Raw genomic sequence first — 143,867 nt, 5'->3', positions numbered from 1 at the left:
ACAAACTAAACGGAAGCCCGTCTCGCAAAACAGCGTTGGCCGCGGTCGGAGGACGCGGGGGAGACCGTAGCTTTGATCTCCAGGGCAGGAGTCTCTGCTGTACTCTGCTCCTCTGCTCCTCTGCCTGCCTTCATTCACACAGCGCGCTTGTTACTCGCTCAGCTTGCTCCACCTCTACACGTGCGTGCGCGCACACTACACACTGCAGAAGAGTTAGTTTAGCTCTGAGACTATCTAGTGAATGTACAGTGGACGTTTGTGCCGAAATAAACGCTGCAGCTCCACAGACCAACAGAGGTTTCCCGTGTCTTGTGAAGTGACGGTGCTCCGCAATGAGTTACTTTTTCGTCTCCGACCAAAACTCCGGTGTCTCCCCTGTTCCCTCCGGCCGCGGTCGGGAGGCTGAAGCAGGAAAAGCCAACACTAGGATCAGCATTGATTCATGGAGAGACCTTCGTCTGGTCAGCTAACATTACTGCCAAGCAGGTGAAATATAGAGATATTGTAGTTTTAGCTGACGTGTTTCGTCTCACTGATTTGACGGATACTCGCTCACATTCTGGTGGCACACGGGCAAACGTGACCAACAGGATGCTGAGGTTCATTGACTTAACGGCCACAGGTGTCGCTGTTACAACCAATTTCTGATTCTTACAAACAGTCCCTTTAATTTGTTTAAAAAATAGTTGTGTAACAGACTATTTCTTGACTGGAAGCGGTTGCCAGGCAACCAGCAGAGATTCCAGGAAGTTACCGGTCCTGGCCAAAGATATAAACATAACTGCCCCTAAATGGAAGAGTGTTGTCAATCTTCTCATCTAACACTTTGAATTAAAGTGAATTAGCATATTTCCCAAATTGTCAAACTACTCCATTTTTTATTTTAAGCCACTGTTTTAGACATTAAGAGCTTTTTAGCTAGGCTAATTCAGACAGGACAGATGGCTAACATACAGTACAGCATATACAAGCGTGTGGTATACTTGCCTGATGCTCTATATTGTGTTTTATCTTTTATCTTGTCATGAAGTTATATACTACGACGGAGCATTAGGGCCACATTGAGGAAAAAAAATAAATCTGAGATTTCGAGAATAAAGTCATAATATTACGAGAAAAAAAAGTCATAATATTATGAGAATAAAGTCAGAAGTTTACGAGGAAAAAGTCGTCGTATTATGAGAATGAAGTCATAATATTATAAAGTAGTAATTTATACGTGTTATTTTAGAGGGGAAATAGAGCAGCCTGTGTGAAAATGAGGAACGTGGAGCATCTTGTTATACTTTAGTTTAGGTTTCACAAATAATGAAATACTTAATCTTTTGGCACATCAGCACCACATTATCATAAGTATCAGGACCATGAAAAGATTGTGCAAGAAACTGCGTTGATTCTGAAGAAAGAACCACACAGACCTGGGGGAAATTGCCTCTTTTGTGGAGGACTTTATTCTCGTAATATTACGACTTCATCATTTTGTGTTGTAAACAGAGAGACCGAGCTGTCCCTGCACTTGGATACGTGGGAGTAGTTGTTATTTGGTGTTCACCTTAACTAAAACCTGGACTGACAGCAGGACGATCTGTAAACAAAACAATGCAGATTTGGTGATCATATCTAACAAAGACGAACAGGTGAGTGGAATAAAAAATGTTTCTTTCTCTTGAACCTATATATTCTCTGCAAACTGCAGGCCTATACTCTTTAAAAGATTTGTAAATGCTACCAAAATACAAAACCTGCTTCCCTTCCCAAATTAATCATTTTAATATTAGGACTTTTTTGTCAGAAGATTTCCATCAGAAATAAAACAAACCTATGTTTTCAATAATGGATTAAGAAACACTTTGGTTGCTGTGATATTGTATGCAGTGGAAAGTTTGGCCTTTTAAAAAGGTGGAAGTGGAGAAAAAAAGGTTAGTGTGGCAAAGCAGGTTTTAGTCTTCCTGAAATGTACGAAACAACGAAGAGGAAGTCTATAATGACTTCTGCAAAGCTGCAGAAGTGAATACAGGATATGAACTATGTAAGAAGGGGAAATGATGCATTTAAATTTGTGATTATTGTGATAGTTCTGTTTTTTTACTCTTCTACCTGCATTATTGGTGCCTTCAAATGAAACTCTTGAGCTCATGTTTACAACATGGGAAGTCGTGTACACGATATGCTTGCCGCTGCTAAGCAACGGATTATTAACGTTACTGTCGGCGCCACAGAAGCTAACAATTTAGCAAGCTAGCAAGTAGGTAACATAATGCAGGAAATGCAAAGGCATAATGACAGAGGAAGAAGATGAGGCTGTTGAGAATATCTACATTTTCCTCAGACATATTATAAAATTACAAGAAAAAATGTATATAACTAATATTACAATATGTAAGGGATAATGTACAGCGAGCCGGTCATTGTTGTGAAAGAATCCCCGACAGGGCGATGCTGCACTGTCTGTGTCTCTCATCGCCCTGAAGGGGATTCTTTCACAACAATGACCCGCTAGCTGTACTTTATCACGCTTATTACACGTCTACTTACTGAAGAAATCAATATTTTGACACAAAAATGGTCCGTCAGAGTCCGACATCTGAACTGCGCCCATAGCAACGGTCTGTTATACATAGCAACGGTCTGTAATACAGAAATTACAGACCACAGAACGCCGTGATTGACCAATCAGAATCGAGTATTCAACACAGCCGTGTAATATATTAACTTATTATGCACCAAAAAATTTACTTCCATGGCCTCCGCCATTTCTGACAACGTCAACAAACACGTCACAACTCGTGAACTCGGAGCTTTCAGAAACTTTCCACTTACGAGGTCGTGAATACCACACGAGGGGGGCGTTCATATGGACTCTTCTCACGAACACGGTAAATACGACCCCATTTGAAGGCACCATATCACAACAGGCCAGCAGATGTTTTGACTTGTCATAGTAGGAAAATCACGGGTGTCACCAAGAACATTAACGATAGCGCCGTTCTATTCAAGTGTCCCAGTAAGTCATGACAGTGAGCCAGTGAGCCAGCATGCACAATGCCAGGATCCTGAAACTGAAGCAGCTAAATGGAATTCAGCCATCATTCATTTTAGCATTTACACCTGTGCTTTTCCTACTGTGACATGTCAGAACGGGGGCTCTTTATGTGCCTAATGTCTTTGGAAGGACAGTAAATAAAGAATGACAAATAACTGATTATAATCTTTGAAATCTAGGATTTCATCAGCTCACTTAACCAAGATTACTGGATTGGTCTGACCGATAAAGAGAGCGAAAGAAACTGGATATGGGTAGATGGAACGGCACCTACCAAAACGTAAGACATTTTCCAATTTCACCATGCTACATTCAAAATGTTTGTCAGAACAGGGAAACAAACAGTGCCTACTTAATTAATTGATCAATTTACGATAAAGCTCGTGGCTCAGTCTTAATGTGGCTCTGGAGGAAAAGTCTGCACAGACTTGAATTAAAAGTGATGAAGAGTGATTTATAGATTGACAATAAAGAACTGGTGTATATATACCGAGAAATTATGTGATATTGAGCATCCAGAATCTGAATCTCCCAAATGAAACACCTGAGCTTTCTGTGTTTGTTTATATTTAATGTTCTGTTAAAATCATAATTATGGTGGACCTCATTTTAACATGCTCCAACTGTATTCATTTCTAATATTTTAGTAATGGTTTAAATTTATGGTTGAGCAGATTTTGTTGTCTCTAGGTACTGGAGACAGGACCAGCCAGATAATTATGGAAGTCAAGGAGAAGACTGTGCTGAGATTTCACACCTTGGTGGAACAAAGACCTGGAATGATTTGTCCTGCAGTACTCCATTAAAGTTTATCTGTGAGAAAATGATATAAAATCAAATTATTACTGTACATTCTTGGACTGATTCCACATCTGTTTTGCTCTCTCACATGTAAAATATGAATAACATATTGTACATTCTGTAACAGAGTGCATCTCTGTGCTGTATTTTTTATGCATAAATAAACTTCCGAGCTCAACTTCAGTAATATGAAATTCATGAATTATTTGTTGTGTCTGTGATTTAATAGCAAAACGTTTGTCTCGGATGATTTTGTTAATTGCAACGACGTGATTTAGTACGTGGGGCATTCTATCAGAAATCAATCACTGTCTGACCTCCGCCCTTTCAGTTTGAAGCTGGAAGAACCGGATATGTCATATGAGCGAGCAGGGCGGTGTAGTCCCGTAGGTCTGATGCACATTCATTATGCCGAGGAAAACAACTCTGGGTTCACCTATTAGTTCCTTTTTACAACTTTTAGGACATAATGATTTAATTGAGGGCTATATAAGTGTTCGTACGGGGAAGTTGATTTACCTAAAATAATTAAAAAAAATCATCCTCTGATTTGCAGATGTCTCTTTGTACATCCATGGCCACAGACTCATTGGCGTTTTCAATGCAAAATGGCGACAGCGCTGTTGTCAAAAAAGCATGAGAGTGTAGTCTCTTTGCTTCTATTCTCTTTGCTGGTACTCCTGTCTGTTTCTCCAAGCTGGGGGCATGCCGACCGCCATCTACTGTAGGTAATACACTGACTATGGGTAAGTAATTCATACATCCCCACTTCAAAACACCTTTACTATCCCTTTAATAATAGTAAACTGTGCAAGTAGACATGTTCTGTCAAGATAAGGTTTTCAAACAGGAAAAAAAACTTGCAAGGAATAACATTTACTTGTATGTCTACTTGTACAACAATGTGGAAATGTGAACACCAATGGAAACATCAGGACACAATGCAGATCACAATAACACCAGTAACAGTGCAGATTAAATGATGATGGTAATTGCATTGCCCAAGTGCATGCTGGGAAGTCATCAGACAAGCCTACATGATGTTGAGGTGCTCTGGCTCAGACAGCTGAACGCTTTTTCTTTCCACCTGACCCGCCGAAAGTCCCCCGTCAGAAATGTGCACGCACACTCAATAAAATCTATTCTAAGGCAAATTATATCATATCAATTATAATCCATCAATAAATAGTTCAAATAAAAAAAGGCATTTATAAAAGTATGTCATTTAAAAATACATTAATGAATTCATAAATAAATAATGGAATTTAAAAAAATTTAAAAAGAGAAATAAATAACTGGATCACAAATTGAATTAAGAATATAGGTTTTAATCTCCCTTGTGGATTTGAGGACTCTTGTGGTCCTCCATACTCTACAACCATCTGGTGACCACCGGAAATTATTTCGCGACCCCCTTGGGGGTCCCGACCCCTAGGTTGGGAAGCACTGGTTTAATGCACAGATATTAAAGGCTCTGCACACCCACACAGGTGTTTTCACTTTGGCTGATTAGTCCTCTGGTCAGTCGGGAGGAGCTCTGCTGGGTAAACACCTGTGTGGGTGGACTATATGTGTGCAGCAGGGGCTTTAATGCTGGAGGAGTAGGCTATCTCAAAGGGAATGTACTACAATACATGCCAACACATTCACTGCATACGGTGCAAAATGTTGGTGGCATTAGACAGTAAAAAGGTGTGTGTTGCCTGACCCAACAACAATGGAAATGTATCTTTCTATAAAATAATTTCTGAACATTGTAGAGCAAAACACATCAATTCCTTTGCTCCATTTTAGTACACAAAAGATCAAAATGGCCATTCTTAAAGGGATAGTTTGGGTGTTTTGAAGTGGGGTGGTATGAGGCACGCCCTCAGTTTGGAGAAACAGTGGTTTGCCAACCGTCATCTACTGCAGGTAATACACTGACTATGGATAAGTGCCTCATACAACCCCACTTCCAAACACCCAAACTATCCCTTTAAGTTAAGCTAAATGCTTCAAAATTAACCAATAGTCACATTATCATTCCTCCGTCACCGTGAATATAACAGTGATTCAACTTATTTTTACATTTTCTGATCTAAATGCCTGGTATTGTAGGATTTTTTCTATCAGGTGCACAGGAGGTAATGTGTTATGTATTACAAGCTTTGTATCAAATTATGCATCTACCATGACTCACTGTATTATAAATGTGTTCCCTCAGGCTATGTATCCTAATTTTAGTCTAGGTGTTTTTGTGGTATTGCACAAGAAACCATGCCAACAAATTCAACGCTACATATATATATTGGAGAGAAACCTTCAAACATATTTGGAGTGGAAAAAGATAGAGGAAAATGTTTCATTTAATATAAACTGTAGACCTACATCTTATTTTAAATATATATTGAAAATGGAAAAAGTCATTATGCCTGGCCATCGTAGGGTTTTGTTCTTTGTTTCAGCCTTTCTTCAATTAGGGGCCCGCCATGGACTGTGTATGAAGATGGACGACATGAAAGCTCCCCAAAAGTGAAGCCATAACATCTGGATCGCCCCCTGGTGGCTGGCTGCAGTATAGGTCATAAAGCTCACCTCCTCCATGTTATCAGATAGGACATGGTCCAAACTAAAAAGTCAAAGTACACGTCAAATACATTTTTGGTTTGGATGGTTTCTGTCATTTTAGGTAGTTCTTATCACGCTGATGTTTATTCAAGTGTTCATTTTTCTGATAAGTTTGGTTTTAATTAGTTATTTGATGCTATAAAAAGGGGGTGAGACATTATAATTGACAGCTGTGAGTCTCTCTCGATGACAAGCTGTGGCCGTATATACAGTCTATGGGGCCCATTCATTGTCTCTGTTTTGGTTCATTTAATGTATGTTTTCTTTTCAGTTAAATCTAGGGTTGGTAATCTTAAGAAACTAGCAAGAGTACATTAGATTTATAAAATTATCCAACCGAAAAACTGAGCCCAGTGTTGCCAACTCTTTTCTAATGAAAGCAGCTAGCAGCACTCGCTCTAAAAGTCCCTCAATCTAGCGAGAAATCTGCATCACTGACAGCCCGTCTGTTCCTCCCTCCAAAGCCACTCCCACAAAATAATCATTATGAACGTGAACAACAAACTATTGTACTCACAGCAGTCAATCTAGCAGCTGGTGGAAGACTCCAGTGATGCATAATGAGTGCACGGGCAGAGTGCACGCAGGCAGGTAGACAGGCAGGTAATCTGAAACGATGGTACGGGCTTATTACTGGCCTAGAACAGCCACAAGATATCAGATTTTTTTTCCTATCTGGTTTAATGATTTCGGTCGGGATGTAATGAGAATTTCTACAAATATAACAAAAAAAAATGTTGAAGAAGATTTCCAACTCTAGCTTTAAGTGGTCACTGAAACTTGAACACGTTATGGACAACAAATCAAATGTCCAGGTGACTTTAGGAGGAACAAGCAGATGCCCAAACAGTAATAACTGATGACTTCCTGTTTTTCGGCTCTTCCCCTTTTATACGGCGTCACCACTGTGGATGTCCAGAGTCTTTCAGAAAACAGACACAGCTATTATATCAGGATTAAAACCAAACTTTGTGATACTGCGAGCAATCGTTAAGTTATAAGATGTCTGGGGACGTGAACGCTGAGCCTGGCAAGGTCAACAAGTTTTACTGTGATCAGGACGACAAGGAGAATATCGTGAACATCTACGTCAGTTCAGAAAGCCTGAGAGTGTACGAAAACCCCTGGGTGGAGGGCACGTCACCAAACACACCGGGAACTGCAGAGGCTCAGCAGCACTCAGGTACGGAAACGGGGTCAATGGGGTCGACATAGATTTTGATTTTATTTCCTTTATTTTCCTATTTTTGAATTTCAGTGTATGTTTAGTTTTCTGTGTGGTTTGGTAGTGTGGTACAACAGTGTGATTTTGGTAACTCTGAACAGGTGTTTTTAATGTCATTTCCTTGTGTTTCATGAATTGTAGCTTACATGTAGAACTACTAGATAACAATATCCTCAAAATGATGAGCCTGATGTTGATTATTTATTTGTGTCAGTCGTCCCTGGAGACTCAGGAAGGAGGAATCATATCAGACCTGATTCTGTGTTTCTGGGTGTGGTGGGTCTTCTCCTCCTAGCCGGGATCATCTTCCTCGGGGTCCAAAGTGAGTTTTTCCTAATTTTAGTAACAGGAACGGTAAAGAAATCAGCACTTCACATGTTGTTTATTATATGATGATTTCAATGATATGTGGGAATATTCAGTTGTTCTGTTTTGTTGTTCCCCTTTTCTACAATAGTGAATAAAGACAAAACCAGCTGGAAAAGAGAGGAAAACCAGTTACTGGCCGATAACACCAATCTCAGGAAAACGATTGTCCAGTTCACAGCCAATAACACTGAACTCAGCAGGGAAAGAGACGAATTGTGTAGGAAGTATTGTAGTAAGTACAAATATCACCACTTATATTTTGTCTTTTCTCATTGGTGAGGTATTTGTGTTTATTCAAATGCATCAACCTTTGTCTTCACAACAATCTATTATCATACAAGATTCTCCATGGTTCGGTCATATATATATATATATATATATATATATATTAACATTTATATAAAACAGCACATGATTTCCAATGTTGTGATATGTGGTGGCCCTAAGATGGAAAGCACAACAACATTTCAGATAACAAATAAACAAAACAGGATATACTCCTACATCTGCAGACAACACAACAGCACTTTACAAGCTATTTCTATCATTCTTAATCCTGGATGAATGGATGTATATGATGTCACTAGTCGAGGTAGAAAGTAGGAAGTAGTGGGGAAATTTTTCATATTATTATTATTATTATTATTATTATTATTATTATTATTATTATTATTATTATTCACATTATTCATAAAGCTAAATTTCTTACCCCATCTTATAAGTTGTTTTTAATTGAAGTTTCATGTAATTTTGAGTCTCTTAAATTTGTAACAAATAGGAAATCCATGTCAGTAACTAAAATGTACTCAAAATGATTCTATTATTATTATTATTATTATTATTATTATTATTATTATTATTATTATTATTACTATTACTATCATTATAATTATTGTTATTATTATTATTAGTAGTAGTATTAGTATTTCTTTATTTTATTATTATTATTTATACTACATCCTGACGATATATTTCGTCTCTCTTTATTAACTGAATTGGTATAACTGATTGTACTTTCATTACTTCTATTTCCATTGTAAATTTCAACAAATGTTCTATAAGTTGTGTTACATTTTCAGCATTCAACGCATTGTAAATGTGTGATTTAAATAAAGGTTTTAAAAGAAGTAGGCCGAGGTGGTCACACTGCTAATGTGTAGTTCCACCTGTATGTCAGGGAGAGTGGTGGAATGTAACTAAGTACATTTACTAAAGTACTGTACTTAAGTACAATTTTGAGGTACTTTACTTGAGTATTTCCATTTCATGCTGCTTTATACTTCTATTCCACTACATTTTTTAGGCAAATATTGTACTTTTTACTCCACCACATTTATTTGACAACTTAAGTTACTTTGCAGATTTATATTATTAATACACAATATAAATCCACTAATACATTATCATGTATTATTATAGGTTAGGCCAGTTGTATATAAAGTAATTAAAATAAGCTCCATCTTTACCAGCTGCAACAATAAAGTGTTGAACACATGAATGCATCAATAATTATAATCCAATAATATGATATTATTATGTAATGGGCCATTCTGTATAATGAGTACTTTTACTTTTGGTACTTTAAATGTATTTTGATGCTAATACGTTTGTAATTTTACTTAAGTAAGATTTTGAATGCAGGACTTTTACTTGTAACTGAGTATTTCTACACTGTGGTATTAGCAATACCGTATTAGTACTTTTAATTATAGGTAAAAGATCTGAGTACTTCCTCAACCAATGGTCAGGGATTTATCATAATGGACTGCACTTCCCTGGTTTTGAAATAAAGTGAAAATGAGACAATGAAGCCAGAAAAACAAGTTCACTCTGTGTTCAGATGTCTCTCTCCTAGCAGAAACAAAACTGTCCCAGCTGCTTCTGTCCAAAACAAAGTGCAGACCGCTACTGCTCCACTACTTTAACACACCTGAGATCTATAGCAGTGCTGCTCACCGAGGTGAAGCTGTTGAAATGAGAAGAAATGCATAAAAAAAATGCATGTTATTATTGATTCAGTTATTGTATGCTTAATAAGTGGAGTGTCTGTATTCTGAGCATTTGATATGCGATTTAGTGTTTTGCTTTTGTATGTAAGGACTTTTGGGTTTGAAGGTAAAAAAATTAGAAAGTCAGTTTGCCTCTTAGTTGCATTAAGAGTTTAGCGTTTATGCCATTGGAACCCTGTTGTGAAAAGTGAGCCAAAGCAATGGTAAAATACTGTACTAATTCAGAGAATGAATTGAGAAAATCCTGCCTTGTATTTGGGCTGATTCAAACATCTCTCCTTTTGAAACACAGGACTGAAGCCCAGGAAATGTAAGAACCAGGATTGGCTTGATTGTACCTGATAAAGAAAGGATCTGGGATGGGTGTCCCGCTGACCACAGACAGGTATTGAAATTGTTGTTCTTTGAGAAATATTTTTGTACTGAGTTGTATCACGTCAGAGCAGGCGTCCTGGATGAAAAGGAGTGATGCTGTACACACAAGCTCAAATGCGTCATTCTTAAGGGTCTTAAGTTGAGCTACAGGCTTCAAAAGTAACCATTAATAACATCCGTCACTGTGAATATAACAGTGATTCATCTTGTTTTTACATGTTCTTATCTAAATGCCTGGTATTGTAGGGTTTCTCTATCTGGTGTACAGGACATAATATCTTATGCATTGCAGATTTTGTATCAAATTCTGCATCTGTATGTCTCACAGTATAAATGTGTTTCCTCAGGCTATGTATCCTCATTTTAGTTATGGTGTTTTTGTGGAATTGCACAAGAAAATGACCATTTGCAAAATGAAGGAGGACTAGATTAATTGCCAGACAAATCCTTTGTAAAATATATACATTTTATTTGGATCTCAAACATGATTATAATTACTTCATATGTCGCCATTTATAAGAAATGAGATTGCATATTTTATATATAGAAAAAATATTGTATATATTGTATTTAAATAATATGTTTGTTGTAATTTTAATTGTGTAATGTGTTTTGTTTTCTGTCTCTGCAGGTATCCGCATGTCACACATCTTTTTACAGCAATGTGTTAAGACAGAAAAGCTACAGGATGAAGATGGAGATCGATATGTTCAAACATTGTGTGTCAGAAGAGTTTACTGAATCTGTTACGTTTCTAATTAATTGTGTCACATTAGTGCATTTCTCTTTGAAATAGATTTTTACATGCTATTGAATTTGTTACACTGGAGAGTTGGTTAATAACCAAACGAATGCCCCATGTTATATAAATGCAGCTGCTAAAACAAACTGTATTGTATTGTCTTTTTTCTTAAAACATCACATGATGAAACATTTATTCAAAAATGATATATACCAGTATTTCAACCGTTTCTCCTCTCAAGTACCATTGGATCAATTGTCACAACATTATCTTGATCAATAATGTTATGATGATATTCAAAGTCAAATGATTAAAAAGTACATCCCACTCAGCAACCTGACCCGGCGTCAGTGCAACAGTAACAAGTGTAAATGCAAATTTGCGAGAGTTAAACCTCACTTTAGTGTTTTCAAGAAAGAAATGGAACTATATATTATGACAATATATTCTGCAAAAAAACAAAAAGGCTAGTAAAACGGTGAGTTTGTGCTCCCAGTTTTTACTTAAGTTACTGCTATGAATTTATTTATATTAACCCTTGACATGCTTTGCGTTTTATGTTACTTTTTTAAAAATTAAATTTTATGTTGTTGGTTGTTTTTTTTAACACTTTATTTCCTTTATTTGTATTGTTTACCTATGTATCGATTTAATTGTTCTTTGTATTGTTCACAAATTTAGAACACATATGCTGAAAGGTTATTATGGAATTATTGCCCAAAGATGCAAACAAAAAATCTGCCTACTGAAGCTTTAAATATTCAAATAAATTATTTTTTTTATTTAAACATAGATAAAGGGTTTGTTACGACTTACTGAATAACACACTAGAGTGCGGAAATGAAGTAGTACTAGTAATAGTAATAGTTTTTTTAAGTTTTCTTTCTTTATTTTTCTTTTTTTTTCTTTTTTTTTCTCTTTCTTTAATTTATTTTTCTCTCAATTTTGTTTTATCCATATTTCATTTTATCTTATTTTGTTATGAGGAAAGGGAAGAAAAAAATAAATAAAAAACTCCTCAACTGGCCTTGCATGGGCCATGATGCCTCAACACCAACTGGGCTCCTCCTCCATCTCCTCTCTCCTCCCCCCAATGATTTCCTATAAATAGAAAAGGGCATAAGCCCTGAGCTATCAAACACTGTTTTGTGACAGGGAGGGGGGTTATAATTTAAGAGGAAAATTGAATTTTAAAAAGCATTGTGTTCGTACAAAAAAGAAGAGGTTGTGTATTTCAGTCTTTGGGGTGGATTTGTGGAATGGGTTGGGTGATGGGTTGAAGCAGAGCACAAATATAAATCAATTTAAAAAGCTATACAAAAAAGATATTTTTGGGAGGTATATGGTTGAGGAAGAGTTGTGATAAGGGTTGTGTTAAGGGTTGGTTTATATCTACTTTTTAACTCCGGATGGATATGTGGGTTGTAAAAAAACTTGGGATGCTGTTCATATATTTAATTTGGGATGTAAATAAATCTGGGATAGTTTATATATTATATTATCATTCTATCATTCTATGATATATGAGTTAATAGAGGAGAAGTGAGAAAGGGGTAGGGAAATATAAGTTTTACTTCTAACCTACTCCTTTTAGAACACTATTACTCTTGTTTTGTTTGTTATTATTTTGTATCTGTTTTTATTTATTTTATGTTCGAAATAAAGTCTTTCATTCAAGTCTTTCATTCATTAATTCATTCATTCTCACTGTGAAATATCATTTTCCACTTGTGCAATTTTGTTAATAGTGTGTTTATTGTCAATACTGTATATACTGCTCCTATTTTTATACTTCCTTCTATTTAAATGGTTCATATTTTGTTACACTTTGTTTAGATCTTTTTTTTACTGTCATTCATTCTTTCATTCATTCATTCATTCATTCATTCATTCATTCATTCATTCATTCATTCATTCATTCATTCAAACCAGGCTCACGAATTTACGATACGATAAAATAGTACCACGGGTGTGCCACCACTGTTTTGACGCGCATTGATACAATGTAATCCGCCCCTCCGTGTTACGTCACATCCGTCTCTCCAGACAGACTTTTTGTCTGCCGGCATTTTCTTTTTGTTTTGCCTGAGTGAGCCGCCTTTAGCTCATAGATTATTATCTTCTGTTTTGTTTGAAAGGATTTAAACGAAGTCTGCTTCTCGCTACAGTACTCTGCTACACATAATGCCTGGGTTTTCAGACAGAGATCGTGGCAGAGATAGAGGGTAAGTGTTTCTGAACGTTGACAGTTACCCGACATCAACCAGTTTAGCATAACGGTTGCTAACGTTACTGGTTGCTAACGTTACTCTCTAACCACGACGGTTGTCTTGTTTATGTCGCTATAGTTTGTTATTTAGACACACTCTCGTGTATTTAGATGTGAAAACACCGTGTTTTTAATGTGGTGAAGCGTCCCTGCTGTGGCGTATCTGTGATGTTCTTAGTATCTGTCTACTGGAGGTAAAATGGCAGCTAACGACAGCTCTGTCAGTTTGCACAGCAGCCTGGTCGTTGTCATGTGACGCAGTGGGGTCTCTTCTTGCTGGATGCACATACACAGATGAAGATTAGTGTCACACTATTTTTAACGAGTCGTTCTTTATTAGCAGTAGTGTGTCACCCTAGAATGAATCATAAACTGAGTCCCATAATGTTACACTTCTCTCATGTATAATTTAAATAAATCTCAAATCAGTAATCTGACAGTTTAATGTCATTTACTGGTGAGTTATTTATTTATTTGCACATATATAAAACTGCACAAAATCCAGTCAATGAAAAAGAAAACAAGAAATGTGTCAGGTGAGGTCAAGAAGCCACAGGCTTATACAAAGGACCTCCCCCAACCCCAGGAAAAAAAAAACAATAACAAAAAAGGCAGATCTAAACTAACATCATTTTAAAAATACAACAAAAGTTAAAAAACAACAAGAAGTACACCAAACAGTGGAAAACAATCCAATAAAAACAATGAAATACATACAAAAAAAACAGTACAGAAGAAAAGAAAATATGATATCTGTGTCAGTTTGCAGCCTGGTCGTTGTCATGTGACGCAGTGGGGTCTCTTCTTGCTGGATGCACATACAGAGATGAAGATTAGTGTCGGAGACGACAACATTATTTTTAAAAAGTCGTTCTTTATTAGCAGCAAGCAGTGTCACCTAGAATAGCTCATAAGATGAGTCCCATATATAAAAGTTGTACTACACAAAGCTACAAATTTCTCTGTAAAAGTCCGATTTTTAGATTAATCAGAAGACGCGTCTTATTTTTATACATTCCTTTAATGACAGATGTTAGGACCTGGACACTATTTTATTTTTTCTGCATTTACTGCAGTCAGAGGCATTCATTTAAATTCAGTGATGGATGAGACTTCAGCGTCTCTCTCTGTGTGTTTGAACGCTATGAAGTGTAAGTGGCAGCAAAATCATCTGATGTGTCAGGAGAGATGAGGAGTTTTGTTGTGAAACTAAATTTTGTGAACTGAGCCATGTTGCTATATAAAAATAAATGTAATTGAATAATGTTATACTTTTCTCATGTATAATTTAAGTAAATCTCAAGTCAGTAATCTGACAGTTTAATGTAATTTACTGGTGAGTGTTTATTTATTTATTTATGAGTAGGGCGATATTCATACACTTAAATTTGGTATTGTAAACAGTGTTGGGTTTGTCTAAATTATCAAAGTGTAGCAAGCTATTAAGCAACTATTGTTAGAGATAGATAGATAGATAGATAGTAACTTTATTGATCCTTAGGGAAATTCAAGTTTCCAGCATCACAGTTCCATAGTGCAAAACATGTTAGTAAAAAGGCAGTAAAAAAGTTAGTAGTGCAAAGTACAAAGTACAAAAAATATACCAGATATAAAAATACAAGGAGATGAAGAAAACTGATAAAACTGAATATAGTGCAGGGTAACAGCTGTGATACACGACTATTAAAAAAGTGAATATAGTGCAGAAGAGACTGCTAAAAATGAGTATAGTGCAGGGTAACTCCAGTAGCTTAGTCTATGCAATATTTGTAAAAACAAATAGTATTTCAGTTCCAACTTTTGCCTCTAGGGTGTAAACTATGTATCTGCTTGGAAGATTGCGTCCTCCACATTATACTGACTTTTAAAGCTGTTCACTAATGTAAAGCCCCTAAGTTACCCATTTTGTGTAATTTATGTGGAACTAGAAAACTGGGAAGAGAGGAAAACGTGTGTATAGTTTACAATACTTTCCCTCCAGTGATTTAGTATTGCATGTCCATAATAGGGGTGTAAGAAAATATCGTAAGAGATTGAAGGAATTACAAACAATAAGGCTAACTGGAATAACTAAACGTGAAGTGACGGTCAACAGAAAATATCCAAACCTATCTCACCCTCTTTGTCTGACTCTCGCGGTCCAAGTGAACAGGTAAAAATAGGTGAAACCACACCCCTGTGACAATTACCGGAAGTGATAATAACAAAAAGAAGGTGTGCAGCCTAAAAAAAAATATATAATAATAATAAACAACAGTTTAAATACACACTTTGGCTCCTACACAAAGATGTAATGAACCAACTTCTCTTCAGGTCGAAAGAACAGTGGTTTAATCATCTGCTTCTGTTCTTATTTTGAAAAATATAATGCATGGAGTCTCAGTAGGTGCGTGGAAAGATTGGTCGTGTTGCCGTTGTATTTTTATCTGGCCTTTGCATATTCTGCAAACAGCGAGTGATTTGTCGAGGACAGCTCCCTTTTTGAAAAAGCCGAAATGTTTCCACACGCTGGACCTCAAAAACTGCTTGAAAATCTCTCGCTCGTCTGGTTCTTACCCGCCATCAGCTATGCTTTTTTTTGTTATCGTCTTTCTGGATTGGCGCTGCAGGCGCATGTCGATGATGTCATACACAGGGAGAATGAACCGGAACTTCACTATTAAAAGTGCTAAAAAATACATCCATATAACGTTTGTCGTGCTTAAATACAAGGTGCAAATTCTCAGTATCGATACAATAGATTATTTACCTTGCAAATTGATTTCAGATCGATATACGTCCCCCGTGAAGGACAACTTACTGAGTTCCTATCGTTATGTGAGAAATTTGTGGAGTGCCCCTTTAATAAGCGTAATCTTTTGCCGTGCTTAATGCTGTGTGTCCCACTCTTTTACACAAGGTATGGTGGAGGTGGAGGACCCCCTCGTTTTGGTGGTGGTAGTGGTGGAGGAGGTAATAGGGGCGGACCTCCTCCAGGAAAGTTTGGCAACCCTGGTGAGAGGCTGCGAAAGAAGCACTGGAACCTCGACGAGCTTCCAAAGTTTCAAAAGAACTTCTACCAGGAACATCCAGAAGCTACGCATAGATCACCTGTAAGACCTGCTTCTAGCTGTTTCTCTTTTCTCAGTTTTAATTCATGCGAGTATATATATATCAACAGTGGACGTTTTTTTTTCCTCCTTCAATTCCAGCAAGAGGTTGAACAGTACCGAAGAAACAAAGAAGTTACAGTCAAAGGCAGAGATTGCCCCAAACCAATTATAAAATTCCATGAAGCTGCTTTTCCAAGTGAGTAGAAATGCTCCACCACACAAATGATCTTGAATAGCTCTTTACCTATTATATGTGTCATTGTCAGAAGGTTTGATGTTCAACAATTTAACTTGCATATCTTATTTCTTCAGGCTACGTCATGGAAGTCATTGCCAAACAGAACTGGACTGATCCAACTCCGATCCAGTCTCAGGGGTGGCCAGTAGCCCTGAGTGGCAAAGACATGGTTGGCATCGCTCAAACTGGGTCTGGGAAAACCCTTGCAGTAAGTGAAGTATTTTCCAATTATGATTTTTCAGACCCTTTCTACCTAGCACGAGGGATGTCACGGTGAGGACATTTTCCCACCGGTTAATAAATTTGTAACAACACCGATGTTATTGATTACACCGGACATTTTACAAGAAATCACGATGCTCGATATCTGCAGAGCGCTTACTTTGATCTTTAATGTCGGATGGCTGTGTGTCTGGCCTCTCCGGTCGAGCTTTTGCTGTGGGGCTGCAGGTTTCCACCCGGCACCGCAGAGCCCACACAGGCTGTAACCGCTCCTCATTAACGTTATGGTTCCCTTACAGTATTGGGTTTAAATCCGAAATATTGCCAAATAAGTGCTTTTGCTTTTTGCTTTGACATCAAATCCCTCTCCCTCGTCCAGTTTGTGTGAAATCTGACTCCTGCTACTCTGTGCTAAGACTCAGTACGGAGCAGACACTTCCTCTTTCGGTTTGTAGCATCCGTCGTCGTATGTATTGATAACATGCTTAGTTTTTTCCAAATTGGAGTCTTTTTATTTGATGAACGTGGGCGCTGGTACGCAAAAAATTAACTAAATGGGTTTTATTTCTATGAAAAAAAGAAAAATTATGGTGGGGGCGGTGTATGTAATCGATGTATTTTCGAACACAGTGTAACACCGGTAACACCGACTACTGCAGCAAGCTTACCCAGCACCCATATGAGATAAATTTGTTGTCTGTCATTAGACTTAACACTTTTGCCAAATGTTAAGACCCATTCGAAAGCAGGTGGACTAGGTTGCCAAGAATGATTGGCTCAAAATTGAACAGAATGATGTGAATACAGACCTTTAAACAATGTCAACACTTGTCAGCTGAGGGAAGAAATATATCCTGTTGCTATGTTGTGGATGTTAATGACTACCAGGCAGCTGGTGCTCATTGGAACACTAATACATGTGCACTATGAGTTAAAATGTATATTTAGAGCTCAGTCCTTTATTTTTCTTTCTTTAGTACCTTCTGCCTGCTATTGTGCACATCCAACATCAGCCATTCTTGGAGCATGGAGATGGACCGATTGTAAGTACACTTAAAAATATATTATTCTTTTGTGTGATCAGACCGGTTTTCTCTCTCTGCACAGGACGCTGTTGACAGTCCAATTTTTGGAGAACAGGAAATTACTTTTAAGCTTTCATAATATTATAACTGAAGGCCCATATCATCGTCATATCATATTGATCAATAAATCGCTCTGTATATCACTAAATAGACACCTTTTCTAGAAATTCAATATGGTGTGCCAAACAAATAAAAAAGATAAAAAGTAGTTGTAACAGCCCAATGCAATACACAAAATAATTATGATTTTGAAAAATTTTATCCATCTTTCTTCAGTGCTTGGTACTGGCGCCAACCCGTGAGCTGGCTCAGCAGGTGCAACAAGTGGCTGCTGAATACGGCAGAGCCTCCCGTCTCAAGAGCACCTGCATCTACGGTGGTGCACCCAAAGGACCCCAAATCAGGGACCTTGAGAGGGGTATGCTTACTTTGTTATTTTCACTATGTAAATGTTAATACAATTCATTTGACTCTTCTTTTCAATCAGGGATTTGTTTTATGATTTAAGGTTTGATTGTTTTTAAGTTTAAATATATAATATTGTGTTTTCCCTGGGTTTTTTTTTAGGTGTTGAGATTTGCATCGCTACCCCGGGTCGTCTCATTGACTTCCTGGAGTGTGGTAAGACCAATCTGAGTCGCTGCACCTATCTGGTGCTGGATGAAGCAGACCGCATGCTGGATATGGGATTTGAACCTCAGATCCGCAAGATAGTGGAACAAATTCGGGTAAGTTATGTTATTTTCTTTTACTTGGCAGACAATTGACATAAAAATAAATTGTTGCAAACATGACTACTACCCAGCTGCTTTGTTTATGCTCCAAAGAGTGGAATTAAATACATAACCAAAGAACCTGCAACCAACATTGATACTTCAGAACCCAGATTAACTGTTATACTAGAAATACTAGATATTAGACGGGTGCATCCTTCAATTTTTAAAAAGTTAAATGTGAGGGATAAATTGACTTTGAAGCTGCAAAATAGTGTTGAAGTCCTCCTTTTTGTCCTTACCAGCCAGACCGTCAGACCCTGATGTGGAGCGCCACCTGGCCTAAGGAAGTTCGCCAGCTGGCTGAGGACTTCCTAAAGGACTACGTCCAGATCAACATCGGCGCACTGCAGCTCAGTGCCAACCACAACATCCTCCAGATAGTTGATGTTTGCAATGACATGGAGAAGGAGGACAAGTGAGTAGATGTTTCATACCTCTTTATTAGCATCAGTCAGTCAACTGATGTGATGTGAGGAAAACTTTGTATCAGTCCATGACCATACGTGTTGCAGTTATCCTTTCCTCTCAAAACCTTGTTTAAATAGGCAAGTAGTTCAAGAACATTGTTTATTTAATCTTAAATCTGTGTGTGACTGTACTTGCATCAGTAGAAACACAATGTCTGTTGCAGTGACAGACTATATTTTGTCAACTAAGTTGTGTCTTAACTTCCTCTTTGTCTCTTCTCTGTCAGACTGATCCGTTTGCTGGAGGAGATAATGAGTGAAAAGGAGAACAAGACCATTATTTTTGTGGAGACCAAAAGGCGTTGTGATGAGCTCACCAGGAGGATGAGAAGAGATGGGTAAGGATCTCCTCTTCCCTCCCATCAAAAAATGTTTATTTTAATTCTATCCATCTGGAAAGTTAACATTTAGGCGATGCCAAATGATAACTTTTCTTTCTCATTGCTCTTATTTGTTGTTGCATTAGTGTTTAAAGTTCAATCTGTCTGTCACAGGTGGCCAGCAATGGGAATTCATGGAGACAAGAGCCAGCAGGAGAGGGACTGGGTCCTTAATGGTGAGATTTAATAAATCAACTTTCAAGATACGGTATAAAAATATATATACATATCTTTATGAATCTTTCTCACAGGCTGCTCTGTAATTGAAGTAAATATTTGTCCATCTCCCTTCAGAGTTCAGATATGGTAAAGCTCCAATCCTCATCGCCACAGATGTGGCCTCGCGTGGCTTGGGTCAGTATGCCATTGAGTATCACCACTTTCTTGTCAGTGTTTCACTTACTTTAAAGAAAGTGGGTTTGCTTTCTTTAACTTTTCTATGCATTTTTCTGAGTTTTTCTCACCTTAAGGTGGAGTCTTTGTGGCAGGCGCTAGGCATGACAGTCCCAGGCCTCGAGAGGGAGAAGGATGACATATTGGAAGTGCTCAACTGGCTTGCCACCCAGTGGGCCTAGAGAGGTGAAAGCACTTGTGTGCCAGAGATCTTCAAAAGGCTGTGTGGCTAAGCCTTCGTCTCTGATATGTTGTTGAAATACACACACATCTGTTCTCTGTCCATGGATTTCACCTGACAACTGCCATCCAGCTGTTTCCAACTCAAACGTTAAAAAAAAAAAAAAAAAAAAAAGATATGCTTGATGTTGTGACTTTTGCCTTGCATGCTGTTGTGTTAGAGAGCGCTGTATTGCAAGTCACTTGTTTGAGATTTGGAACAATTGTTACCTTTCGGAGCTTGTATCACACAGCATGGGTGCTTGTGAGCCTGTCTAAGCTTTCAGTTGTTTTCTTTTCCCGTCAAAGTGCTGGATTTCTTCATATGGAGAGAGCAGTTTGAAATCTTTTACTTGTCTCTGAAAATTGATGAGACCTGGCACATGTGTTTAGGGGGTAGTGGGAACCTCTAGTGAGAAGAGAAAGAGAGTGAGACAGCTCAAACCAAAGTTCCTCCCTCGCCTGCGTTTTATAGTCATGTCGAGACCTGCCAACGAGAGACATTTTCTCAAGTGAACACTGGCTTCTTGGAAGATCTTGCCTTGATGAGACTGATGAAGGGGGCGGGGGGAATTGTTCCGTGCTCGGTTAGGAGTCCCACAGGGTTCAATGCTTGGGCCTTTTTCATTTTTTTTGAAGGGGGCCCCTGTTCAAATTAGTACTTGGTCTATTTTGTCTTGGCAAGACGTGCAGTGCGGCCTTTAATATCAAGCTTCTTTTGAGAGTGTACTGGGAAAAACGGACCTGCAAAAATGTACCCCAGAATGGTCCTATATTGGCACATGAAGAGGCCCCAGTGCATATCGAGGCCCAACTGCGTAGAAGCTCCTGGATGTCACTTGACAATTTGTGGGGGATTTCGCTGCATTGGGAAAGGACTAGTGAATGCATACTCCTTTATGGTAAGACTTAAATCCATTTTTTTTTTCTCCCTTGGTTAACAAAAGGGAGAGTGAATGTCTTTTGGATCTTTTTGATTATGGTAAGCAATTGGAGTGTGCATCGTTTCTCTCTTCCCACAGTAGTATTCCCATGGAGTAGATGTATACACAATCTCATGTTGTCTTTAACACGTTTCCTCCACAGCCTAATGACCATCTTCTCCCCCCAGCCTCCACAGTTGCTAACTTGTCCCTTTGATCTGGCTGTTGTGGTGTGCAAAATCCTGTGTGGCCTCCATGTTTTGTTTTGCCACACTGCAACACTTTCACAGATGTGGAGGATGTGAAATTTGTCATCAATTATGACTACCCTAACTCCTCCGAGGATTATATCCACCGCATTGGACGCACTGCCCGAAGTCAAAAAACGGGCACTGCCTACACCTTCTTCACCCCCAACAACATGAAACAAGCCAGTGACCTGATCTCTGTGCTCCGCGAGGCCAACCAGGCCATTAACCCCAAACTGATCCAGATGGCAGAGGACAGAGGAGGTAAGATCTGATACTTGTTTACATTAATAATGCTTTTCAAGGAAGATGCAGTGTATCTTATAGTAGATATGAGAATTGATACTTGATGACTGTCTATTGATTTCAAAGATTCATATTGTACGCCTCTGTATTAGGAACTAATATCCCAGATGGTTTGGATGAAATGATATAATCTTCGGCTTGTCATTGTCTCAGAAGCCCCTTTTTAGACTTTTTACCTTGTTTCGTAAATGTTCTTAAAAGCACTTAATTATCTCTTATGCAGTAGTTGAGATTCTTCTCATGTCAGATGCTTGCAGTGGTTGGCAAAAGAGGCTTTATTTATCTTATCAGTGTCTCTTATGCCTCGATTAAGCTTTATTTATGCTTGCCGCATCCGCGAGGGTCCCATGTGTCCGCATGGCCAAAGAGACGCTACACCATCAGACACGGCCCTTCGCGGGGGTTCCGTGCAGCAGGTTTTTGCCTGTCCGTACACATCCCGAGTTTTCTAACTACGCGGATGGGCAGAAAACTTTGAGGAGCTTTGAGAATGTCTGTTTGCCGCAAGGAGAAACCTGCACGTAGTATAAAAGATCCAAACATTTCCTCTTCACGATTCCACGTCAGCTCATGTCCGTGCAGCCATCCTTATGGAAAGCATAACCAAAGTTTTACACTCCCGAACGGACATCTACACGGACAGTTGCTGACACCACAAACGCAGAGTAGTCCTGTTTATACAGTCCGCTTGGAGGACGAGCTCCACACATGCGCAGTAGATCGCTGTCTGTGCGGCCACAACAAATTGCCGATGCGCGAACATCTGCACAAAGTCTACGCGTACACCCTCTGATGATGAGATTTACATAATGCGGATACTCGCGTTTGCGGAAAGTATAATCGAGGCTTTAGTATCACTGCCATGTTGTTGTAGGTTCAGTGTATTAATAGTCTGAACCCACTCTACTCTCTCTTTTGTCCCTCTCTTGTCTTCATCTCATGCAGGTCGCGGAAGGGGGGGAAGAGGTGGCTACAAGGATGACCGTCGGGATAGGTATTCCGGGGGTGGGAGGAGCAACTTTGGCGGTAGTAGCTACAGGGACAGGGACAGCGATAGAGGGTTTGGCAATGGGCCGAAGAGTGCTTTTGGTGGCAATAAGGCCCAGAATGGTGGCAGCTATGGAGGTAACAGTGGTAACTCTAGTGGTAGCTATGGCAACAACAATTATAGCAACAGCAACGGACAGGGTAATTTTGGTGCTCCAGCAAACCAGGTGGGTGCTTTTGGTAATCAAAGCTTCCAGGGCCCCCCTCAGTTCGGGGCCATGCAGAGGGCCGCTCAGAATGGCATGAACCACCCACCATTCCCATTCAACTCTCAGCCACCACCACCACAGGCCCAACAGCCACCACCCCCACCACCAATGGTGCCCTACCCCATGCCACCACCCTTCCCTCAGTAGATATGATATCCGCACAATATATGGAACCAACATGATTTTGGTTTAGTCTTGAAATCTTACAATATGATTATGATTATTATTATTATTATTATTATTATCCTTTGTACTGTTTAACTTTGTTTTGCTTACAGCAGGGTTGGAAATATTCACTAAACCCAGAAGCATTAAATGGGAGTCATAGACACGTCTCCTATAGTGCAATTATGATTGCTGCACTTTTCCTTGGATGTTTTTTTTGTTACATTCCTCAGTAATTTATTTTTACTAGGTAATGCAGTGTTTTCAGTTTGTGGTATGTTTTAAAGAGATGTTATGAAGATCATACAAAAAGGGTGCGTGTAACCCTTTTAAATAAAAATAAGAAATTGGGACCCGTGTGTTGTGTTGACTGTGTTGACTGTGTGGGAAGGTTGGGTAGCAAGAACTATTAGAACTGGGATTGTTTTCATGTGGATCACTTTGCATTGGTATACCAATACTGAGCTGACTTGTCAGAAACAATGCTGCACAGAAATTAAAACAATGCACATATTATTGGCAGGGTTGGAAATTAACTTTTTGTCCACTTGCCACTGTGGCTGGTGGATTTCATAATTGTTTTCTTTTTTTTGGCTGTGAGTGAAACAAATCTAGCAGCCACTTGAATATTTTACCAGAATTTGGCTGGTGCTAATTTCCAACCCTGATTATTGGGCAACATGGATGTTTGCAACACCTGGATGTTCCTGCTCCACGTTTTTGGAGCCACTACCTTATTCTACACAGCTAAACTGTCTACTGCATGTTAAGATATTAAGTTTAGGGCTGCAGTTACCGTAATGACACTACCCATTTGTTGATATTTTTTACTAGTCTGGTTGCAGTATTTTTTTTATATTATCTTTAAATTACTATATCGGTCCTACTACTTTAAAGCAAACATTTTTTTTTTATTCCAGACAATGGGGACAACGCTTCTAAAAACATTGTATAAGAAAATAAAGATAAATATAGAGTGCGGTCTAGACCTGCACTATATGAGAAGTGTCTCGAGATAACTTCTGACGCCATATAAAAAGTTATTTAATTGAAACAAGACGACGGAGATATTATACGTTGTTTTGGTATATGATTTACCTCACTGGGACTATTTTTGGTGTTCCTTTAATTATCATTATTATTCAAAATTCAAAATTCAAGATTCAAAATGTTTATTGTCACGCCGGTTATACAGGTACAAACGCGTGAAATACTTTTTGCTGGGAAGCTCCATTAAAATAAGTTATAGTACATTTACATTACAATTTTATTTACATTATAATTATAAAAGGAAATACTTTGTACAAGGACATATTAAGAACATATACAGGCATATTAAGAACATACACAGTATAAGATATATTTTTTATGTGAGGTGTATGAATTAGATATTTAAAAGTCTGATGGCCTGGGGGGAAAAAATAATATATAATATTATATTTTACTATTAATATATAATTTAATATATAATATAATGTATATAATAATATAATATATATATGATAATAAAATATATATTATTAATAATTATGAAAAGCATTACTACTTGAGTAAAAAAAAAACTTTAAAAAATATAGACATTAATTTAACTAAATAAATAAAACAATAAAATAAAACTTATTTTTGTCAAAATTATACTGAATATGAAGTATGTTAAAATATATCTAAACACACTGATTATTTCAGAAAGACCCTGAATGCACCATCTGACCGAAGCATTCGTAACCCGGATGTAAAGATTTCACTTCCGGATCACATGTCACATGTAGTTCCTGTGAATTTCAAACTTTCTCCAGCGATTATGAACATTAACTGTGTGACAACTATCATTTTAACATAAATGGTGTATTTTACAGTAGTTTTTAAGGTTTATTTGGACTTTACTCATGAGGAGTCATCACTACACTAGACGACCTTTGGATGTCTCTCAAGCTTCTCATCATGTTGTCTCACTGTGTCAGAAACGTCCCATCAAGACTCCTCTGCATATTAAAAACCTCCCAGTGCAGAATAACACCTGCTCTGCAGCAACACACCAGGAGACACTGCAGTGCATCACCATCCAGTGAGGGTTTGGATGAGGTGAGGACTTTGCTGCAGCTCTGTGTGGACAGGTACTATGTTTCACCTGGTGAGACTAACACAGAGCTGTTTAGGTGTGGGATGAGCTGCAGCTATGGTCCTCTGGGCGTGGAGCTGAGGAGGAACCTGCTGGAGCAGTGGTGGCACTCTGTGACCAGCTCCACAGCTCAGGTGTTTGGGATAAACACTCTGAGCAGCAGCAGCAAGGACACAGCAACAGATGGACTGGGGATTGTTGAGTCTGAACATTTAAAACACATACTTGAGCAGCAAGATCTGAGCAAAGAGCAGCTCATCCAGAAGGTGCAGATGCTCATTCAGAGGTCTCCATCTCTGAGGACAAACTTCCTGCAAGGTAGAGTCCTGCATGACATATTGTAGGATGATTATGATGACATGAAGTTTGGTGCACTGTAAACAACACTGTTTGAATTCTGGGACCTGATCTGCACATGTGAGGCTTGTACATTGTACATGATTGGAAAATCTGTGGATTAGCACTGTTCTTCACTACATAGACAGACATTTGGGGAAAAGTGTCAACAAGTATATTTTATAGCCTTTTTCCTAACAAGTGCCTTTAATGTGACTATTCCTGTCTGTAACCTGCTAAGTCTATTCATCTACGCAAAAAATAATGTTTATTAAAATGTATGTAAAAAATAAATAGTGCATTCAAACAAATCAGTAAGATAATGTAAAATAAAGGTGAAAAACAGACATATAATATATTTTTAAACAGTAAATTCACTGTAAAATACTTTGAAATTAATAAAAAAAAACTGTATTTTTCATTAACAGTACAAAGCTGTAGATTTCAGCGACAGTATAATACTGTTAATTTTAGAGTAACATAAAGGCAACCCTGCTGCCAGTTCTTTACTGTTATTTTACCGGGAAATTCTTAACAGTATGTGTATAGCAAGGTGATTACAAGATAGACTATCTTTGGTTCAGCAAACCATCATGGAGCTCCAGTAAAATCTGACCTTGGTTGAGTCTATCCTAGTTCAACTCCACCTACCAGATATTATATTTAAGTTTAGGATCATTGTGGTTGAGGTTAGGACATTAACAGTCTGCAAAGGAGCTGGGATTTGTACCTGTCCTCATCTTTGATGATATCAGTCTATAAAGGGGATGCACTGATAATGGATCAGATATCTGTTACAATGGGGCAGATTTATTCAAGTCAATTTTATTTTTATAAACTACATACATAATATACTGTATATTTAATTCCTGCTTAAGTTTTGACCAATGAATTAAAAAGGGTTACACTTGAATTGTAATTCCTGTTAATTTTGAAGATTTTTGTTACCAAGTTACTGGTGTATGATTTATCATTTTAATAATAAAGAACAATTAAATACATTTATATATATGTATTTATTGTTCACATTTTGCTTTAAAAAGTTAGCAAAGCGTAGCCTGATGTTGCCGTACACATAAAAGAATGATCCCAGTCACTTCCACACAGTGAGGCATACAGCTTATTGATTAAACACTGGTATTGGATCGGTACTCGGTATCAGCCGATACCCAAAGCCCAGGTATCGCTATCAGTATCTGGACTGAAAAGGTTGGATCGGTGCATCCCTATTAGTTTAGTCTATAGAGGGACAAAAGGATAGTGCATCACTCTTGGGAACATAACTGGTGGTATCTATCCTCAACTTGTAACAAAACAATTGACTTATCAAACAATGTTAATCATCTTTGTTGAAGTACAAAATTAGAAAGAATTGAATACAAACACAACAGTAATTCAGTCTGGTTTTGTTCTCAGGTGCCTTGGAGCAATTTGTCCCCTCGTTGAAGCTGGTGAACAGGAAGCTGCCCTTCGGCCTGGCTGAGACTGGTCTGTGTTTCCAGCCCTTAGATGGCTCCGGTTGGTGAGGCTTCATCTACTGTCTGTCTGTCTGTCTGTCTGTCTGTCTGTCTGTCTGTCTGTATTAAAATTATTTTTGCTCCTTCATACTCAATATTGCTTGATGACTTTATGTTAGCACCACCTGTATGTTATATGAAGACAAGTATGTGGTCGTAGTAATTGAGTAATGTGTGCAAAAAAAATAACGTCTTTTATAAATTATTAAACCTTTTTCTACCCACTCTTCTGAACATGGAATGCTAGCAATATGTACAACTCACTGACTGCTAATCCTATGAAAAGGTACATCAGTATGAACATGTAATGTATTTATAAATAGATTAGACAGTCTAGCATCTTTTTGGTTATTGTGGCCATTTCCAAAAACAATGTCCTGTAAAAATGTTGTTTATCTCCTTACATTTGGTAAACAAAACCATTTCACTTTTCTGTAGATTGGTCTGCAGCACATCACCTACAGTCAGTCAAACTAGCTCTTCTGATCATATCAGTTTTCATGTCAATAATTGTTTGCATTCATGTTGTTGTACACTGTTCATTATTTAACCACTAGAGGGCAAACTGGCCCTGGTTTTCTGAGATAATAGAGCATTGCTCTATTTCTTAATAAAAAAAGTATATTTGAATACAGTTAACAGCTAAAAAGTGTGTTTAATGCTGCTGTAATTATAAAGTAATGGTTCTTTGTCTGCCAGCCCGGCTGAGGTCACCCAGACGTCTCTGGTGTGGTTCTGCTCTCCTCGTACCTCTTCCCAGTGGCTGGATCACTGGACGCGACAGAGACTGAAGTGGTGGAGGAAAGTGAGTATTGTTAAATATGAAGGAGTATTTCAGAGCAATGATTGTAAGCTGAACAGATCCTCGTCATTACTCAGATACACACACACACTTTTATATGTTGGAAACAGCACGTAGGAAACATGTATTCTTGTGTTTTGTAGATTTTGCTTGGATTACAATATATTTATAACCACCTACAAGGTAGGAAATACAGTACTACAAACACAGAAGTACAATAAGTGGAAATATCAAATATGAAGGTCTATGATGAATGTATTCATTTATAAGTACTCCAAGTTCAGTCTGAAACGGTCTAAAATATCTTATGACGTCCCATCATTGATACTCATTTTTATTACTCAAAGATAACCTCCCTGATCTTCCTGCAAGGCCCCCAAACATAAAATTTCCCTCCAGAAAGCCGCTGATGTTTTGAGCTTTAAGACTTCAAAAATCAACACTGAGATAGGAAGTTTGGGGAGAAGTCAGGGATTGTAAATATTACTAAATCTTCAGTTACATGAACTCTGGTCAACCCATGCCATGTCTTTCCAGTTTGCCCTGTCTCCATCAGACTTCAGCAGCAGTGACGTCCCAGAGGAGGAGCTCGAGGCGGCGGCGTCTCGTGGTGTGAGGATCGTTTACAGGTTCCCGTGGGGACAGGAGCCCCTGGAGACGCTGTGGAGCAGAGGAAACGCCGAGCTGCTGCACACACACAAAGGAGTCCGTTCCAAACTACAGGTCAGCCTGCATATCTGTTTTTTTAGTGTCTTCATGACAGGACACTTTGTATGTGTGCTTTCTATGTCTGCATTCAGTTTCTTACCTGTCAGGTTGCCGAAGCAATCACGCTTGACAGCATCATGGAGATATTTCCAGAAAAATCACAAAGCAGCTATTTGCTGCTATTTTGGCTTTTCTTCAAGGTAATCACACGCAGTGTTAATTGTCTTTATAAACACTATTCAGAGTCGAGATGGCCGTAAGTCAGACACTCACATCGTCTCGGTAACCGGGAACATGGACCGCGGTGTGATGGCCTTCATGTCCAACTCACTCCAGCAGCAGAAGAAAGAAGACGGCAAGCAGAAGCTGGTGCAGAGGAAGGTGATGACCCAACGCTGACCCACTTGTAAAAAAAATGATAATATGTTATTCCACCGTCTCATTCTTTTGTGATGTGATCCTCTATCACTGAGCTTGGGTTCGCTGTTGATTTCAGGTCCTGAAGTTGCATCCAGTGTTGGCTCCAGTCAAAGTGGCTTTAGACATTGGCAGGGGAGCCACTGTGGAGCTGAGGCAGGTAAGAAAAACATCTATGATCAATTGTTTTTATTTTATCTTGATTAAATCTGTGTGAATACACATCCCAACAGTGAGTCAACTGATGATAGATTCAGCACTAAAGTATTTAATTGAACTTGTTTGCTGCGTAGGCATCAGTGAATGTACATTAATGAGCATTTGATTATTTTGTAGGTTTGTGAAGGGCTGCTGCAGGAGTTTATGGAGGCTAAGATCTCTGCGTGGCCCGGGTATCTCGACACTCAGCCAACGTCAATGGAGCAGCTGAATGCAAAGTAAAGTACAATTCAGTGTTGTAATGGAAGCAAAATTGCTCATTAGCAGCAAATTAACAATGTTTGTCTTGCTTCGGACTGATGTGCGTCTCTGCTTCGATGCATTTCAGGTACGATGAGATGGGAGTGCTTTTCACCGTGGTGATCAGCGAGAACACGCTGGAGAGCGGCCTGCTTCAAGTCCGCAGCAGAGACACCACCATCAGAGAGACCAAGCACGTCTCTGAGATCAAGAACTTTCTCTCCACATACATTTCTGCTGCCGACAACATCTGAATGGACTTTTTGTTTTGGCAGCTAAATGGAAAAGGTCTGAATATTGTGCTGCTTCAGGTTTTGCATCCCTTCCAGGAACAAAATCTACGAGTTAGGGACTTCCTTGTGAGGAATATTTCAGCTGAACGGAGCATTTAATGGAAATTAATCTTTTCCTGAATGACTTTTGACTCAATGTGACCGAATTAGGACTTGTGGATATTTTATGTGTTTATGTGGCTGTGGCCATTCTGTACCTCATCTTTGAAAAAGCTTCTGTGACTGGTGACGAGGAGATGTGCACAGTGTGTCATGTTGCTCAAAGTTTATGTTGCACATACCCCAAGATTTTTATTGGGTATGACTTAAAGGTCCAGCGAATAGCATTTAGGGGGATCTATTAGCAATAATGGAATATATTATTCATAACTATGTTTTCATTAGTGTATAATCACCTGACTCTAAGAATCATTGTGTTTTCGTTACCTTAGAATGAGCTCTTCTAGCTACATAGGGAGCGGGTGCTTTTCACGGAGTCCGCCATGTTGCTCCGTCATGTTTCTACAGTAGCACAGGACTGACAAGCCAAACACTGGCTCTAGAGAGAGACTTTCACGGTTTTACATTGAGGTGGCAGCTTAAATTTGGTGTTGCGAATGCACCAGTTGAAAGACGGAGGAAGAAGAAAGAAGAGGAATAAGTTGGTGCTGGTGCTGCTGGCTAACCATTTAGTGTTGTGAGAATTTTGAGAACCCAAATTTTGACAAATGGAGAATTGTGCTTATTACTTAGCACAAGAAAAAGAAAGGGAGCATGAATCCTCGTCGTCAAAGAAGCAGAAACATGAAGCTAAACGAAATCGTGACAGGCAACGGCAGAAAAGGAGGATAAATATTGGCGTGGCCTTCATGTTTTCAGAGTGACACCAGAGTTTCCTGTTTTCTGCTGAACCTGAAGGCCACCGTAGGTTCTTTACACACTTGGAAACGGAGGGGTGCAACCTCACCGCTAGATGCCACTAAATCCTACACACTGCTCCTTTAAGGACTTACAGCCTCCTATCAGTGCTTCTGAGACAAAGAGGTGGATAACTACTGCATGTGATAAAGTCACTGTGTGAATTCACCAGGGTGGTATTTACATGACCGAAGGAGGATTGGGATAAATCTTTTGTGTGTTTATTTCTGTCTCACTTTCTATTAAAATATACAGAATGTCTCTTTTAATATTTAAATTTGTGTTGTTGTGATGGTCCTTGTTCTCCCTGTTAGTTGTTGTAGATTAGTTGATTACTAATGTGAGGTTCAAAGATCATTCTTGACCCTGGAAAAACACTTGAGTCTTACCTCAAGGATCATTTTATAACTGTTCATAAGCTTCCAATCATATTACACAATCTTCATCATATTTTACATCTCTAAATTAGGGCTGTGTATTGGTGAGAATCTGCATGCCTCAATTAAAAAATGATGTATTTCTTCTGTATCTTCCTGTCAAAGCATCCTGCCAGAAGTATCCTGCCACACAAGTGACACAAACGGCACAGATACAATACAGTATGACAAACACATGAGAAAATGGCTAAAAACAGCATAGGTAAATTAATAAACACTATGTACAAAAAAAGGCGGATTACTGGATGTTCTTTGTAAAAATGGAAGAGAGAGAGAGAAGTGAGGGCTGGTCAGCAAGTACAGCAGTCAACTATGACTTGTTGCAGCTTTTCTCTCAACATGTTCAAACAAAAGCTGCAACAAGTCATAGTTGACTGCTGTACTTGCTGACCAGCCCTCACTTCTCTCTCTCTCTCATCCATTTTTACAAAGAACATCCAGTAATCTGCCTTTTTTTGTACATAGTGTTTATTAATTTACCTATGCTGTTTTTAGCCATTTTCTCATGTGTTTGTCATAATGTATTGTATCTGTGCTTGTATTGTGTCACTTGTGTGGACTGTGCTACTGCCTCTTGGCCAGGTCATCATTGTAAATGAGAATTGGTTCTCAATTGATTTTACCTGGTTAAATAAAGGTCAAATAAAAATAAAAAGTATCAATCGCTTATCAACTCAAATCTCGCGAGAGTTGGATGTAGCTCCGCCCCTCCCTGTGTCGTCATCGGTCGCTGGTTGTACTCTGAGCATGTGTGTGTAGCTGGTAGCGCTCAGCCGTTAGCATCTAGAGATCCAGAGACATTTAGAGATGGCCGCAGACAAACTGAACGACGCTAAACTCTCCTCCACGGGAGCAAATAAAGAAAACGGAGGACTCGGACTGGAAAGTATCCTTCAACAGCAGCAGACGCGTAGCGGCCGGTTCGTCCTTTGGTCCAACGGTTCTGTGTCAGAAGCTAACGGCTAGCTGAGCTAACTGTTAGCTTCTGAGCTAGCTCTCTGTAGAGGATAACGTCGGTTAGCCTCAGCTCTATTTAGGCTACGTGTCACACTGAAGCAGGCTGTCAGTCAGTGGCAGGCTCGAAAAGCAGATTTATGTGGCTTGTCACACACTTTTTGTTCAAGAATAAGGATGTTAAAACAACAGTTAGTATGTGCTGCTATAGATATATATGTGTAACTGTGGTAACCTCTCAGTTTCAGTAGCAGCTGTGTTCAATATCACATTCAGACTGTTCTGGGTCTGTACGTCCAGTGCTGACATGGCTGTCATATTCATGCTTCAATATGAATTCCCCTGGAAGAAAAAGCAGATTTATGTGGCTTGTCACAAACTTTTTGTTCAAGAATAAGGATGTTAAAACAACTGAGAATGTCAGATAGTATGTGCTGCTATAGATATATATGTTTAACTGGTAACCTCTCAGTTTCAGTAGCAGCTGTGTTGTTTCTGCAAAATATCACAGCACAGACTCAAGATTCAAGATGTTTATTGTTATACAGGTACAAACGTGTGAAATACTTTTTGCTGGGAAGCTCCATTAAAATAATAAGTTATATTACATTTACATTACAATTATAAAAGGAAATACTTTTTAAAGGGCATATTAAGAACATATACAGTATAAGATATATTTTTGTGTGAGAAGGTGTATGAATTATCTATTTTCTAGGTCTGTACGTCCAGTGCTAACATGTCTGTCATATTCATACTTCAATATTAAGAACATACGTTTCCCTGGAAGAAAAAGCAGATTTATTTGGCTTGTCACAAACTTATTGTTCAAGATAAGGACGTTAAATCAACTAAGAATGTCATTTAGTATGTGCTGCTTTAGATATATATGTTTAACTGTTGTAACCTCTCAGTTTCAGTAGCAGCTGTGTTGCTGTTTCTGCAAAATAGTACAAAATACTTCTCTAGGTCTGTACGTCTAGTGCTAACATGGTTATAACATCCATACTTCAATATGAATGACATAAGTTCCCCTAGAAGTACCATGTGTGTGATGATATAGATATATGTTTAACTGTTGTAGCCTCTCAGTTTCAGTAGCAGCTGTGTTACTGCAAAATATCACAGCACAGACTTTTCTGGGTCTGTACGTCCACTGCTAACATGGCTGTCATATTCATACTTCAATATGCATGACTCAAATGTTCCCCTTGGAAGTACCGTGTGTGTGTGTGTGTGTGATGATATAGATGAGGTTGTCCCTTAACACCAATTTCCCAGTTTTACAAATAATCAAGGAGTCCCAGCAGCAGCATGGCCTCAGACACGGAGACTACCAGAGATACAGGTGAGCTGTGCAGGTCATACATGACCTATAACACCTGCACTACCTGGACCATAGCTGCAGAGATTTGTGTTTGGTAAACTGTTGTATGGCTGTTCACATAGAGGTGCACAGTTTTGACGTGATCACAAGCCATTCATAGGGCATATCTGTGAACTTTATGTGTACTTAAATTTTACATTTCACATTATTTTTTATCCAGATTACTGTGATATAACACAGTATTTATTACCAAATTAGTTTTCTACATTGAGAAGAAGCTGTTTGCATGAAAACCTCTCCTGCCATATGGCCCACATGCGACTGTGCTGGTGTACAAATGTATCTTAATACTTTATTAACCACACTTGTGCAATATAATGCAATCAAATACAACAGCAAAGTGGCCACGCATTGTATTTTACACACATCATTGTCACTACTTTTAACTCTAAGTGGCTAAAATAATAAATCTTCCTTTAGTCAATTTAGAATAATAGTTTTTCAAAGAAAACCCTGGAATTGTATTGGTGAAAATTTACTGTGTGGTTGTCATGTATATTGTGAGAAACCAGGGTTTGAAATGTACATGTAAACGTTATGAATTTACTGTAATGTAACCATCTTTGTGTAACTGTGTGCAGGGGTTACTGCTCCCGCAGACTACGACGCCTGCGCAAGACTCTTGGCTTCAGGATGGGCAACCGACACAAGTTCATTGGGAAGAAAATAACGGTCGAAATGCTCTCTGACAGCAGGTGAGGAATGGAAAGTCTGAGTCGGACATTCATGTGCAGTTAACCGGCTGATGTTACGGAGAGCCTCATATACAGTAAATAACGGTTTGATACACAAACCCTGTGTTTGAAGCAGGATAATAAACGCACATTACTGAGGAGTTTGGACCGTTCGTACATAAATGTTGTGCCGTGTTGTTATCTACAAAAGACATAAAGGTCTGCAACTGGTTTGGTACACCTCGCTGCTAAACTACAGAATTTAAACCAGCCCTTGTAATGAATATATCTGCAGAAGATAAATTGGTGATTGTCGACCTTGGATTGGAATTCAGTTACTGAATGTCAACTATAAATGGTGAAAATATGCTACCAAGCAACTGATGCAATGACCTTCCCCTCTTCAGGTATCTGTTACTGGTTTTGATGGAGGCAGAGCGCGCATGGAGTTACGCCATGCAGCTGAAGCAGGAGGCCAACACAGAACCACGTAAGCGCTTCCACCTGCTGGCACGACTACGTAAGGCTGCCAAGCACAGCGAGAAGCTGGAGAAGCTCTGTGAGAGCCCCCGCGTCGACGCCAAGACCAAACTTGAGGCGCAGGTACACAATACCTTCAACCTGCTTTTACAGACGTGTATAGAATAAGAGGTATACATGTGCAATGAGATTGTAGCCTCAAAGGTCCAAAAGTGTTCTCAACCTTTGTCACATCACTCTTTGACTTTATACCATTTTTTAATGGTCGCTTGTTACTATGTATGAAACAAAATTAATAACATTGTTGACGTATCCATCCATCCATTATCTTCCGCTTATCTGGGGCCGGGTTGCAGGGGCAGCAGGCTTAGCTGGGTATTCCAGATGTCCCTCTCCCCAGCAATGTTTTCCAGCTCTTCCTGGGGGACCCCGAGGTGTTCTCAGCCCAGAAGAGATATCAAATGTGCAGGGTCTACCCCGGGTTCTCTTACCAGTTGGCCGTTTCTAGAAAACCTCCAAAGGGAGGCGTCCAGGAGGCATCTTGATCAGATGCTCGAACCAACTCAGCTGGCATCTTTCGACGCAAAGGAGCAGCGACTCTATTCCGAGCTCCCTCCGGATGTCTGAGCTCCTCACCCTATCTCTAAGGCTGAGCCCAGCCACCCTACAAAGGATACTCATTTTGGCCGCTTGTTTCCGCGATCTCATTCTTTCGGTCACTACCCAAAACTCATGACCATAGGTGAGGGTTAGAACGTAGATGGTCTGGTAAACGGAGAGCTTTGCCTTCCGACTCAGCTCCCTCTTCATCACAACGGCCCGGTACAACGCCCGCATAACTGCCAACGCATCGAAACGCCTGTCCATCTCCCGCTCCATTTTACCCTCACTTGTGAACAAGACCCCAAGATACTTAAAGAACTTATTATTTAAAGCTGTGTTACAGGGAGCAAAATCTATTATTCACTAATAATCCTGTATTTTATTTCAGGCGTACACTGCATACCTGACTGGTATGGTGGAGTTTGAACTGCAGGAGTGGAAGCTCGCCATGGAGGCCTTCAACAAGTGCAAGTGAGTTTAAACATCACTACAGTTTCTTAATACATCGGTAGAATAAGTGTCAGTTTGTCGTGTATGATTTTTTTTTTTTTCTTCTTTGGAAAATTGTAAACAACCACATTTGTGTCTCGTCAGGACCATCTATGAGAAGCTGGCCAGTGCTTTCACTGAGGAGCTGGCAGTCCTGTACCGCCAGCGTGTGGACGAGATATCACCCAACATCCGCTACTGTGCTTACAACATTGGTGAGTAACACTATCTTAGACTCTTTAGGCATCGTGAGACATTGTTCACTAACTGGACATGTCCCGAAGCTCATATCACCCACCCTCTCCCTCCAACACACATACACACACACAGTTTAACTTGATTTTTTTTTTTTCTGTCTGATTGCAGGTGACCAGAACGCCATCAATGACTTGATGCAGATGAGACTGACTGGTGGAGGAGGAGGCATGATGGCTGAGAAACTAGAGGTGAACATACAGGAGTTGGGCATTAGTTTATATGCTTGTATCATCACTCATCTTTCATATATTTTTGATGCCTAATATCATATCAGGGGAGGAACACACACATGCTCCTCAACTTAGGTCTTATTAAAAATGTAAACTGAGCAAATTTGTGTGCATCAAAGACCTCTTGGCTCGTGTGGATCTGAAAATCTATGTTTTATGAAAACCGTTTCATGTGTTTCTTATTTCTCCTCAGGCCCTGATCACTCAGGCAAGAACCAAGCAGGCAGCCACCATGAGTGAGGTGGAGTGGCGAGGGCGGACGGTGCCCGTCAAGATAGACAAGGCCCGCATCTTCCTGTTGGGTCTGGCAGACAATGAGGCCGCCATCGCTCAGGTCAGTATATTTAGTTCCTGCTTTGTAGGGGCTAAGAACAAACTGTTTGTTGGGGGCAAAAACAAACTGTGCTGCGCTCAATGTGAAGCCCTTATTGTTATCATTACGTCAGCTCTTAAAAATACATGCTGAGGTGTCCCTGTGGTCTAAAGCCCAAATGATACGAGGGTCCGCATGATGTAAATTTCTGCCCACATGCTGCCCAAAATGTATGACTGCGTAGACCATACACGAGCAATGATTGACAGCTGCCTAGAGACTGGTCGGCTCTGATTGGTTGTTTAGGTTCGGGCGTGGTGAAAACTTGCAAATGCCATTAGGAGGACACAGAGGAACGATTTTTCCAAAAATCTGTCTCATGCACTACTGTCAGGATATAGTGACAGTTTGATGAAAATAACTTTTTATCATATTTACGCAAAGTTACCGACTGTAGCTTTAAGATTTGATAAGCAGAATCGTTACACTCCAAATGATACCCAACCCTACTTGTGCGAGCCTATGTCCATAACTACTCTTCCAGTGTATATACCTTTCTAATGTTAAGGTGTCTTGGCTTCAGATGAAACGTCTCAAAATGGACATGTAGCCTTAGTTTGAGCAGAACACCTCTTCCTCACAGTCCATGCAGTTCCTTAAACTTTCAGTAGGTGGCCCTCTCCTCTTTCCAGTTTCACACGTCCCCTCGCTGCCACCGCAGCTCATTCCTCCTGCTCTCTGATGCCAGAAGGCTCAGCACTCCCTTCGGACATACCTGTCACACCCAGAGCCACTCAGGTCTCTGGCATGCAGCGTCTCTCATTGCTCGACTACATTCTGTGCATTTCAGCCCACACATGAATACAGGGCTACACCCAGCAGGTCTCTGTGGACAGATTAGTATTATCCTCTCTAAACACCTTTCAGTTTCAGATGGGCCCTTTTGGGACTCAACTGTAGCGTTACAGTCTATTGTTAAGATAATAGTGACTGTAACTGAATGAATATGTAACTGAATAACCTGCAGCTAACGATTATTTTCATTGAAGATGAATCTGTTGATTATTTTCTCGATTAATCGATTAGTTGTTTGGTCTATAAAATGTCCGAAAGTGGTGAAAAATGTTGACCAGCCCAAGATGACGTCCTCAAATGTCTTGTTTTTTCCACAACTCAACTCAAAGATATTCAGTTAACTGTCATAGAGGAGTAAAGAAACCAGAAAATATTCACATTTAAGAAACGAATCAGAATTGACTTAAAAAAAAAAAAAAAAAATGACTCAAACCGATTTAATCAATTATCAAAATAGTTGCTGATTAATTTAATAGTTGCCAATTTATACATAAATTGTTGCAGCTGTACTTTGAAGCTAAATTATTGTTTGGTTTTTTCTTGATATTTTATGACCTACATCATAAAATAACATCCTCAGATATTATCTTTGTGAGTGAATGTTGTAAACTAGCCAGCTTAGGTGCCATTTTCCCAAATTGCTCAAGAGTATCATCACACCAACACCTTAAGTTTCCCTTGTGTTACCCCTGATCCCCAGCTCGTGGCCTCTGGGGACAGGAAACGCCGTATTGGGCCGTACATCAGTCCGAGGGGAAGAGCTCCGCTGACTCCTCCCTACTCTAATCGGTTTATCCGTCCAGCCCTCCTCCTGAACAAGAGAGGATGCTCGACAGGTTGAGCAGGTCGTGCTAGGCGTTGCCAGGGTGTTGGCACGAGTGTGTAACACTAAATAACATCGAGCCTTCTGGGTGGATGAGAGCAGCTGTGTGACCAGACTATTATCACTACGAGGAATTTTCCTCGTAACATTCTTCCACTGTGTTGCCTCCTAAGGTTTTCGCCCCTTTTTGAAGGCGAATATGTGACAGCAACATCCACAAAAGTTATACTGTATCAACATTTCTTTTGTCATTAATCGCTCACATCTTCCCATTTAGTCCAACATGGCCTCTTTCTTTAAGTACGAACAAATATCCTGTAGACATCCGTGACAGTCGTAGAGTAACACAGGCCTTTTGTTCGGGTGTGTCGATGAAAGAAAGCTAAGGTGAAGAACAATCATGTCATTCACAAATATTTGAACCCTGAAACTCCAGAGCGTGATGGTTGCTGATGAGTTGTGTGCAGGAATGCACCGGCAGCCTGCCGGGCCACATACCTGTGCCTCTCCCCCAGTTAGCCACAGTCACAGTTGCTCTTTGTGTCAATCACCACTACGACTTGAGGATGAAATATTTTGCATGATTGACTCTTATGAGTGCAAGCGTAGCTTTAATCAGGTGGAAAGTGTGTCAGAGTTCAGATATTGAGACTAATGTGTGTCTATCTTTTTTTTTTTTAAGAGTTTTTACATTTATTCTTTTTCATTTTTAAGATATTTTGGGTGTAACCACTCAGACCAGGAGATAACATTTGATTCTGTAAATGTCTACAGGCTACAGTTCAGTTTTGCGGTCTAGAAAGTGTAAAATGTTTCTTCCTCATATTTACAAAGAGTCTTCCCCTCCCAAATTCCTCTCTATATGAAACCCGTGGACATAGTTTCATGATTTGTTTTTCCTCCTTAAATCTTTCTACACCTTTTGTCATAACTGTAACATTGCACCACAAGGCACTAATTGCAACATGCATGTTATCATTCTGATCTGGTGGATCAGTATCAGTGCTGATACAGACCTGCCAAATGTGACCGATCCACATTTTAATACAGTTTTCTGGTTCGCTGTAGTGAGTTAATGCTAATGATTAACCTACTAGCACTATTGATAGTATTAGTATTGACTATTGATAGTACTAGTACCACCATTTCCTGCATCAGCTTCATAGTAAATACATTTTAATTAGGGCTGTCAATAAATAAAACATAATCGCAAAATAATCACACCTTTTTTATCTGTTCAAAATGCACCGTAAAGGGAAATTTGTCAAGTATTTAATGCTCTTATCCACATGGGAGTGGACAAATATGCGTGCTTTATGCAAACATAGGTATATATTTATTATTGGAAATCAATTACCAATGGATTCCTTAGGTTTTTTTGTAGCTTCATATGATACCAATAACTTTACTCTAGCTTTAAAACTGAGCCCGTTACAACCTCCGAAAGGTCGATTGCGTAAAAGAAATTATTCGCGTTAAAACAAATTTGCGTTAATGCGTTATCCCGTTAACTTTGACAACCCTACTTTTAATGTGAAGCCAATATTATTATTTTACTATGAAACTGGAAACGTTTGTGTCAAATATCCACTATGTTCCACTATAAATCTTAATTATTATACCCCCGCGACAACATAGTCGGGGGTATATAGTGCTCCGCGTGTCCGTCCTTCCGTCCGTTTACGTGTCACACGTTCGTTTCCGGAGCAGAACTTGAAAACTATTTAACTTAGGAACTTCAAATTTGGTATGATGGTTGACAGTGTGGTCTAGTTGTGCTTTTTGGGGGTTAGAAGTCCAGGGTGCCCAAAAATTTTGAAAATTTTCCAAAAGGGCAAAACCTTTGAACCTACTTTAGTAGGGGTCAAGCAGTGAGCGGGGGTATGTGAGCCATGCTCATTTTTGCCTTGTTGTTTCTGTTGTGCAGACGGCCAACGAGGAGACCAAAGAGCATCTGTATGAGACGCTGCTGGCCGAGTGCAGAGACACCATCCAGGCTGTGAAAGAGGAACTCAAGAGTGAGGCGGTAAGATAACACGGGTTTAAAAAGTTCACATATTTTGGTGAAGGAGAGGGATGAGTTTGTTGGTGATTTTTTGCTAACAGGTCAGAGTTGTCTGTTTGATTTATAGCTTACAAACAAAAGTTAAGACGTGTCGTTAAAACAAGAAGGTGTAAAAGCTTTTTCTTTTAATTATTGCTTGTCTTGTCTTGTAGAAGCAGCGAGAGAGGAGCACTGATGGTGACAGCAGCAAGGTGTCCAACCTGCAGTTCCTGCACAGGTAAAAGAAACACGTGTTGAAATATATAAACATCAGTTAAGAAGACACTTACTTGTGCTTGTAAATGCCAGGATCAGACTTCACATATTTTTGAGGTGGTTGCTGTGTCCGATTATGCAATCACATTCTGTGTCTGTAATTATTTCTATTGTCTATCTGCCAATTCTTTTCTCCATTCATTGTTTTGTCTGTAAAATATCAGAAAATGGTACCCATTGGAATTTCCCAGAGCCTAATGTGGCCCCTTCAGATTACTTATTTTGTTTGATCAACAGTCAAAAACCCAAAGATATTCAGTTTATATATTGCGAAGACAAGCACAATAACATATCCAGGTCTAAGCATAAATAAGTCTTTCCACCCTCTGACATTTCTCTCATTTATCTCCTTTATAAGTGAATAATAAATGTGCTGTGGGTCTTCTTTCCCAGCTACCTGACCTACATCAAGCTGTGTACGTTGGTGAAGAGGAACGAGAGCATGGCTCACACTCTGCAGGCTAAACTGAAGGAACCCGAAGTCGACGAGAGCAAGAGAGGGCCCCGTCCACAGGATCTCATCCGCCTCTACGACATCATCCTGCAGGTAAATGTTAAATATATTGTGATCGTTGTAATCATAAGGCCCTGTATGTATGGAGAAATAGTTTAAAAAATAAAATAAATGAGTCAAGACAAAGGTGCCTTTTTTACATGAATTGTCCATAATAGCAGCATGTATTTCAGTTAGTATAGTTAGTTAGATATTGTTTCTCAGTTGCTCACAGTAGCTGTGTGGGTGTGATGAGCTGTTTGATCTGTGTTATCAACAGTGAAGGGATGTGTACATGGCCTTGTTTGACAGTTTCTGTCATTTCCTTGTCGCAATGTAAAAGCTGTTTTTCACCAGTGCGATGCGAAAATGTGGTGCGTGCGAATTATCAGTGTTGCCGTGTTCCATTTTCGTCAATGAGGCCGAAATGAGTTTCCTGAGGGTGCCCGTGTCTACTTCACACAACAAAAACTTAGACAGGGAATGTCTAAGGGGCTAACGTTAAATACACAATACACAAACTAATCGGACCCCAAATGTGATGCTAACACTAGCTGTCGTCCCTTCACCAGCATATAACGTCAGCAAGTGCATATCAGCTACATTACCATCTTCATTGTATCCCAGCAGCTGGGCGATCTCAAGCCATATATTGTCCTTTATTTGGTTGTTGAGGTCGTAGTGTTTGTCGTACATTATTGGGTGTTGAGAAGGTGATGGTATGTTTTTATTCCGAAACACCAGTAGTCCGAAAAATGTCCCATTGAACCAAAAAATGCCAATTTGTCCGCAAGTCTGTTGCCCTGAAAACAAACCTGTTCCAAGGCCCTGAAATGACATTCTCTCCGTACAACAAACTGGCTAATTGTGTTGAATGGATGTGATCAGTTGGAACAAAGAATTTCATTGGTCAAACATATTTACGCATGGGGAAATCCGCTGAAATCGAGGTCTGTCCGAAGTTTCCCCCGCACAAATGTTCCACAAGAGTGTGCAAACATTCATGAGAAACCACAAAATCATTTTTTATACATTTTCATGCAAACTTTTCGGACGTAAATCTGTGCTTGGTGTGAAACGGCTTTATCTCCCCTTCTGTTTCTCCTCGTAACCTTCCTCTGTCCGTCCGTCTCTCCAGAGTCTGGCTGAGCTCTCCACCCTGCAGGGCCTCGAGGATGACCACACCTTCCAGAAGGAGGTGTCCCTCAAGACACTGGTCTACAAGGCCTACAGGTCAGACATTTTTTGGGCTTACTACCTCCTAATCAAAAAATACAACTAAGATTCAAATATTAAAGTGTCGTCTGGATATTTTTTCCAATTTTTAAGTATTTGTGAGACAGTTAATGTTCATTGCTGCCATATATTGGCATGACATCCATGAGCCCACATTGTATTACTCTTGCAGTTGCTGTCCTCTTGTAGTCATGTCTTTTGTTTTCATTTTTTATACATAAATACGTACACTCATGTGTTCCCTCTGAACCGCTCACAGGTGTTTCTTCATAGCCCAGTCTTATGTGCTGGTGAAGAAGTGGAGTGAGGCGCTGGTGCTGTATGAGAGGGTGCTGAAATACGCCATGGAGGTCCAGTCTAAGGCCAAGGGCCTCAACAACAGCCTCAAGGTTGGTCATAAAACTATTTAATTGCATGATTGTCCATGATTAATTGCAAAATAATGGCAAATATGCTGCTTTATGCAAACGTATGTATATATTTATTATTTGAAAATCAATTAACAACACAAAACAATGACAAATATTGTCCAGAAACCATCACAGGTACTGCATTCAGCATAAAAAATATGCTCAAATCATAACATGGCAAACTGCAGCCCAACAGACAACAACAGCTGTCAGTGTGTCAGTGTGCTGACTTGACTATGACTTGCCGCAAAACTGCATGTGATTATCATAAAGTGGGCATGTCTGTAAAGGGGAGACTCGTGGGTACCCATAGAACCCATTTTCATCCACATATCTTGAGGTCAGAATTCAAGGCAACCCTTTGAAAATGGCCATGACAGTTTTCCTCGCTAAATTTTGCGCAAGTTTGGAGCGTTATTTAACCTCCTTCACCACAAGCTAGTATGACATGGGTTAACGCGTTATCGGGTTAACTGTGACAGCTCTAATAAAAAGAAAACAAGCAATCTCTCAGTACCACACAGTTTAATTTACAAAAAGGTCGCCTTACACATGTGTTGACATAAACACAGCAAAATAAAAAGGAAACAAACCCCACAGAGATTTTCAGATGGATTTTGTAGTCAAAAAAGTCACATTGACAGTTTACCAACATCTGTACTCTACTAGAAACATCACTGTGTTTGTTTCTGCAGGATCTTCCTGATGTTCAGGAGCTCATTGCTGAGGTCAGCGCTGAAAAATACTCTCTTCAAGCTGCTGCTATTTTAGGTGAGAACACCTACAGTTTTGTTTTGACAGTTTTCTACCCAACTCATTAATTTTTTTACAATATGAGAACCCGTTTAGTCCCATTCTTCTCTGTTCTGCTTCGTTCTGTGCACAACCCTTGGGAAATGTTTGTGTTTCAGACACTGATGAGACGGCTGAAGTTCCCTCTCAGCAGCAGGTCAAAGACAACACGGTAAGAGAGCATATGGTTAATGTTGTCCTTCATCATGGAAGCGGCAGGTTTTTTAAAAAGAGAAATGAAGAACAGATTTATCAGACAAAAGGATGACAGCGATTAAAAAAAAATAAGTTGAGTCTCTGAGTTGTTGGTATAAACTTTATTATATATTGCTCTCTTTTTCACTTCTTCCTCCTTCATGCAGCCCCTCTGCAACCGCCTGGAGACCTTCCGCCTCGACCCGGCCCTCGTAGGAAAGCAGCCCAATCTGGTCCAGTTCCCTCCCGACTTCCAGCCGATCCCCTGCAAGCCGCTGTTCTTTGACCTTGCTCTCAACCACGTGGCCTTCCCACCCCTGGACGACAAGGTGGAGCAGAAGGGCAAGGGCGGCCTCACCGGCTACATCAAGGGCATCTTTGGCTTCGGCAGCTAAATCAATCCTCCGGGCTTCGGTCCCCACAGGAGAGCCACGAGGTCCTGAGTTCACCGCAAACAACCAGACTTGGGTCAGATGTTAATTAGAATAATTTAAATTGCTTTTATGTTAGATTTTTTTTTTAGTGCCTAAGTGCAAGATGGGTGGAGTTTGAGGAACGCAGAGTGTAATCTACCAAGAAAGATTATAGAAAAGTAATCGAATCAATTTCAAGTAGCAATATGACCCAAGTTCACCTGCCACCTTTAGTAATAACATCTGGCTGCACGGGCTCCGAGCATCCCTCCTTAATTTGAGCCATGGAGGTGTCTGTGGCTTTCAGGTTTTACAGGTTACCATGCCGTGGTCTATAAGTACAGCCAAGTTGTCTATTTCACAATGCTGTCAGAGTAAACTAGCCACTTAGGCATCATTAGTAGTTGTTTTTTTTCAGTGTAACGTAAGCGCCTTTATATGTAATTTTTTTTTCTTTATGTAAGAGATGTTTTCAGCATCGTTTCTTAATCATAAAATCTACAAAGTGCAGTTATGGCAGCTACTTTGACGTAAAAAAACGAAGTAGTACTCATCACATACCATGAATATCCGGTGACATGTAGTTCAACACACTGAAGTTGTTTTATCAATCAGCTTCTTCCGCTGCGTCCCATTTCCTTCCCTCCACCTTTGCTCTGGTCTCTCTCTCTCTCTGTGCATTAAGACGCTAATTTGTTACTCAAACCTTCACCTCGTATACTAACAAGTCAGTCTGGAAGAATTTGGATAAAGCTTTTTTAGTTTTAGGTGCATCAACAGGATGATGAAAGACAAAGCCATGAATCAAAAGTGTGAAATGTTACTTTAAAAAAAAAAAAAAGTGCTGGATTGTTCAGTGTTTTTAATTTATCAACTGGGTCATACTGTATATGTTGTCCTGTATGACGTGTGTTGTTAGAGAAGGGTCCAACTGCTTCAGCGCAAGCCGCAATTTTTAACACCCCTCGGTGTCTCATGTTTTCAAGGCACAAGCTTTCTACTAAAGGGCGTGCTGGGTGATGACTGTATGGTACCAGTTCAGCCCTTCAGACTGTAATTCATTCATATTATGTTTTTTTATTTTGATATTTGCATTTCAGTAAAATCAATATCGTAGGACAGCAGTCGACATAAAGAACTGGAGGGAGTTGTTAGCAGCCTTTCATTCATCACACCACCACGCCTATTTGTCCATCATGAGTAGGACTAAAAATGTTTTCATCACGAGTGACATGTCTATGGATATACTGTAACTATAAAGACCTTTCATCTCCTCTGATCCTTAAGGGACCTGGTTAGCCTGTGATACTTGGTTAAACACTAGCTGGAGGATCACTTTGCTTTCTAATTTTTATCAATGTCTTTGGTTTTAATTTTTTGTTTCCCCCTTCAGTGTTTTATGTTAAAGAATTAAAGATGGACGTGCCGGAGTAGTTCCAGCACTTTACCTCGATTGGCCTGGAAAAAAAAAACTGTTGAGTCACGATAAGTAATTGTCGGAAACATTAAGTGGAAATGAGCTGATGAGAATGTATGATTTGATTTAATATCCAGGCCTATGATTAAATATATTTACACCAAACGCGGATTTCTTCGTTCTCTTCTTCTACGGAGAATTCAGCGACATTAATTGAAGTTCTTTTGATTCAGAGAAGGCTTTTTACTGTGGCAATTTTGTTATAGAGTTACAATACAATCAAACCTCGCATGTTTAACAAAGCAAGAGGTGAAATACCTGAAGGAATTTAAGAGGTGTGTGACTCGTCTTGTACCTCTCGTCTTGGGTGTGTTAGTAGGAGTGCGTAGGATGCCTTTGCAGGGTGTGGATGTGTTTAGGTTTACTTTGTGTAAATGCATTTTGTTACTCAAACACAACTATGCAAACTATTCCCACCCCCTACATTTTAACATCCAAGTCACATGTATATTTAATTGAATTAATTAACCGCCCCACACACACACTTGGCATATCTACCTGATGTTTTATTGCTGCTGTCTGTTCCTATACACACACACACACACACACACATATACCTTTGTCACAAACACACAGAAATGTGCTCTGCCTGGATGGACTGAAGATATTTGACGATGCGGAGATAAACGCTTATCTGCAGGAAGAAAACCAGAGATGAGACACGGTATCACTATCAGTCTTCTCTGTGTTTTTACATTTCTAATAATCAGATTATTCACCACCTTTATTTTGCTGTTTTGAGATGAAAAAGATGAGAGACATAGAAGTTAACACGAGTAAATATTTCCATTTGTTGGCACGCACATATCTTTGTTATGCTGACTGTACAGTACTGTACTTGTTCAGGTGAAGTGAAGGGAAGAAGTTCAAGGTACAGTACAAGCATGAAAGCTTTGTAAGATTGACTCTGTAAACCAGACAACCATGCTGTGTTTAGTTTAGTGAAAGAGACTAACACACCCTCACCTTTGTCATTTCCTCTCAGTTCAATTCAGTTCAAGGATTTAAGTTCCCATTCCTATCACCACACATTTATTGAAGTTAAATTGCATTGTTGGCCTGAGAAAGCCCATTTAGGTGTTTTTTTAATCACAGGTAGCTTTGAGCTGCGGTGACATCACTGAGCTTTAACACCCTGAAGGACCAGCGTGCAGCCTTTCATCTAGATTTACAGCCGTTCTTGGTTGTCACTTGTCATGTACTGCTGTGTAATGTTTTCTCTTTCGCTCAATATTGGAAGAATTTATTACTTCTGTTCATCATTTTAGCCATGCTCGCAGCGTGGCAATGACAGCTATTGGATGGATCCTCATGAAATCTTGTACAGACATTCATCGTCCTGAGAGGATGAATCCTACACTAATGACTTTTCTTCATTGAAGCTGACATTTTAGTGTTTCTGGTAAAATGTCTCGACAAATATCGTATGGATTATGAATGTGGTTCAGACATTTAAAGATAAATTGTAAACCCTCGTTTGATTCCTTGACTTTTCCTCTAGCGCCAACATCAAGTCGCACCTAAACTAAGATAGTGAACATGGTAAACTCTAATATATCTGCTAAAGATAAGATAGAACTTTATTAATCCCAAAGGAAATTCTTGTGCCAGAGATTGTTCAAAATTTCAACAAAATTACAACAAGTTCAAGTGTATGATACAAGTGTATAAAATAAAAAGTACTATTTCTAGCACCAGTGCCTAAAAGTAAGATACATTTAGTAAAATGAGTAAATATAAGTAAAATAAAAAAGGTAAAGTAAGCTAAAAAAACAAACTGCACTTGTTGGACATTAATATTGCACACAATGAACAGTGATATTGCACATGAGAATGGAAAAAGTAGTATTGCACATGATATTGATATTATTGTTGTCAGTGTCCGGTGTTTTCAGCTGTCCAATAATAAACATCAACATGTTAATATTGTTATTGTTGGCATGTTAAATTAAGCTGCTCTTGAGCTTTCAATTAGAATCAGCAGATGGGGTTGACAGGTAATAAAGATTTTCAAATTTCCATTTTTCTGTGCACCTTTTGTCCAAGTTCACTTAAAATGTAAGATTTAAGGTTTATTTTTGACTTTGGAAACAGCAGCTGATGAAAACAATCTAATCCACAAGGTCCATTTAGTAGTTGTTCTGGAGCTCTCAATCATATCAAGATTTATTTAAAATAAAATAAATAATAAAAATTTGATCTATAAATCACTTTAAAAAGCTATACAAAAAATATATTTTTGGGAGGTATATGGTTGAGGAAGAGTTGTTATAAGGGTTGTGTTATATATACTTTTTAACTCCGGATGGATTTGTGGGTTGTAAATAAACTTGGGATGCTGTTCATATATTTAATTTGGGATGTAAATAAATCTGGGATAGTTTATATATTATATTATCATTCTACCATTCTATGATATATGAGTTATTAGAAGAGAAGTGAGAAAGGGGTAGGGAAATATAAGTTTTACTTCTGCCTACTCCTTTTCGGACACTATTACTCTTGTTTTGTTTGTTATTATTTTGTATCTGTTTTTATTTATTTTTATGTTCGAAAATAAAGTCATTCATTCATCATTTAAGCCTATATGGATAAGAGGTCCTTAAAGGGCTCAGAAAAAAAGGCCAATTCCACGATGACTCCATCTGCTGAGGAAGATCATATGTTTTGATCAAAAGCTCCAGAACAGCTAGGGTGAATTAAGGGTGATTGGGACATCAGGTTGAATGGGACAGTATTACTATACAGGGTTTATTTTCTCGTCTGATGAGTGAAAATAAAAACCTTTTTTTGTTGAGCCCTATGAGCTATGAAACCACATAATCAACATTGCATGACCTCATTGGAGTGACGTCACGCAGGTGGGCGGGGCAAGCATCAAACAGGAAGTTGACCCTGAAAAGCATGAGGTGAGGAAGATGACACAAGACCTTTAGATGGTTTTCATCATAAGGTCATCTTAAAATTGTCATAGCTAATACATGGCACAAACTTTTGATGGAAACATGAATATGATGTGCTACTGCAAAAAAAACATTTTTTTAATATTCTGTTAATATATTTGGATTTAGGATGTTTTTATTTGGTCAGTTTGGGTGAATGGGACAGCATGGATTTTTGGTGTGCTAAAAGTGCTATCTTTAAAGTAAAATAATCAAGTAAAGTAAAGTAAAATAAAAAATAAGATAACATAAGTACAGCGATGAAGGAACGGTGAGCCAATGGTAGTGCAAATAGTGCAAGGGTACTGAATATAGTAGTGTTTATTATAGTGTATGATACAGTAGTGTAATGTAATAGTATAATAGTAGTATAGCTGTATAATATGATAATACAGAGAGAGAGATATAATGAGATAAGATAATATAATAATAATAATAATATAGGTGTAGTTTAGGCTAATACAACAATAATAATAATAGTAATACTAATGATGTTGCTATATATATATAGATAATATGGATGAAATACAGTTTCCAGCAGTCAAGTACCCAGGTGAATATGTAAACTACACAAACAATAACAAATACTAATACAAATAGTATTTGTTTAATATTGTTTTGGCATTATTAAACCAGGATCCATATACAGTCGCTTCTCCCAGGTCTTGCCCAAAATATTTTCTCCTTAAAAGGAAACATATATATTAGGCCTATAATAACAAGCTGCTTGTGTTGTATTTGGGAGCTGAATGTGGATCTCTGAGCAACAGAAAGAGTATCTGTTTTTCCAGACAGGTGGACGCACCCAGAGATAGAGACAGTGAGAGAGAATGACTGACTGGTCCGATGAAAAATGTGTGCTCTCTGTGCTGTTTTCCTCTCTGCTGCAGAGAGAGCTGTCCGGCTGCATTCCTCGCCATGATTTCCTTTTGTTGATATGCTGCAGTGAGACGCCCTGATCCTGAACGACTCGCTGTGTCTGTTGATGCTACACATGGGGCTTTGCAATGTGTCTTTTATCATTAACGTTGTTATTACATGTGCTTCTATGTGAAGGTATTACGTAATTAACTTCTTTTCTGGCCCACAGGCTGTCAGGCATTTCCACTGTTGACTGTACACACCGTGTGTCTGGTGTTTGCAGCATTGAGTTTATCTGTCAGGGTGAAGATGGGTTTGAACAGAGAAAGGAAATATAAAAAGACCACTCTTAAAATGTAAAGTTGTAAATAATAATAATAAAATAATACTAATAAAATGCCTGAACAATCCAATTAGACCCAAACTTAATTAGATGTCCAATTAAAACAAGAAAATAAGATAAAAAAGATAAAACAATATTCTGCTTTTATGCAGTTGAAAGAAGGAAGGCAAGTATGTTTACTGAATAAAAGATTAAAAACAAAAAATCCCCTCAAAAATCAGCTGTTTGTGCATGAAATATTATATGAATGAATCTGTTATTTTCAGAGATACAGTATGCTGACCTGCTTGGTGGAAGTAAAAACTGGTTTTCAAACCAGACCCCCCAGATCAACTCGCTTTGCCCGTGGGAAAACTTTTGCAAAATGACAGCAGGCCAGTTAATAAACAAATCAGAATAAAGGCAAAATGCCAAAAAAAATATTCCCAAAAAAAAAGAAAAACAAGCTCTATCAGTCTGATCACAGGAAAAGGTGTATGAATGACACGATAACGCGAAAAGCATTTAGCGTGCAATTGCTTTCTTGCTTTTGGCGTGTCATTTGAACACATACCTGTACTGACTGTGTAATGTGCAACAGTCAGCATTAGTGATGGAGAATAAAATGAATGTAAAGAATGCTTATGGTGGGCAGGCGGGAGGGGAGGTGGTCCAACAAACACAGGACTATGAAGGAAGAGACCCGTGTTTTGTAAGTTATGTTAGTGACGTTTGTGACGTGTTTTTCATGTGTTTTTTAGTGACATTTGTCACGTATTTTCCGTACTTATGTTACGTTCTTTCCGTGCGCATTTTACTTAGTTAACGTACTTATTTTAAGCCCAACCATGACGTTTTTCCTAAACCTAACTAAATGGTTTTGTTGCCTAAACTGAACTTCGGACGTTACCATAGTTTTGTTGCGGGCTCAGTTTCAAAGCTAGAGTGAAGATACTGGCATCATATGAAACTAAAAACCTAAGAAATGCATTGGTACCAACCATGTCATACTAGCTTGTCGCGAAGGAGGTTAAATAACGCTCCAAACTTGCACTACATTGTGGCGAGGAAAAACTGGCCTGGTGAATGAAGACATGTGAATGAAAATGGGTTCTAGGGTACCCACGAGTCTCCCCTTTACAGACATGCCCACTTTATGATAATCACATGCAGTTTTGGGGCAAGTCATAGTCAAGTCAGCACACTGACACACTGACAGCTGTTGTTGCCTGTTGGGCTTCAGTTTGCCATGTTGATGATAAAAAAATGTGTGATTCATTTTCAATTAATCGCGATTAATCATGGACAATCATGTGATTAATTGCGATTAAATATTTTGAATTGATTGACATGTACCTATTGTCTCTGATTCAAATTGAGGCATTTTATTCCTTAGTGACAGCGAGATGACAGGAAACAAGGAGAGAGAGATGGAGGATGACATTCAACAAAGTGGTTGTCAACCTTTTCGAGTCCCGAACCCCCGGAGTAATCAGGTTAGTGATCACGACCCCCCCCCCCCGTTTTGTTTGTTATCAGCTAGGCGTTGTCCAATGGCGCTGTAGATTTTTGATGCATTCTGTGACTTTTTCTCTTCCCCTGACCCGACGGAAATCCAAAATTCAGAAACTCATGTGCACACTCACAAACACTCAGTAAAATGTATTCTGAGGCAAATTTTATCACTGGTATAGGGGATATAATGTAAAATAAAATACATTTCCAAGTCAAAAATATGTTATTTTATTTTTAATAGATTATTTTGTTTTTCTCCATAACCATCTGGCGACCCCAGGAAATTATCTCACTTCCCCCAGAGTGAGAACCAGTGCATTAGACCACTGCGAGTACCCCAATAGTGCTAACGTTTGTCACTCATTAGCCAGATTTTGGAATCACTCTAACTTGATCTCTCTCAACTGTATTCAGTGTTCAGTTTGTGAATACCATTTGGTATAAATAAATAGTGTTCCTTGCGGGAATTCAGTGTCCCCCCTCAGCCCCATGTATTATGCATCCTACGGTAAATAAAGGGTCCCTGCTCCATGTGAGAGATCTGAGAGTGTTTTTTAGGGCCCCGATGAAAAGGCAGGGCAGGACCGGGGGTGGGAGGAAGGGAGGAAGGGAGAGAGAGCTGAGGGAACAGGTCGGTCCGGTCTCCCTCCACAAGGTGGATGTCTGGGCGGTGACACACACCTGTTAACCTGTCTGGGAGGAGCTCCCAGCGTCAGACACTGCACTGACGCGAGTGCGTGTGTGTTTGAGAGTGTTTGAGAGGAACCAAAGGGAGAGGAGAGACAGAGTGGGAGCCACAGGGTGAGGAAGACACAGACGAAGAAGGAGTAACAGAGAGAGAGACAGAGAGGGAGAGATTTTTTTTGTGTCCTGACCCCCACCAACGACCTCCAGGATGTTTAAGAAAAAGGAAAGTACCACAAAGGTCTCGGGCAAGACAAGCAAGTGAGTTATTGAATGTGATGCACGTATGAATGTATGTGTGTGGTGACACCGTATCTCGGTCATAGCACCCCTCCTCCTGTTCTTCTCCAGCAGAGAATTGTGTCATGTTTCCTGTGCGTGCCGTTGTCCTCTTTTGTGGTTCCCCCTCCTGTTACACTATGGCCTGGGTTGATAGTTTGCTCAAGCAGATTTTTAAGTGCTGCGTTATGTCAGGGTTAATCCTCAGTGATGGTGAAAGCTTTATGAGATGTTTGCCAGGCTGCAAATGGGGCCCTGAGGTCAGGTTTACTTTGTAAACACGAGGTGGAACAGTGTGCTTAAAGACAAGAGGTGGAACTAGTGAAAATGTGTTTATGACTAGAGGTGAAAGTCACAAAGAGAACAAATCTCATCAATCTGCTTCTACAGGCACCCAAACCCCACAAAACATATGACTTCATGGGCCAGATTTCACCTAATCTGAACCAAAATTTTGACTTTTAGCAGCTAGCAAAACATTGTTGTTGGTGATCATATTTCATTGAGACAAAAATCTACCCTCTGAGAAGTGTGTGTGACCTGGCTGCTGTTTAAAATGTAGAAATATGTGTCACTAATACAGTACATATTTCAAAGTAGTACCTAAATATGATGGATGGAAGTACAGTAGAAGCCTGCAACTTGATTAAGAAACGTTTTTAAAAAGCTTCATTTGATGTGTAATATGTGAAATGTTGCCGTCCTTTTCATGCATTAAACTTAAAGAGACGTAGACAGTAACGAGCCAAATGATCATTCATTGTCATTTGTAAAAATGTGAAAAAGACAGTTACTGATCTCACAGCAGGTAAAGAGGGATGATCAGATGATTTCACAATGGGGAGTGATGAGGACCGGCTGTATCTGTGTTTGTACTCTCACCTTTACTTGACTTAAGGTGATATAATTGACATAATGGCTTTAAAAACCACACAAATCCACATTGACCACCAGTATGTGAGCTGACAGAGAGACTCTGGAGACACATTCAGCATGCCAGAATGACTCATAGTTTCCTCTTATTGTCCCTATCGGGTGTCCCAGTACTGACGTGGTTTCACAGACAGGAGGAGACAGGAGAGGACCGGGTGGTTCCACCTTGCCCCGGCCCCTGGACATGTTGTCCGACTGCTGAGGTGTGATGAGGGCTGGGCAGTCGGTACTGCTCAGCTGGTTTCTTTCTCTCATGTGGGCGTTGGTTCCCAACCGTTCTTTTACGCCGTGACACACAGGACATGCTGCTCTGTTCATTTCAGAGATCTGCATCACCAATTAAATCAATTAAGACGGTGAAAGTAGGGCTGCAACTAGTGATTATTTTCATTATTTAGTTATTCAAGTTGATCATTTAGTTTATGAAATGTCAGCAAATCCAGAACCAAACGTCAAAGACTCATCATTTTGGCTGCAAATCCATCAAATATTTCACATATATACGTGATAAATGACTTTAATGATTAATCAAACTTGTTGTTCATGCATTTTCTATCCATGGACAAATAGCTTAATCGACTGAGAGATGAATCAATACTTAGTTTTCTTGGTTTCACACCGGTAGCAGTATCTAACTTTAAAAATCCACCTACAGTGTCGCGAAATGTAAAGAAACTTTAAATCATCATTTATAATTAGAAACGACATGCACAGATAAAGCGCAGAACATAGTGATGTGATAGCGTGTCTGTATGGGTGTGTGTGTCTGTGTGGGTGTGTAAGCATGTGGGTGCTGGTATCTGTATGAGGGCGGATGTCAGTATCCCGGAGGCGCCCATCTTGTTCTGCTGGTGCAATTTGTCACTTACAAAACAGCTCACATCGTTGGTGACACGTTGATTGAGTCTGTGACTGATGATGGTATAACGCTGCTGAGAACTGTCAGCATTTCATTTAGTGAACAGTCGTTGTGCAGAATGGAGCTTTTAACTTGTATATTTACATTAAATGTGATGTGAAAGGTGCCGAACCTGCTGAGCGTTAGCGCCAGCTTTCAGCTGCATTCAACCTCTTTGAGCCCCCAAAATAACATCCCACTGTGAGCTGGGAGGAGATTTAAAAGTTGTAACCAAATCAGGGAGTGTTACTGCGAAGTAACGCAAAAAAAATGCGGGCAAGCCCTTCGAAATTATGCGGGTTATCCAGTTATCCTGCTTTCAAGTCAAATCAGCCGTAGCTGCCAGCTGTGTAGCCGTGGCCATTCATATAAATGCAACAAAATATTCATTAAGTCCTTTTTTTTAACTCATTATAATATATTTTAGTGCATTATTTGCCATTAGAAGTTGACATTTAGCTCACTAAACACAAAAAATTAAACATAAAACAAGTTATTATTTAAGGGTTTAACTAACTACTTCAGGGGTCGGCAACCTTTTTGATGTGAAGTGCCATTTTAAAATGTTCTTGTTAATCCGTGTGCCATATCAACATTAAGGTTAACAATAAAATAATTATGACAGCACATTAAAATCTCCAACAGATCTGATATTTTATTCCAGCTATAGGCAACGTGCATAGCGACATTTCTAAGAAATATTTTTCTCCCGTAATCAGGACTTTGTAATTCTATATATATATAGAGGGCACTATACAAGAACGCTGCCATCCTTATGAAAACATCCACACCGGAGATGAAATCATCAACCCGACCAACCTTCCATCAGTCTTGTTCATCAGCAATAAACTTAACAAATTATGCGAAGAAGCCGGTGACTACTAGCCGATACGAGGTAGAGTCGGACGGGAATGAGTGGAATGCGGGTGGGGAACATTCGGCATGCAGATGAGAGGACACTTCAACATTTCTAAAGAAACTCTTGCACAATTATTGCTATATAGCGTGCCATTGGCTAAGATACCGTGTGCCACCATTAGCACAGTAAGGTTGCCTACCCCTATACTCAAGGGAAGCAGACAGTACACGTCCTCCACAACACACACTTTAATAGGCTACTCTATCAGAAAGTAAGCACAACTACAAGCCGAGTATACCTTTCTGTAGGCCTATAAGGCAAGAATACTTAATTATACTTTCCTTTAAGTCTCAATCAAAAGATTAAATACAACTAGGTCTATAGGCCAAGAATACTTAGACTTTTTTGTATGCTTTCTCAGTACGAGCCTTAAGAGACCTTGAATGTAATGACAATTTTTTGTTTTTAAATTAGTATCTCATCCTACTATCCTACTATATATATATTTTTTTAATATTATTTTTATTTAAGAAAAAGAATATTATTCACAGATATTTAACACAGAGCATTTTCACTTTTCTCCCACCCCCCCCCCCCCCCCCCACTGCCTAGACAAAATAACATATAATAACATATCTGCACAGGGAATGATGGTTCAAAATTAGGTAATAAGATTAAAACAATTAAAAATAAATAAATAATGTAAATAACCAAAAGCAAAATAAATAAATAATAAATAAAACAAAGATAAAATTAATATATTACCTATTAATAACATATTTATATTAATAATAAAATATATAAAATTAATAATATTTGTAAAAAGCCAGCAAACACATAATTAATAAAATAAACCATACATACATATTGATTGATTTAACATTTTACATAGTAAAAGATACATATACATGTTCAAGCATATACATGTAGGCTTATTTACCATCAGTTATTAACACTACATTCTGGAATATAGAGCACTCAATCCTACTATATTAATAACAACACAACATATCAGACTTTGACTTTATCGTTGTTGTTACGTAGTCCATCAATCTTTATCAAGACAGAGACGAGAGGCATTCAGTGTCTGACATGAAGATGTGTTAGAAAATAAGAATTCTATTTATTTTCAGAGAGCAAACAAGGTATACAAGTATCAAAAGCACCCCGAGAAAGGACAGGTGGAATAAAAGTAGATCACATTATCATACTGCTTCATTAATCCAAGCTCTGCTGACTCTTCTGGGTCCTTGTCATTATTGTTTTTTGGCCAGCAGAGAGAGCAATGTCTCCTCACCTCCAGCTACTCACTCACTCACTGATGAGGCGGTGTCAGAGGTGGTTTAAACAATACCACAAGTATTTCTGTGGCTGAAATGGAGAAAGTTGTGAAATAATTATGTGTACTATGTGTACTATGTGTGTGTGTACTATGTGTGTGTGTACAGCACATACCTGTCTCTCCTGCTGAGTGAGCAGGAATAGGAAGACCATTGTCAGAGCGGCTGCAGAACCAGATCAGCTGGCAGCTCAGTGACTCAGTGAGTCAGAGCCGGAGAGGAGGAGCAGGAGCGCTGCATTCCTCTGTCGCTGCTCCATCATTACACAGAGCTGCGCCAAGATTGCATTTAGGCTGCTGCCATAAATCTACCTTATATGACACACGCTTGTCTTCTCCCCAGATGACTTTGAGGTAGCTTTGGTTTGTGGGTCAATTAACCAGGGAGGTCTTTGGTTTGCTGTTACACATCAGCGTTAGTATTTCAGAGGTTTAGGTTAAAGTGCATGAATGAAGTCTTGCAGGTTGTAAAATGAGCCCTGTTGCATAAACTCTCTGGGAGAAGTGCAAGAGTTTAACATGCTTAACATGTCACATTTTGAATGATTTATGATACATCAGTGGAGAGATATTGGAGTCTTCACTTTAGTTTCCCAACTGATATGAAACTGATTTTAGAGTGTAAATGCTGCTAACATGTTGTGAGGATGTTCAGTAGAAATAGTAGTAGTAGTAGGTTGTGAGCCTGGTAGATAGCTCCGGGCGTTTTCTATCAATAAGAAGTCATCGATGGAGTGAGGAGAGAGGAGATGGAGGAGGAGCCCACTAGGTAAAGAGGCAGGATGGCCCATGCCTGGCCAGTTGAGTAGGGACTTATGAAGGGTCATAATTTGCCTCCCCTGGAGTTGGAAGTGTCTGGAAGGGAACCCGCAAGTTGGGGAAACTCTCGCCAGATGGTTAAGGTTAGATATTGATCTCGAATAGTTAAGGTTAGGTCAGAATAGGTCACCGAGCAGCAAGGCTCGCAAGAGTTTTTTACAAGTTTTTGCAGATCTCAGATCCGATTTCGCAATTTGCGGGTTACCTTCTAGACACAACCTCTTGGATGTGACAGAGCAACTTCTAGGTGAATTAATGTGAAACAATATCAACAAGATATTTCTTTGTACACACTACAGTGACATCTGGACTCGTTTTTTTGTAAGGCAGTTTTTATCACCATCAGAATTGAGGCATTGCACATTTGGACACACAAAGTATTAAATAGAGTAATTAATTCAACCTGCAAGTTTGTCTTTAAATGGGATGTAAGTTAAAAACCTGATTCACTGTGAGTGAAACAGAAAAAACAGCACTGGTGAGTGAGCAGTGTTTCCTGTTTGACCACAAAGTTTACTACAATCAAAGCTCCTTTATTGTCCTCCCTTGTTTAAACTCGTTGGATTTCTCCTGTTTGCAGATGATTTGATTTGATTTGCATTCCCTATAATTGATCACTAACTCGCCATTTAGTCAAACGCCGAAGATTTAGTTACCACAAATCCTCTTTACATAAAAAAACAGTTCATATTAGATTGTAACATCACACCGTGTTATCTTTATTCAAATCATCATCAGCTCCAAATCCCACATGGACCTCTTATTTAGTTTTATGGGTGTAGTTCAACGTTCATTGCCACCCAGGAGAATCTCCACCTCCCTTTGTCTGTCTGAGGCATCGCTTTACCTTTTCTCATCGACACAGAGCAACACACAGAATGATACTGACCCTACGTCTCGTATAGTGCGTGATTTATCAGGTTGTGTTTGATCTTGATATGACGGGCGTCAGTCAGATAATACAAAAGAGTGAAAACAATAAAAGGAAAACTGCCTCCGTGCAGATTTTTGATAGCGGAGAGATCTTAAGTTAGCTTTTGACCTCATGTCTCTTTAGTTCATATTAAAAGAAAAAATATATACCAATTTTACTTTCTACTGTTCTTGAAAATGCATCTTTAATGGTATTAGAACGTATAAATTTCCCTTTCTTAATTGAGATAAACATATAAATAAGGAACCCAGATACTCTAAAATTTGGGTTCAATGGGCTTTTTGGGGGGAATTTCTGAGTTTACACCTTCAAAACTTTGTCAAGTTTATCGATAAAATGTTTGTTTGTTTGTTTTTTTAATTGGAAGAACATTACAAAACATAAATACCAGATCAAATGAGTAGTCTTTCCGTTTTTCCCTCCCACCCTCAACATTAAGAAAGATAAAGGAAATAACCAATATCACACTAATGACAACACTTACAACAAGACTTAAAGCAGCAGTGACACAAAAAATAGTGAAACACTACGCAAATAAAAATAAAAATAAATAAAGTAAATTAAAAATTTGAAATTAAAAATCAACAACACCAATCCAACAAAACAAATAAGGAGGCTCAGTCGTCACAACCAGGCAAGGAGGTCAGAGATTCAATGTAGTTTTAGGGGAGGTCCACAAAACAATGGACTAGAAGAAGTCCATTGTTTTCTCATCAACATTTATGATCAATGAGATATTTATCTATTCACTGAGAGCCTCTGAGTAAGAATGTAAAACTAAAAGATAAACTGAAAGGACTTCCTGGCCACGTCTACTGGTGAGTATCAGTCTCTCAGAGGATTCAGTGGGACTGTGAGAGGGATTATGGAGGAAAACTCTGATTTGATTCTCGATAATGCACCATCTGATCTGTAGTTATGGCTTCATCACTGACCTTTTTCGACTCCTTTTCCTCCTCCTCCTCCTCTTCCTCACCCTGCAGGACCCAGGCCGGCAACTTGGCCATCCTGATCGCCCAGATGCAAAAGAATGCCGACACGGTGGAGAAAGACATCCTCCGTGCCGAGGAGCTGCTGGCGGTGGTGAGAACACACACACGGAAAAAACACAAATACAAACTAATGCACAAATCTCTTTCACTGGCAGCCCCTTAACTGTTGTCTACTTCCACCAGGATGGCGAGAACGACCAGAAAGAGCAGCCGACCCAGCACAAGGCTGAGATATCGGACAAGCTGGGCGAGGCCGAGGTCCTCCTGAAAGACCTCTTCCTGGACGTCGACAAAGCCAAGAAGTCCAAACACCCGCAGGCCCTAGAGATCGAGAGCGAGTGAGTGTGGCGTCCCCCTCAGAGCTTTTTTTGAAGGTTTAATAGACTGACAGACAATTACATTAACAAACAAAGAAACAGGATTAAAAACTCTCACAGTGATTGGAGTTTAAAATATTATTTAGTCTCCATTTATTCATATGATTATTTCAGAATGAATTTCTCAATAAATACTAAGTTCTTTGCGTTTCCTCTGCCCTCCAGTGTCCTCCTCCTCCACGAGCGTTGGTTGAAGGACTGCGCCTTCTACCGAGACATTTTCGAGCAGGTCGACGACGTGTCGCTGATGCCCAGAATCGACTGGGGACCTGTTCTCAACCAGAAACAAGTACGTATGATAACACCGAACATTTGAGGCAGTCAGCTTAAAAACCCCTTTGAAGGTCCAGGATTCATGTTATTCTTAGATCTCGGATAACGCTGGCAATATTTTATATGTTTCTTATTGTCAACTAATCCAGTGAAAACCAATAACAATGCTGCAAACAACATACACCGATCAGCCACAACATTAGGTCAGCATGGGCACCCTGGCTGATCGGTGTATATTGCCTGATATATCTTATTCCTCTATAGAGTGCTATAATAGTAGTAATGTAATAGTGCTGTAATAGGGCGACCAGGTGTCCCACTTTACGAGGGACTGCACAGCATTTTTATCCCTTGTCCCACGTCCCACATGTTGAGACGATGTCCCACATTTTCATTGGCTCTAGTTTTCAAAAGTCAAACGCTTTTTTAAAATCTGTTTTTTATCCAATGGCTGTGAAGAAAGCAGGGATGGCTGTCATCACTGCGCACACTTGGGTCAAGTGCAGGTTGACCGGTCACTGTCTTTGCTACGCTATGCTCAACGGCGTCACAAAATATGCAGATTTAGGTGGAATATGACGGAAAATATTTTATTATTATAAGTATTTCTAAGCAGGTGATTCTCAGAGTTTGTTGAAATTTGCCAGTTATTTTTCAATTTCACACGTGGGGGGGGGGATACCACATGAAGCGACACAGTTCATGTGAGTCTCACAAGAAACGTGCGGCTCAAAAAGAGATGAGCCGATCTATGGATGCATTCGGGCAAAAGCATAGAGATGTTAAGAGATAAGGGGCAGAATAGAAATGTTTATTATTTAACTTCATATGACATTACATAAAAATGATTACACGGCTTTGTTGAATACTCGATTCTGAATGCTCAATCACGGCGTTCTACGGTGTGTTATTTCTTCATAGCAGACCGTTGCTATGTATAACAAACCGTTGCTATGGGCGCAGTTCTGATGTCGGACTCTGGCGGACCGTTTTTGTGTCAAATTATTGAATTCTTAAGTAAGTAGCCATGTAATAAGCGGGATAATGTAATTAGTCATTGTTATGAAAGAAACCCCGACAGGGCGATGCCTCAACTTGTAGACTATCTCTCAGCCTTGGTAACGTGTGTCACATTGTCGCACACAAACAAACTCTTTGTCCCACACTTGGTTTGTTGGGATCTGGTCACCCTATTTTAAAGTAGTTAAAAGTAGGATCTTGAAGTACAGGGAGCCAATGTAATGAAATAAGAACAGGTGTAATATGATCAAATGCTCTAGTTTTGGTTAATATTTGGTTATATATATATAATATGATTTAGGTGAACCGGAGAAAAGTGTATCGCAGTAATCAAGCCTAGACGAGACAAATGCATGAACAAGTGTTTCAGCATCAGCCACGGAAAGAACGGGACGAGTCTTAGTGGAAGTATGCAGTCTTAGTAATACTGATGATGGGTTCTTCAAAGTGAGAGACTGGGATTTAAGAGTGCTCTGTCAGCCTGTCAGATTTGTCCTTTGGTGGTTATTTTGTCTCCACATACCATTAACTTTGTTCTTCCTGTCTGTGCCCTCAGAAACTGGTGACCGCGGAGGTGTACGGCCCCACCATGGCCGACCTGGAGAAGCAGGTCGCCGCTCACAACATCCTGCACAAAGAGGTCGAGGCCTACAACTCGCAGCTCTGCGTCAGCTCCGCAGGCAACAAGGTGAACATACGTGCATTCACCACAAGCTGATTAAAACATTTAATGTCCTGCTCGCCTTCTTTAATCGTCATGAAAAACTGTTTCTCCACAACTTACATGTTGTTATCTTGTCTTTTAGGATAACTATTTAGCCCTGAAGAAGCAGTACAACAATATACTGGTGAGTTGATTTTGAGTTGAGCATTTATTGGGAGATCTTTCAGAAATGCCTCAGTCTTAGACGTTTTACTGTCTTCTGTTCATGCATCAGAATTAAATTCTTTGTTATAGCATCTTGGTAAATAAAATCTTCAAACAACAAAACAGATTTTGAGCTATTTGGCCTCTTCTCTCCAACTGATACGCCGCTTGTTTTATCTTGTATTTTCAACAAGAAATACATAACGATAAGGAAGCTCTCAAAGTACTGTTTTATTTTGACATAAACATTTATACTTTCAGAACTTCTCAGGATTTATTGAGTTTTATTTAATTTCCTCCTCAGGATAACTCCAAGTGGCGCCGCCACTACCTGAACAGCCTGTATGACTACATGAACGGCTGCAACAAGGAGCTGGTCTTCCTGGGAGAGGAGCAAGATAAGATCAAGAAGCAGGACTGGAGTGACCGCATGGTGGACCCGCCTGATGTCCGCAGGCAGTATGAGGTCAGGACTGACGGGTTGTTACAAATCTAAAATAATGAGATGATGTTTCTTCCAAACTGAGTTATTTGTTCTGTACCTGGATAACCAAACATGTAAATAAACACCCACTTTGATTTGATCTCGATCAGAACTTCAAGAACAACAGCCTGCTGTCGCACGAGAGCGAGGTGAACAAACTCCAGGACGAAGGAGAAAGACTTGTTGGACTGAAGCACCCTGCCAGTGAAACAATACAGGTAAGTCTCATTACCCAGAAGACAATGCTGTCAACAGCGAAGGTGACGCTTTACAGGGCCAAAGTCTTTAACTTTAAAAATAAACTTTAACCTTTTAGATTGCGATCTGTTTATTTGAATGTTCTTATACGCAACATAACATTTGGCAATGGCATATGATACAATACCAATACATATGCATCCTCCCAAAATATACAGTAGGAACATCAGCAAGTCAAAGCAGAGTCATGAAGACAAAAGACAAAAGAGGGGACAAAAATAATATTAAAAAAAGTAATAATATATTTTAAAAAATGGGTAACTACTTGCAAAGGCTAAAACAAAATTAAGAAAACAAGGATTAATAAATAAATAATAAAGAGAGACAAACAATAAACCAAAAAAAAATCATAGTCAAGTCAGCACACTGACACACTGACAGCTGTTGTTGCCTGTTGGGTTGCAGTTTGCCATGTTATGATTTGAGCATCTTGTTTTATGCTAAATGCAGTACCTGTGAGGGCTTCTGGACAATATTTGTCATTGTTTTGTGTTGTTAATTGATTTCCAATAATAAATATATACATACATTTGGATAAAGCAGCATATTTGCCCACTCCCATGTTGATAAGAGTATTAAATACTGGACAAATCTCCCTTTAAGGTACATTTCAAACGGATAAAAAATGTGCGATTAATCGCGATTAACTATTTTAATTGATTGACAGCCCAAAAAAAACAAAAAACAAAACGTTAACCTTCTAAACTAATTTGAATGCCACATAAATCCAGGTTCATTTAACTCATAACATTACGTTACATCTCCAGGCTCAGAGAGATGCTGTTCGAGGCGAGTGGCAGAAATTCCTCAATCTCTGCATTTGTCAGGAGACACACCTGGACAGCTTGGAGGAATACAAAAAGGTAAATATGGGACACAGTATGCCACAATTTGTCATTACTATAATCTGGATTTGAGTCAAGTTTGTGTGAGAAGTTGTGCACTTTGTATCTCTTTGTCATTCAACAAACATGTTTTTGTGCTGTTTTCCAGTACCACCTGGAGACTGAGCAGCTGTCAGAGACGCTGACCAAACTCAACAGCAGCCTGGACCCTAAGACCGTCAGCAAGAAAAGCAACGCAGAGACGCTGCTGCAGCTGGAGGTACGGAGGAACTTCTAAAGTCACTATTACAGAGACAGAATCAACGACGTTGCACATAATAAATTCAACGTGCACCTCCCTGTGGGGAAAAACACACTTCTCTTATTGTATATAGTTATATGAAGTAGAGCGGCAATGATTAATCGATTAGTTGTCAACTAATAAATTAATCGCCAACTATTTTGATAATCGATTTTGATTAATAAGTATTTATTTTATAGAAAAAAAGTCAAATTCTCTGATTTCAGCTTCTTAAATGTGAATATTTTCTGGTTTCTTTACTCCTCTATGACAATAAACTGAATATTTTTGAGTTGTGGACAAAACTAAATATTTGAGGATGTCATCATTTGAGGATTTTTCTGACATTTTATGGACCAAACAATTAATCGATTAATCAAGAAAATAATCAACAGATTAATTGACAATGACAATAATTGTTAGTTGCAGTTAGTTTTGGAGCAGAAAGTACACATTGGAAAATCTGAATTAGGATTATTTATATTATTATTATTATTATTATTATTATTATTATTATTGTATGTTATATATACGCATTTGTATACCTACCTATCTTTTTTTTTTCTTGACTGTATATCTTTATATGTTGTTTGCTTTTATTTTCTATTTTTATTTAATTAGTTTATCTGACAGGAGGCGTGATCAACAGAAAAAAAGAACTGTAAATTTTAACTTCGCAGATATTAAAAAGACACTCAATTAAGAAATCGAATAAAATAAAACAAATCCTATACACCGCATAATAAATGTGCGCAAAATACGACAGTACACATTCCCCAATAATTAATGCCACTTTCTTTCTTTTAGTAATTTCGTTATTTGTTTTCTTTTTATAAAGGTTTGTAAATTGTTTTCTTTTACTTAACTCTGAATCTCACGACCTTACCTCAGTTAATAAAAGAGATTAATTCTTTAAAGAGAGGTCCAACTCAGTGGGTTTCTCCCGCCGTTCACACTAAAACATTTATTAGGTATCCCAAAGTTTAAAAAACAGAAATAGATACATTATGTAGGATATTTGCTATATTGTTTTGGACACAAAATGTGCATTAAACTATCATTACAGATACTTTAGAGATGAAGAACTTTGATTCAGTCTTAATTCTAGGATGATGTCATATGAAATTAATCTTTTTAATCTGTTTCCCACCAGGCCGAGGAGAAGACCGTGCAGAACAGTGAGCAGCTGCTGGCCGACCTGAGGAGTCGCAGCACCACCATCGCTCCTCTGAAGCTACGACGCGTCGCCCCCAACAGATCCATCACGGTGGAGTCCCTGTGTGACTGGGAGACAGATAAGGTTGGAGCTTCTAAACCGGCAGAAACTGTCAAATATCCACAGCTGAGATGGTTCAACTCAAGCGTTCGCTAATGTTTCTTTTCTAAACTTTGTGTTTTATTTATTATTATCATCTAGGCTTCTCTGGAAAGAGGCGAGAAATTCACCCTGAAATCGAACTCGGATGACAACTGGAACATTATCTCCACCGATGGGGCAACGAAAACCTTCCCGGGAGTTTGCTTCCAGATCCCTCCACCTGATCCAGAGGCCATTGACAAAGTGGACCTGTAAGTAATGCTGTCTGATTTATTATGTGTTATTATGCAGCTACAACAAACATATGTCAGTAATACTGTTTCTATTCTTGTTCCTTAGGTTGGGTGGTGAACTGGCAGACATCAAGAAGAGAAGAACTGCTCTGGTGGCATCGCTGAAGAATCACAAAGCCGAGGTCTCCAGGTCCCTACAATCAGGTCATTGTCTATAAATTAAATCCTAATTATAAGGCACCATAGGTTCTATAAACCGTCATGATTATTTACGACTAGTTGCACAAATAGTTTTTAATTTTCATCTTAAGACCACAGTCAGATCAGGCCATCAATAAACTTCCCTGTTTCCTCATTCAGCCCCAGTGTCTTCTGCCCCACCGGATCCCAAAGTGACAGCTCTGGCTCAGCAGCTGGACCAGCTGGACGGTGACCTGGCCAGCGCTGAGCAGAGCATGCTGAGCCGCCTGCGAGCCCCGCTGAGCCGCTCAGACCCGGCTGGAGATCTGGCCAAGAGGCTGAGGGAACAGGAGGTGAGGGGAATAAAGTCACAGACAACTGTGTTATTCATTTAATCTTTATTTATTGGAGCTAAAGATTGTTTTATTCTATCTATCAGCTCTTTAGACTTAGGTTAAATGCCACTAATTTACCAAATGTCATCAACGTCAAGGATCCACAGATAAACTGTAGAAAGCTTCTGAAACATTTAGACCATGACGTGTTTCTTTTTTTGAGTTTACAGTTTTAACAAGGAGGAACCCTAGATGATTTGATTGATATTTGACGACACCCTACAGTATATGAGTGTCTAAAGTATCTACGTATGTCCCTTACAGGAAGCTGCCAGGGCTCTGAAGGCTCTGGAGCAGCAGAAGCTGGCAGCTCAGGCTGACCTGCAGCCCCTGCTGTCCAAAGATCCCAGCTCCTCTGCACTGCCACTCAAACTGAGCGCTGCCAACAATAAGCACGACAGCATCGCAGAACTCGCTGACCTCTACACCAAGAAGTAGGTGTTTTTTTGGGTTGCGTTATGCAGTGACATGGTGGAGGGTTTTTTGACGACAATGAATATACAGAACGGTTATCCCTGTTTTGAAACTGCAAATTAAAACTTTTTTGGGGGGGCGGCTGTGGCTCAGAGGTAGAGGTCGTCCCACCGATCAGAAGGTCGGCAGCTCGATCCCCGGCTCCTTCGGTCACATGTAGAAGTGTCCTTGAGCAAGACACTTAACCCCAAATTGCTCCCGAATGCTGTGCCATCGGTGTGTGAATGAGCGTTTAGTTTAGAACTAAAGGGGTTCTCAACCTTGTGTAACTCCAGGCCCACGTCTGATTGTTAAAATAATTCCGAGGACCACCTACCCAAATAAATGACAAACTGGGCTATAAATATGTGTTATGCCACAGGCAGGTGTAATGACCCACACACATATTCAGCTTTCCCTCACCCATCACTCCCTGCCATTATGAATCCAAACTATTCAGGGGCATATTTCCTCACCACAAGCTTTGGAGCTTTTACTGGTGCCGGGTTGTCTCCAACATCACTTTTCGTAAAATAAAACGCTCCATTTTCTGTCACTGCATCCGAGACATGTGTCTGTAAAGGGGAGACTCGTGGGTACCCATAGGACCCATTTTCATTCATTTGGTCAGAGGTCAAGGGACCCCTTTGAAAATGGCTATACCAGTTTTTCCTCACCATAATTTAGAGTAACTTTGAAGTGTTATTTAGCCTCCTTCCCGAAAAGCTAGCATGACATGGTTGGGACCAATGGATTCATTAGGTTTTATAGTTTCATATCATTCCAGTATCCTTCCTCTAGCTTAAAACCCGCCCGCTACAACCTCTGAAAAACAGAATTGCGGCCGTTGGATTTTGAAGAGGTTAATCTAACCATTTGTCAGTACCTCCATGGCCCACTAGGTGGCACTCTGAGGCCCACTAGTGGGAATAGCTGGTTTAGATCCTGATGGGCAGGTTGGCACCTTGCATGGCAGCCTCTGCCACCAGTGTATGAATGTGTGTATGAATGGGTGAATGCTGACATGTAGTGTAAAGCGATTTGAGTGGTCGGAAGACTAGAAAGGAGCTTTTACCATTCCCTCAAAGAACGCAATAAATGATAAATAAGAAATGTGACAAAAAATATTTTCATATTTTTATAGGCGTACATCTGTCTGTCTTTGTTGAGCTGTGCTACTGAACTAAGTAATCTCAGTAGGCCTACACTTCATCGATGCATTCATCCTGTTTTTTTCAGAGGGAATGCATCTCTCCAACTGGAGAATCAGATCAAGAAGGTGGACGGCCTCGTCTCTGGGTTTGAGAAAAAGCTGAGTGACGACGGTCCAATCCCTGACGTGCCAAGTGCAATCCAAGCCCGCGCCGAGGACATTCAGGTGAGAAGAATAATCTGCATTTAAAAATCGTACCTCTACTCCGTAAAAGGCAGTTCTTTTTCAGAATTTTAAAATCACACATCTCCTTTGCTGTTTTCAGTACCAGCAGAAGTCTGCGGCGGCGGCTCAGGACGACATGAAGAAGCTGAGTCAGGATCTGGAGACCACGGAGCAGCTGTGCAGCTCTCTGCAGCAGGGCTACCAGGAGTACTGCCCTGACATCCGGCGCCAGAGGACTGACGTCAAGCAGCTGCAGAGCCGCTACTCCAACGTGACCAACCAGCTGAAGGAGAGGTGAGAAACAGACTGTGAACAAACCGTATCAAATGAGCTCGGGATCCCCAAAGGAGTCATAAGATAAACGATGATTAAAGGCATAGGAAAGAAGAAGTTTTGCCTCTTCAGCCCTATAAAAAGTATTCAAATGAAACAACAGGGACAGACTTTGACGAGTTTGCATGCACTATACAACTTTACTATTATGCCTTGATTCAAACATACAGTATTATACATTAGTAGAGATGTCTTTTTGCTTTGGTCTATCTATCTAAAGGCAATTAATAATGCCAATAAAAGGATTATGTTGATCCTTATTTCACATTCTCATTACATACATACGGTACATAAAGAAAGCAGTATATACTGAGATGATGTGGTCAGGCAAAGGTTTAAGATATTTATACCTAGGATATAAATATTTTTTAGGAAAAGGAATGAAAGAAAGCAAAACCTTTTGAATGTCAGTTATTTAATTTTCTGCCATATTGATGAATCCTCTCAGAGAAAACCTCTTACAAGAAGCTGCAACCAAGAACCAGGAGTTCCAGAGTACGTCCAGGTCCCTGAAGTCCTTCCTGGACAACCTGCCGCGAAACGAGATCAACTACAACGATAGTCTGTCTCAGGTCGCTGCCAGGCAGAGCTCCCAAGAGGTGAGGCTGTGATTTATTTACACATATGCGTTGTTCTTTGTAAATCTGTAAAAAAATATGCTTGATTAACATCTGTTAAATGTTTCACCACAGAGGGTGGTGGATGACCTGAAGAGGAAGGGAGATGACATGGACAGAGTGGCTGACCTGTCTCAAGACCTGCAGGGTGTACTCAATGTAAGAGATTATAATACAATGCTCTGACATATTAGCAAGAGAGTGTATCGGTGATTCTAGGCTTTATATAAAAAGAAAATATCCCTATTGTTACCATCATTGATGACATAATTTTATTACCAATCTAATTCTTGGTTTTTCTATAAAAAAAAAAAATGCAAACGAGTGGGAAAACAAGTATACTTGATTAATTGAATAAATAATTCTTCGCTGTGTGTGTGTGCAGGAATACGAGACCAATGCTGACAAATACAACAGCACACTCGAGAACGCTGGAGTCACTATTTCCCAGAAACCTCGTATGCTCACACTGGCTGAGGCTGTTCAGAAAGAGGTAACATTTAAATTCCTCCAAGTTTTTAAACACAATGTAAATGATTTGTTACATTTATTAAAAGATCAAGGTGGCTGATGGTTTGCTGCTATGTCTCCTGTTTATTATAGGAGAAGGGTCTGGTGAACCGTTATGCTGAAGCAACAGCTGAAAACACCCAACGCCAAAAACAGATGGACTTAGCTACGAATCTCCTTGTACAAGTAAGAGAACAGGACATGAATAAAAACATCCTCTTCACTATAAAATATGTTTTCCATAAAACGACCTAAAACTACGTCGCAACTTATTGTCATTTAATTAATTTGCTTTTCCTGCTGCAGAACGAAGAGAAAGTCCAAATGGTGGCACAGCAACAAGTGCAGCTTGAAAGCAGTCAAAGGAGTTCCTTAGAGATAGATAGTCTGTTAAAAGAGCTGGATGAAGAGAAGGAGAGGAAAAATCATACCGAGACAGACCTGAGAACCTTCAAAGACAGGATGATGTCACTGAAGAGTCGCAGAGGAGTGGAGCGCGTCGAGGAGAAAGAAATACTGCAGTACTACCGCGACCCAAAACTGGAAAGCGACTTGGTCGATCTGCAGAAAATACTGAACGAAGAGTCCGTGAGGCGTACCACCACCCACACCGAGGTCGAGGTGTTCAACAAGAAAATCACCATCGTGGAGGAAACCCTCAAAAGCTCTGCACCCAAACTGGTGACCAGAGAGGTGACGGAGTTTGAGAAAGATCCTCAGCTGGATATAGAAGCCGCTAAGATTAGAGACGAGATAGCAAGGATGAGGGATGAAATTCGAGTGAGAGACGGGGAACACATTCAGATGAGGACAGAAGTCACGATTCTGCAGCAGAAGGCACCGCCCATCAAACAGAGGATTGTTAAGAAGGAAGTGGTGAAAGTGGAACAAGACCCACAGATGTTGAAAGCAGTGCGAACATTTGAGGTGGAAATTTCTGATGAGAGCAACAAGGTCAAGCTCCTAAACGACGAAATCTTCCAGACAAGAAGCCAGATCAATGCACTCGAGAGACTGATTCCTAACATTAAGCCTAAGATCATCACTAAGGAAGTGAAAAAGATTGAACAAGACCCTGAGCTCATCAATGAATCAAAGAGGGTTCAAACAAGTGTGGAGGAAGAGAGGATTGAAAACGACTCTCTGACCAAAGAGGTGACGGTGCTCCACAGTCGCTACCGAGAAGTTCAAGGCTGGAGGCCAAAGGTTGAGGTGAAGGAGATTGTTAATGAGATCTACCGGATAGACCCGGGCACAGAGGTGGAGATAGTGCGGCTCAGGAAAGACATACAAGACACCAACAAGCAGTGCTCTGATTTGGACAGGGAGAACATCCAGGTCACAACTGATGTGAATATCCTTCGTTCTGAGAAGCCCAAGGTGGAGGTAAGGGAAGTTCTCCAAGAGGTGGTCAAGGAGGAAAGAAGCCCTGAGAATGAGAGAGAGATCCAGAGGCTAAATGATCAGGTGAACTATTTACACACCACTTACAACTCCCACCTGGATCAAGTGAGAGTGTTCAAGAGAGAAAGAGATGAATGGAAAGCGGAAAAGTCCAAGATAGAGACCAAAGTCATCAACAGAGAAGTCATCAAGTATGAGGCTGATCCTCTGCTGGAGAAAGAAGCTGACCGCTTGAGGAGAGTTGTGCGGGAGGAGGCGCAGGTGCGGCGCAACACTGAAGAGATGGTGTTTGACCTGCAAAACAAATACATCCTGCTGGAGAGACAGAAGCCCGAGGAGAAAGTGATTGTGCAGGAGGTTGTGCGTTTACAGAAGGACCCGAGGCAGATGGTGGAGCACGACAGGCTCAGCAGGAACCTGGATGAAGAAGTAATGACCCGCCGTCAGATAGACCTAGAGCTGCAGCAGCTGAGAACAAAGGTGGAAGAGAAACTGAGGATCCTCAGAGAGAGCGACGAGCGCCAAAAGAGGACTCAAGCCGAGTTTGAACTCAGAGAGATCCGACTGCGCATCACACAGCTGGAAAATGCCCCACCTCCTGTCGAGGAAAGTATTGTTGTCGAGGAGGTGCTGAAGGTTGAAAGAGACCCAAAACTGGAGAGGATGACAACCGGTCTTCAGTCAGACATGGACAAGGAAACCAGCAACATCCTGCGCATCCAGAGAGACATCCGTAACATCACCCTAAAGCTTGAGATCCTGCAGAAGGAGAAGTCTGGTGAGAAGACGGTGTACAAAGAGATTGTCCGCATTGAGAAAGACCAGGCCGTCGAATCCGAGAGGGATCGCCTGAGGGAACAGGTGTCTGAGCATAAATTTACCAGACAGGACCTGGAAGATGAACTCAGACGCCTCAATGGGAAAATCACCCACATGATGGGCAGCAAATCGAGCTCTTCAAGAGAGGAGAGTACCCTCAATCTGAACCGAGATGCCTTACAGAGGGAGAAGGACAACCTCACTCGGGAGCTCAGGACACTCGATGCCTCGAGACACGACATCAGCCTGTCCTTCCAGCAGCAGAGCAGGCTAATGAGTGAGAGAACGCAGACGAGCAGGCAGAAGAGCTTCAAGATGGGGTCCGACTCTCAGCGTCTGGAGAGGGAAATCCTGGAAGAAAAGGACAAGATCCATCAGCGGGACAGCGTCATCCGGGAGCTTCTGCTGAACGTGCAGAAAGAGGAGCACGCAGAGACAAGGACCAAAGAAACCAACGTCTCCACCAAAATCACCATTCTGGATCCAGATACAGGCAAAGACATGTCCCCTTATGATGCCTACCTGCAGGGCCTGATTGATCGCCCACAGTACATTCACCTGCAGGAGCTGGAGTGTGACTGGGAGGAGATTACTTCCCTGGGACCTGAAGGGGAGACATCTGTGCTGCAGGATCGCAAGAGTGGAAAGCAGTACTCCATCAAAGAGGCCCTTAAGGCAGGCCAGGTGACAGAGTATGATCTCCAACAGTACAAAAAGGGCAAGATTGCCATCTCAGAGTTTGCCTTGCTGGTTGCCGGTGACAATAAGAAGCAACCCCAGTTCAACTCAATCCACAAGTCCACCAAAACTACGGTGAATTCGACCAACTCAGTCACCACCTCTAAAGAAATCTACCCAGTTGCTGGAGTAGTGGATACAAACACTAACACCTGCTTTACAATACGCAGCGCCACCCTGCGTAAACTCATCGACCCCACCACCGCCCAAAAACTTCTGGAGGCTCAGGCATCAACAGGCGGCATCATTGACATCAGCAACAATATGAGATACCCAGTTCACAAGGCAGCGCTACGGGGTCTCATTGAGGACAGTCAACTCCAGAGGCTACTCAATGCACAAAAGGCCTTCGCCGGCGTTGAAGACCCCATGACCAGAGAGTGTTTGTCCGTGGGAGAAGCTGTTCAGAAAGGCTGGATGCCGAAGGACACCGCCATCCACTACATGGAGGCGCAGCACCTGACGGGAGGGCTGGTCAATCCCAACACCGGCCGCAGAATGAGCGTCTTTGACGCCATCGGGGCCAAAATGATCGACAGCACAATGATGAGGGAGCTGCAGTCCGAGACGACCTACGCCAAGGATATCGTAGACCCGATCACGAAGGAGAAGATCAGCTACAAACAAGCTCTGGATCGCTGTAAGACAGACTCTGTGTCAGGCTTACCAATGCTGCCCGCCTCCTCCAAAGAGTCTGGTTACTCTAAATATGCAAGATTCTAGATATGTTTACTACATAGTTGGAGTTATCTGGTCTGTGGAGTGATGTGGTAAAATATTAAATGTACTGTTAGATTATGGGAAATCCATACATTAATTACAATGTGCATTTTGACTCAGGAAAAGTCTTCTACTGCAAAGCTTTCTGTCTAGCCAAATGATTGCTGCTGCGTTGCCTTTGTTTACCAAACATGTCTGATGTGGGCAGATGTTTGATTTAATTTAAAAAGAGAGAATATAAATGCAGTTTATTATCTTTGATGTTGTTGCGTTATTAGGGATACTGGGACATGGTGCAATGCTATTTACAAAGATTGGTTTGATTCTGTATTACGCATGGGCTATCCTTGACACTTTGAACTCAGTCTTGTTTGATATTTTATGAAGAAACAAATATCAATAAATTTAAATTATAATGGTTAAAGAGCATGGACTCCCTCACTTTCTGTGCTGTGTATGTTGTCCTTTTAAATAAAACACACAGGCTGGTACAATTTAGACAATTTTTCAATGTTTACTTTCAAAAATGTAATACCAGACTCAATCATATTTTAATAAGAAACCAGTTAAAACATCAATTCTGGGTGATTTTTACCACAGCTTCCCATTTTATGCACCTCTCAGCCACCACAAGTGAGTCAGGAGGAAGAGGGTGTGTTCCTCAACTGATATCAAATGACTGGTTACAAATATAACACATTAAAGCAGAAGTAGGTAGAAATATGATTAAAAAAGTTATTTTTATAAAACAGTCACTATATCCTGAAAGTAGTGCATGAGACAGGTAAAATCTGGTGCCTCTGTGTCCTCTGGTGTCCTCCGGTGCTCCTAATGGCATCTGCAAGATTTCACAGACTGGAGGAAAACAACCAATCAGAGCCGAGCTGGAGCCTGCCGTTTCTGACCAGCTGTCAATCACTCGCAAGCTCCAATCAGACGGTCAAACTAGGCAGCTCTGATCAAATATGAATCAATATTCTGTTATTGTAATGCCTATTCCTTGCCTCAAATGTTTTCAGAAACATCTTGTAGTGTACTGTTTAGCTGTAAAATTAGAAAGTTTGTGACCCGCCAGCCATGTTGAGATCAGTTGAGGAAATACTAAGCACCACCCACCAGCTGGAAGTAGTCTTCATGGAAGTATGTTTGTTGTGTCAATAAAAAATATATGATAAAAAAAAGAAACATGGATGTCAAACCAGTCGTTTGGGGCTTTAATTGTCAAATAATAAACCCCAGGATTAAACATTAATCATAAACGGTTATGGTCAGAGGTAGACAACATAGTCACATAAACTCTCTTCTAACCAAATGGTCTTAAAGTTCACTTGAGCAACAGCTGTCCAAACAGCTTCAGAGGCAGAGCTGTAGTCCTTTTATGGTACTCAATGTGCACCCTGTGAAACTTGATGAACGCAGACCCTGATCAGGATGCAGGTTGTGCAGCATCACCCTGTTTGTGCTCCCTCTCCCTGAAGAAGCTCCTTTGCTCATCGATGGCTTTCTGTAGAAGGGCAACGTTTACACCATCGACGCAGTTCAGCACACGGGCACGGACCATCGCACCAACCCCTGCAAGACGAAAAGATGTAGATAAAGGCAGGCGATAGAGACAAAAAGTCCTGTATTATATACTATGTACTTTCACTACACTACTTGCAGATAGACTGTTTTTTGATTGATATGTGGACCCAAGAAAAACAGGAAACTTCATGAATGACTCATCATTCCCCAGTCACAGATTAGAAAGTCTTTCCTTACCCTCGGCATTTTCAATCTCACCCAGAACTATGTACTGGGCCCCAATTATTGGGTTAAAAGGCTCCACAAACAAGGTGTGGACAGCCACGTGGTGCTCTTTTGAAGCATGCTGAGCAGACAGTGTGGCCCTGGACTCTTCAGGCTGATAGCAGACAAGTCTGGAAAATAAAACAGGAAGGTTTAGCGTCCAGTCTGGATGATACAATTTTATCATTCATTTTACATATGAACATCTTATACATTATGATGCATTATTACAGATTACACTAGGGATGCAACGATACTGATACCGGATTGGATATCTGGCTGATACTGACTTAAAGGGACTGTTTGTAACTTCATACACGTATAAATCAATCCAGGTCGGTGTCTCATGCGTGCTCACGTGTGGCTACGTTGTTCAGACTCAGACTCCAAGACAAACTACACGGAGGCACCAAAACCTCAAAGTTCTATCTAGTGAAGCCCGTCTTGCAAAACAGTGTTGGCCGCGGTCGGAGGACGCGGGGGAGACCGTAGCTTTGGTCTCCAGGGCCGGAGTCTCTGCTGTACTCTACTCCTCTGCCTGCCTGCCAGCCTTCATTCACACAGCGCGCTCATTACTCGCTCAGCTCGCTCCACCTCACGTGCATGCACGCACACTACACACTGCAGAAGACTTTGTAGCTCTGAGAATATCTAGTAAATGTACAGTGGACATTTGTGCAGAAATAAATGCTGCAGCTCCTCCAGACCAACCGAGGTTTTCCATGTCTTGTGAAGTGACGGGGTTCCGCAGCGAGAAACGTTATCGTCTCCGACCTGGTGCCGGTGTCTCTCTCCGGTCGCGGTCGGGAGGCTGAAGCAGGAAAAGCCAACACAAGGATCAGCAGTGATTCATGGAGAGACCTTCGTCTGGTCAGCTAACATTACTGCCAAGCAGGTGATATTGTGGTTTTAGCTGACGTGTGTCGCCTCACTGTTTTGACAGATGCTAGCACACATTCAGTTAGCGCGCGCACATGGGCGAGCGCGAGCAACAGGACGCTGACTTTTGCTGACTTAACGGCCACAGGTGTTGCTGTTACAACCAATTTCTGATTCTTACAAACAGTCCCTTTAAATAGCTGGATCAGATATCGGTGTCAAGGGGGCCAATGTATTCAATTCAGTTCTATTATATACTATACACATTATATATTGGAATTTGAAGTCTTGTTTAAGTTTTGACCAATTTGTTGCTGCATTTAAAAGATTTACACTTGTAATTCCTGTTAATTTTGAAGATTTTTTTACCAAGTTGCTGGTGTACGATTTATTATTTTAATGATAAATAACAATTCAGTAAATTTATATCTATGCATTTATTTGTTACATTTTGTTTTACAATGAATAATTCCAGTATATAATGTATATAGTACATAAATATAGAATTGAATTGAATAGATCGTGTCACCGATATCTGATCCAGCTATTTGAATCAGTATCGGCCCCGATCCAGAATCAATATATCGGTGCATCAGAAACCAAAACCCACCTGCCAAATACTCTCACTGATTCTCCTTCCTGCACCGCTCCAGAGTTTACTTCCCAGGGGAAATGAAAAACTGCAGCTGCTGGAAGCATAATGAAGCATAGTGGAAAGAAAAATGTGAAAGTGTTGAGGAAGTCTGGGTACTTCCGGGGTACTTCCGGGGTCTGGGTCACATGACTTGTCTCCGCTTTCCAGCTAGCGATGGGAATTCCGGCTCTTTTTAGTGAGCCAGATAATTTGTCTCAGCTCACCAAGAAGAGCCGGCTCTTTCGGCTCCCAAATGGCTCTTCGTTTTACCACTTCTGCCTTCTATAATTCAGCCAAATTTAGCTTTAGCTGTTTTGACCTATGATTAGTATGTGTGCACATATATCACTTAAATTATTCAATATAATTATAATAAACCCTATAATCTCCAGAATACCATAATTTGACATGCTGCTTCGTTTCCGACTGTCTCTCATCTTGTCTGCTATTTGCTTACCGCACTCCTCTCTCTTTCTCTCCTCCTCTTCCTCCTGCTCTGTACCTGTAGACTGTCAGCGCGCCATGCACCCCCGCCACTCGCTGCTTGATGGTATGATCCTCTTCTGTCATTACCTGATTGGTCGCACGGACGTCATTAACACAACATTCAGTCACAGTCAGTGCATGGAGTGCCCGTGTTGAGGAGAAGAAAGTTTCCAAACGAGCCTCCATACTGTTTCTGGTTTAAAAGCTGGGAGCAGCAGCCAACGGAGGGAAAGCCTTCGTCCAATCAGGTGGGGACAGCCTTGTGTCTAGTGACAGCCCACCAAGCGTCCAATGTTGGGAAGCGTCGCGGCCCCTCGCGATAAAAAACGCCCCTGTGGACATGTACCATTATCGTTCACTTAAAAGAGCCGGCTCTTTGAACCGGCTCGTTCGTGACCGACACATCACTACTTCCAGCAAGTCTCTGCGCCTGCGCCAGGAGGAGGAGGCCGTGACAGGAGACCCTTCAAGTTGAGGTTGCAGGAGGTTATACAACACGACTCTCATTGTACTTTTGAGTTATAAGTGTTGTTTTCAGTCGGATACAGAACCATGAATCCCGATATTATGAAAGAGCGGCAAAACGCCAGTTTTAACGTCGAGAAACTGACCAACATTCTGGACGGAGGCCCTGAAAAGACCAGAAGAAGGAGAGAAATAGGTGAGTTTGAAATGTCCTATAATGTTATTAGGAGTTATTGTGCTCGTTACCGCCGACACCGACAACTTCATATAATGATGATAGTGATGATATGAAAACAGCAGTATTGTGGCGAAAAGGGAGCGAATGTTTGCTTGTAGTTTTCCTGTCGACAGAAACAAGGTAATATTCTGTTTGTCCTGAATTGAAGCAGCATTTTACGTTATTTAGAAACATATCTCAACCTAAATCTATTTAAGATGATATTTCTTAAGTTAGGTATGTTAGGGTGACTTGGTGAGCTCCACAGGTTAATTCGGCGTCCTTTTCATGTGTCAAACATCTTTACAGTAACGTGTACAGTAGTGTCCATTGATGCAAGTTAACAGGTAACCTGGCTAACGGTTACCAAGGGTTACCAACGGTTACCAACGTGTACCAAGTGTTACCAACAGTTACCAACGTGTACCAAGGGTTACCAACGGTTACCAACGTGTACCAAGTGTTACCAACAGTTACCAACGTGTACCAAGGGTTACCAACGGTTACCAACGTGTACCAAGTGTTACCAACAGTTACCAACGTGTACCAAGGGTTACCAACAGTTACCAACGTGTACCAAGGGTTACCAACAGTTACCAACGTGTACCAAGGTTTACCAACGGTTACCAACGTTTAAGATAAGATATTTCTTTATTGGTCCCACAGTGGGGAAGTTTGCAGTGTACAGCAGCAAAGGGGATAGTGCAAAAAACAAGATGCATCAGCTAACACAGTAAAAAAAAAAAAAAGAGCTAAACAAAGTGTGACAAAATATGAACCATTTAAATAGAAGGAAGTATAAAAATGGGAGCAGTATATACAGTATTGACAATAAACAGACTATTCACAAAATTGCACAAGTGATTTTACCAACATTACCAACGTTTACCAACGGTTACCAATGTTCACCAAAGGTTACCAACGGTTACCAACATTTACCAATGGTTGTGCAACTGAACTTTACGCTATGCTACTTTATTGACATTGACAAAACACAGCGTTCTAGGTAGCAAAGAACAACATACTGTGTGTTTGATTCAATGTGGACGGAATATAAATGCAGGTCATGTCAAATCATGGTAATATATGTATATATAGCTATGTAAAGAGGTAGATTTTTGAATGTGGACCCAAGTGTGTCAGTGTGTGTATACACATTTAAAAATGTACGGTGCCATTATTGTGGCAAACCTCCTATTTGCACATGTGTGTGTGGAGAGTTGTGTAACTGTATCTCAATCCATGTGTGATGAGTAATCAGATTTGTAAATGTGTAGACTTAATGTGTAAATGTGTAGGGGAGAGTGGGGTAAGATGAGCCAATTTTTACTTATGCTGTCCTCGAGGTTAGGAAAAATGAGACAGAAGCAGAATGAAAACTTGAACCTTAAATTCAGGATCTCTCCTATCAAATGAAATGATCAGCATGCATCCATCACAAAGCTGTCTGGAAAAAATGACCTTCCCAAAAAAAGTGCTCCTGTGGCTCAACTTGCCCCAGGTAAGGGGTAAATTGATCCGAGTCAGTGGGTAAGTTGAGCCATCGTGGGGTAAACTGAACATCTGAGTTTTTAAGTTTAAACCTCAGCATAAGTGTGTTAACAAACAGTTTCACAGTTATGAACTTGTGAGAACAAACCACCTGTGAGTTTCAAGACCATTGAACAATCAAAATATCATTCAATATTTGCTTTGACCTAACATTCATTATTCCTGACATGCAGAAAATTTACTTTGATAGGGAAAAAACTGTTTTTGGTGTAAAAAAGTACTTACTACTTCTCCCATGTGCTTGACTCCATCACAGCAAGATAGAAATGATGGGTACTTCCTGAATTTATGGTCACATGACAAAACATAATCACAGTTGCCAAGATACAGGGGGTGGGTTAACTTACCCACTGGCTCATTTTACCCCACTCTCCCCTACATACATCTGTAAGTGTGTAGGGCTGTGTATTGGCAAGAATCTGGCGATACGATACATATCATGATACAGGGGTAACGATTCAATATATTGTGATATATTGCAATAATGTTTGAAAGGCGATATATTGCGTTTTTTTTATTTTAGGAAAACTATCGGAGTATAAAGACAAACCACCACCTTAGTAAAAAAAAAAGTCACTATGTGAAATGGCTGTCATGGGGACTAAAATCATTACACATAAATACAATTGGACTCATTGGATCCACAAGAGTCTCAGCTTTCCAGTGATACCCAATGTATGTAATTCTAAGACTGTTTATGGACCACAGTATGCAGAACTATTCAAATACACCATTATAGAATAGGTGAAAATAACACATTTGTACTGCATGCAAAAGAATGCATGGTTTTTGCCCAAAACTGCATGGGATTATCATAAAGTGGGCATATCTGTAAAGGGGAGACTCGTGGGTACCCATAGAACTCATTTTCATTCACATATCTTAAGGTCAGAGGTCAAGGCCCATAGGATTTTTAAGAGGTTAGTTAAAAATCAATGCAGCATTTTGGAGAATCGATTCAGTAGCACACAACATTATATCGTGATACTCATGCGTATCTATATTTTCTTACATCCCTATAAGTGTGTAGACAAAACTGTAAATGCGTACATATATACTTGATCATGCATGGATGTACTGTATTTGTGTAGTAATCTTGTCCTTGTAGACCTCAGTTCTAAGTTCAAGCACCAAATCTTGATACACACTTGATACACATGTGGGTACACATTCACAGATTTTAACTAGACTTTTGGAAATGTCCTCTTTGTCTGTACAATATATGTGCTTTGTTGACTAAAAGATACTTTCCTGATTTAATATCCACCTTCTACTGTAGAGTCACTGGTTGTCAGCGACCCGGACTTTAAGGAGGAGGACCCAAACTTCCTGTCCCGCAGTGAGCGCTATGACCAGGCTGTTAGAAAAAGTGCCCAGATGATCCTGAAGCTCAGAGAGTATGGCATTGCAGACCCAGATGAGATCTACTGCTATAAGAAGTATGTGGTAAACGAGTCGACATGTGAGGCCAACAGTCAGCTGGCTTACATACTGTACTGTAGATCAAGATAGGTCTATGTGATTGCAAGGCTGAGGGAGAACAGCCCACACACAGCTGCTAGGGGAGGTGAACACAAAAAGCCTACACAAAAAGGGGATTATGTCCTTTGAAGTGCTCAAAAAACAGATCTCAAGTATTGAAATTTGTGGCTCTGGCTTATTGATTTGGAAATGAGAACTGTACATCATGATACCTCAAAATGAGAATTTTGGCACAAGGAGATAGTAATACTAATAGTGCCCTATTATCACTAAAATCATGTTTAGAAAGCAATGTAAGGCACTTAACAGTCCAGTCCAGTTTGTTCTCATAAACATTAGGGCTGGGATGATTCACCTATCTCCCGATTCAATACTATCACGATACTTGGGTGCTGATTCAATATGTATTGCGATTTTTAAGTATTGCGATTCGATATTACAATTTATTGCGATTTCTGTTAACTTTTTTAACACTAGACCATGGGGAAAAAGTTAAATCATACACTTCTATGGACCTTTACTTTGGAAAATATCTAAATTAATACAGTAAAAATGTTTGATTTTCAGCATGTATGTAGTCAGAGATGTCATGAAGTCAAATATATCAGTCATTGATGTCAGGCATTATTTATTACATTTTTTCCAGCAACCCAAAAATCAAAGAATAAAGACATTCCCTCACAAATTAGTGGTATTTTCTTTTTAATTTTTAAGGGACATGTAATGTTTTATACTTCCGGTTAATATAATCCAATCAACCTTATTTCCATATATGTATTTTGTATATACAGTTCCCTTTGCTAACACCCTATTCTGAAAACCAGACGTAGTCACACACGTATACTTCCGCTAACTTCACCAAGTGCGTCGCTAGCTCTCTCATCAGCTCCGTTCTCTTTATACATCCATGTTCAGCTCCACCGGGCCGTTTGAATGCATTCAATATAAATGTCAGTATATGGGTGCTCTACAGTTGTAGCGTCGGCCAATTCTAGCTCTGCTTTTCCTGGCAATGTGTGAAACCCAAAGTGTTTCCATACTTTACTGTATGTGTAGTGTTTACCACTTTGGATTTAACATGTGAGGGTTCAAGTCGTATCCACGCGGACCATCCGCAGTTTTTTACTTTTTTGTTTCGGCTTGCTGCGGTTTGTTTTGTTGACAGAGTTGGAAAGTGACATTATGTTACTCTGACTACAACAATAAAAGCGGTAACTTCCTTCAACCTCCGCATAGACTCAAATGAAGCAAATATATTGATTCTGGCATTAAAAAATCTATTTCAAAATCGTAAAAAAAAATCATGATACATAGGTGAATCGATTTTTTTCCCACCCCTAATAAACATGGAGGTAACAGTGGTGAAGTGACTGGCACACAAGGAGTGCAGAGTCAGAAATAAGAAATATTACAGTGTACTGTCAGTCATTTACAATTCAAATTTAATAGAGGGAAGTAAAACAAACACAATATATACTTATGTAAATACACTTAGTTTTATACTTACTGACTATATGTTTTTAATATAGAGCAAACTATTATGACCTCTGTCAGATACTGTCACTATCAGGTGTTTGCAATTTGTAAATTACACAATGTACGTGGTTGACATGTTACACAATGTACAATGGCTCTACCACACCCTGACCGTACTTTATGACAGCAACCAAATAATATACCTAAATATAACTCACATAAATGCAGTCGGAGCAAAGTTCAACATGAGATTAAAACTGGGTTTTTCAAAATCATTATTTTAATTGAGGCAGCATGTAAAAAGGATAGATGTGGATCCCATTAATACCTCTTGTACTGTCAGTCCAAGTTGTAATTTGACTGTTTTGCAGAAAGAAGCCCCAAAAGGCATTGTTTAATGAGAAAAATATGCGCCACTTTATCCAGTCCTAATGATGAGGTTACCTCAACCGGAGACTTTTTATTTTATCTGAAGTCTTAATTACTTGTTCGAACACTGAATTTGACTGAAAAACTTTTCAAACGACAGAGCAGCATGTCCAAACAAGTAAATAAATTGTATGTGTGAGATGAACTTGAACCTCAGCCATAAAAATCACAGTGTCAGTGCTACCATAGCAAAGTGAGTCAGCAAATACATCAGAACCTTTGAGTAACAGCAAGTCTGAACTTAAGTTGTGTATCCTATACCTTCCCTTCACCCAGTTTGGTGAAAGGCAACTTCCAAGAGGCCATGGGGCTTCACTTTGTCATGTTCCTCCCGACCCTGTACAACCAGTGTGACCCTCAGCAGTCCAAGAAATGGTTACCTCTGGCAGAGTCCTTCCAAGTCATGGGCACATATGCCCAAACTGAGATGGGTCACGGTCAGTCCTGGACTTAGCCATAAACTTATTTACTTGCTTGTTGGTGAAGGCCCTCAGACACAATTGTCATTCGTTTTTTTTTTTTTATGATAAGTTCCAGTAGCTGTTCTGGTGATTTCTTGTACGTGTTTGACAGATCCAAATCATGTAAAAATTGCAAAAGTAGTTGCATGCGTGTCCTGACAATTGTGTTTTCACGTTACATTTGTTCTAACAAGAGATGCTGACTTATGGCTTGTTGAGTATGTGTACTGTAGCTGCATTACTAACAGCGCTCCACTAGTGGTTGTCCCTTACACCTTCAGGGTTAGTAGTATCTTAAAATAAGATATATTAGTTTTGTCTTGTCTTTTCCAAAACGTATTCCCATTTACTTTAGGTAGTTCTACTGCTTTCCTACTCACAACTCTCTCATTCCAAATTCATATCATGATAATGCACTTGAGTTTACTTTATGGCAGTAATCAAATAATATACCTGGATTGTTCGTTAACTGATAAACTATGTTATAACTATGTGCCTGTAAACAAAATTACATTACCAATGTTTGTTTCAAATACCATGATGTGTCATGATGTAGCTTGGGCACTATGATATGAGCACAGCCATTACAAATGGTGGACCATTTTAACATTTTTATTGCACCAATTCCACTGCCATCCTGTAACTGTATCAAACAACTAAACAAATGGATGGGTTAGAAATTTCCGGTGGAAACTGTGTTATATAAATTGTAGCTTTGCCAACAGTCGGTGTAGCTGTGTGTGGCCACGAGGTAAATCAGTGACAACAGTCAAAGTCCAACATGAGATTAAAACTGTGTCAGAGGGTATGCGAGGCCCGAATTTCACCAGCTGTACAACATAATGCAATGTAGAAGATAATCAGTTTTTACATTGCTTTTTTAGAGATTTTGGTCAACTTTTCAGTGTGCACTCCCAAGCTTTCTGTCAGTCTATTCGATGTATATGCAGTGGGTTTTTCAAAATCATCATTTTAATTGAGGCAGCATGTAATAAAGGGTGGATGTGGATCACATTCATACCTCTTGTACTGTCAGTCCCAGTTGTAATTTGATTGTTTTCTATGGAGCCAGAAAAGATATCGTAAATAAGAAAAATATGCGCCACTTTATCCAGTCCTAATGATAAAGTACCTCAACAGGAAACTTTTTTATTTTATCTGAAAGTCTTAATTAATTGTTCAAACAATAGACTGTAGGGCATGTCTCCTCTTCCTCCCACTGTACAGAAAGTGAAGCCAAAATATCTTGTATACAAGAGCTGCCATCTTGAGATTGTTATGTCATTTGGAAGCAGAGTCTGATTGGGCGATGGAGCCGCAATATCGAGGTCACTCGCCCGAACCAATCGTGAGCCGAGCACGGCCACAGCTTGTCATCGAGAGAGACTCACAGCTGTCAATCATGACGTCCCTCCTCCTTTTTATAGCATCAAATAACTAATTAATACCAAACTTGTCAGAAAAATGAACACTTGAACATACTGTACATCAGCGTGATAATAACTACCTAAAATGACAGAAACTATATTTGGGAAAAATGTATTTGATGTGTAGATTTGACTTTTTAGTTTGACCCATGTCCACACTAACATGGAGGAAGTGGGCTTAATGACCTATACTGCAGCCAGCCACCAGGGGGCGATCAAGATGTTTTGGCTTCACTTTTTGGGAGCTCTCATGTCGTCCATCTTTATATACAGTCTATGCTTTGAACACTGAATTTGACTGAAAAACTTTTCAGATAACAAAGCAGCATGTCCAAAAAAGTAAATTAATTGTATGTGTGAGATGAACTTGAACCTCAGCCATAAAAATCACAGTCTGTCAGTGTTACCATAGCAAAGTGAGTCAGCAAATACATCAGAACCTTTGAGAGTAACAGCAAGTCTGAACTTGTGTGTCCTATACCTTTCCTTCACCCAGTATGGCTAAAGGCAGCTACCACGAGGCCATGGGGCTTCACTTTGTCATGTTCCTCCCGACCCTGTACAACCAGTGTGACCCTCAACAGTCCAAGAAATGGTTACCTCTGGTAGACTCCGCCCAAGTCTTGGGCACATATGCCCAAACCGAGCTGGGTCACGGTCAGTCCTGGACTTAGCCCTAAACTTATCTACTTGCTTGTTGTTGAAGGCCCTCAGACACAACTTCATCGTGCTGTTATAAAATAGCACAAATTGGCATTTGTGTTTTTGACTGTGAATTCTTGTACATGTTTGACAGATCCAAATCATGTAGAAAATTCAAAAGTAGTTGCATGGTTACATTTGTTCTAGCATAAGAAGGTCAGGGCTCTACAATAAGGATTGCCCACAAGTAAAATGCCACGTCGGGCTAGTAAATCCAGCAACTCTTTTGCCTGATCGGGCAAATGGTAAAAAAAGAATTAAACACATTTCTCAAGAGCTGATGATGGAAGCAGCTAAGGAGTGAGCCATCTCGCTTCCTTGTCATCTCTGTTGAAAGATTCACATGCGCAGTACCGATCGGGTACTCGCGAGAAAATGCCGGCAGGTAAAGGCAAAGTTCATGAGCTGAAGCGCAAGCGAGTATTTCAGTTATCCTGGAAACAGGAGTTTAGTTGGGTGGCGTTAGGGAAGAATGTGGGCAAAACTCCAGATTCTTAAATAATTATTAAACATGACAATTAACTTTAGTCTTTGTTGTTATTTGATAACCACTAAAATAATTAATAATTAATTAATCAAAATTGACTTTGTCAAGTAGATTTCTGACCCACCTGCCTGAGTGAAAAAAAACATTAATGTTGAACACTGATGGTGACTTATGGCTAGTTAAGTGCGTGTACTGTAGCTGCATTTCAAATGTCGCTCCGCTAGTGGTTGTCTCTTACACCTTCAGGGTTAGTAGTATCTTAAAATATAATATATTAGTTTTGTCTCGTCTTTTCCAAAACGTATTCACATCCCCGTATTCGGTAGTTCTACTGCTTTTCTTCTGAGAACTCTCTCAATGCAGCTTTATGTCATGATAAGGCACTTATTGAGTGTATTTTGATTACTATGTCTTGATTACTTATCATCTCTTTTGCTAATAATTAACTCATTTTGCAATGAATTCTAATCAGTGATTTAGTCTTAATGACTGGGTCTGTCTTCGGTTTGGCTGTTGACATCTTGAGTGGCCAGAAATGGTGAAGAAGTTGTTCTGGCATGTGTATTGGTAGGTAGTGTAGACTGGAGACTGAATATGGTCTGAACATCTTTTATATCTTTTTGCATTCTATTTTGGGTTGTCCATCTATCGGTACCATTCTCCTGATGTGTTTGGTGGTCAAAGGTCAAGGTCACTGTGACCTTACAAAACAAGTTTTTGGGCATAATAATTATGAAAATTTCACACAAATGTCTAACAGGATAACATATTGAAGTAATGACATTTTGGACAGACATGGATGTAAACTGCAACTTGACTGGTTGGAGGAGACATACAACCGCAAGGCGGATAATTCTAGTTTGTCCTTTTCATGCATCCTCACATCAAAAGCGAGAGAAGCTACTTTATATGCTGCACAAATATGTGGTCTGGGATCCCATAATGAGGCTGAGTTCAAGCTTCTGAATGTGTCTTTGTAATCTGAGAGAATGTAGGCCAAGCCAGCTATTGTTTGTTGCCCTGCTGTAACAAAGTCAAGTGGATGTTGTTATGAATTAGTATTTCATCTTTGCAATCCTACACTGAAAGTTAAGAATCGACGGCCCCATCTTTAATAAACATTTTGTTCACCTGTGCTTTGGAAGATTACAACACTGGGCCAAATCCAGTGCATCCAGAGTGTCCTTATGTTGTGACCTAATGTGTGCCCTTGGCCACGTTTCTAGGGCTACAACTAACGATTGTTTTCTTCATCAATTAGTCTGCTGGTTGTGTCTTTATCAATCATTTGGTCAGTAAAACATCATAAAACACTGAAAATGTGCCTACAATATCCTAGATCTATCTAATGAAGAACAAGAAGTTTACATTTGATCACTAAGTGTAAAGAAGAGGCAGCTAAATCAGGAGTTTGTTTGACTCAGAACCTTTATGCTTTGATTTGATCAGCTTATGGTCAGAAACAGTGAACACGGGCAGGCAGAACCTAAACTGAGAACTGGCTAAAAGACTAAAGTGCTGTACATAACTGAGGCATTCAAACTCACATGTGGCGGGGGAACTTTATTGATGCAGCTCCTAAAGACAGATATAAAATGAGTGGAGTTTCAAGCCAAATTATGAGCTTACGATCAAACCAATATGCATGATATGCTCACAAGCTGTTTAAATTTGTCTCTCACTTCTGCCTTCACTTCTTTCTTGCACAACATCTGTCCTTATCCCTTCCCTCGCTTCTTCTTCATCTGAACCATATCAATTCATACCCATAATCTCTCCTGTGGAGTTTTGAAAATACTTTATCCAACATTCTCTCTTCATTCATCTGCCATTACATGGTTAAAATCTTCTATATTGCTGTCCTCAAAAATTCCCTAAGCATCTCCCTCCTTGCCCTTTCCGCATCACCACCTGCTTCTCTTTTCCGTTTGCCCCTGCCCTGCGTGGCCTAGCTGTGTGCACCCAGACAGGCCAGAGCCCTTGGATCTCCATCTGGGGATGTTCCTGCCCACACTGCTCAACCAGGCCACCCCAGAGCAAATGGACCGTTTCTTCATGCCCGCCTGGAACCTAGAGATCATCGGCACCTACGCTCAGACTGAGATGGGCCACGGTAAAATGCAGTCCAAAATGTCAGACATAATCAGGCCTGAGATTTTGGACTACTGGGATTATTTGGTTTATCATTGCCTATAGACCCCAAAATTGTGTAGTAATGATATTGCAAAAACAGACCGGTGCTACATTTTAAGACTGTGATAGGTCTGATGCTTTAGTTAAAACTAATGTTGATCTAATAGGCACTAATATGTACTCGTACTAAACTACCATTAATAATTGTCTGAGAACGTTTATTGTTTGTCTGCAGGTGTTTTTAACATCCTTTCCGCCATATTTTGCTTTTGTGTAGGATACAAGTAAATTCAGTCAAGTAGGGAAAGCTACACGAGTGGGCAGACACACAAACAAATCCCAAGTTTAACTTAATTTTCTAAACTGCTAAAAGGTAGGGATCGGATTGGTAGTGCTGAAAGTCTAGCAAGAGTACACTAGATTTTAAAAATGATCCAACCGAAAAACCCAGCCCAGTGTTGCCAACTCTTTTTTAATGACAGTAGCAACACTAACTCCAAATGTCCCTAAATCTAGAGAGAAAATCACCAAGTCTGCAACACCGACAGCCCGTCCCCTCAGGCCTCCCTCCAAAGCCACTCCCCCACTATTATCATTATGAACATAAACAAAGAACGTGGCTATTCTTGGTGCTCACAGCTGTCCGGTGATGCACAATGAGAGCACGGGCGGAGTGCAAGTAGACAGACAGGTAGCCCGTCCAATCATTACATTCATCCCGAATTAAATGGTTGGACGGGTTTATTACAGTCCTGCGACAGCCAGAGATACCGGATTTTTCCCTTTTTTTGTCAAAGCACTTGATTCGTTGATTGCTGTCGGGATGTAATGATGAATTTCAACAAATACAACAAACATTTTTTTTTGAACAGCACTACCAACCCGTCCTTTAACACGATGACGAGCGCAACCAAAATTAGATCAAATATTTGATAATTGTTAATCATATTTTTAACCCGTCTGACCGCTTGTGTCAGTTGACCCACTGGACATCTATAAAGATTATACAAAATTAGAGTTCCCTTTGAATTGCATGTCCTAACCTCTGGAATAGAGTCTGTCACTAGGTGTTGTCTCCCTGACCACCAGCCTGCATCAGATAGTCCTCTTAGACAAACTAACTCTCTTGCTCTCTTGTCAACCCTTCATATGTGTTATTGACAGAACTGTTTCCTTTACTAACTTTCTTAGATGACATAGATACAGCATGAATTTAATTATCTTAAGATATGATATGTTTTTAGATCTGTCAAACAAAGTGCACTGCTTTGCTCCTGTATGTTTTTCATTGAAAAGAGTTCAGATACCTGTTAATGCATATTTCAAATTGTCGAGGGCTGAACATGTTTTCTATCCATTATGATATTTGATGTTTTCAGTTATCTTTTTTTTGCTTTTATTGTTGAAGTTTTATTTTGTTCTGTATGATTTAATCTACAGTCTGTTCATGTCTCTTCAATTAATTTTTTGCGTTTCAACCTTGTACTCTGTATGTGTGTGTTTGGTGGGCTTTGATATGTTGTCTCTCCAGGCACACACCTCAGGGGGCTGGAGACCACAGCCACATATGACCCAGCCACGCAGGAGTTTGTCATGAACAGTCCCACAATCAGCTCCATCAAATGGTGGCCTGGAGGACGTAAGTACAAGAGTTATTTTGCAGCCTGGAATTGGCATAGTATAATAATTCCTCTAAGCATAACTAATATGTTTTGTTTTCCTCAAGATGTTACACTACTTTTAACCCTCTCACTCTCTTTCTAGTTGGAAAGACCTCAAACCATGCCATAGTTCTGGCCCAGCTTTACACTCAAGGAAACTGCCACGGTCTGCATGCTTTCATCACACAAATCCGCGACATGACCACACACGTACCCCTGCCAGGTAACCATCGTCTGTGATGTCTCTCTGGATGTGGTGTTTGTGGTAAAGTCAGTCCTCATTTACCTTCCCGTCTCTGCCTCCCCCTTTTTTTCGATCTGTGTCTTTTTTCTCTGTCTCTCTCTTTAGGTATTGTGGTTGGAGATATCGGCCCCAAGTTTGGCTTTAATGAAGTTGACAACGGCTTCCTGAAACTAGAGAACGTACGAATCCCACGGGATAACATGCTGATGAAATACGCCAAGGTAATGTGACATTATTTGAGTTGATGATTTCCCTGAGTTCAAATGGGTTTAAGTTGAATAGTGTAATTGCACATGTGCCAACACCAGAGGGCTATTGGTGGTTTTCACCGCTGGTCTGTTTACCATTAGAGGGTGTAAACTCATGCTGCAATAGTTGCATGACGCAATAGTTAAAGTTGTTTATTTTTTTGTTGAAACTTTTTTAGAGATGTTGATTCAACTTTGTGGTTATTTTATAGGATGTCATTTGTGGAGCTGTTGGACTGTAGTGAATTATACAGAGAGATGTTTCTTTTATTTACCCTACCCCCATTGATATAAATGGAGTGGCCAAAACAATAGAGCTCTGATGAAGACACAGTAGGGTTGAAATTGTGTGTTCCAATACCCATACCACCATACTATTTGGTAAGCTAGAAAAAGATTTGGGATGTCCTACTGCATCTGGTCTAATTTTGCAGTATGCCAGCCAGCGCGCTTTTCTGACCCACAATCCTCTGCACAGCAGATATATGATCAAGAGGGTGAAAGTTCAAGGCACAATGTTATGACGTAAGTAGTATGTCCCAATTGTATGCATACTGCATGCAACAGCACGTACTTTGTAAGGGAAGCTGCAGTACGTACTGTAGTGCGATTTTGAACGCAGCCGTAGTCTGTTGCACTTTGCACAATTAAAGGCTGCAAATGAATCAGTGTGCTCCAGGTTCTTTTTCGCCTCGTAAGTTTGCTGTCCTCGAACTGAGGAGCACCTGATTCAGCTGCATACTGCTGGAAGATGGGTGGAGAGCCTGTTTCAAATAGAAACAGCGGTCAATAAAAACAATTATACAGCACCACAAATATTCTCCAAAATGACCACAGAAGTTGAATCCACGTCTCTCTTTTAAACAGCTTCAACAGGAACTGAACATTACAACCTTCATGAAGGTAGCATTTATTTCAGGACTGCTGTATTATACTGCATTACTTTTATCTACTGTAGGTGTGTGTAATAATAAACTGAGTTTATACAGTATATTGAATTGAGAGTGTGACTTTTGCTCCGGAAGCATCTGCAGCTAGAATGACTCTGCCTCTCCACTAGGTGGAGCCAGATGGAACCTATGTGAAGCCACCAAGTGCCAAGCTGACCTACGGCACCATGGTGTTCATCCGCTCCATGATCGTAGGCGAGTCATCTCGGGCCCTCTCCAAATCCTGCATCATCGCCATCCGCTACAGTGCTGTTCGACACCAGTCTGAAATCCGCAAGGGGTCAGTCAATACTAATGAATGCATAAAAGCATTTCAGCAAACAGCTGCACAAATATTGCACAACTCATAGAAGTTACAAGAAAAAACAAACCCATGCTTAAAGGAATAGTTCGGGTTTCTTGAAGTGGGGTTGTATGAGTTACTTATCCATAGTCAGTGTATTACCTAACTACAGTAGATGACAGTCAGCACGCCCTCAGTTTGGAGAAACAGACAAGAGTTACCACAAGGGAAGCAAAGCAAGGTACTGCTGTGGACGGGGCCGGCAGCAAAACGTAATTTAGCCACCCGAAAGAAAGGCTCATCTAAAAAAATCTATGTCAGATAATTGTAATCATTTGAGAAATGCAGCTGTTTTATGCTTGTATACACTTTAATATTTCTTTACATTTGCTGCAAATACATGTATGGTGGGTTCAATGAAAAAACAAGAAAAATTACAAGAAAAAAAAAAAATCAATATCACTTTAAGTGTACGCTCATGAGGGGTGGAAGTAACAAAAATTAAATGATAAAAATGGAGGTGATGAAAATGCATGTGAATTGAAAAATGGAGCCGTAAAAATGGATGTGAAAGGAAATCTTTTTTGATGAATTATCAAGTGGTTTGATTAATTTATAGCTGATTTGACTAAAACAGTCGTGATAAATTGCTATTTATCATTTAAGGAAAGTGGCCTTAAGGGGCGAACCGCACTCTCGACTTAGTGCAGACATTTGTGGTTTTTGTTGACATTTTGGGCGGTAGTAACAAAAATTGCGTGCTGTAAACGATAAATGTCAGTTGGGTATTGTGTTTATCAAATCAATTTACAATTTATCACTATTTTTCAATACACATGTATTTTCATCACTTCCATTATTAATCCGTAAGCATTTTCCTTAAATGATAAATGGCAATTTTGTGTTGTGAATGATGAATGTAAGATGGGGAAAATTATGAAACATGGCTCTGTGTTCATCATTTCACGACTGTTTTAGTCTAATCGGCTTTAAGTGAATCAAATCACTTCATAAATTTATCACTCCATTTTTCAATTCACATCCATTTTTACAGCTCCACTTTCATTTTACATGCATTTTCATCACCTCCATTTATATCAATTCATTTTTTTTAATATTGTCAGTGCTTTACCTCGCCATCAGACAGCCCTTTCTGATGGGAAACTAACGTAATGTAAAAAGTTACTTTTAAAAGTAACGTTACCCAACACTGATCCTCATGTATTCAAAGGAAGTACAACCTTGACATGAGATAGAGAAAACTACAATCTGTGTGTTTGTGTCCCTCAGAGAGCCAGAGCCTCAGATCATGGATTACCAGACGCAGCAGTATAAGCTGTTCCCTCTGCTGGCTACGGCCTATGCTTTCCATTTTGTCGGCCAGTATATGAGACAGACCTACCACCGCATCAGTGGAGACATCAACGAGGGGGACTTCAGTCAACTGCCTGAGGTACTGACTGGACGTGCACATGTAGGGTGTGATCGAGGTTTAATGATGACAGAGGATGATGCGTATTGACTGACTGGGCTGTAGATTAGTCTCAGTCTTTCCAGTTGTATGTGTGGTGAGTGTGTGGAACAAGCAAAAGCCAGTTTAGTCATTTAGACTCTAGATAAGTTTGTTTACTGACACCACGTCAGTATGAAAGCAGATGCAGCTTGCAAGTTCCTCAAATCAAGTACTATATTTATTCTGCTATATATTCCTCTGTCTGTGTGGCTGGTTACACTCTCTTTATTACCTTCAATTGCTAGCACCATTTTATTGTGGTAATTAAGAGCTGCAACTTCTAATTAATTTGCAATCAGTTTTAATGTCTCATAATAATTAGGGCTGTCAAAGTTAACGCAAATTTGTTTTAATTCTATTAATTTCTTTAACGCAATAACACAATCAATCTTTTGGAGGTTGTAGCGGTCTCAGTTTTAAAGCTAGAGTGATGATACTGGAATCATATGAAACTAGAAAAACCTGAGGAATCCATTGGTACCAACCATGTTATACTAGCTTCTTGTTCAATTTTAGCGAGGAAAAACTGTCATGGCCATTTTCAGGGGGTCCCTTGACCTGAAAATGGGTTCTATGGGTACCCACGAGTCTCCCCTTTACAGACATGCCAACTTTATGATAATCACATGCCGTTTTGGGGCAAGTCATAGTCAAGTCAGCACACTGACAGCTGTTGTTGCCTGTTGGGCTTCAGTTTGCCATGTTATGATTGAGCATATGTTTTATGCTAAATGCAGTACCTGTGAGGGTTTCTGGACAATATTTGTCATTGTTTTGTGTTGTTGATTTCCAGTAATAAATACATTTGCATAAAGCATTATTTTTGCCCACTCCAATGTTGATAAGAGTATTAAATACATGACAAATCTCCCTTTTAGGTACATTTTGAACAGATAAAAAATGTGTGATTAATTTGCGATTAATCCCGATTAACCATGGACAGCCCTAATAGTAATACATAAAAACTTTAAATATTAGCAGATTACATACTAAATCCCATAGCCAGCACTGGCTGTTTCTCATATTATAGACCATCCATAGCAAATTCTAGTGCATACATTAATGTAAATTTATGTGAGCTGTTGTTTACATCATTCAATATTTTGTTTTCAATATTCTGGGTCATATTTATTTATTTGATTTAAAAAATATATATATATAATTGTCACCTAGTGTTTAAGCTTGCATGAAGCTATTTTCACCTCATTGCCCTCCAATCTACAGCTACATGCCACGTCAGCGGGTCTGAAGGCTTTTACCACGTGGGCAGCCAACTCTGGCATCGAGGTGTGCCGCATGTCATGCGGTGGCCACGGCTACTCTCGCAGCAGCGCCTTGCCGGACATCTACGTCGACTTCACCCCTACATGCACCTACGAAGGGGAGAACACGGTCATGATGCTGCAGACTGCAAGGTAACTCGTCATACAGAATCTTGTGACCACAAATGTGACACCTCACTAGGACCAAGTTCACAGCCTGACAAAGTTGTCCACCCAGTTCTGACGCAAACACACTCTAGAAATGACTTGTAGTTTGTTACTCTTGTGCTCATACAGTAGGAGTGATATCACTTTACTTTGTTTTTACTTAAAGTTATATAAAACATATAGTAAGATTTGCTAATTAATATATTGCACAGTTTAGTACAAGTACTCAAACAGCAGTGCTCACACAGAAGTACACATTTGGCTTTTTCATTTTTGTCACACACTTTAATAGAATGAGAGCGAGACACAGACAAATACAGACACATATAGACATTAACTTACGCCCTCTCAGCAGCCCTATCATACCACAAAATTCCTCCCACGTCAAAAACAACACACAGGTGACATTTCATATCCTGTGATGGCTGTTATGGTTTTATATCACCAGTACGATAAAGGTCAGCTGTGCAGTTTAGAAAAGCTGTGATATTTTTGCCTTTTGAAGGGATATTGTTTCCATGGCAAAGATGTGCAAACAGTTATTGAAATGTTCAATTACACAATGAGTTCATAACTGATCATTAAAGGAACAGTGTGTAACATTTCAGGGGATCTATTAGCAGAAATGGAATATAATAGTCATAACTAGGTTTTCATTAGTGTATAATCACCTGAAACTAAGAATCGTGTTTTCATTAAGAATCAGCCCTTCATATCTACAAAGGGAGCGGGTCCTCTTCACGGAGTCTGCTGTGTTGCTCTGTCAAGTTTCTACAGTAGCCCATAATGGACAAACCAAACTCTGGCTCTAGAGAGAGCCTCTCACGTTTTTACGTTACCTGAAGGCCACCGTAGTTCTCCAACGCGCTTCTGAAACTGCTTGCGTTCTTCAAGTCCCTTTCTTTTCTCATAGACTGATTCGTTTAAGCTGAACAGATCAGAGTGGTTTCCCTCACCGACGGGCTCCGCCGCTGATTCAATATGCTGAATCAGTCAAAAAACCTCAGACACGGGCTGACCAGAGCCGACGCTGCAGGACACACCACAAAAAGTAGGCCGAAGGACACTCACTGAGGGCCCAAAACTGTCCGATGACCAACCGATGGCTTGGTGTGTCAGGGCCTTTAGTAAGGGAGGAGTGAACGGAGGAGTGAACGGAGGGATATTCAGTTTGTTGCAATCTGCAACCACACCACCAGATGTTGCCAAATCCTACACACTGTATCTTTAAGTACACACACAAAGGCCAAAGGTGTTGTGAATAAGAACGAATGAAGAGGTTTATATACGAAACCAGGGTTGGTTTTGGTGTTTGTATAATGATGAGATACTAGATTTATTTTTAACAGCACCACAAGAAATACTGCATTTGGGTACGGCTGAGTTCCATGACTGTGAACACAAATAGGTCACTAGGAGTTTGCTTGTGCACCCATGTTTAATTGTTTAAACCTCACCTGTGTGCCTCCTCAACTTTTGTCTCTGCAGATACCTGGTGAAGTGCTACCGTCAGGCTAAGGCAGGACAGCAGCTGAGCGGCATTGTGTCATATCTGAATGAAGCAAAGCATCAGAGGGTCCAGCCCCAGCCCGTCGCTGCCAGACCAACCGTGGTCGACATAAACGACCTGGCTACCCTGGTGGAGGTCTACAAACAACGAGCTGCCATGTAAGAGACGAGAGCAGTAGAGAAAATGATGTAGTTGCTCGAGCTAGACTGTGTTTTCATTTTTGGTTTAGTTTGTTAATGCTTTTTACCATTTCTCATTCTTTTCCACATTTTCATTGGACACATTTATGTTGTGAAACAGTTGTTTTAACTTTATTTGTTTTAGTAGTAATTATCCTTAGTCAATGTATAGCTTCTTTGACCCTTCCACTCTTGGCTCTCGGTTGCATGTAGATATTGTATTTTGCCTTTCAGTGATGGATATTGGATATGGGCACGTGCTAAATACGCAAATTTAATGTGTCAATTTAAGTGTTTAACAAGTGCTTCAAAAGAGGAGGGAGAGATGTTGACACACCGTCATCTGCTTCGTCACACAGTTAGATTTTTATCTCAGGTGTTGGGGTTGGCCAGAGCTTCAGTTGTCAACATTATTCACCCTGATAGTCTAATCAGTTCTCTCTGCTGTCAACCATATTTCTGTCTTTCTCCTTTTCACTGTCACTGACATAATATGCTGCCGTGATCACATCTCTGCATACTGTCAGCCTTAGTCACATCTAAATTCATTTGGCAGCCAGTGTCAGCTGTGTGATGAGCACAAACGGCAGCTAAGCCTGTCTGGTGGAGGGAGACAAAATGTGTTCAGAGGGATAAAGGACAGTTGCGTGTTAGTAATCATTTCTTCTGTGTTTATGATAAGGCTCCCTTCAACATATTCCTTCCATTAAAAAAAATATAGATTTGATTGATAGTTAATTTGTGATAACTAGGGCTGTCAATCAATTAAAATATTTAATCACGATTAATCGCATGATTGTTCATAGTTAATTGTGATTAATTGCAAATTAATCATACATTTTTTTATCTGTTCAAAATTTACATCAAAGGGAGTTTTGTCAAGAATTTAATACTCTTATCAACATGGGGGTGGGCAAATATGCTGCTTTATGCAAACGTGTATATATATATATATATATATATATATATATAATTAACAACACAAAACAATGACAAATATTGTCCAGAAATATACTCAAATCATAACATGGCAAACTCAAGCCCAACAGGCAGCAACAGCTGTCAGTGTGCTGACTTGACTGACTTGCCCAAAACAGCATGGGATTATCATAAATGGCCATGCCAGTTTTTCCTCGCCAAAATGTAGTGTACGTTTTGAGCGTTATTTAACCTCCTTCGCAACAAGCTAGTATGACATGGTTGATACCAATGGATTCCTTAGATTTTCCAGTTTCATATGATAGCAGTCCTTCAGTCTAGCTTTAAAACTGAGCCCGCTACAAGCCCCAAAAGATCGATTGTGTTAATGCGTTAAAGAAATTAGTGGCGTTAAAACATTTTGACAGCCCCAGTGAAAAGACAATCTTATTCCATAAGAGCAGCTCCAGATTTCAGGGGAAAGGCTATGGAGGATATAAAGTGTCTTAATGTTTTTAATTCATTAATTACAGATGATGTGTGTGTGTTTGTAGTCTAGTTGAGCTGGCAGCTAAGAGCATCCAGCAGGAGTTGCAGCGCAGGAAGAGCCAGGAGGACGCCTGGAACAACAGTGCTATTGACCTGGTCAGAGCCTCAGATGTGAGTTCAGTTCTGTGTTTTGTGTGTGTGTGTGTGTGTGTGTGTGTGTGTGTGTGTGTGTGATCATGATCATTACATAGTTTAAAGCTTTCCATAGTTTGTGATACACAGATCTGACTTGGACTTATGGGTAAGTGTGGAGATTGATGCCGAGCTCCCGAACCCAATATGTCGTTCTTATGCAGCTTTAAGTCAAACTCAAATCCTGCTCATCATGTTTATCTTATTTCTTCTTTTTCTGTCTCTTTCTTTGTTATTTATTGCCTTTCATTCATTTATTTATCTATCTCCCTGTTTTTTTTTTTGTCTCCAGGCCCACTGTCACTATGTTGTCGTGAAGCTCTTTACTGAAAGGCTGGGGGAGATCGGTGACACAGCGATACACTCAGTGCTGTCGACCCTGGCTCTGCTCTACGCCCTGCATGGCATCACAAATAACTCTGGAGACTTCCTACAGGTCAGAAAAATCATAACCTAGAGAAACAACATGGTCCACAGTCAGTTGTTCATCTTATTGCAGGTGTTACAGGCATATCGTGCAAAGCTGCTCTAGTTATTTGCATACTCCCTGTGCTGTTGGGACAGTTTTACTGTCTGCTTCCATATGAAGTACCGGCCTCAATTCTTTCTTTGTCTCTGAGCTAACAATATGGGGTCTTTGTGTGCAGGATTTGAATGCCTGTGTGGCTGGTGGGCGGTGGCCTTTTTGCTGATTAATTAAGGCAAATTCGATTTTATCAGTTGAGCTTTTGATTGAAAAATATAAGACTTCATGCTTTGTTTAACAACCCGCTGTCTCTGATCTCTGTTTCCTCACTGTTGGGGCAGCTGAGTAAGGTCCAGCGTCACGTTTTCATCCACATCTCTATCTGTTTTATTCCAGGCTGGACTGCTGAATGTGCCCCAGGTGATGCAGGTTTCTACTCGTATCAAGGAGCTGCTGTCCCAACTGAGGCCCAACGCTGTTGCGCTGGTCGATGCCTTTGACGTCCACGACAGGAAGCTGAATTCGGTCCTGGGACGATATGATGGGAACGTCTACGAGAACATGTTCGAGTGGGCTCGCCGCTCACCTTTAAACGCCACAGAGGTCAGTCAGTGTCAAAGGGGGTGAAATAACAGTACTTTTACGGCACAGGTGGTACTCATAAAATGTTTTGCTGTTGGGTCAAGCCTTTGGCCGTACAAGCTGAATGTTAGCAACAAGAAAAGGATGCAGGCCTTATCTGAACCCCAGCGAGCTCAGCCTGCTTCCTGCAGTCACTCCACTAGTTCCCCCACGGCGGTGCATGCTCGATTGGGTGGTCGTGTTCGGCCAGGTCTTGTTCTCCTGTCGCCAACCGTGCACTGAGCTTGTTGAAGCTGAACCTAGAGTACTTCAAGGATGAGGGTTATCATTCATTGTCCATCACGGTCTCAATGAAATGCTGCTCTTTCTGTTCATCTGCTGCACGCAAATCTCATGCGTCCATAATATCTACCCTCCTTGGCGTCTGCTCTCAGACAGGCTCATATGAGATAAGACCCGCCCTGTTGATGGTTGGCAGCCGATCAAAAATTCAGGACTTCTTAGCTTCTCAATTTGTGTGTTATATCTGTTGGCGAGAGAAGGGCCTTTCTGTGTGGAGTTTGCATGTTCTCCCCGCGTTCGCGTGGGTTTCCTGCGGGTTCTCTCGTTTCCTCCCACCACCAAAACATGTATCTCCCCCCCCCCAGGGGGCGTAAAAACCTATGCCAAATCAATGTGCGGATCAATAATCCGCTGTGGCGACCCCTAACGGGAGCAGCTGAAAGACGAACAACAACATCTGTTGGCAAGAGAAGTTTAATATGGCGGGGGCAGTATTGCTTGGAATTTGGACACCATTACAATTTCGGTATAGAATAAAAACATTTTTGCAGTTGCATCTAAATAGATGTGTATAGTGACATGAACAGTAGCCAACAGTGAAAGTCCTTTTTGTAGGACTTTAATGCTTTAAGCTTTTGAGTTAATCTTTAAGTCCAGATAGGCTCAGTTACATAGAGCAGGTTACAGAAGAGGAAGTGACTAAAGTAGCTTTTCTTGACTATCTAAACTTGTACTATTGCATTTGTGCTGTATGGCCAACCACATCAGTGGAAGAAGACTGAGTGAGTGAGATTACATAATCCAACAGAGGTGACGTCATGCGATGCACGCTCGCAAGTGCCTTTATTTTCAGCTCCGCTGTAGGGCTAACAGTGTGCAGCCACACCTAATGTTCGGTTAGAAATGGTGTCCGCTAAACGCTGAACGACCAGTACAGTCCCCATTACAACTCAGACTCCAACACAAACTCCACGCTGAATTTCGTAACTTAACAGCCACAGTTGTCACTGTTAACAAGCAATTTCTGATTCTTACATATAGTTCCTTTAAAGCTTCAGTAGGCAGAATATTTTTGGCGTCATTGGGCAAAGATTCCATAATAACCTTTCAGCATATTTTAATTCAAGTGTTCTGAGAGAAAACTAGGCTTATGCACCTCCTGATGGCTCTGTTTTCAGGCCGACGGGAGACTTTGGCCAATCACTGGTCATTTCAGAGAGAGAGCGTTCCTATTGGCTGTGCTCCAGCTGGTGGGCAGTGCTTGGTATTTCCTCAACATGGCTGCCGGGTCACAAACTTTCTCATTTTATAGCTAAACAGTACACTACAAGATGTTTCTGAAAACATTTGAGGCGAGAAATAGGCATTACAGTAACAGAATATTGATTCATATTTGATCAGCGCTGCCTAGTTTGACCGTTTGATCGGAGTTCACAAGTGATTGACTTGTGACTTGTGGCTCTCATAGACGGAAGCTGGACGGCAGACTCCAACTCAGCTCAGATTGGTTGTTTTCCTCCGGTCTGTGAAATCTTGCAGATGCCGTTAGGAGCACCGGAGGACATACGATTTTTTTCAGATTACATGTCTCATGCACTACTGTCAGGATATAGTGACAGTTTCATATTTGCTCCGTTTCTACCCACTGCTGCTTTAACAAACGCTCCATTCCTTCTTCCTTCCACAGGTCCATGAATCCTTCCACAAGTACCTGAAGCCCCTGCGGGCCAAACTGTGAGCTGACCCCCCTTGCACCTTGATTCCTGGCTGCGAGCCTTCAACTCTGCGTATACAGGCACAACCTTAACCACATTACCACCACCTTCCCTACTCTACTCTCTCTATATGTGGTCAAGTTGAACACCATAATCAGCCACTCTAAAGGCCATGGTATACTGTAACATGATGGAGCTGTATACATTGTTCTCTTGGGTGATGGGGGATGATGGAGGTGAGCTGTAAGCAGGGCGGACAACCTAAAACAATCTGAAGATGATGCAGGCTAATGATTTAAGGAGAATGAAAGCAAAACCAGGAATGAAAATTTTATCTAAAAATCTCTAATGAAATCAAAAAATAGCTTTAAGAATACTGAAAACAATCACGTATTTGCAGTTTTAGATGACCATGTTTTCTCTAGAGAAATTCCATTGTGAAGTGTCTTAGTATTTCATTTTCCCCCCCATCTTTTGTTCACTTTCTGCTGCGTGCCTGATGGCTCCTCTGTGCGAGCCAGCCAAGATAGAAATGCCTAACAAGAACAGAATGTCATTATGAACGTTACATAATGTTAGAGCGTTTTATGTTAGGAACAAACCAACAGCAAAAGCATTTTGGTTGTTTCCCCTGACGACGAGGACCAAGAAAGACACTGTGCTGTCTGTTATAATTGTTATCCACGACCTTTATTAATTGCTTTAGGCATCAAGAAGGAATTATACAAGGTTGATGCAACTTTTCTTCTTCAACCCCCATACCTTCCATACCCGTGAATAATGGTGTAATATGACTGACTTAAAAGACAGCCATAATCTAGTTTGCACTGGATAATCAGCAAATTAGAGCCAACAGAAACATGAAGTGAAGATATAAAAATATTCCCCTGTGAAATACTGTGACATGATGCCATTTTGAACCCGTCAGTAGATAAAACTTCTGCATATGCATCAAGTTCATCTGTGCTTCAGAGCGGTACAATTTTTAATAACTACGCCTTAAAAGTCACTGTTCTACATTGTATGGAACCGTTCCTCGATAGTTCACCCAAAAGCACTTCAAATCTTCCAGTTGCTGTATTTCAATCACAAAGGTAAAACAATCTGCCTTTACTTTCAGCCCCACCACCTGTCACATCTCTTGCAATATAATGAATAATATTGTCATACTTTAATGATCCACTTCACAGATACTTGTGTGTAAGTTATATACAGTATACAGTACAGTACTACAGTAAGTGCACTCCATTGATACAAGCTGAGCTCAATAGACCATTTCACAGGTGTAAACACAAGCCAGATGTGTCCCAGTTTATTTCCTGTTGCAGTGGATGTGAACGACATCAGCTGACAGGAAGTAAACATGGATATGTATGTTTGGCGTTCAAGTGGTTAAGTCGTGAGACACCGCTGCTAAGCAACGGCATTATTAATGTTACTGTCGGCGTCTAGAAGCCACAGAGACTAACAATTTAGCAAGCTAGCAAGTGGCTAACATAATGCAGGAAATGCAAAGGCATAATGACATTTTAATCAGACATATTATACAATTACGAACAAAAACAATATAAGACTAAAATTTCAATATATTAACTTATTATGCACCGAAAAATTAACTTCCATGGCCTCTGCCATCTCTGACTTTGTCAACAAACACGTCACAACTCGTGAACTCTGAGCTTTCAGAAACTTTCCACTTCATATGGACTCAACTCGCGAACACGGTAAACATGACCCCATTTGAAGGCACCAAGAGACCCATCAAGAGATAATATATGTGAGACAGTGGAATGATTTACAAAGACTTGAAATGAAGCACTTCAGGGTGGTTTGTTCAGAATTCCTCAATTTCTGAGCTATGGTGGCTCTCTGACAAGCCGTGTGTTCGATCATTAGAATGAACGATGACACTATTCTGTGTTTGTGGAACAGAAAGCTTTTTGCAGATAATGGTGAAGGATGTTTTAATGTGTAAAAAGCACCTGCAAAGACGCGTAGTATGAATTTCTGACAGTTATCGAATGTTTAATGCGGCCACATATTCACTGTATATGGTAATTAGTATTCTCCCTCCCTGCTGTGTGGGGTTGATATAACGAAGGGTACTAAAAACCCCGGCCAACATCTACATGGATTCTTTTCCTAGTTTTTAATCCAGCACATTTCAAACTCAAAACTTTAAATAAATCCATTGTTAATATGCTGCGATGTTCAAATCCTGCTGACGGAATTTTTCTGATTCATATATGATGAAATAATTTATGTGCAATCTGGATCTTTTTTTTTTTTTTTTTTTTTTTAAAGATTAATGCTTCCTTTTCTGTTATTACAGTTTCAGAAACAAAAAAACAGAAAAAATATAACATTAATAAACTGATTCATCAAGCATAAATTTATAATACTTAATATAATTGGTAGATTTGTGCTATTGGTTTATCTCAGCATGCAGTAGTTTATTTTTTATCATGGAGCAACCAAATCCAACAGTTTAAATGCTAGACACTGGGGCTGGTGAATAAAAGAAGCAACAGAATGACTCATAAAATGTAATGAGGTTTGTTTTGTGACTGTAATGACTGTTGTGCCTGAGGAAGTTGTCTTTTCTTAATGTAATTAGTTGTAATTAGGCTCATAGTAATTAATTTCTGTATTTGTATGATTTTTTGATCCATTTATTTCTGCCGTAAGGGCCAGATTATCAATATGTAATGACTAAGCTCTTTGTTAAACATATTTGTGTGATAATGTTTTATTGAATAATAATGATTTTAAACAATATGATTTTAAAGGTTGGTAAATAATTTGACCTGCAAGTTGTATTAATAAAAAAACTAAATAATCAATTTGTTTTGTGTCTTGATCCTGTGGTTAACCAGCTTGAACAGTATTAGGTCCACTTTGGAAAACATTGCTTTAGGCCCAGTTTTAATAAATATGCATTACCACTTTCATGAGAAATGTACTGGAGGAACTTAACATGTAAATCAAAAACTTATAGTGTATGAATGATCACCTTTCAGCCTGAAATGACACTGGGATCCCGCTGCAAAAGTGTACAGTAAGAAAAATACAGCAAATAGAAAAACGTACAAGTACAAGTTTCAGTTTTATAGCTGGCATAGATGAGTTTATTAGTCATGGTTAGTGCTTATCAGGCTGTGAACAGTTGTAAAAGTCTGGCGGGGCTCTTTAAAGTCTAAGAAAATAACCGATGTTGGAAGGGTTATCTTGGACTGGTGCTTGAGACTTCAACGGCTTTACAGAAAGCCTGTGTTACTAACTAGGGGTCTAGAGTTTTCTAATTAAAGGCACTATCGATTATGGGAACTGTAAGGTTAGGGTTAGCATTTTTAGGGCTCGACCCTCACTAGGGTCAGGTTACGCTGCATAACTTTACGAGAAAAAAGTCGTAATATTACGAGAATAAAGTCATAACTTTACGAGAAAAATAGAAAAGAACACATTAAATTACTACTTTATAATATTATGACTTTATTCTCATAATACTACAACTTTTTTTCTCGTAAACCTAGGACTTTATTCTCGTAATATTATGACTTTATTCTCGAAATCTCAGATTTTTTTTTTTTCCTCAATGTGGCCCTAATACTAGCATCGTGGCTGCTAAGTTAACGCTCCCGGACGGGTGAACTGGGGACCCCCGTCAACGAATATCTGTTTATCTGCTTCTGCAGCTGGTACGAGGCGGTTAACGGTTAATAATCGGTTAACAAAGGGGTCGGTTCTCGGTTAGGAACATTTTTCAAAATGAGCATCCCTAATATATATAAACAATATTTGCTTTGCTCAATTTTTTTTAATCTAAAAATTCAGAAACAAATTCAGAAAAACAAGGTACTCCAAATAAAAAAAAAATTGAACTTGAACATCTGAGTATTCTGTATGGTTAGTTTCACAACAAGGTATTCAGTTGCTTATAAAATTTAAATTATGATGGCCTTTCTTTGCTTCCATACATTATGACACACTATTTACTACTGTCCCATGTGCTGTCCATACAAGGACATTTCTTTCTAGAGAATTGCTTGTTGAAAGTTGCACAGTAATAAAAACAAACATTGGCTGGGCATTAATTATTAAAAACCACTAATGTATGGAGCTAAACAGAGAACCGTGCAGCGCAGTATGCTGTATGTATGTACAGTAATAGTATGTGTGTGTGTAGGAGTTAATCACTTACTACGGGACTGTTGGATCCTGTAGTTTCTACACCGCTGCTGTTGAAGGAGTTGGACCCGGGCCAGGCTCTTATTCTGTGGGCACGACGACTCGTAACTCCGCCCCCTCCTGTGCTCCTCCGCGGAGGATGTTGGGTGTTGGAAGAAGAAGAGGGAGGGGAAGAGGGAAGTAGTGACAGTAGCTTTACAGTATCGCTGCATTTCGGACATATTTCACCGTGTTTCTAATGAATGACAGCCCGGTTGTTTCTTCTCGGAGGTGAGTGGAACGAGACTCCTCAGAAGTTAACGTCTGTTTTTGAACCGTTAAAAAGCCGTTAAAAGTTTAAACTTCGGCCAACGGCCACTATCGAGTTTTTAAAATTAAAACACATTAAATCATCTTTCATAAGTACTCTGTTAAATATAGTTTCAGTATTAGAGGTAAAGCTTTTATTATTAAACAGTTAATGACATTTAACTGTACAATGTTAGCTTTTAAACGGTGGTTTCCATCCAACGGTAGACGAGCCTCGACAAGCCCTTTGTTACTCTAACGTTGCTTTAACGTTACTCTAACGTTACTCTAACGTTTACCCGCCGGGACAAATATATACGAGTAACCATAATTCATCTCATATTTCCTCCTGTTATCCCAGTTAAGTTAATTATAGTCTCCATGTGCCGACACATTTGTTGTTTTACACTCCTCCCATTTGTTTTTCAGAGACTGTAGGAGGGAGTGTTATGACCGTAATTGACACTGACATTTACATCTGAACTTGACGGAAATAAACCACATTTTGTACAGATTACCCAACGGAAGGATGTTAGGTTATTTTAAAGAGATATATGTTTTAGATTTACTCAGTGGTGACTGATATAAAGACAGTCAAGTCAGTCATTAAATTACTGCTTAAAATGTTACTGCAGATACCAAATGGAGTTGCATAATATATTAGGGCTGGGACCATACTCCTATCTCCAGATTCAATATTATCACAATACTTGGGTGCCGATTCAATATGTATTGCGATTTTTTTAAGTATTGCGATTCGATATTACGATTTATTGCGATTTTTTTGTTAACTTTTTTAAAGGGACTGTTTGTAAGAATCAGAAATGCTTGTTAACAGCGACACCTGTGGCCGTTAAGTCAACGAAAGCCAGCGTCGGGCTCGCGCTTTGCTCGCTCTACATAGACATGAACGAGCATCGCTCAACACAGTGAGGCGACACACGTCAGCTAAAACCACAATATCACTCTATATTTCACCTGCTTGGCAGTAATGTTAGCTGACCAGAGATAGGTCTCTCCATGAATCAATGCTGATCCTAGTGTTGGCTTTTCCTGCTTCAGTCTCCCGACCGCGGTCGGAGGGAACAGGGGAGACACCGGAGTTTTGGTCGGAGACGATAACGTTTCTCGCTGCGGAGCCCCATCACTTCACAAGACACGGAAAAACCTCTGTTGGTCTGGAGGAGCTGCAGCATTTATTTCTGCACAAACGTCTGCTGTACATTTACTAGATATTCTCACAGCTACGAAGTCTTCTGTAGTGTGTAGTGTGCGCTCATGCACGTGAGAGTGGTGTGAAATAGCAAGAACGAGCGCGGCGTGTGAGTGAAGGCAGGCAAGCAGAGGAGCAGAGTACAGCAGAGACTCAGGCCCTGGAGACCAAAGCTACGGTCTCCCCCGCGTCCTCCGACCGCGGCCAACACTGTTTAGCAAGACGAGCTTCACTAGATAGAACTTTGCGGTTTTGGTGCTTCCGTGTAGTTTGCGTTGGAGTCTTGTCTGAACAGCGTAGCCACACGTGAGCGCGCATGGGACACAGATCCGCAATGATTTATACGGTTAAGAAGTTACAAACAGTCCCTTTTAAGTATTGCAATTCAATATTACGATTTATTGCGATTTTTGATCACTTTTTTTACCATGGGAAAAAGTTGAATCATGCACTTCCAGGGACTTTTACTTTGGAAAATATGTAAATTAATACAGTAAGAATGTTTGATTTTCAGCATTTATGTAGTCAGAGATGTCCCGAAGTCCCAATATGTCAGTCATTGTCAGGCATTATTTATTAATTTTTTTTCCAGCAACCCCAAAATCAAAGAATGAAGACATTTCCCTGAGATTCAGAGTTTAAGTTTAAGAAATGCTAATTTAACTAACAAACAATTATCAGACTAAATATTGTGTGTGAAGCAGCATGTCACCTTTATTTGTAGGGCCTGCGTATCGTCGTAGATTAAATCACCACTTTTTTACGTCATTGTAGATGCAGTGCCTGTTTAAAATCCTCCTCCCCCCCTATAAGATCAACTGTATGTGCACACATCTGTGTACAAGAGGAAGCCGTGAATAATGACATACTTTTGCATGGTGTTTTTCATTACTGTCCTCATTAGCACATCGTAACTTTCTGCAGCTGTGAAGGCAATGCAGAAAAATAGGAAATACATTGTGTAAGCATAGAAGGCAACGGGTGTACGTTGTACAACTAAGCAACAGCTGCATCTGCATGGTTGAACCGGCACGTCGGTTGCACCAGCTGCACACCTGTCACTGTCTGAGTTAACGGACTGTGTCAAGGAAAACTGTGACCCAGTGCAAATTAGAAAGTTTACATTCTGTGTGACTGTAAGGAGACGTGAGTTAAGGTCACACACGCTTCATCAGAATCAACAAGCAAGCTCAAGCCATGTAAAATACATACATTTGGACATCCTGTTTTTTATGTTCATGTTTCTAGCAATGAGATTTTGTGTGTTGTTAAACCTGGTCTTAAACAGAGGCCTCTACCATGGATGATCTTCAGAGAGACTTGAAATTGTTGCCTTTGATAGAGTGCAGTAACAGAGAATGCATCGGCTCAGAGGTTTCAGTTTCTTTATTGTTACCTCCCCATCGATACTGTACCACAGTCCATGTTATCTAATAAGAATGTGGTGCCTTGCCAGCCCTGAAGAGTGTATATCTGATTTCACTGCTCTTATAATCTGGAGTTTGGAAACCCCTTTTCTTGTCCACTTGCATTTCAGGCTCTTCCAGTCTGTCACAGTGCCACAATCAAATCCTATCATCACTTCCCTCTAGGGGCTTTCATTCCATGATCTTATCTGCTGCGCCATAACACGCCCAGGAAATATTGTGGAATTTTTTCCTGCACTCCCATGCCAACCATCTCCCAACGGTGCATGACACATTATCTAAAAAATATTGGGACACTCCGGAAATGTTTTGAAACCCAAAGACTCATAAACCTTAAAAGGATTTCTGTGGATACTCTGGCTTTGCCATAAAGCTCTCAATGGTGCAGAGAGAGTAGGTTGTATCGACCATTTACATGTACTGTGGCACAGAAACTGCTCATTTTCCTCCATGTTTCTTGTGAGATCCACGAGGAGACAAAATGTCTTTACTCACATTCTGTCTGGCACCGCAGCTAATTTGTGACAGTGAGTGAGAGTACACTACTTTGTGTTTCTCAGTTTTAGCAGCCCGGCTGGGCCAGTTGACAGTACTTTATATGACAAAACCCTCAGAAGTTTTCGGTGACACATTGCAACATACACATGTATGCAAGCACTTGTTGCACCACCGACAGACAGAAAACACGACAGGGTAGTAGCAATACCTTGTCGTATGTGTTGTATGTGTACACACGCTAGTTATTTAGGTCACATCTTGTGGATTGTGAGGAACTCTTGGACTGGGAACAAGGCTGTTGCTGAGGTATTGCATAGTAGTAGTTGCTCGCTCCGTTATGCAGGTTTGGGCATGCAGACTCTTTGGAAAATGGTGCAATGTTTTAAACTATCTCTGGAATGGTTAGGTTGAAGCCAAGGTCCTTTTCAAACTGGATGCCTCGATAGTGAACTTGAATTGACTGTCTTCTAATAGCTTTGAGATGGAACTATTGATTTGTTCCAGGCACCAAAGTGCTATTATTATCAGCCAAAGATGGGTATAATGGGATATGTAAAGAACCAAGGTTTTGTTTAGAGAGTCGTCATCAAGAGATGTTGTGGTTGGAAGTGAAAAATGAGGGGGCAGTTTCGATTGTTGCTCTGGTAGCGCACACACAAACACACAGACACCACTGAAACTCACACACTCCTACGCCTTCAATAGCATTCAACTCATTACTGTGCTCAGTCATGATCAGCACCCCACACACAGAGCAACAGAGCAGGCAGACCAAACCAAGCATGTTGTCCATCTAACGTATGTCTGAAGCTTATCAGGAGGACGTCATTTCATTGCTGCTATCAAAGGTTTTGATCGTCTTAAAAAGGTGCTTAAAAAGCAGAGCACTCCTCTTCATTTTCAAGGCATTCTGCCAGATGACTGCTGGCCCATGTTGTTAAGCTCTTTCACACTCAGTGCTTTCTGGTCTTCCATTTACAGCATGGGACTTGTCCAACAGCTCAGTGTGTTGAGACGGACATAGGCTTCATTAGGAAAATTCAGTTTGTAAAACATGGAAACAGGAAAGAAAATGAGTTATGGGAAAAAAATTCACCTATGTATTGCAATTTTTTTAATGCCAGAATCGATATATTTGCTTCATTTGAGTCTATGCAGAGGTAGAAGGAAGTTACCGCTTTTATTGTTGTTGTCTAAGTAACGTTACATCATATCCGTTACGTATCCGTCAACCAAAACAAAACGCAGCCGGCTGCAGTGAGCCAAAATGACAAAGCAGAAAACGGCGAAGGGTCTGCGTCACATTTTAAATCCAAAGTGGTAAACACTACACATACAGTAAAGTATGGAAACACTTTGGGTTTCACACATTGCCAGGAAAATCAGAGCTAGACATCACGGCTAAAGCTGCATGCTAACTCTGTCATGGACAGGAAACGTTATCGTATTGCGGTAACGTGCAGTCAAGCCGGCCATCTATCGCATCTCTGTGGTCAAATCGGCCGGCACTACAACTGTAGAGCACCCATATACTGACATTTATGTTAAATACAGTCAAACGGTCCCGATGGAGCTGACCATGGATGTTTAAAGAGAACGGAGCTGACGGGAGAGCTAGCAACGGACTTGGAAAAGTTAGCGGAAGTATACACGTGTGACTACTTCTGCTTTTTTTAAAAATAAGGTGTTAACAAAGGGAACTGTATATACCAAATAGTATATATGGAAATAAGATTGATAGATTATATTCACCAGTAGTTTAAAATATTACATGTCCCCTATAAATTAAAAGAAAATACCACTAATTTGTGAGGGAAATGTATTAATAAATAATGCCTGACAATGACTGATATATTTGACTTCAGGACATCTCTGACTACATAAATGCTGAAAATATATTTTTACTGTAATGTATGATTCATACTTGAAAACAGGAACATTTTGGGACTTTTCCAAAATGAGAGAAAACCCCTTATCCGATATAGCTGATTGCTTACTTCAGTCATGCACTGCTCACATAAAGGGACACAGTTAAATACTTTGCTATGTTTATGTGGTAGCTTTTTGAGAATTGAGAAAGTTATGACTATTGGAAATGTTGTGAATTTCATTGGAAATGTATTAGATCTTATATGTTCAGCACGTATAGCAGACAACACACTCAGTTCTCCCCCGAACTCTTGTTCCAGAGTCGCCTTGAGTCTGAGGCGGCAATCCAAAAAGAGAAGTGATAGCTACCCCATGGCTTGTTCACCTCAAAACAAGCAAACATTAGAATGAAAACCACAACTTGAAAATGAAAATTAGGAAGTGAAAATTTTGGATGATGGTGCCAGAATTAGGGTCAGTGAATCAACAAGATGGTATAGTTCGTCCTCTGTTTAGAGAAACATTTTGACCTGCGTAGGAGGACTACTGGCCAGGTTGTCACCAAAATCCTCTTAAATCTTCCTCTGGAGACGATGAATATCCATACTAAATTTCATGGAAGCCTGGCCAGTGTTTAGCTTTTCCATAACACGGCAAACACACATTATATTATAGATAAATATCTAGAAATGGGGGGAAAAAATTCTGATTGCACAATATCTTTGGCACCTTTCTTGATTTCCACGTGTCATTTGTACGCCATGTATCCTGTACTGACTGCAAATATAAACGCATCCGCATATAAATGCTACGGTAAGACGTCACTTGGTGACGTAGTGTGAGATTGGCAGGTGGGGAGGTGGATGGCCCCAACAAACACCAGACTTGTAGCCAGGAGACCCGTGTTCGAGACCGTTGTTGACCGGTGTTTTGTAAGTTACGTTACGTACGTTTGTCACGTGACGATTGTCACGTGTTTTTATTGACTTTGTAATGTGTTTTCTGTAGTTGAGTTACATTGTTTACGTACTTATTTTAAACCCAACCATGACATTTTTCCTAACCCTAACTAAGTGTTTTTCTTGCCTGAACGTAAGTTAGTGGTTTTCTTGCTTAAACCTAACTGCGGACGTTTGCATGACGTACAAATGACACGCAAAAAGCAGCGTACAAATGACATGCAAAAAGAATAAAATGCATAATCATGGAATGTCCATGTAAAGTCATGGTATTTATAAGCCTTCCCACGAGACATGTGTCTAATCAGATGAATAGACATCTTGGCCATTTCCAATAAAAACATTTCTAGATGACCTTTTACATGTTCCTTTTTTTCTATTTTCTTTTTTGAAGAAATTGGGTTTGTTCTAGGGAAACTGACTGGCAGTTTAAATACACAATATCTCCTCACATTACTATTCTAGCACACACTGTTAGTGTGGTCAAGTCCCACACACAAATTAGCACTTGACATAGTTGTCCACACACTTACTGACTGTGTGAGACAGAATCTGTGTGAGGATGTGAACATTACCTCACTGCTGTCCTCAGTCTTCTTCTTCTTCCCACTAATATTCATCCCCCACTCCTCGTTGCACTGATGCTTCATAATTTTAATCACACTTGTTCTTTAAGCCCTCTGAGTAATAGCATGTGTGAAACTATCTTTAATGGATATTTGGACTGCTGTGTTCATGCATAAATGTGCTCTTCTGGTGCTTTGAGAGACATTTATTGGTCAAATTCAACAGCACTCATCGCATTTAAAAAGCTTTACATGAATTAATGCAGTTTAAAGTTTATGGTGGAATATGAAATATACACTCACGATAAACAACACAGTTACACATGTGTCTTTTGTATGTGTCCTTCTCAGGAATCAGGAGGATCTACAAGGGAAATTTGGTAGATGTTAAGAAGAAGATGTGATGAGGCAGTTTACTGAAGGTCAGTTCCTCATTTAGCAACTGAGAGTTTCATAATAAGTCCAATAATGGCACTGGCAACGCCCCTGTTTCCGCTGTGAACATGCACAGTAAGATTACAGTCATGTTGAGGTAAATGTTCATCATTACTGTAGTTTAGGAATGGGTGAATAAGCAAAGTCTCAAGTTTCTGCAACAAAAGTTAGGATGTTGTTGTGCAACGTTGTCTGGAGCCCAGGTTTCGATTATTACACATTCAGACCAGTGTCAGCCATGTGACATGTTAAACCAGCACTGCCTGACTCAAAGTTACTATTGCTTTTATAAAATTTGATGATGAAAGCCTGTTCTGCAAGGTAACACTTGTTAATATTGGAGTAGATTTGAAGCTACTACAAGCTGCTCTGGCGAGTCATATAATGCTTAAAATGGAAAAGTTGGAAAAAGAGGTTGAGCTTGGCACACACAACACTTGAGTTGAGTGAGACTCACTCTTTTCTCCACACAGTAAGCAGCATCAACAAGCTCGCTGTGGAGGCGCATAGTGTAGTTTCTCAACAATTCCCTTGGCTCAGATCTCAGAAGAATGCCAAAAATATACAGCGAGTGAAAGAGTTTGGTTGCTTTCGAAGTAGGCATTGTTGGTGTCATGTTATTATATGATAAACAGAACGTATAAGGCTGTAGCGCAACCTAAAGCTTCTATGATAATAGTAGTTTAAATCCAATAAAATCCAGTATTTCATATGTGATCATGGTGTTTTACAGTACGCGATGTGTTTCTATTAGGGCTGTCAAAGTTAACGCAATAATAACGCGTTAACGCAAATTTGTTTTAATGCCACTAATTTCTTTAAAGCATTAACGCAACTTGCAATTTTTAGGTTGTAGCAGTCTCAGTTTTAAAGCTAGAGTGAAGATACTGGCATCATGAAATTAGAAAAACCCAAAGAATCCATTGGTACCAACCATGTCATAGTAGTTTCTCACAAAGGAGGTAAAATAACACTCCAAGGTTACACTAAATTGCCATAGCCATTTTCGAAGGGGTCCCTTGACCTCTAACCTTAAGATATGTGAATGAAAATGTGTTCTATGGGTACCCACGAGTCTCCCCTTTACAGACATGCCCTCTTTATGAAAATCACATGCAGTTTGGGGCAAGTCATAGTCAAGTCAGCACACTGACGCACTGATAGCTGTTGTAGCCTGTTGGGCTTGTGTTTATCATGTTATGATTTGAGCCTATTTTTATATGCTAAAAGCAGTACCTGTGAGGATTTCTGGACAATATTTGTCATTGTTTTGTGTTGTTAATTGATTTCCATTAATAAATATATACATACATTTGCATAAAGCAAACATATTTTCCTCTTCCATGTTGATAAGAGTATTAAATACTTAACAAATCTCCCTTTAAGGTACATTTTGAAAAAGATAAAAAATCTGCGATTAATTGCGATTAACTATTTTAATCAATTGACAGCCCTAGTTTCTATAATATCATAACTTTGTTAATTGTCAAACAATACAACTGCATTTAAGCTCATGTTAATAAGCTCAAGCCTGGAAAAGCCCTCTTGTACCCTTGGCATGTTTGTCACAGTAAGTGTGCTTGGTCCAAGTGGAATCAGTCAAGAGTGAGTGTGGCAGAAAATGAAACATGATATCTTCTCTACACCCCTGCATGCGGGTTATGTATGGGGTTTATAAGATGGGGACAATTTGTCCTCCTGACTGCATTTTGCAACCCGTCCCATGTATCCAGAACTATACAGCTCTGAGTGAATGAGCACAGTCCAGCCTGTCTCCAGGTTCACAAGCGATAACCACAGACTGTAAAATATGGATGTATTCTCTGTGACGTCACCCATAGGTTTCTGAAGAGCCGCTGTGAAGCTCAAAGCGGGTGGCTCCGGCCGTCGCCTTATTGGCAGTGACGACAGCCTAAAGCTTTGTTTATACTCGTGCGAGACACTTTGGCGTGGACCTCGGTAGATGTGCATGCACAGAGGCATTTATGCTCAACGCATTGTTTGTTGCAGTATGCTCCGAAATGCCAGGGGGTTTACCAACAAAATATTCTGTGGATAAGCAAGAAGTCAACGAGTGGTACCGGAAAGGAAAGTCGTCTGACTGGCAGCAGTACGGATGTATGTACCGCCAAACATTGCATTTGTGTACTCTCTCGGTGCTTCCCCTCACGATCTCTCATATTCTTTCACAGCCTGCAGCAAAAAGCCTCTTCTTTCCCCAGTCTGTTGCCTATTTCTTTCCAAGTATTTAATGTCATGTGACTGTCCTTGTGGTCTCTCAATGAACAGTTGTAGAGATGTCTGTACAGGCGAAACTGCTCGGCCAGTCTTCTCTCGAAGGCATCAGTGTTGAAAAGAAAGGCGCATGTAGTTACAAAAATTCAGAGATACACGACAAACCACCGTGACAAGTTGTGGAGCCTTCGCACACCACACGAAAGCCGGGATGGCATAATTTTCTGGCGCGAAGCAGGTGGCCATCACCATTTTAGCAGTGACGACACAGTCTGTCTCCTGGCTAATCCAAAAACGGGCAAAGAGGTGGATCGTCGGAGGAGCTGAGGCAGGTCCGGGTGATGCAGCAGTGCAGACATCTAGCAGCTAGCAACCTGAGATGACACCCACCTGTCACTCAAAGCAGCCACACCCTCATTTATGCCAAACTTTAAGCCTTAATATAATTTAAACTGGTGAGTTATATAAACATTCACCCCCCATACAGTTGTCATGAACAGGGAAATTAGCTATAGAGACCAAAACCGTTTTTTGTACCAGGCTGTAAACATGTTTATTTCTGCTGTAAAGTTGGGCATCTTAACACGGGGGTCAATGAGGATTGACTCGCTTTTGGAGCCAGCTTGAAGTGGCCACTCGATGAGCTGCAGTTCTTTTGGCACTACTTCTGCATTGTCTTCTTTTCTCAGCACCTGAGGTTGCCGCTTGGGGATAACACTGCCTTGAGCGTCAGTCAACGGGAATACTCACAAACAAAGGAACACTGATACATGCTCAGGGCAGGTCTCTCTCAGGGGAAAGAAGTGACTGAACCATGGTGACACACTCTCAGTGGAACACGTGATTTCACCAAACACAAGTGGGGGAGGGAGGTGGCTAACAAACACTGACAGTACAGTCCCGCTGATTAACGGTCAAGTCATGAACTGTTAGATGAACCACTGATTTGTTAGACGCACAGACATTTGCTGGAAATGGTACTTTCCATGTCATGTGATGACATTAGCTATGGGTGATGTCATTGTGGACATAACATCTTCCTTGCTCTGACACATGACTCTTTGGCAGGGAGTGTGTTGACAGATTCACTTGACACAGCCGAGGATGGGGCATCATTGAATATTTCTTTCCAGTGTTTCCCATTTTTTCCGCTTTTATATGCTTTTTCTTTTCCAAGCTTAAACTTGACTGAATTTGACTTTCATTTCTTGTCATTCCGTCATGGTTACAGAAACACAAGTAGAGCGACATAGTGTATGTAATTCTCTCAAAACCCATTCGTTACATTCTAAAATTAAACATCACATTAGCTAGATGTGAGAAAGTGCACGGATGGTTAATGATGAGAAAGAAAGGATCCATGTTTATTCAGCAAACATGCCCTTATGGTGCTGCTGCTGCCTGCTGACGTACAACCATTCCCAGACACAGCTGGGGAAATTATGGTCATGTATTCAGCGAAAAATAACAACTCGTTCTTCAGATGTTTTTCCTGTTGGTGTCTGCCAGAACAGGCTTGCTGCTTAAACCTGCAGTAGGCAGAATATTTTTGTCATCATTGGGCAAAAATTCAATAATAACCTTTCAGCATATTGTAATTCAAGTGTTCTGAGAGAAAACTAGACTTCTGCACCTCCTCACGGCTCTGTTTTCAGACTTTAAAGAATGTAGCCCGTGACGGGAGACTTTGTCCAATCACAGGTCATTTCAGAGTTTCTATTGGCTGTTCATTCAACGGAGGCAGCTGTCAATCACTCGCAAGCTCCGATCAAACGATCAAACTAGGCAGCGCTGATCAAGTATGAATTAATATTCTGTTTAGATGTTTCTGAAAACATTTGAGGCCAGAAATAGGCATTACAGTAACAGAATATTGATTCATATTTGATCAGCGCTGCCTAGTTTGACCGTTTGATCGGAGTTCACAAGTGATTGACGGCTGCTCACAGACGGCAGGCTCCAGCTCGGCTCTGATTGGTTGTTTTCCTCCAGTCTGCGAAATCTTGCAGATGCCATTAGGAGCACCGGAGGACACAGAGGCACATGATTTTTTTCAGATTACCTGTCTCATGCACTACTGTCAGGATATAGCGTTTTATAAAAATAACTTTTTTTAATCATATTTGCTTAATTTCTACCCACTGCAACTTTAACACCAGTGTCTCATCGTCAGCTTTCTGCCTGTGTTGGGGAGCCTTTTAATCGTTTTTGTCTCATTTGTTAACACTGCTGTGGTCTGAGAAAATCAGAATATAAAATCAGCTCAACAACAACTAGCCTACTGTAAAATTATCTTATCTAGAGTGGCGCCATATAACAGTAGATTCTATTTATACACACTCATGGTGGAGTTGCATGCTGTTTTATTGAATTAATCTCCATGCTCTATATCAGGGGTGTCAAACTCAGTTTCCTGGAGGCCACTGGCCACATTGTTCTCTCCTTAGGGGACCGCTTGAATACTCTGAGGAAAACAAACTTGTTTGTTTGTGTTTTTCAACAATACATTTTAGCCCCTGTGCAACTCATCTTTCCCTCTCTCCTCCCTCGTACCTAGCTCTGTATGTTTAGTAGAGTAATGCCACTCAAGATTGTATTCCTACAGAATGGCAGCTTTCTCCTCGCAGATGAGACAGGACGCAAGCTAATTAATAAACTTCAAAAAATAAATAATTGTCCACCTCTCTTAAAACTGTGATCCAGGTCGCACAATTAGATGCTGCTTGCTAAACGTTAAATATGAAAATAAAACGGCTGTGTTTTATGTTAAATGTTATGCTCTGAGTTTGCAGCCTTGCTTACTTATTTAAGTTTCTAAAGCTGAGTATTTTGTGCTTAACACAAATTACTTTTAATGCCACTAATTTCTTTAAAACCTAAGCTAACCATGTCATAGTATCTTGTCGTGAAAGAGGCTAAATAACTGAGGCAAAATTTTAGCGAGGAAAAACAGGCATGGCCATTTTCAAAGGGGTCCCTTTACCTCTGACCTCAAGATATGTGAATGAAAATGGGTTCTCTGGGTACCCACGAGTCTCCCCTTTACAGACATGCCCACTTTATGATAATCACATGCAGTTTTGGGCAAATCACAGTCAAGTCAGCACACTGACACACTGACAGCTGTTGTTGCCTGTTGGACTTGAGTTTGCCATGTTATGATTTGATCCTATTTTTATATGCTAAATGCAGTACCTGTGAGGGTTTCTGGACAATATTTGTCATTGTTTTGTCTTGTTAATTGAGTTCCAATAATTAATATATAGATACATTTGAATAAAGCAGCATATTTGCCCACTCCCATGTTGATAAGAGTATTAAATACTTGACAAATCTCCCTTTAAGGTACATTTTGAACAGATGAAAAACTCTGCGATTAATCATGATTAATCATGGACAATCATGCGATTAATTGTGATTAAATATTGAATCGATTGACAGCCCTATATTATATATATATAACAAAAAATATCATAAACAACATTCCCTGTCCCTCGTTGGTGCCTCATATTCTGGAGGTTTCTATCTCTGTTATCTTTTCTCTGGAGAATACAATTTGTTGTTCATTGCCGGTCTACATTCATTGGCTTTGGTCAGCAGCAGTCTCCCCGCCACTTGAGCACTCTGTCCATTAGCCAAATTCCTAGCTATTTCATTATCTAAGTGGGTGGGTTCCAGCCCCTACCCACTACTCCACTAAACCACACGCTAGATTGCCAGTAGCCTCCTCTCCGTCTCAAGAGGACTAAATCAGACCCAAGCTTGAAATATTTATTGCACATAATTGAAAACATTCTCGGCAGGATTGAAATATACACCCCTATTAACATAAAGGCATCATAGAAAATGCAGTTTTTTTCTGGGGGGTGGGGGCAAAGTAAGTGACATGAACAATATGTAAAGCCCTGTCTAACTGTGTCTTGGCTCTGTAGTGGAAGCTACGCTATTGACTGAGCTGGTGTCAGATTTCCCTGCTGCTGCCATTCCTGCCGCAGACACCCACGGTCTCGCATTGATTTTACCAACCACAACTCCATGACAACTTCAAGGCTTTCAGGACCATAATGACATAATGGATGTGTTGGCCAAGGCTTGTGTCGTTAAAGGTTTAGGTTTGCAGTGCCTTTTGGCTTCTCTGGAAATACACAGTGCAATGCTAAGAGACATTCTGAGCTCCAGGAATAGACTGGCTGGTTGTTTCGCTGTTTGTCTGTGATTGGTAAAGACTGGAAGACAGAGATAAGTAAGTTTAACAATATTATTTAGTCCCCGATCAGACAGAGAGACGGGTTATGAATCTCATTACATCAACTCAACTGACTAGACGAGCGAGATGTGTTATTTGTGTCATCCACAGTGTGCATTTGCATTTTGCACTCGTGATGTTCTTCAGTGAATATGATGCTTTGTTTGTAAACACTGAGTGTAAGACGGGGATCTTGATCCTACCGGTACTATCATGAGTATTCTTTAAATAGTTGGGTGTAAAATGTGTTTCAGACATAAACTGGTGATCTCATTCAGAGCAACTTTCAGCCCAATGAAGCTACTAGATCACCAATCATTATACACACCACTATATGCAGTCGATAAAAAGGATTGCAAGGTTGTTTTCGGTTCAAGCAGAGGAAAAGGATATGGATTACCAACCACCTGGAGGATGCATGATGATTTGAGAGCACTATTGATCGCTGTCATCTCATGTCATCGGGTGTCACTCCCAACAGCTTAGCAGTTGGTGTATCAGTTGCTTTTTCATTAGTGGTCCAAGTACGTACATTAGGTGCTGCAGAATCGATTTCTGGTTTATTTAGTTGGCTAACCAGTTGCCTTGAATTTATTTGGAATTTGAAATTGAATTTATTTTTTTTAATATGGCTGTCAATCGATTAAAATATTTAATCGCGATAAATCGCATGATTGTCCATGATTAATCATACATTTTTTATCTGTTCAAAATGTACCTTAAAGGGAGATTTGTCAAGTATTTAATACTTTCAACAACATGGGAGTGGACAAATATGCTGCTTTATGCAAATGCGTGTTTTGCGTATGTACATGTTTATTATTGCAAACCAGTTAACAACACAAAACAATGACAAATATTGTCCAGAAACCCTCACAGCATTTAGCATACTAAATATGCTCAAATCATAACATGGCAAACTGCAGCCCAACAAGCAACAACGGCTGTCAGTGTGTCAGTGTGCTGACTTGACTATGACTTGCCCCAAACTGCATGTGATTATCATAAAGTGGTCATGTCTGTAAAGGGGAGACTCGTGGGTACCCATAGAACCCATTTACATTCACATATCTGGAGATCAGAGGTCAAGGGACCCCTTTGAAAATGTCCATGACACTTTTTCCTTGCCAAAATTTAGCGTTTAACTTGATAAACTAATGTCATACACATATCTATATCACCCATTCCAGGTCACTGGGTTAGGAACCTCAATATTTTCACAGGCAAATAAATCATTACATGACACTTTCAAATTAAACTCATTTATAAAATGTAATTAATTAAATCTAAAACTAAATTACATGTAAACACATTTAAATTAATTAAACTGAATCTTTAACTATGTTTGCGCTGCTGTTACCACTTACACTTTCTTATCAGAGGATCGTTGGCAATGGCAGAAATGTAATATTGTTTAATTATTTGTGTACCTTTTTGTTTGTTTACTCATTTTTTAGGCACATATTAACAGTGAAACGCTCCGGCAGACACATCCGCTTCCTGTCCTCCCGCCTCTTCGCTTCTAATTACATTAACTTAAATCAATTAATCGAAGCGCTGTAGCAAGACACGATCGCTATCCTTGATATAACACCATTTCTCATCTGCTGGAAGTAAATGCAGAGCCTTTTAAGGATCACTTAAGAAATTGCCTATGAAGGCAATGAAAAAGCTAAGGGAAATTGGCGATGATGCGTTTAGCAGATTGAACTGGAGGAGAGCCAGCTGCTGCTAAACGGACTGTTTGAATAGACTGTAGTAATTTCCTTTTTGAGTTATTGTTGGGCCTTTAAAGTAAAAGGGGTGGCTCCTCTGTAATGAAAACATTTGCCACAAGAAAGACTTGGTACACACATAAGTTTCTAAAGCTGAGCATTTCTTATATCTTATTTCTTGTGTGGTGAGAATTGAGCTTGGTTAAATATTTTCACCCTGCCCTAGTGATCCAGTTCACATGAAGGCAAAACATTAGTTATACCATATCAACATGCATTCACTAGTAAAGACACATGTTTTAGCAGTACTAGTGAGTTCATATTTCAGTCACAGTTTTTGTTTTCAACATCAACTTTGTCTCGTCTTTGTGAAAAAGAAGTGGTTGTTTCATGAATATATTTTTGACTTATTGTTATCTTATTGTTTATATCTACTTTAATTGTGCTTTTGAATTACATCCATTGTGATTTTCTCATCTCCAGCACGCTGACAGGATGGCATCACAGGGGGGGGAGGAGCCTCCTCCAAGCAGAGGTCAATCAGATAGCCGTCTACAGAGCAAGAAGCCGCCCAGCCTTGTAATAGCCATCCCTCCACCTGAGGAGATGACGTCCCACGACCCTGCAAAACAGGTAGGCTGACCGTTTTGACCTCACTGCCCGGCCTCTCGGGGCAGATTGTCACTTAGAAGATGTGTTATCACAAAGACTAACCACTTCCTGTTACACAACTGCTGTTAAGCACTTTCCCACGCGTGTGCCCTTAGACTGCAATCTTTATTATACTAGATACTCTTTACTGTCAGAAATCATGATTTAACAACAAGAATAGCTTATAATTTACATTGATTTACCTAAAGAGCAGGGAAATAGCTCTGATGCTGACCATGAATGCAGTAAAGTTGTAAAGTAAAGTCTTTGTCTTTTAAACTGGTAGATATTTAACCTAACCAAAACCTCAGCCGTTTGTTCAAAGAGTAATTTGTATAAAGAATGAAGGAAGCATCCATTAAGTTAGGTACAGTGAGTTCACCATTTTGTAGTGCTGTCCGAATGTATAGTGAGAATTATTATAACATACAGTATATAGTGGACTCAAAGTATCCCACAATGCATCGTGAAAAGTAGTGGACAACGATGGTCACTAAACAGGCACTATATACCGTCATGCATGCGCTGAAGGAAAAATGTCAGAAGGACGAGAGGAGAGAGAGAGAGCAGCGCGATTAAGACAAATCCATAAATATTGCGCGGAAATAATGTAATTAATGTGAGCAGAGCAACGCGTCACAACGCAAATGGCCACAAAGTACTTTGTATTTATTAATTTGGGAAAATGTGGTGTCTTCAAATGAAACTCGTGAGCTTGTTTATTACAACATGGGAAGTCGTGTTCACGATTTGCTTGGCGTTAAAGTGGTTAAGTCGTGAAGAACACCGCTGCTAAGCAACAGCAATATTTAACGTTACTGTCGACGTCTAGAAGCCACAGGGGCTAACGATTTAGCAAGCTAGCAAGTGGGTAACATAATGCAGGAAATGCAAAGGCATAATGACCGTTGGGAACATTTTCCTCAAACATCTTCTAAAATTGCAAAGAAAAACAGTATACAACTAAAATTACAATATATTCACCTATTATGCGCTGCAAAATGAACTTCCATGGCCTCCGCCATTTCGGACAACGTCAACAAACCCGTCACAACTTGTGAACTCTGAGCTTTCAGAAACGTTCCACTGTTGTGAATACAACAAGAGGGGGGCGTTCATATGGACTCTTCTCTTGAACACGGTAAATACGACCCGAGTAGTGTCTGAAAGTGTTTTTATCATTTTGCTGATGAGCTCACTAAAAAGTCCTCTACACAGAACTCCCTGGATAGGTCACCTGACAAAAAGGTTCAAACTCAAGAGAGAGAAAAGTCTCAGTATGTTGATTTAGAGCATAATCAGAAGGTTGAATTCGGATTAAAACATCCTCAATCAGCAGTGATACAGGAACTTCAGTTCAGTTTTATTGGAAACTAATAGTAAAAAAAAACGTTTGATATACCTTCACATCCATACAGCAGTTAACGCGAGTCATTTAGTTCTCTCGGGTTGATGGACTCTTTGGAAGGAGATGTCATGCCTACTAATCGTTTGACTCAGAGTTTGCATATGCTTAGGAAGGACAAGAAAGACTTGTTGCGGCAGTACTTTATTTTTAAAAGTTCAGGAGGGATTAAAACATGTTAATGAGGGTAGCGTGCTCTCCCTCTCTGTTCCACTTAATTTGCCATTTGCTCAGACAGGGAGGCATTTTGGACAGATGTTCTCCAGTTTTCTGGGCACAAGGCCATACGTTTCCCCGTGTGGACCCCATGCCTAGAACATAAACGATGCCATTTCAGCTATATAAAGTAGTAGGTCGTCAGAGTTTAATTGAGCATGGTACAATTAAACTGTTCCCAAAGAGCAACTTGTGTAATAAACATGCAAATAAAGTGTGAACTCGGGCAAGTACTGTAGCTTTGGTTGTTACAAGAAAGAAAAGAAGAAGCAGAAAGAGGCCCCACAGCCAGGCTACTAACTGGTGTTTCCATTACTAAAACACTTTTGAATAAATTTGGAAATGCTTCGCAACTTCATGAACTGTTTTAATACTGAAACAACTACATGTACATTTGAAAACTGAAGACAAAACGTCTATCGTTAATCTGGGCTCTTTTCTGCAAAGCCTAAAGAGAGATTTTAAGTGCACAAATCCTGCATAAAGTGTCCAAGATCATATAATTAATAAGTCCAACCATTGTTTTTCTCTGTTAGTTGCTCTACAGTGGCAGAAACCATGTATCTCCCTATCTCGACAAGCTGAGCCACAGCCTGAACATACGGCTCACTTACAGCTTGCCTCGAGCCCCATTAACTCTCAGAATGACAGCACCATTAGCCTCGTCCAACTGCAGAGTCACTACAGGTTAAGATAATGGACTCTCGCTGCACCCCGTATAATTGAAGAAACACTATAAACAGCATACACAAGTGGGTGTTTAAGAGAGCAGGCCCCTTTTAGCAATGCCCGACCACATTAAATATTGACTGTGTCCACATTAAATGTGCACTTAATCCAAATATCTCAATATTGGGATTTAGTCCTGCCACTGACCCTGAGTATTGTAGTCATTAGAAAAATTACTTAATTACTTTCTTAGCAGTCTGATGATTTAAGAATAATTTCATCTGAGGTGTTCCCTGCAGTCCTGCAATAATAATTGCTGGATAGTTTTGGCTAATAAATTACTGTAGACCTTCATAATTAACTTTGCTGCTGTTTCCGCTGCTGCTGCTTTATTTAGATAATTGTAGTATTCCTACTACTGTAATTGTGGCACTAATTAATATTAGGGCTGTCAATCGATTCAAATATTTAATTTCACGATTGTCCATAGTTAATCACGATTAATCGCACATTTTTTATCTGTTCAAAATGTACCTTAAAGGGAGATTTGTCAAGTATTTAATACTCTTTTTAACATGGGAGTGGGCAAATATGCTTGATTTATGCAAATGTATGTTTATATTTATTATTGGTAATCAGTTAACAAAACAAAAAAATTACAAATATTGTCCAGAAACCCTCACAGGTACTGCATTTAGCATAAAACAATATACTCCAATCATAACATGGCAAACTGCAGCCCAACAGGCAACAACAGCTGTCAGTGTGTCAGTGTGCTGACTTGACTATGACTTGCCCCAAACTGCATGTGATTATCATAAAGTGGGCATGTCTGTAAAGGGGAGACTCGTGGGTACCCATAGAACCCATTTTCATTCACATATCTTGAGGTCAGAGGTCAAAGGACCTCTTTGAAAATGGCCGTGCCAGTTTTACCTCACCACAATTTAGTGTAAGTTTAGAGCGTTATTTGGCCTCCTTCACAACAAGCTAGTATGACATGGTTGGTACCAATGGATTCTTTAGGTTTTCTAGTTTCATATGATGCCAGTACAAACCTTCGCTGTTACAACCTCCGAAAGATCGAATAGTGGCAAAAATTGCAAGTTGCGTTAAAGAAATTTGTGGCGTTAAAACGAATTTGCCTTAACATGTTATTATCGCGTTAACTTTGACAGCCCTAATAATATTTAAATTTTCCACTGTTTAGGCACTATTAATACATATTCATTATACCGTAACAACAATCACTATATCACTGTAACAGCATTTCTCCTTTCCTCTGGTCAGCCACTACGACCGTCCCTAAAAAAAAGCACGGGTGGTCAAGCAACCGATTCTGTGTCAGAGAGCGTCACTGGAGCCAGAGATGGAGAAGGAGAGGGAGGCTTCTCGTTCAGACGCAGAAGGTCAAAGCTTGGAAGAAAATCGTCGATCTCACAAAGCATCCGCAGGTAAGATGAAGAGTTTGCTGTTTGGGTCATGTTTATTATTTTTGTTTGTGTTGCTCAACATTCAGGCAAAGAAGGAATATTACTTAGAAGTGAAAGTCAATTTGTCGTTCCATTGCAACATCAGCGCCCAGCAGCAGAGCTACGCTTCCGCCATTTTGGACTGAAAGCGACTACAGGACACGTCATGCTGCTAGCACTACTAGCTACTGGCCGATAGCCGGTTGTTTGGGAACAGAGACGTTAATACATCCACCACGGTACAGGCTTACAGCATACAGCCCATGGGTGTATTATAAGATAATAAAAGTGATGAATTGTAGCCAATATATACATTATTACAGCCGCACACAGCTAGCAGGAAGCCGGCAGAACCGGATATGTCATATGAGCGTGCAGGGCGGTGCAGTCCTGTGGGTCTGATGCACGTTCAACTTTTAGGACATAATGATTTAAATGAGGGCTATTTAAGTGTTCGCACTGGGAAGTTGATTTACCTCAAAAAATGATCCTGTGATTTACAGACGTCTCTTAATACATCCATGGCCATGGAGTCATTCGTGTTTTCAGTCCAAAATGACGGCAGCGCTATCGCAGCGCAATCTAGCAGCTGTTGTCAACAAAGCACCAGAGTTTCGTCTCTTTGCTTCTGTAGTGTTTGGTTCAGGTTGCTAGTCAGAGTCAAGTCTGACAATTTTTAATTAGAAACCCACAATGAATACATAAATAGTCAGCGAGGTCATGAACCCATGAAGACAACAACCAGCAAAGCACTCTTCACCAAAGTGTATTATAAAATAAATGTAAGTGCTGTTCCCTACAGGTCATTCGTCTTAAAGAGTCAAAATGTGCATGTTATAGTCCCCACAGTTCATTCAGCAAAAAATCCTTTTCAGCATCCCTCTAATCAACAGACAGTTATTTTGTCAGCATTCATCAGCAAAAAAAGTCTAATTGAGCTCATGAACAGATGCTTTTTTTTGGGGGGGGGATATTTTATTTTCAACTTTTTTTATAATAAACACACACAAGAAACGACATGAAACACCTAGTACCCTTATACAAAATAACAGAAAAAAAGACAAGGGATGCATGCCAAGAAGTGCAAAGCTGCCAGACGACAGCAATATTGGCAAAACAGGAGACTGCCCCTTCAGCGTAAAGAACTGAACAGATGCTATTTAATTGTACTCTGTGATACTGAGGACACCGTTTTGTTTCTGTACCTGTAGGAATACAGCCCAGTGGTTTGGTGTGGGGGAAGACTGTGAGACCAAGCAGCAGCTATGGCGCAGGAAGAGCCTGCGTCACTGCAGCCAGCGCTACGGCAAGCTGAAGGCCCAGTATAGAGAGCCTGAGATGGCCACCAGCATCGACCAGGGCCCCGACTCACCAGCCACAAGCAAGATGCCCAAGGTATGTTACTATCATAGAGACATATGAGCACTGTGTGCCTTAACATACACACTCTAATCCAGCCATTAATTCACATCAGATTAAGGTTTTATTCTACATCATTTGTTTAGAAACATATCATATCCTGATCCTATTGCATGATTAGACCAAAATATCATACAATGGAAATAACTACAGAGACAGCAAAAAGAAACAGAATGAGTCAGAGCAGGCTCTGAGTCATTCCACTTTCCACTGAATCTCACAACCAGCCAACAGGTAATAACTTATAATAATAACAATTGTCCCACCTGTATGATTTAATGTTGTGACACTGAGAGGCTTCTCTGGAAGGACAGGAGGAAAAAATGAGTGGTAAGAGAAGGAGATTGAGGAGAGAGGGAAAATGTGTCCGGCTTTAATAAAACCGAGTGCTGTATGGTGATAGATGTGGACCATCTGTGCCCCAGATGAATCATGTCACTCCCTTCAGTCCGTGTCAGACAGCTCTACTCATCCTCTCGTCTTCCACTATTTAGTTTTTTCTTTCGCTCTTTATTGTGTCACTACCCTCACCTGCTTTTCTTGACTGCCGTGGCCGGCGGCATTATGTTTTCGTGTTGTCCATCCGTCCCATTCTCATGAACGCGATATCTCAGCCTGAAGGGAATTTCATTACACAAACGTCCACTTGGACTCAAGGATGAACCGATCAAAGGTCAGCGGTCAAAGGTCACTGAGACCTCACCTTTTGTTTTTTACTTAACTCCCTCGATACTTTGCCTCGCAGATCGTTTGCTTTCCTGTGCAGCGTGCACATTGATATCATGACGGGAAAATTAATGAATAACGAATCAACCTGTGGTTGAAGTCGCCCTCGTCAAGTCCTCCGCTGTCCTCAACTGGCTCTGCGGCACACATGCAGACCGGCGCCCATCTCCCTTCATGCCGCTATCGAGTGAGTGAGCGAGCGAGGAGCCCCGGCAAATGGGTGCTGTTCTGCATGCATGCTCGTGCTGAAGAGCTGGCTTACAACGGCAATGTCTCACCCTCGGTGAGGGAAAAGCAGTAGCAAAGCAGTCCGTTTCATTACTTTGTATTCATGTAATAAATATACAAATATCAATCAGATGGTAATGAGAAATGATGCACAACAACAAAAAAACGGTTATAATAATCATCTGCTTACAGTGATCAGTAAGACCCGGACAGACGTGATCAGTATAAGCGGTTTCCACTGTAATTCATATGCTAATTATGCCAATTTTACACAAATATTTATTAAGTTAAAATGATTAAGTGATGACATTTTGGCCAGACATGGATGTAAACTGCAACTTGACTGGTTGGCCGACAACCGTGAGGCGGTAATTCTAGTTTCTTTTCACTCGTAATCTGGAAGGCCAGTGATAAGAATTTCCATCTAGCAGCATTGTGTTTTTTTTACATACATGTGTACACAGACAACCGAGAGGGCGACTCTTTCTCAAAGTGTCACACTCAGACGTTTAGTAGGTTTTTGCAAAGTTTATGTTAATGTCATGGTAAACACATTTATGTCAGGTTGACCCTAATCTCTGTTTTTGGCAGATTGTGGATCCCCTGGCACGGGGGCGAGCCTTCCGTTGCCCAGATGAGGTGGACAGTCGCTCCCCCAGGACGCCCTACGGCACTCAGTCAGGTCCCGTCACCCCGGGTGTCACCTCACTCAGCTCCTTCACCAGCCAGCGCTCCGGGTACAACCGCCTCCCCAGGCGTAGGAGGGAGTCTGTCGCCCGCATGAGCATCCGAGCTGCATCCAACCTCCTGAGGGTGGGTGGTGTACCAGAAAACTTCTGTATGTTAGGATGTATTCCAGATAGGGAAGATAGTCGTTTTACTTATTCTGCAACCACAACTTTAATTACGTAACTTACCTTTTAAAGTTTAAATTATTTCTAAGTAGAGCAGGACTGATCTCAGAAACATTATGCATGTGTAAAATAACTTTTTTGTTGTTCAGCGTCATAGCGGCATGGCAGGCTCCCTGACCGGTCGCAGTTTCCCCAAGAGGAGCTTTGTCAGGCCCAGCTGGATGGACGAGGACACCGTGGACTCCGCAGACAGGTCCGAGTCGCTCTTCTTCAGCAAGGTCAGCAGTCACTCTCTCTCTGTCCTCCTGTCAGTGCCTTGGCAGCAATTTCTCTCTTTGCTGCGACTTCCTTTTGGCAATTTTTTTAATCTTACTTCCTTTCCCTCCCTGCGTATGTCAGCAGTCACACTTCTCCACCACTGTGTTCCACTTTCACTGCTAATCTCTCATCAGCCTCCTTTCCACAGCAACCACTTTCTTTATCCTTCCTTCCTTCCATACACCCATATCTAATAAGTATATGTTTATCAAGCTTTCTATCACCCTCTATAGCCTTCTATATGTCAAACCTATTAAAATATGGGATGTTTGAAAGATGTAACTCAGAAGATGCTCATCATCTCAGCTGTATTTCCATCCTCCTTCATGTCTACTACAGCAGGAACGGGATCTTATTGTCTTATCACATATGAGGCTGCTAATTCATTACTGCTCTCCATTTTTTTCCTCCTGCACTTCCTCTTCCTCTACTGTGACCTCCGTGACCTCTCCTGCGTAGGTCGATGCCCATGGTGAGTTCTACTCTATGGCTGACGACGTGTTTGAATCGCCTCCCCTGTCTGCAGATTTTGCTCCCAGCGGGCAGTCTGACCAGAAGTTCCCAGGCCTGTGAGTAAATACACAATGACAAACATTTAATCACCTTGATAAAGTATGGTCGATAGAGGTCAATACAACTGCTGTAGTTAGACTGTAACAAAAGCAAAAGTTATTTTCATTTTAAATTAGTTTTCATTGTTTTCTTAAGATATTTACTTATCGCATTTCATATGCAATTGTTTAATTCGTACACCTTCATTGTCTTCTTCGGCTTTATCCGTCTAAACTCCACCTTTCTGCTCCCTCCATCACTCTTGCCTCGCCCCTCTTTCTCACCCTTTTTCCATTTCTTCAATGCCGTTCTCCCAACCCCAGTAAGGACGTATCTCGAACGGCCAGGACGCCACAAACAGTAGGCCCCGAAAAGAGCCATCCTCGCCGAGGCGGACGCATCGCCTCCCAAGTTAAGCACTTTGCATTTGACAAACACAAGCGTCATTACGGCATGGGCGTCGTGGGGAAGTGGCTGAACCGGAACTACCGACGCAGCATCAGCAGCAACGTCCAGAAGCAGCTGGACGACTTCCACAGCCACAGGTCGGGAATGAGCAGATGCTTAATATGTGTACAGACACATTAGTAATAATCGACTTGTAGACCTCAGTCAGCAAGAGAAAACTAACCAGAGAAGTCAGCTACTTAGTTTTTTTATTTAATTAGTTTAGTTTTATTAGTTTTAGGCAGATTTGAATGAAGACATTTTTCTCCCCGTAATGTGATGTTTGACACCAGAACTAACTGTGTTGGCCAGTCATGATTGTCACCTGATTGTGGTTCTCTGCTGTGTATTTCAGGCCCTACTTTGCCTACTGGATCACGTTTGTCCATATAGTAATCACTTTGCTGGCCTGTTGTACGTACGGTTTTGCCCCTGTGGGGTTCGCACAACATTCTACGTCTGACCTGGTGAGTGAAGCTCAAAACTGACAGGTTTATTGTGAAATACTGACTTTATTTGAATTTTTTTTACATAATTAGTTGCATTTTACTACCAAGAGGACATAAACATCCTGCTATCTGTAGTGCCAAAGTGGCTGGTTATTGTTTTTTTTGTGTAGGAATCCATGCTATCTGGTTGCATTTACATAATCTGCTCAATCAATACATGGCTGAAAGCATTAAATATTGAAAACAACTCTTTTTTTTATCCAAGCAAACAGAGTTCATCAACAAAAAGATGCATTTAAGAGACAAAATGTATTTTTTTTTAATTCTTCTTCTCTCAGAAATCATAAATGAACACTTTAAATGTTTTGGTGCTTACATGTTAAACATTTAGCAGATAATTTGCCAACTGTGTCACTCTGTCGCCCTCTGTAGGTGCTGAAGAATAAAGGTATTTATGAGAGTGTCAAGTATATCCAACAGCAGAACTTCTGGATTGGTCCAAGCTCTGTGAGTCTCTTGCTGCTCTCAATTCAGCTGCTATATTACACTATATTGTTTTCACTATCTGCCTCGATGGACACTCGCATGAGATGTTTGTGTTGATGTGTAAAACCCAAGTGAACTGTTCCCTACACCACCTGACTGTTTTTGCCTCGCCGGATGCAGCAGCGTTACACCCTCATTAGTTTGTGACTTTATCACTGGCTGCATTTCCTGTCACATACTGGTGTGTCAAACAGATTATTTTTGTATCCCGCATTCAGCATTTGAGGTTTCACTTGATAAAGTGGGAAGTAGTCAGTGTTTTGAACACATATTTACAGCTTGTTAACAGACAGAGAAACGTAATCTACATCCAGAAATAACGAATGTACGGAATTGATTTTGAGTTTTTCTTCACTGTAGATGACTTAACTAATGTGTGGGTTTGCCAGGTTTGCGTATCTTATGTGTAATTTCCTCCACTTTTCAGGACGACCTGATCCACCTGGGGGCCAAGTTCGCGCCGTGCATCCGTAAGGACACACAGATAGTCAGTCTGATCCAGAGGGCCAAAGACCTGGAGAGAGAATCCGGCTGTTGCGTTCAGAACGACAACTCCGGATGCGTGCAGACACGCAGCTCCGACTGCTCCGTAAGTGGTTTATCCTGCTTCTTCATACTTTATTAACTTGTCAGTATAAAGAAACCCTGCTGCAGTTTGAGAAAGAAGTCGAGCAAAGACACATTCAATGAATATGCACAAGTAAGTTACACCCACCTATGGCCACAGACTAGAAACAGCATACACTCCTAAACACACACTCACACGTGAGATTGTAATCTGTGAGCAGTTGATCATCATTCTTTGCGTACTGCCACACATTTTTTTGGTCATTACTGTAATTACATTTGTCAAGAAAGAGTTTAAAAAGTAAGTGCAACAAGATTTAAACTAGGGCTCAAAGTTAACATGATAACGCATTAACGCCAAATCGTTTTAACGCCACTAATTTCTTTAACGCATTAACGCAATACATTTTTTGGAGGTTGTAGCGGGCTCAGTTTTAAAGCTAGAGTGAAGATACTGGCATCATATGGAACTATAAAAATCTAAGGAATCCATTGGTACCATGTCATACCAGCTTGTCGTGAAGGAGGTTAAATAACACTCCAAACTTGCACTAAAATTTGCAGAGGAAAAACTGTTATGGTCCGTTTTCAAAGGGGTCCCTTGACCTCTGACCTCAAGGTATGTGAATGAAAATGGGTTCTATGGGTACCCACAAGTCTCCTCTTTACAGACATGCCCACTTTATGATAATTTATGAAATAAAGTCAGCACACTGACACACTGACAGCTGTTGTTGCCTGTTGGGCTTCAGTTTGCCATGCTATGATTTGAGCATATTTTTTCTGTTTCAGTTTCTGGACAATATCTGTCATTGTTTTGTGTTGTAGGTTGATTTCCAATAATAAATATATACATACATTTGCATAAAGCAGCATATTCCCCTCTCCTATGTTGATAAGAATATTAAATACTTGACAAATCTCCCTTTAAGGTACATTTTGAACAGATAAAAAATGTGCGATTAATCATGGACAATCATGGGATTAATCGCGATTCAATATTTTAATCGATTGACAGCCCTAATTTAAATGTAACAAATCACTTTCCTCAGTACAAAGATATTTCTAAGTTGCTTGTGGGAAAAATGCAAAGATATCATGTTGGGTACATTAACATTTCTTAACATTTAAATTTAAAACTGATATTTCTATATTTGTTGTGAGTGTTCAAGATGCCTAAACAAATGATTGCTATTTTGTATATTATTAAATTCCCTTGTTATTCAATAAAAATAAATACTAAAATTGAATACTAAAATTGAATACAAAAATATCTGTATATGCAGGAGACGCTGGCCACCTTTATTAAATGGAAGGATGAGCATTTGGACATGAACAGGTCCTCTGGTTCTGTCTGTCACCAGGATCCCAGGTGAGAATGTGTGTATGTGATCATTGTGCCACATGACATGTACAACCCTAAGAACAATCAAAGTAAGTTGTCATTATGGATTTGTAAGTGAATGAAGTGCCCATATTTCAAGTCTTCTTCTGTCCCTGTGGTGTTGCATGTTGTGACCAGAACGTGTGAAGAGCCGGCCTCTGCAGTGCCTCATGTATGGTTGGATGACATCACCCAGTGGCCGGTAAGGGGACACTGCTGCTTATTTGGAAATTAATTTTCTACACTAGCGTTCTTCATTTAAAGTTACTACAAGGAACTTTTAACTGGTTATGAAACAGTCTCAATTTAATATTGAGGCCTCTATTTGACCTTCAAAAGTAAACGAGATCATCAGCGAGAAGATTGACTATTTATCTATCTGTATAGTATCTATATTGGCATTCTTAATGTCTGTCATCGGGTCGTCAGACGACACGGTTTACGACATGCAGGTTCACCAGAAACTCCTTCAGCTCAGACTCCAGTGGAGCCTCTAGCAGTGACCAGTCTGCAGTAGCCTTCGCTGTCACCTTCGACCTGCAGTCAAAGCTCCGGCGGGAGGCGGAGAGCACCGCACTCGGCAGCAGCAGCTCCTCCTCCGGCCAGGAGCAGAGCTTCGCCTCGCTGCTTCGCCGGTCCCCGCTAATCCAGATGGGAGAGGCCAAAGACGAGGTGGTGGTCGGGAGGATCCACATCGACTTCAGTGGGAAGTTCCTCTGCGTGTGCCAGCGGATGGAGAGAAGCTGCAGCGGAGCAGCAGGGTCCGTCTGCAGCTGCAGGACCTGGAGCTCACCGCCCGCTTCCTGGGAGCCAACACCGACACCACGCTGCTGGAGGCCCTGGCCATTTTGCCGGGCTCGCTGGAGGGAAGGGAGGCACTGGAGAACCAGAACCAGGACTGAGCGGGTCAGACTGTCAGACCCTGCTGCAGTAAAAAGCGAGTTTGGGAACTGCAGATCTTCTTGGAGCTCGTAGAAACACTACCGCTTTTGTCCACAGGGGCCGCCAAAATCAACACAAGATGAATGTTCCTTTTAATAACTTTAAACAAAATATTTTTCTCTATGCTAGTCTGAGATATATAACAGGAAATAAGATAAAGGCAAAGATCATTATGCAGTATGTCGATTTAACGGCTCATTGCTTGTCTCCAGGTGTGTACGGGTACCACGAAGTCGAACAAAACAGGCTACAGACACATGGACTGTAACATCAAGGGACGACCTTGCTGCATAGGAACTAAGGGCAGGTGAGACAACAAGTGTGTTGTTCACTGCCTGCAGATATCCCCTGGATCTACTGTTCCACATATTAATCGACTACATTGCCAGGACGCCTGGAGAAAATTTGAACTGCATTTTGCTTGTCCCCCCTGTAGATGTGAGATCACGACCAGAGAGTATTGCTCTTTCATGCATGGTTACTTCCACGAGGAGGCCACACTCTGCTCACAGGTAGTGTGTGTGCATGTGTTATATGTGTGTGTGTGTGTGTGTGTGTGTGTGTGTGTGTGTGTGTCTGTCAGTGTGTGCATTTCTAAACTCATATATTACTCTTGCACAGGTCAACTGTCTGGATGATGTGTGCGGCTTGTTGCCCTTCCTCAACCCCGATGTTCCTGATCAGTTCTACCGTCTCTGGCTCTCTCTCTTCCTCCACGCTGGGTACGCACTGCACCCCTCACAAAACAAAAGATAGAATTTCTCTTTGAACATATTTAGATGGGGCTCTTAATTTTATTATTTCTTTTTTTTCTGGTTTTCAGCTGAGTCAGCTGTTCAAGTATAGGTGTAGCCACAGCAAAAGTAACACTTCTTAACTGCTAAATAAGCTTGTGTTTAATATGCCTTGGCACAGTGCTAAGCCTATTACGCTGACTCAATCAGCCGTTTCAGTCGTTTGCTGTGAATTATTGCTAAGTGTGGTTTCATTGTCAGCATCCTTCAGGATTTAAACTTAATGAAATATTTCTAAATGAGGCCCCAACGCTCGTGAGCTGCTCACTAACATTAATACTGATGCTTAGTGCTAATACCAGGCACGTGGGAAATCCCTCCGGTCTGCTTTTTAAAACAAGCAAACAAACAGGCCAAGGAAGCTTAATGGAAAAAAAAAAAGTGCAGATGTTTGCAGTGTGTGTAAAAATGCATATGATATAATACACTGGTTGAAATACCAGCAGCCTGCTCAGATGTGTCATTCTCTGACTGATGCAGGCTGTTACACTGCGGGGTGTCGGTGGTGTTCCAGATGACCATACTGAGAGACCTGGAGAAGCTGGCAGGTTGGGTCCGCATCGCCATCATTTATATCCTCAGTGGTATCACTGGAAACCTCGCCTCCGCCCTGTTCCTGCCCTACAGAGCTGAGGTGAGTTCTTCACATGGATACATGCATGCACGGACATTAAACGCACACAAACAAATGAAGTGCACACATATACAGTAGACTCTTAAAAAAAAAAAAACTGCAGGCGCTAACAAAAGCAACATAACGGCCAAGCACGGCCAGCTACATTGTCGGCAAGTAGCCGTTGAAGTGTTGCTCAAGCGCTTGTTGACGAACAGGATGAAACAAAAATATATGATGGTTTGATGCTTCACCGCATCATTGGAGCGCTGAAAAAAGTGGAGACCAGCTCAACTTTGATTTGACACTTTGTCAGGTGGCAACATGTGTCAGCCGTCAGTTTGTAGCATCATGTCACCAGCTTCCATTGAGAATGACTTGTAGCCTGTTGCTGTGTCGCTCGTAGTGTGAACGCAGCATTCATGTTGTGGCGGGTTGATCGGGCATACAGGCTGCAGCAGGATGATTACATTGTTAGTAAGTTGAACTCAGCAGAGGGAGTTGGCGTGGGCTTCATTTGGCTGTTAGTGAATAACAAACAACAAAATCAGCTCATCTCGCCATGTCTAAAGTAGTAGTAGTAGTAGTAGTAGTAGTAGTAGTAGTAGTAGTAGTAGTAGTAGTAGTAGTAGCAGTACAGTTTCCTCTTTTTGTAAACTTACCTTTTTTTCTTTCTTTCTTTTTTTACCTATGTGTGTGTGTGTGTGTTTACAAAAGTGAAACCATAAGGTTACATTCAGTTACGTAGACATTAGGGATGGGTCATGATTTTTTTTAATAATCATTAAATTATAAAAAATCAACTAGTTTATGCAGCGCCGCGCCCCTCGTAGTTTCAGCAGGTAGATCAGCTGGTCCAGCAGCAGTACATCGTCATTCAAACCAGACGGAAACAAAATAAAACTCACCAAAACCGTCATGATTTGTCTTCCCACCGGCCTCTTCCACTGTTCCAACAATCTGGTTGAAATAAACTCTTAATCCACAGCTTTAGATTGGAAAACGTGCCGACCTTACATGACGTTTCTCCCCACAGAGTATTAGTATTATTTGTAGTATGTAGTAGTATTTTTGCTTGGAATGCAAGGCACATCCCTAGTAGACATATTTTGGTGTGTTTACAATACTTCACATAATAAGACTACATACTACAGTATGTACAGTATACACACTAGAGTCTCTTGTAATTGAGCATAGATGCATTTACAAGCAAACATCTATATATTTTTGCACATACTCTGTGTCGTTTAATGTTTTCTTATACATATATGTAAGGCAACTAAATCTGCTGTAACTTTCCAGTAGCACAAATTCAAAGAGAACAGGGGGATGGCGCGGGGGGGACTACTTTTCCTGCCAAGAGATTTCCAAGAGAAGCCGATTTATTTCCAAGCACTCACACTTCATACGCAGATATGCACACATTCACACAGTTAAAGACACACATGACATAATGTTCTCTGAGCTGGTCAAATGTCTGGGTAGTGACACAGATGTGAGATATGGACCTAAGCTCTCCAAAATCTTTTAACATTCCTTAAATTAATTAAAGACCCAAAGCTGCCGCCCTCACCAAATTGTCAGACTGTTGTACTTGATGCATTGTTCTGTTCCCCTCCTTCGGGCCACCTCTATATTTAGACTTAATAGCTGCTAAATCTAGTCTGAATGTGCCACGTGAAACCAAGACAGCCTTTACCGATCATGTTGCAGCAGTTTTTGATGCCAGTAAAACACACTTTTTTACACATTTCCATTGTAACTCTAGTTTGTTTGCCTGCTATTCCCACTCAGTGGCTTAGCCCAGATTACCTTGGCTCACTTACCGGAAGGGGGTTTCTCACACTGGGGATTATTAGAGCAGACCTGGCTGCCCCCATCTAGAGAGGTCTGGGGCGGCAAACCATGAGGAAACTGATGGTGTTAACTGTTCAGGTGCCTGGAGAAACTGAGCTTAAGTGGATAACACATTATGAGACTGCTTTACTGTAGCTGAGTCGTTTCCTATGAAGACAGCAGTGCCATCCAAGCAAGTGTTAAGCTCATCTTGTGTCGTTGGTTTTAGGCTACAACAAGTCTCAAATCTTCTCTCAACAAATGTTTCAGAAACAGGTGAAGCCTGTAAAGAACAAGCCGTGCTGACATTTACTCACACAGACCATAGCTCTGAAGTTTAACGTATGCATTCCTCCGAACTTTTAGGCAGACATTGGTTTCTATTGGTAGCAACTTGTTTTGAAAGAAGAACCAAATAGTTAAAGACGGCCTATTATGATTTTGTGTTTTTTCCCTTTCCTGTAGTGTGTTATATAGTTTTTTTGTGCATGTAAAAGGTCTGCAGAGTTACAAAGCGCAAAGTCCACGGGAGTTACTCTCCCCCACAGAAACACTGCTCCTGAACTGCCTAAAACACCTTGATATAAGTCCCGCCTTTTCTTCTGTAACGTGGTGATGTCACCAAGTAACACATTTGCATAATACCTGTTAGAGGCTAGGTTGGCACGCCCTCAAACAAAGCTAGTTAGAGCGGAGCTGGAGCGGAGTCCGAAGGGTTTAGTTCGGTTGACCAATCACCACAGAGTGGACCAGCTGACCAATCAGAGCAGACTGGGCTTTTCGGCGTGAGCTCAAACACAGATTGCGTCCGAAATTCCACACTAACATGCTATTTAGCACCCTAAAACAGTATGTGAGATATTTTAGTGTGTCCGAAACATTAGAATGAAACCAATAGTACGCGAATTGCATACTATATCCGGTGAAATCTTACAGTATGCAACGCTGGACACTACGGCAGCATAAATATCCCACAATGCAATGTGGTAGTGACGACAACGTTCATAACGGACGTTGACGGACAGCTCTGTAACATCAATAACGCTTCAATTTAAGATTTAAGATTTCCCTTCGCTAGGTGTAATATATATTTTGAAATTAATTCAGACTTTGATTCTCACAAACCGTCGTTTTGGTTACATGAGGTCGGTACGGGTTACCATGGTTACACGTCTCCAACCGGCAAGGAAGTGACGACGTAAATTACTGCTCAGTGCGTCCGAAAAGATATATACTGCTGTTTATTCACACATAAGTATGTTGAATGATAGTACATAAGTTGAGCAAGTGTTAGTATAAATGGGGGAACTTGCTGAATTAAAAGGCTGAAAAGATGAAAACAAGAGAAAGGCCACTTTTGGTTCAGTTCAGTGTTGACTTTGTAATGTTAGAGACGGCACACACGAGATGATTTATGCTGATATACACCTGCAGGATGAAGCTTAATATGTTTTATTTAGAAATCATTAGCGTAATTAATCTACTCCATAATGTCCTGTCGGATGTGCTGATGGAAAGTTGAAGCAATCCTCTCGGCACGCAAGATTAAGTTGGTGTGTGTCTGTGAGAGAGAGAGAGAGAGAGAGAGAGAGAGAGGTTGCTGAGTCAACCGCAACTAATTAGGTGAGGTCTGTACACGCTTTTAAATCGCTCTGATCAGTCGATGCTGTTCTCTTTTCTGTCAACCTCCTCTCTTTGTAAGTGACTCACATTAGACATGTTTTTTTATGCCATACACACAGGGAGAGAATAAAAGAATGAACCAGGAGATCCACTGATATTTAAAACACATATATAGATTTATCTGCCGTCAGTTCCAAAAGCACCGCAAGCCTGAAACTACAACAATCGGTGCATTCAAATGGGGTCGTGTTTACCGTGTTCACAAAGAGAGTCCATATGAACGCCCCCATCTCGTGGTATTCACAACCTCATAAGTGGAAAGTGTCTGAAAGCTCTGAGTTCACGATTTGTGACGTGTTTGTTGATGGAAGCTCATTTTTCGGTGCATAATAAGTTAATATATTGTAATTTGAGTATTGTTTTTCTTCGTAATTTTATAATATGTCTGAGGAAAATGTTGATATTCCCAACAGTCTCGTCTTTTTCCTCTGTCATTATACCTTTGCATTTCCTGCATTATGTTACCCACTTGCTAGCTTGCTAAATTGTTAGCCTCTGTGGCTTCTAGACACCGACAGTTACGTTAATATTGCCGTTGCTTAGCAGAGGTGTTCTCACGACTTAACCACTACACCACCACCAAGCATATCATGAACAAGACTTCCCGTGTTGTACACACTAGCTCACAAGTTTCATTTGAAGGCGCCAATAGCCTCTTTCCTTTTCTAGAGTAACTCTATTCTAGAAGTTTCTATTTCAAGGTATAATCTTTCCAAAAAAACAACACATTGATCTGTTCAAATCTCAGCGTGTGAAAAGAACACAGTCTGGGTTACCTAATTTTTTACTGGCACGTCTGTTCTCTACAGTGTGTTTCTGTAAAGCCCACTTTCCCCTTTAACAGATTAGTCTAATGCCATTGTGTGGATGAACAAAGGTCACTGCTACGGTACTTAGTGAACGGATCACACTTTTAAACCCAAACAGTTGTTGCAAAGACTGGACTGATGCTTCTGGTCTGTACACCTTTATGAACACAACAGGTTCCTTCTAGCACACCAGAGTTCATATGATGGACAGTCGTAGTGGATGAGCAAAGAGAGCACTTAGTTCTTGAACAATGACCGATTTTATTGCTTCTTGGCCTTTTGTATTTATGTCTTGATGTCATGGAGACATGTGTCATCTTGTTCATAAGCCGACACCAGTTGCTCTCATCTGATATTCGCGTGGTGTGTGACATGAGGTGACTCTCTGTATGACGTGAGAGCCAGAAATCCCACCATCCAGCTCTGCTTAGCGCTCACCAGCTCACAGGTCTTCACGCACCAGGAATAAACCAGAGGAAGAGCTCGCAAGGCACAACACAGGACGGTCAACACGCTTAAAGAGGCAGTTTAAGTGGATTATCCTTTAACTGTTGAGTTAAGGAGACCCTGTGGCAGCTGGGACTGGAATAATGATAATTCTCTCAAGTAAAGCAGATCTACAGAATTGTGAAAGTTCAGCAACTTCAGCTACTAAAACTCTGCAGAGAGACGAGTAAAAGTCAACATCCTTTTAAAGAAGAGTGTTCATAAATCTCAGTGTTTCAGTGGAACATTATTATTAGATCAAATTAATCAAAAGTCTCTTTACTAGACACAGATGTGAGTTGAGTTTAACTAAAAAAAACTATTGCTATTGATACATATATTGATACATGATCCTTAATCACGTTTCCATTCCCACAGATTAACGTGCAGCAGTAAGTAACTGCTAATGTGCGAGGTTGGCAGAGCTGTCCCCGCAGTAAACTGCCCCATCCTTTAACACCTGTTCCAATACTTTCTATGTCGGCCAACGGTCAGTGATCACGGCTTGCATTTTAGGAACGTGTCAGCTTGCGTGTCTGGTGTGTGTGGGTGGAGTGCTGTGCCATGCTGCTTTTCTGTTTGTGGGAGTTTAACACAGATTAGCCGTCTGCCTCCGACCAGGCCAAGCCTCCAAACTCAGCCCTGACGTCACTCTAATCTGCTCACCTCCAACTGTAGTCCTTCCACTGAACTAAGAGACATTTCTAGAGATGGTCACCATGAGTCACTTTAAATAATTGCTACCTAAAATACTGTCTTGGTCACTAGGTTAAAGTCCAACTGAAATTAAATTGCACTTTTGCGTGTGTGTGTGTGTGTGTGTGTGTGTGTGTGTGTGTGTGCGTGTGCGCGTGCGCGTGCGTGTGTGTGTTGCTTATACTATGACTATTTCCTCTGCAGCTGCTGGGAAATTAGTATTTAACATCAAAAACTTGATATGATACATTATTGATACCTCAAGGAATAAAATCCTTCGTAACACATTTTAACTCAAATCTATACGACCTACTTGTGTGACCCTGTTTTCTACCCAATACATGGATGAGGCACTCACTGTCAGGAAGATAATTCGCTGTTACTTGAAGCAAAAATAAATGAACACTGTCGACTGACGTCAAGGTCACCAGTAAGCAGGATGTATGCATTTTATCTCCGGTACACATCAGAGATGAAGCGTGTATCCAGTGCTCAAAAATACATGTGAGTCATTAGTATACGCAATGTGAAGAGTGTTTTCTATGTAAGTGGGATTATAGTTTAGCTTATTTGTGAAGGGACAATGCAAATGACATGTGTGACACATGGTGTAAAAAAATTACGTAATTAACCAAAAGGCTATTTTTCATCTTGTTGTCCCTGACCAAGGTGTTACAGAAGGCATCCTAAAATACATCAGAACAAAAACATCAAACAGGACATGTGGTTTAAAAGTTGGAAAAGGACACACGGATGTTAAAAGCAGTAGAAACAGTCGTGACATTTATACATATAAAACGATATTGTTAGACAAGCAGGACATATAGATAGAAGCCGCAAAAAGAGCGTTTAGTGCTGACATGTGTATTTATTAATGCATAGAAGAAACCGGTAACACTTAATTTTACAGGTCCGCAGATTTCACGGTAATTAGGTGATAATTAGCAAGTAACCTATTTGAAATTTTACCGTGAAATTTGCAGACCTGTAAAATGAATGATGTTACCATGAACTCTAATAACCTTCCTTTGTCAAGATGGTTTTAATTGAATTGTGTGATAGCCTGTAACTTGTCTTCTCCTCTTGTTCTCTCCCTCCAGGTGGGTCCAGCAGGGTCTCAGTTTGGACTCCTCGCCTGCCTGTTTGTCGAGCTGTTTCAAGGTTGGCAGATGCTGGAGAAGCCGTGGAAGGCCTTCCTCAAGCTGCTGGGCATCGTGCTCTTCCTCTTCATGTGCGGCCTCCTGCCGTGGATCGACAACATCGCCCACATCTTCGGTTTCCTCAGCGGCTTGCTGCTCTCCTTCGCCATCCTGCCCTACGTCACCTTCGGGAGATTTGACAAGTACCGGAAGCGCATCCTCATCGGCGTCTCGATGTTGGCCTACATCGGGCTGTTCTCTTCCCTCATCGTCTGGTTTTATATTTACCCGATTAACTGGCACTGGCTGGAGCATCTCACCTGCCTGCCCCTCACGAGCAAGTTCTGTGAAAAGTACGACATAGACCATGACATTAACCAAGTGGTGCACTAGTCTCTGGGCTACTGGTCACGTGACTGTGCTACTGATCCACTATCTTCTATCCAATGTCAGCTGTTTCAAGGTCAGCTCGGTGGCCTTTCCAGAATGTGGCTATCAGGTTTTATTCACTCATCAAAGTCCATGTGAATAGAACTGAATCAGTCTTTTCTCCTCAGCCTGCTGACTTCCTTCAAACTTTACTCAACCTTTTTAATCCTCAGTCAAGTCTGGCACTACCTAGGACGTTAATTTGCTAATGGGATAGTAATCGGAGAACAGGAAAAGGTACTCAGGACGTCAAAACTGCATAGAGCTGGGTGGACCTAAAGGAAAAGATCTACAGAGTGAGAGACTGTCTGGTTCCTCAAGAAGCCAAATGAATCACCTCTGGCCTACAATCCCTTTTCCTTTTAACTCTACGGACGACAAACAGCTGAGATGAAAAGGAAGACTGATGCCGTGGTGGCTCATCATTTCTCTGAGATGCATCAGATGCCTCTAAGTAACACTGGGTTTAACACTACAAACACAGTCATTCAGTTCTGCTGCTTCTATATGTTTTAATAGTCGTGAAATGCTTTCAGAATTAAAAACCTTTTTTTATCTTCGCTCTTTTGTATGTATGCACCGTAGACTGTATATAAAGATGGACGACGACAAAGGCGACGTGAGCCGACGCAACTGGTGGCCTTCGTCGCCGCTAGTTCTTTGATGTCGGGTTGGTGTGTCCCCAGCTAAACACAGAGGAGGCGGGATTTATGACCTATACTGCAGCCAGCCACCAGGGGGTGATCCAGATGTTTTGGTTTCACTTTTAGGGAGCAGTCATGTCGTCCATCTTTATATACAGTTTATTGTTTGCACTTGGCATGTCAATATTCTTTGGAGCAGTGAAATGTTGTGATAAAGGTAACAAGGTGTTCCGAGTATTACCCGTGCAGCTGGAATAGTTAAAGGGAAATATATCAGTGGTCAACTAAGGTAAGATTTCTATCTAGAACCACTAGTTGCCTTAAACAGACTATGCCATTTTACAGAAATGCCTCATTTGACTTTTGCATACTGCTCGTGATCAACTTGCTGAATGCTGATGAACACAATTCTGACCCGAAACCTACCAAAGCGACCACACACATGCTGCTTATATATATACGCATGTTGTTCTTCCCAATCCCGTAGTTTTCCGTACGTCACTGCCACAAACACAAGCTCTCAGTGAAGCTCTACCTATAATGTCTCATATTTTGGTTATATTTGTCCGTTCACACAAGTGGGTGCCTGAACCGTTTTGTAGGTTTACTCTGGAAAAAAAGTAATGAAAATAATATTTATTCCAAGAGTAATTTTTGTTCGATCAAAGCATCAAATTAGAATCACAATGTGTCATTTATGTTTCACCTGAGCCTTAAAATGTTTGTGAAATACACCGTTAAAGGCTTTGTTTTTATCATTTACACAAAAACAATGCAAGAAAGTCTTGTCCTCTACGTATACTCTTTTTGTCTTGACGCTAGCAGCTGATCTCTCAGGTTGTGGTCAACGACCCACTGTTGACTGTTGCTGTTCTGGTGGCTTTATGAAAAAGTGTATTTCAGAAGTGGTAACACCTGAAGTGACACATCTCTCCCTCGGGTTCCCGGCTCTTGTCTTAGATCTTGTTTGTTTGTTGTCGGTGATCCTGGAATCTGTTGATCCAGGCTGTTAGGAAAGCCACCGTAATGACTGTTGTTTGGAGAATTAAGTGAGTTACTAAGTGAGTTATGAGATTACGTGAGTTCGTCTGTTGGCCTGACTCACTGATTATCTGCTGTTGTTGAGAACATGAGTTGGTAAATACAGAATAGGCTGTGTGTTGAACAATTGAAATGTTTTAATGTTTAGATTGTTAAGGCCAACTGTTAAAAACATAGGACTGTGCTCTATACTAAGTATGAACAATGACATCCACCTGTTTTTAGGAAACCTCTTTACTGTGCCTTTTTGACATGTGAGTGTTTGATCTGAACTCCAACATCTTCAATCATAACACAGTTACACTGCTGTGTTTGCAACGGGACCAAATCATTTCACCCTTTTTCTATTTATTGGAATAAAAAGGGAAACTTTCAAATGGATTTCAGGTCAAGGTACTGTTCTGTTTTGCTTTTATATGTCAAAATCTATGTGTGTTAATGCAAAATAAATGCCACTCTAGTAATAATAATGAGGTTATGTGTGTCGGAGAGAAGATACATTTCCTGTTGGTACCATGTTGAGTTACCCGCTGAGTTTGCATCCGGCATCAATTTCTCTACTTTATCTGTATTTTTGGCGCCACACCAGGGAGAGTTTGACCCTGAAAGACAATTTGAATTTGTACATTAAAGTGAGAAAAAAATGGAAATTGTGTTTTTGGTGGTTCTAAATGAATGTTGTACATTTAAAGAGGATCTATTATGCTTGTTTTCAGGTGCATGTTGTGCTTCTACCAGAACATGTTTACATCCTTTAATGTTCAAAAAATGCTTTACTTTTCTCAGCCCATCCTCCCGAAAAGCCTAGTCTGCTCTGATTGGTCCGCTGGCCCGCTCTGTTGTCATTGGTCAACCAAGCCAAACTCTTCGGACTCCGCTCCAGCTCCGCTCTAACTAACTTTGTTTGAGGGCGTGCCAACCTAGCTGCTAGGCAGGTATTATGCAAATGTGTTACTTGGTGACATCACCACGTTATGGAGGAAAAGGCGGGACTTCAACAAGGCGTTTCAGGCCATTCAGGAGCAGTGTTTCTTTGTAACTTTGCAGACCTTTTACATGCACAAAAAAACTATATAACACTAAAGGAAAGGGCGAAAGCACCAAAGCATAATAGGTCCTCTTTTAACAAAGTGAGAATAACTGCAAATTATATTTCCGTGGATCTAAATTAATGTTGTACATTTAACAATAAGCACAAATTCCTGTAACAGAACTATTCAACACATGCGATATTATTCGAAAGCTCAAGAACAGCTACTCAATGGCCTTTGTGGTGTGACTGTTTTCTCAACTGCTGTTTCCATTTTTAAACAGCAGCTTTTAATTTAAGTGCTCAAGACAAAATGGCAATTTGAACATCTGCAATTTCATAACAACTGGGTAAACTGCATCTGCTGATGATCATGTGATGTGATCGAAAGCTCCAGAACAGCTACTAAATGGCCCTTGCGGTG

The 143,867-nt window shown here is 40.4% G+C and overlaps 7 protein-coding genes and 1 pseudogene across 11 annotated transcripts; 7 read left to right on the top strand and 1 right to left on the bottom strand.

The window, feature by feature from the left end:
* The first annotated feature begins 13,210 nt into the window (after positions 1 to 13,210).
* Positions 13,211 to 23,566, top strand: LOC141764899 (putative ATP-dependent RNA helicase DDX5). Its single transcript, XM_074630578.1, has 13 exons — positions 13,211 to 13,399; positions 16,343 to 16,535; positions 16,635 to 16,731; positions 16,848 to 16,981; positions 17,973 to 18,038; positions 18,357 to 18,498; positions 18,648 to 18,808; positions 19,099 to 19,271; positions 19,551 to 19,661; positions 19,818 to 19,879; positions 19,998 to 20,057; positions 21,529 to 21,750; positions 22,738 to 23,566. Exons 1-13 carry the CDS (start codon positions 13,359 to 13,361, stop codon positions 23,193 to 23,195), a joined length of 1,920 nt encoding a protein of 639 aa, XP_074486679.1. The 5' UTR covers positions 13,211 to 13,358; the 3' UTR covers positions 23,196 to 23,566.
* Positions 23,567 to 24,804: 1,238 nt separating this feature from the next.
* polg2 (polymerase (DNA directed), gamma 2, accessory subunit) lies at positions 24,805 to 31,038 on the top strand. Its single transcript, XM_074630577.1, has 8 exons — positions 24,805 to 25,650; positions 27,085 to 27,190; positions 27,885 to 27,990; positions 28,525 to 28,710; positions 28,939 to 29,076; positions 29,192 to 29,272; positions 29,449 to 29,549; positions 29,660 to 31,038. Exons 1-8 carry the CDS (start codon positions 25,134 to 25,136, stop codon positions 29,823 to 29,825), a joined length of 1,401 nt encoding a protein of 466 aa, XP_074486678.1. The 5' UTR covers positions 24,805 to 25,133; the 3' UTR covers positions 29,826 to 31,038.
* Positions 31,039 to 31,901: 863 nt separating this feature from the next.
* Positions 31,902 to 45,705, top strand: srp68 (signal recognition particle 68). Of its 2 annotated transcripts, none has more exons than XM_074630587.1 (16): positions 31,902 to 32,084; positions 33,434 to 33,500; positions 34,121 to 34,234; positions 34,621 to 34,816; positions 35,685 to 35,767; positions 35,891 to 36,000; positions 36,152 to 36,231; positions 36,467 to 36,607; positions 40,192 to 40,290; positions 40,485 to 40,546; positions 40,978 to 41,131; positions 42,216 to 42,310; positions 42,573 to 42,702; positions 43,419 to 43,494; positions 43,635 to 43,687; positions 43,878 to 45,705. In XM_074630587.1, exons 1-16 carry the CDS (start codon positions 32,006 to 32,008, stop codon positions 44,103 to 44,105), a joined length of 1,767 nt encoding a protein of 588 aa, XP_074486688.1. In that variant the 5' UTR covers positions 31,902 to 32,005; the 3' UTR covers positions 44,106 to 45,705. The 2 variants fall into 2 exon arrangements, with proteins under 2 accessions (XP_074486688.1, XP_074486687.1); XM_074630586.1 differs by having other exon boundaries at positions 40,482 to 40,546.
* Positions 45,706 to 51,954: 6,249 nt separating this feature from the next.
* On the top strand, positions 51,955 to 72,904 carry evpla (envoplakin a). The gene is made up of 22 exons (XM_074630582.1): positions 51,955 to 52,185; positions 58,969 to 59,068; positions 59,161 to 59,315; positions 59,520 to 59,643; positions 61,204 to 61,335; positions 61,454 to 61,495; positions 61,820 to 61,981; positions 62,110 to 62,217; positions 63,025 to 63,120; positions 63,251 to 63,361; positions 64,536 to 64,682; positions 64,800 to 64,951; positions 65,040 to 65,137; positions 65,294 to 65,466; positions 65,773 to 65,942; positions 67,201 to 67,339; positions 67,440 to 67,633; positions 68,121 to 68,271; positions 68,365 to 68,448; positions 68,675 to 68,782; positions 68,893 to 68,985; positions 69,106 to 72,904. Exons 1-22 carry the CDS (start codon positions 52,136 to 52,138, stop codon positions 72,481 to 72,483), a joined length of 5,967 nt encoding a protein of 1,988 aa, XP_074486683.1. The 5' UTR covers positions 51,955 to 52,135; the 3' UTR covers positions 72,484 to 72,904.
* A 67-nt stretch (positions 72,905 to 72,971) lies between these two features.
* ten1 (TEN1 subunit of CST complex) lies at positions 72,972 to 75,930 on the bottom strand. The gene is made up of 3 exons (XM_074630610.1): positions 75,758 to 75,930; positions 74,242 to 74,399; positions 72,972 to 74,052 (listed from the first exon to the last, which is right to left on the bottom strand). The coding sequence occupies exons 1-3, from the start codon at positions 75,844 to 75,846 to the stop codon at positions 73,907 to 73,909; spliced, it is 393 nt and encodes a 130-aa protein (XP_074486711.1). The 5' UTR covers positions 75,847 to 75,930; the 3' UTR covers positions 72,972 to 73,906.
* A 756-nt stretch (positions 75,931 to 76,686) lies between these two features.
* acox1 (acyl-CoA oxidase 1, palmitoyl) lies at positions 76,687 to 102,602 on the top strand. Of its 3 annotated transcripts, none has more exons than XM_074630585.1 (14): positions 76,687 to 76,928; positions 79,780 to 79,939; positions 84,272 to 84,432; positions 88,629 to 88,736; positions 88,862 to 88,981; positions 89,108 to 89,223; positions 90,311 to 90,480; positions 91,774 to 91,936; positions 93,221 to 93,411; positions 94,915 to 95,094; positions 96,588 to 96,693; positions 97,007 to 97,150; positions 97,577 to 97,783; positions 99,732 to 102,602. In XM_074630585.1, exons 1-14 carry the CDS (start codon positions 76,820 to 76,822, stop codon positions 99,780 to 99,782), a joined length of 1,986 nt encoding a protein of 661 aa, XP_074486686.1. In that variant the 5' UTR covers positions 76,687 to 76,819; the 3' UTR covers positions 99,783 to 102,602. The 3 variants fall into 3 exon arrangements, with proteins under 3 accessions (XP_074486686.1, XP_074486685.1, XP_074486684.1); XM_074630584.1 differs by lacking the exon at positions 84,272 to 84,432 and adding an exon at positions 82,164 to 82,324; XM_074630583.1 differs by lacking the exon at positions 84,272 to 84,432 and adding an exon at positions 86,917 to 87,077 and having other exon boundaries at positions 76,688 to 76,928.
* A 1,477-nt stretch (positions 102,603 to 104,079) lies between these two features.
* On the top strand, positions 104,080 to 143,063 carry LOC141764900 (inactive rhomboid protein 2-like). 2 transcript variants are annotated; one of them, XM_074630580.1, is made up of 19 exons: positions 104,088 to 104,217; positions 111,119 to 111,189; positions 119,882 to 120,031; positions 123,630 to 123,793; positions 125,023 to 125,206; positions 126,776 to 126,997; positions 127,188 to 127,316; positions 127,816 to 127,925; positions 128,232 to 128,453; positions 128,711 to 128,822; positions 129,237 to 129,311; positions 129,778 to 129,939; positions 131,204 to 131,289; positions 131,440 to 131,503; positions 132,456 to 132,550; positions 132,680 to 132,755; positions 132,865 to 132,965; positions 133,518 to 133,671; positions 140,261 to 143,063. In XM_074630580.1, exons 3-19 carry the CDS (start codon positions 119,894 to 119,896, stop codon positions 140,690 to 140,692), a joined length of 2,526 nt encoding a protein of 841 aa, XP_074486681.1. In that variant the 5' UTR covers positions 104,088 to 104,217; positions 111,119 to 111,189; positions 119,882 to 119,893; the 3' UTR covers positions 140,693 to 143,063. The 2 variants fall into 2 exon arrangements, with proteins under 2 accessions (XP_074486680.1, XP_074486681.1); XM_074630579.1 differs by lacking the exon at positions 111,119 to 111,189 and having other exon boundaries at positions 104,080 to 104,217.
* Positions 131,710 to 132,339, top strand: LOC141765398 (small ribosomal subunit protein bS1m pseudogene; annotated as a pseudogene).
* Positions 143,064 to 143,867: the final 804 nt, after the last annotated feature.

Source organism: Sebastes fasciatus, chromosome 3 (assembly GCF_043250625.1).
Source record: "Sebastes fasciatus isolate fSebFas1 chromosome 3, fSebFas1.pri, whole genome shotgun sequence".
In the NCBI taxonomy this organism is placed as follows: Eukaryota; Metazoa; Chordata; class Actinopteri; order Perciformes; family Sebastidae; genus Sebastes; species Sebastes fasciatus.
This window is presented reverse-complemented; position numbering and strand designations above follow the sequence as displayed.

Excerpts from the sequence above, each read along its gene's own strand:
- evpla (XM_074630582.1), top strand. The coding sequence starts at position 52,136 with ATGTTTAAGAAAAAGGAAAGTACCACAAAGGTCTCGGGCAAGACAAGC. Across the intron at positions 61,982-62,109 it reads ATGTCCGCAGGCAGTATGAG|AACTTCAAGAACAACAGCCT; the intron begins GTCAGGACTGAC and ends GATCTCGATCAG. Across the intron at positions 64,952-65,039 it reads GCCATTGACAAAGTGGACCT|GTTGGGTGGTGAACTGGCAG; the intron begins GTAAGTAATGCT and ends CTTGTTCCTTAG.
- srp68 (XM_074630586.1), top strand. The coding sequence starts at position 32,006 with ATGGCCGCAGACAAACTGAACGACGCTAAACTCTCCTCCACGGGAGCA. Across the intron at positions 34,235-34,620 it reads GAAATGCTCTCTGACAGCAG|GTATCTGTTACTGGTTTTGA; the intron begins GTGAGGAATGGA and ends TCCCCTCTTCAG. Across the intron at positions 40,547-40,977 it reads AACCTGCAGTTCCTGCACAG|CTACCTGACCTACATCAAGC; the intron begins GTAAAAGAAACA and ends CTTCTTTCCCAG.
- LOC141764900 (XM_074630579.1), top strand. The coding sequence starts at position 119,894 with ATGGCATCACAGGGGGGGGAGGAGCCTCCTCCAAGCAGAGGTCAATCA. Across the intron at positions 129,940-131,203 it reads CACGCAGCTCCGACTGCTCC|GAGACGCTGGCCACCTTTAT; the intron begins GTAAGTGGTTTA and ends CTGTATATGCAG. Across the intron at positions 131,504-132,455 it reads ATGACATCACCCAGTGGCCG|GTGTGTACGGGTACCACGAA; the intron begins GTAAGGGGACAC and ends GCTTGTCTCCAG.
- acox1 (XM_074630585.1), top strand. The coding sequence starts at position 76,820 with ATGAATCCCGATATTATGAAAGAGCGGCAAAACGCCAGTTTTAACGTC. Across the intron at positions 96,694-97,006 it reads ACCTGGTCAGAGCCTCAGAT|GCCCACTGTCACTATGTTGT; the intron begins GTGAGTTCAGTT and ends TTTTGTCTCCAG. Across the intron at positions 97,151-97,576 it reads ACTCTGGAGACTTCCTACAG|GCTGGACTGCTGAATGTGCC; the intron begins GTCAGAAAAATC and ends GTTTTATTCCAG.
- LOC141764899 (XM_074630578.1), top strand. The coding sequence starts at position 13,359 with ATGCCTGGGTTTTCAGACAGAGATCGTGGCAGAGATAGAGG. Across the intron at positions 19,662-19,817 it reads AGGAGGATGAGAAGAGATGG|GTGGCCAGCAATGGGAATTC; the intron begins GTAAGGATCTCC and ends TGTCTGTCACAG. Across the intron at positions 21,751-22,737 it reads GATGGCAGAGGACAGAGGAG|GTCGCGGAAGGGGGGGAAGA; the intron begins GTAAGATCTGAT and ends CATCTCATGCAG.
- polg2 (XM_074630577.1), top strand. The coding sequence starts at position 25,134 with ATGTCTCTCAAGCTTCTCATCATGTTGTCTCACTGTGTCAGAAACGTC. Across the intron at positions 29,077-29,191 it reads AGAAGCTGGTGCAGAGGAAG|GTCCTGAAGTTGCATCCAGT; the intron begins GTGATGACCCAA and ends TGTTGATTTCAG. Across the intron at positions 29,550-29,659 it reads ATGGAGCAGCTGAATGCAAA|GTACGATGAGATGGGAGTGC; the intron begins GTAAAGTACAAT and ends GATGCATTTCAG.
- ten1 (XM_074630610.1), bottom strand. The coding sequence starts at position 75,846 with ATGCTTCCAGCAGCTGCAGTTTTTCATTTCCCCTGGGAAGTAAACTCT. Across the intron at positions 74,400-75,757 it reads TCAGTGAGAGTATTTGGCAG|ACTTGTCTGCTATCAGCCTG; the intron begins GTGGGTTTTGGT and ends TTTATTTTCCAG. Across the intron at positions 74,053-74,241 it reads TGAGATTGAAAATGCCGAGG|GGGTTGGTGCGATGGTCCGT; the intron begins GTAAGGAAAGAC and ends TTCGTCTTGCAG.